Source organism: Mirounga angustirostris, unplaced genomic scaffold, assembly GCF_029215605.1.
Source record: "Mirounga angustirostris isolate CCGP_5_RB_7025 unplaced genomic scaffold, mMirAng1.0.hap1 SCAF_10, whole genome shotgun sequence".
In the NCBI taxonomy this organism is placed as follows: Eukaryota; Metazoa; Chordata; class Mammalia; order Carnivora; family Phocidae; genus Mirounga; species Mirounga angustirostris.
The window spans coordinates 90,192,734-90,336,035 of record NW_026991718.1 but is presented as its reverse complement, the minus strand read 5'-3'; the positions used below and the strand labels follow the sequence as shown (position 1 = coordinate 90,336,035).

The 143,302-nt window shown below is 44.4% G+C and overlaps 5 protein-coding genes and 1 pseudogene across 9 annotated transcripts; 3 read left to right on the top strand and 3 right to left on the bottom strand.

The window, feature by feature from the left end:
- The first annotated feature begins 13,403 nt into the window (after positions 1 to 13,403).
- NXT1 (nuclear transport factor 2 like export factor 1) lies at positions 13,404 to 17,168 on the top strand. Its single transcript, XM_045885351.3, has 2 exons — positions 13,404 to 13,827; positions 16,433 to 17,168. Exon 2 carries the CDS (start codon positions 16,486 to 16,488, stop codon positions 16,906 to 16,908), a length of 423 nt encoding a protein of 140 aa, XP_045741307.1. The 5' UTR covers positions 13,404 to 13,827; positions 16,433 to 16,485; the 3' UTR covers positions 16,909 to 17,168.
- A 19,606-nt stretch (positions 17,169 to 36,774) lies between these two features.
- On the top strand, positions 36,775 to 51,164 carry GZF1 (GDNF inducible zinc finger protein 1). Of its 4 annotated transcripts, none has more exons than XM_064572725.1 (6): positions 36,775 to 37,793; positions 43,420 to 44,830; positions 46,124 to 46,218; positions 47,787 to 47,954; positions 48,511 to 48,668; positions 49,008 to 51,164. In XM_064572725.1, exons 2-6 carry the CDS (start codon positions 43,443 to 43,445, stop codon positions 49,356 to 49,358), a joined length of 2,160 nt encoding a protein of 719 aa, XP_064428795.1. In that variant the 5' UTR covers positions 36,775 to 37,793; positions 43,420 to 43,442; the 3' UTR covers positions 49,359 to 51,164. The 4 variants fall into 4 exon arrangements, with proteins under 4 accessions (XP_064428795.1, XP_064428796.1, XP_045741306.2 ...); XM_064572726.1 differs by lacking the exon at positions 36,775 to 37,793 and adding an exon at positions 39,005 to 39,153; XM_045885350.2 differs by lacking the exon at positions 36,775 to 37,793 and adding an exon at positions 40,582 to 40,760 and having other exon boundaries at positions 49,054 to 51,164.
- Positions 51,165 to 55,662: 4,498 nt separating this feature from the next.
- Positions 55,663 to 95,378, bottom strand: NAPB (NSF attachment protein beta). 2 transcript variants are annotated; one of them, XM_045885348.3, is made up of 11 exons: positions 95,202 to 95,378; positions 78,872 to 78,951; positions 76,077 to 76,193; positions 74,237 to 74,283; positions 74,007 to 74,084; positions 65,717 to 65,772; positions 65,460 to 65,544; positions 58,780 to 58,884; positions 57,805 to 57,873; positions 57,381 to 57,431; positions 55,663 to 56,370 (listed from the first exon to the last, which is right to left on the bottom strand). In XM_045885348.3, the coding sequence occupies exons 1-11, from the start codon at positions 95,297 to 95,299 to the stop codon at positions 56,260 to 56,262; spliced, it is 897 nt and encodes a 298-aa protein (XP_045741304.1). In that variant the 5' UTR covers positions 95,300 to 95,378; the 3' UTR covers positions 55,663 to 56,259. The 2 variants fall into 2 exon arrangements, with proteins under 2 accessions (XP_045741304.1, XP_045741302.1); XM_045885346.3 differs by lacking the exons at positions 74,237 to 74,283; positions 95,202 to 95,378 and having other exon boundaries at positions 78,872 to 81,943.
- Positions 95,379 to 112,405: 17,027 nt separating this feature from the next.
- CSTL1 (cystatin like 1) lies at positions 112,406 to 116,569 on the top strand. The gene is made up of 3 exons (XM_045886219.1): positions 112,406 to 112,624; positions 115,568 to 115,678; positions 116,486 to 116,569. The coding sequence occupies exons 1-3, from the start codon at positions 112,406 to 112,408 to the stop codon at positions 116,567 to 116,569; spliced, it is 414 nt and encodes a 137-aa protein (XP_045742175.1).
- A 7,900-nt stretch (positions 116,570 to 124,469) lies between these two features.
- Positions 124,470 to 126,459, bottom strand: CST11 (cystatin 11). The gene is made up of 3 exons (XM_045886218.1): positions 126,235 to 126,459; positions 125,536 to 125,640; positions 124,470 to 124,553 (listed from the first exon to the last, which is right to left on the bottom strand). Exons 1-3 carry the CDS (start codon positions 126,457 to 126,459, stop codon positions 124,470 to 124,472), a joined length of 414 nt encoding a protein of 137 aa, XP_045742174.1.
- Positions 126,460 to 126,829: 370 nt separating this feature from the next.
- LOC123852052 (nuclear transport factor 2-like) lies at positions 126,830 to 127,821 on the bottom strand (annotated as a pseudogene).
- Positions 127,822 to 143,302: the final 15,481 nt, after the last annotated feature.

The following is a 143,302-nucleotide window of genomic DNA, read 5'->3' as shown; positions in this document are numbered from 1 at the left end:
GAAAAAAGTAGGGTAGAACAAAATGTGAGGGAAAAAAAGGACCAGTCAGAGAACATGAGATCATGAAAGAAATCTTAGAAAATAAAAATATAGGGGCACCTGGGTGGCTCAGTTGGTTAAGTTTCTGCCTTCAGCTCAGGTCATGATCCCAGGGTCCTGGTATTGAGCCCCACATTGGGTTCCTTACTCAGCGGGAAGCCTGCTTCTCCCTCTCCCTCTCCTGCCTCTCCCCCTGCTTGTGCTCTGTGTGTGTGTGTGTGTCAAATTAAATAAAATCTTTAAAAAAGAAAATAAAGATACAATTGGCAAATTATGACAAATAATAAATCAATAGAAAGGATGCAAGATAAAGTTTTCTTTTTTTAATTCCCAGATGTATTAGGGATATCCAGAGAAACAGATGGGAGAGAGAGAGATTGAGAGACTTATACTAGGAATTGGCTCATGCGATTATGAAAGGCAAGAACTTCCATGATCTGCAGTCTGCAACCTGGAGAACCAGGAAAACGGTGGTCTAATTCAGTCTGAGTCCAAAAGCCTGGGAACCAAGACCACTGATATCAAAGGGCAGGAGAAGATGACTGTCTCAGCTCAAGGAAAAAGAACAAATTTGCCCTTCCTCTGTCTTTTTCTTCTATTCAGTGCTTCAATGGATTGGATCACGCCCACCTGCATTAGTGAAGGCAATCTTCTTTTCTTCTTCAGCTTACCAATTCAAATGCTAATCTCTTTCAGAACCCTCACAGACATACCCAAAAATAATATTGTACCAGCTATCTGGGCATGCAGATAGGTGGCATGTAAAATTTATCATCACACCAGGTCATAGACAAAGAGAGAGAGAAAGGTCAAAATTATGAGAAAAGAAAAGGTAGAGAAAGTAGAGAGGAGAAATTCATGCAGGAAAAAAATAGAATAACATTTCCCAAGTTGAAAGAAACCCATGTAAATTGGAAGATCCAAAGGTCCATAAGGAATGACTCTAGTGGGATGGCTGGGTGGCTCAGTCAGTTAAGTGTCTGCCTTCAGCTCTGGTCATGATCCCAGGATCCTGGGATCAAGCCCCACATCGGACTCCCTGCTCACGGGGAGCCAGCTTCTCCCTCTCCTCCCTGCTCATGCTCTCGCTCTCTCTCTCTATCAAATAAATAAATAAAATCTTTAAAAAAAAAAGGATGACTCTAGTAGTAAAGGGTATTTCAGTCAACGAACTGTATTCTTGAAAGGCTGGCAGACTATAGGAGGTGATTAAGGCACATTCTTACTTTGTCAACAGCAAGAGCAACAAAGATAAAAACAATTAGAAATTCCAAGAAAAGGGGGTACCTGGCTGGCTTAGTCAGAAGAGCATGTGACTCTTGATCTTGGGGTTGTGAGTTTGAGCCCCAAGTTGGGTGTAGAGATTACTAAAAATAAACTTAAAAAAATTAATTCTAAGAAAAATAAAAGCTACACCAAGGAAAGTGAGCATGATTTAAGAAGTGTAGAACAAGAGAACATATTGAACTTTGAATCTGAGAACATCACCCTTGGGTTGGTACAGATTTTGGGAGAGAGAGAGAAGAGCAAATCCTCACATATGTGGATCTGTAGTGATCCACAGTTACACGGGCATAGTAACATAAACTGTATTTATTTTTTCTCAATATTTAAATTCCATCTAGAAAAAGAATAAGAGATATAATCATTGTAGAATGGAAGGTAAATATCCTCAAACCATTCCTAACTACATTAGTTAGGATTAGATTTTATAGCATCTAACAAATGAGCCCCAAATGATGTAAAAAAAAAAAAAAGGCTTGTATTTCTCAGTCACTTAAAAGAAGCTGCACATAAGCAGTCCAGAGCTCTTAAGGCAGCTCCAAGAAATCACAAGGGAGCCGTCCTTCCATCTCCACTCCACCATCACTAGGATATAGCCCACATCTTCCTGGCCCAAAAGGGCAGTGAGAGCACCAGTCATCACATCTGCATTTCAGGTAGTAGAATGGAGAAAGGAGGGAGAATGGCCCATCCTCCTTACTTTTGGGAAGTCCCACACAACACTTCAAATTATATCTCATCAACCAGAAGAGTCATACATCACAGCTAGTTGTGAGCGACACTAATCAGCACAGTCTTCAGGCTGGGTGGCCATGTGTGACAGCATCTCACTATGTATGAAGATGGAACTTTAGGAGAAATGGTTGAGAAAACTGCTAACCTCCTCTGAGAGAGCAGAGAGCTGATATTTTCTATCACAGGTGGAATAAGGAGCAGAGGGGTAATCGTTTATTTAAAGCTCCAAAGGTCACTAAACATGATGGAACTAAACATGATGAAATTTGCTAAGAACCTACCTTGTAACTGAGCTATCATTGTAATGGGGTCATTGGACATTGCCTAAACTTGATAAATCAAGCAATTGAATTACAAGTTTATTGTTTTGATTTATAGAGGTAACAGAGATCAAGTCCCTGGGGCAAACACTTGCAACTGTTTCTATTTTTTAAATAGATCATTGTAGAATGATTTTTTAAATAGAAACAGTTGCAAGTGTTTGCCCCAGGGACATGGATTGGGAGGGGAAGGAGGGCAGGACAAGAGGCACTAGCTTTGCTTTATGAACTCTTCTATACAAGTGCCAGAAGTTTAAGTTTTTAAATTAAATTAAAGGCAGCCTCTGCTTCCACTCAGTGTAGAAGACTGACGGTTACTAGAAAGTGGATAGAGCCACCTGGCCATTCGCTGACAGCTACCCTTCAGCACTCCCAGAAAACCAGGCCCTCCAAGGACTATGGAGGGTGGGACTGGGAGGCTTGGGGTAGAGGGCAGCTCTCTTGGTCAGGGCCCCCAGGGTATGCCCAGCAGAGAGGGGATCCCTCACTGCCTCGAGAACCTCGAGGGGCCCATGGAGTAGGAAGCCCAGCCTGCAAGTGTTGGCCTGTGCTGACCATCTGATCACCTGGGGAGAAGCCAAGGGGCGGGCCTCTGTGGGGGTCAGTGACATAGCAACTCTCCCCCATGTGGTATGGACCTGGCTAATAAGAGCTGGCTGCCTGGGGGACCTGAGCTGATTCTTCCACCCTCTCACCTGTTTAGCCACTTTGTCCCATTGTATAGTATTGATTTATATTGCCTTGCAACCACTCCTGGATAGAAGTTCAAAATGCCAAATATTTGACCAAAAACACTAATAAAGTGGCATTTTAAGACACCACCTCAGGGATTCTAAATAGCAAACACCAAAAAGTGCAAGCTCTGCTGCTTTGGGAAGGCAAAGGGACATCCACTTTTCCAAAAGGCTTCTAAAACTTCCTCCTAGGGAAAGAAAAAACAAAACAAAACAAAAAAATCAAAGAAGTCCCTCTGCACAGCCACCTGTCAAGTCAAATGAGATGTCCTTGGACTTTGCAACATTTTCAAATGTTTGGTCTGGGAATGGAGTGCTTTTGTTCATGATGAGAACAGACTTAAAGTCCTCACATCTGCGCAGAGGCCCCTCAGAATCCAAGAACAGTTCTCTCCAAAGTGTAGACCGCACTCCTGTGGCCACTGCTGTGAATAGCAACTCAGAATGAAGGGCTGGAGGAGTCCAGACAGCTTCTGAAGTAGGAAAACTGCTCCACAGGGAGGTCTGAACTAATTGCCACGGGAGTGGAAAATATGCTTGATTTAGTACTTTAACATCATGAAACACATTAGAATTCCAGGCTTGGATTTGTGGGGTCATTTTATCAGCAGAAACTAGGAAACATGCCTCAATGAGCATTTCCCACCAACCTTCACCCTGGAACACCTCTGAGCCCTTATCCACAGGTGCTTTGTTTTCTAATTGAGAGCGGTGGTTCTCGAAGTGTGGTCCCTGGACCAGCAGTTCCAGCATGCCCTGGGGATTGGTTAAAAATGCAAATCTGTCCTCACCCCATCCTACTGTGGCAGAAACTCTGGGTCTGACTCCAGCACCTGTGAGCTAACAAACCCTCCAGAGGGTTCTGATGCTTCCTCAAGTTTGGGAACCTCTGCGTATAGTTTGTTAGAATTAAATGTGGTTGGGTTTATTACTGCTTGTCACTGAAACAGACCTGAAAACCAAAATACGGACGCTTCAAGAGATTCCCCAGGAGTTTTACTGTTGAGAGCCTTGTCTTCTTGCTCAAGGCTCAGAGTGGATTCCCCCAGCATCAGACTCTGAGACCATCACTCAAGGATAAGCAGCATATTGGGGAAGTGATCACAAAATACACCTGTTGGGGTGTAGGGAGAAGCCAGTACAAGGCGAGTCCATGGGCAAGTTGGTACTATCAGAGACTGGGGTCAGTCCCTGGGGAGCTCCTGAGGATGGTGGAGGGCATGACCCACCCAAAGGTCATGGAAGCAGGGATATTTATCCCTCATCCCCTTTCTGTCATTGTCGAGGGAGGCTCCTGGGTATAGCCCCCCTCCAAACATACAACCCTGGGGCATCCTGTCCTGCCTTGGGTGAGGCTGGAGTCTGTGGCCAGAGGACCTTCATCCAGGAAGAAGAAAATGGAAGGCACTCCCACCATCTGCTCTATGCAGCTTCCCCAGGTTGCTAGCAAGAAAGAAAATTCTTGTAACTGGCTTCTGAGCTCCCAAGACTCTGGTTCCTTATTCAAATCCTCCTCACCCATCAAGGCACCAAGCCCATCAAGCCAAGTGCAATTTTGTTTTTTCTTTTTTCTTTTTCTTCCTCCTCCTCCTCTTCTTCTTCTCCTTGTTTTTCTTCCTCCTCCTCCTCCTCCTTCTTCTTCACCTCCTTCACCTCCTCCTTCTTCTTCTTCCTCTTCTCCTCCTCCTTCTTCTCCTCCTCCTTCTCCCTCTTCTTCTCCTTGTTTTTCTTCCTTCTCCTCCTCCTCTTCTTCCCCTTCTCATCCTCCCCCTCTCCTTCCCCTTCTTCTCTTTCTTTCACCTCTTCTTTCTTCTTCTTCCTCCTCCTCCTCTCCTCCTCCTTCCCCTCCTCCCCTCTCCTTCCTCTTCTCCTTCTCCTTCTCCTTCTCCTTCTCCTTCTCCTTCTCCTTCTTCTTCTTCTTCTTCCTCTTCTCCTCCTCCTCCTTCTTCTTCACCAACACCCAAATCTCTTTATTAGGAGGGGTGGGACCCAGAAGGTGGTCATGGGGCCCTCTCACTGCACTGCTTGTTCACTGGCTCTGCTTCCTGAGTCCTGCAGCTTCATCACATCATGCAGCTCTGGTGGGCTAGTGTCTTCCCCAGACACCCCCATATCTCCCAATTGAGAGCTGCCTCTTGGAAAACAAGGATCAGCCCAAGATCAATTCACCACTCAAACATCTCTGCTGACTCTGGATAAAGCAGGGCCCACACAGCCTGATGTGCCCAGCCCTCAGTTGGGAAAGAGCTCTTCCACAGATGACTGAGATGGATCAGACAGCACAAAACAAGGGCTGTCAAAGGGGCACAGGAACTGTTCAGAGAGGGGATGCACCATAGACAGTTCAGGAAAGTGGGGAAGGTTGGGAAGACAGGGGTACCTGGACCTGACACTGAAGGCTGGAGGGAATCTGTGCAGATGTGGGGAATGCCAGGAGCACAGCCATGGTGGGAGAGCAGCCTGAGGGCTGTAGAAAGCAGCAAAGACCCCGTGTGATTGGAGCTTGGCAGGGGTGGAGAGGAAGATGTTGCATGGTGAGAGCCCTGCCCTGGGCAAATCTCCTTGAAGAGCATACTTAGATTCCTTTTTTTTTTTTTAAGATTTTATTTATTTATTTATTTGACACAGAGAGAGAGAGCGGCAGGCAGAGGGAAAGTGAGAAGCAGCTCCCCACCGAGCAGGGAGCCTGATGTGGGGCTCGATCCCAGGACCCTGGGATCATGACCTGAGTGGAAGGAAGACACTTAACCGACTGAGCTACCCAGGCATCCCACATGCTTGGATTCCTGATCAGAAAAGCCAATATCCTTGTAATGAAAGGAAAATGGAAGCAGATGTTGGGGTGCTGTCATGACAAGCTATGACCCTGAGGGACAGGCATTGCCTGTCTACCCACCTGTCAACACTAGGGATGGTGTCCCGATTTTAGATGAGAAAATCGAGCACTCCAAGGGTTAGGTCACTCAAGTCTATCTGGCTCCAAGTTCCCATGTTCCTTCTGCTTGATCTACCTGGATTGTTCTAATGGCTCCGGAGAAAGACAGATGAGCCTGAACTCCAGGATCCACATAGCAGCTACAGGAGCGTGAGCTGTAGTTCACTGTTAAAAAGGATACAGCAGGCCAAAATGGGATCACTTGTGCTGATCATGAGCATGAGCAACAATGAGACCAAAGTGAAGTGCAGGAGGAAGGTGTCTGTGCTCTCCCAGGCAGAAGGAACGGACTGACTGGCATGCAGCAAGACAGAGCCTCATGAAGCAAGAGGAGCTTAACGCGCTGTAGACATCACAGGTCACTCCAAAGGGAAACCCTTCACCTATGAAGCAGTTTTTCCCCCTTCCTCCCTGCACACTGGCACACACCAATCTGCATTCTGTCTCTCTGGATTTATCTAGTCTGGATATTCCATATAAACGGACTCATACGACATGTGACCTTTTGTGTCTGGCTTCTTTCACTCAGCATACTGTTTTCATTGTAGCATATGTCAGCATTTCACTTATTTTGTGACCAAATAATATCTCATTGTGTGGCTAAACCACAATTTCTTTATCTATTTATCCATGGATGGACATTTGGGCTGTTTCCACCTTTTGGTTATTCATGTTCATATACTTGCTTGAGTACCTGTCATTAATTCTTTTGAGTGTATACCCAAAAGTGAAATTGTGGGGTCACATGGCTCTGTTTAGCTTTTTGAGAAATAGCCAGATGGTTTCCCATGGTGGCTGCACCATTCTACATTCCCTCCAGCAATGTAGGAGGATTCTGATTTCTGCACATCCTCACCAGCACTTGTTATTTTCCGTTTTTTGATTATAGCCATCCTAGAGGGTGTGAAAGAGGACTTCACCGGGGTTTTGATTTGCATTTCCAGGGCAAGCCATTTTACAGGGTCATCCATCATTCCCTGAGGTTCTCATGTTGATTGTTTTCTCCCCCTGGGCTCACTGAGGGCAGGAGACATCTTACTCTTCCTCATGTGGTCAGCTCAGGGCACCATGGCTTAAGGAGGCACACGGAGGAGTTGGTGCCCCACCCCCCAATCTGTAGTCAGCCCACATGCTTGGGTGTCTGGGGGCAATAACCCTGTCACCAGCCACCTCACAAGCCACACCCCCTAGTAATGTCTATGAAGGACACTGAGTGTGCCAGGTCATTCAGGGGTTCTGTGCACTACCACTCACAATGTCTGCTGCAGTCGATACCACGTGCCCACCATGGGCCTGGGACCTCCCATTTCAGTGGTGTCAAATCAAAAATTCAACTGAATAAATTTGGAGATCTATTTGGCTTTATTCAACAATTCATAAACTTGGCAGCATCCCATCTAGCAAGTAGAAAGGAGCTCCCCTGAGTTGTAGAAAAGGAAAGGTTTTTAAAGGCAGAAAGGGAGCAGAAAAGGAAATTATTAGCAAAGAATGCATTGTTTCAGGTAAAGCTGCCTTCCTAAGGGGAATGGAAGGGCCTATAAGGTGGATTATCTCACTAGTGCTGACCAGGTAATTCCATGTTGACCGGTTAAAGGTTACATTTCTGGGGGCAGCTGAAACTTCAGTTAGGTTAGGTATTAAGTCATGGTTTGATGGCATGAGGTTTAGCACAAGTGATCCCATTTTCAGCCTGCTGTATCCTTTTTAACAGTGAACTACAGCCTGATTTCCAAATGCCTAAGGGCTTTCTCCATACGTGGAAGGGAGACTTCTTGGCCCCTCTTGCCAGCAGGCCAGAAATGCCAAGGAAATGACACCCTCCCCAGCAGCCCTCAACCCAAAGGAGTTGGTATGTGAATAGCCCAACTCCATCCTCCTCGGCCCTCTAGGGAGGATCCTTCTGAAGCCTGTGTTCTGTCTCTGCTCTATGCTGAGTTCTGAAGCATGGTTAGGCTCCACTGACCATGGTGGGAGCTGGCTGAGTAATCTACTAATATTCTGATTGGGACCACCAATTTCAATGTGTGGGTTTTTCCCCCTACACCAAGCAATTCTCCAACACCAGTTGGTTCAGTTGGTTATACTACAATTCAACTCAATGCTCACATTATCTACCTGGAGATAGCATTAGATACCATAGATGAAGGACTGAGTCCTACAAGACTGCCCCCTATACACACTTTAGATGTCATTTCCAAGTCCAGGTTGTCACATATTTCTGATCTACTGGCTATAAATCAGAGTTTCCCATGATCCCCTCCCTCCTTGGTTTCAATCAATTTGCTAGAATGACTCACAGAACTTGGGGATACATTTTACTTACTAGATGACTGGTTCGTTATAAAAGGATATAACTCAGGAATAGTCACATAGAAGAGAGGCACAAGGCAAGGTATGGAGAGGATGCAGAGCTTTCATGCCCTCTCCAGGCACACCAACTCCACTCTATCCAAATCTCCCTGTTTCACCAACTCAGAAGGTCTCTGCACCCCATCCTTTTGGGTTTTTAGGGAGGCTTCATTACATAAGCATGACTGATTACATTATTGGTCAGAGGTGATTAAATTTCAATCTTCAGGTCCTCTCCCCTCCCAGATGGTTGAGGGGTGGGACTGACAGTTCCAACCCTCTAGTCACAAGGTTGGTTCCCCTGGCAACCAGCCCCCATCCTCAGAGATCCAAGGGCTTTCCTAAAAATTACCCAATTAACATAACAAAAAGCCTTTAATTAACACTTTTATGGCTCTCAACACTTAGGATATTTTGAGGGCTTTAGGAGCTCTGTGCTAGGAACAGAAGACCAAATATATATTTCTTATTATAAATCACAATACCACATGTATTTTTCTCAATTCTCCACTCCCCTACCGGTGCTCCTGCACCTCCCAAATCAGTGACTTCTGCCTCTTGGAGAAGCAATCCAAACCAAGACATCTGCACACCAGCCACTTCATATACATGAATTCATGAAACCTGCTTAAAACAGAAAACTAAGACCATCCCCTCAGGGTTAAAAGTGAGTGAAACACTAACCGGGGCAGACAAACATAATGTCATCTTTAAGAGAAAGGAGGCTTCTGGCCCCCAAGGCTATGATGTCAGTGAGCAGATTGAAGTATTTGCCAGCGGAGTGCAGAAACTCACAAAAAGAGGGGTAAACATAGGTGGTGCTGGTAGGAGGGAGCTCTGCTCATGAACTCAGTATCTGGTCCCCCTGGGGACACTTCTCTTCCTGGAGACAGAGGTCCTTCAGCCCTGTCAGCTCCATAGCCCGTTAGCAACCACTGCCTCTCCTCGTTCTGACCCGTGCTCATGGGGTACCTGCTCATGCTGCTGGGATGCCCCCTCACCTGCTCACTGAGAATATGCTTGTATTGCAAAGGAGCATGTGCTCGTGTCTGGGAAGCTGGTTCTGGCTGTAGATAACAAACTGATACCCTTCTCTAAAGTACAGTCTTGACTAACTCTCAGAGATCAGGGGGAGCCAGCCTCAGGACAGTGGTGAGTTCTTTGAGGTGGTATTGCCTTGTAAGGCCTCTTGGGGCCCCATCTTCAAGGTTCCTTTGGCAGCAGGTGGCAAACCTGATTCATACAGATGTAAATTTAAAGGAGAGGTATTGTCACTTGAGATTATCTCCTGGAGCTTGGGGCAGGGCCTCAGCAAGACTTGGGGATGGTGGTGAGAAAGAGTCCTGGCTCTCTTGCTCTGTAAGAGATCGCCATGAACCCTAGTGGCTTACATCATTTATTTTGCTCACAAATCTGCTATTTGGGCTTGGCTAGGAAGCCTCATTTCTGCTCCATGCCACACCAGTCCCGGGTAGCCCAACCCAGGACTAGAGGGTCCGTTTCCAAAGCCGTCCACTCAAAGGACTGCTGGCTGCCAGGGTTGCCCTCCACACAGGCCTGTCCATGTGGCCTGGGCTGCTCACAGCACAGGAGTACCAAGAAAGCCTAGCAGAGGCTGTATCTCAGAAGTTACACACTCACATAGGCCTGCCTGAGTCGAGGGGAGTGTGGCAAGGCAAGGTTCCAGAGAAGCATGTGGGACTGAAATATTTTTGTGGTCATTTTTGGAAAATATAATCTGTCACAATAAGGATGAGAAACTACCGAGAATCAAGGGAGCCAGCTCATGAGTGTGTAAGTATGAGAGTGTGTGTGTGTGTGTGTGTGTGTGTGTGTGTGTAATCTAGCTCACCCTCTTTCCCTCTCTCTCTGGTGCCATAGTTCTCCGCATCTCCTTCATTTACTCTCTGCTCAAGGCCACACCTCAGCTCCTAAGTTTATGGGCAGTTATTCCTGCCTTTCCCAGAATCTCCCCAAAACTCAGGGCCTCAAGTGACACAGAAATGTAGCCCCAGCTCACTCTGGTCCAGCAGCAGCTCATTTGATTCTGCTAAGACGGTGGGGGGAAAAGCCACACATGTTTGTTTTTGGTGACAATGCACTGGGGGCACAGCTGGCCAGCCACTGCTGTAGATTGCCTGGCGCCAAGTGATGCAGCCTCTCATGGTAAACAAACGCTGTTAGATCCTGCACCAGAGAGCTACGCTGATAACGGGGAAAAGCTCACTCCTGTGTTTATGAACCTAAATGTCCATAAGTCAGGCCTGTCTTCAGAGCTGCCAGAGGGTCAGCGTGTATGACCAGATGCGCCCTTCCTCCCTGAACGGACTCCACGTAGCAAATGGGGCTGCTGGCTCCAACGCTGCTTAAGCCAGGCTCATCTTCCAGAGGATGTGCTTGTAATTTGATGATAAATCCTACCAATTTGTCACTACACTTGTCCCAACTTTAAAAGCCAGTTGTTGGAGGAATTGTTGGCAAATAAGGAAGTTGCTGCCAGTGCAAAACATCAAGTGTACTAACGTTTTCTGGATGCTTCCTTTGTGCTTGGCCTGTGCTAAGTACTTACCATGCATTGTTTCATTTGTTCCTCACATCAGCCTAAGGAAATGAATATTGTTACTGTTCCTCTTCTACTGATGAGGCAGCCGAGCCTCTGGGAGGTTAACTCGCTTGCCACCATCACTCTGCTAGTGCATCAAGTCACACTAGTTAAGTTATAAATACCTTTATGTTTATGCCCAACTTTAAATAATATTTAAAAAAAAATAAAGCAAATTCACTGGCTCTTGAAACTGGAATGTCCAAATTTCAGGTCTGATTTGGTTCCCAACATAACCACCAAAAGCCTAAGTTCTCTCCCATCTTCTGTCTTCCTCTCTGTCCAGGGGCTCCCCCTCACGGTGGCAAGATGGCTGCAGCTGCACCATCCATATTCCACATGTTTGGAAGGAGAGAGAAAAAGCATTTTTCCCCAAATCCCCTATCAAACACTTTCTCCAGGCTCAGGGGCCTAAATTGGGTCTCCTACCATCCCAGTAGTGTGCTCAGGGCATACAGTGCCACTGTGGTGTCCCTTAGAGTCAGGGGTGTCTCTAACCTCCCAAATTCAAGGACTGTAGGGGAAGTAAAAAGCAGGCTTGCTTCCGAGCCTAGGAGAGTGGCTGTTAGAGAGGACCCATCGCAACTAGAATGTTGTGGAGCAATGACTTGAACCCCAGCCTGCCTGTTCATTCAAATAGTACTGACTGAGCCCTTGCTGTGGGTCAGGCACAATTCTAGATGCTGGAGACACAAACCGGAAAGGTTCCTGCCCTCCTCCCCTCCTGTTGCTGTTGCTGGCTCTGCTGCCTCCCAGGGCTAAAGCCCTGTGCTTTTACAAGGCCTCAGAGCTGGACTTCTGTTCTCCTAACCAGCTTTTCTAGTTTTGAAGCAGCTTTGTGGCACTTAATTTCTGTCATTCAGCCTCATCATCTATAAATCAGGAATAGCGATACCTCCCCCAAGAATGAAATAAAAAAGGCTTACATGGAAAACGTAATAAAACCTAAAGTATCACAGCCTCCAACCTACCACACAGTCAACCCTCATTCCATTGATGCCGTGATTTGGATTTTTGTACATTAATTCCTAATGTCACTGTCTCAGGCTTTATAAAGACATGTCTGTGTGAATACTGCTCCAAAGATGCTATTTAACACTCTCTACTCAGCCCCACCTTATTTTTTTATAACCCAAATTCTTCACCTACTTGATTTAAGTGGAGGAGGTGGTTTGCCTGCATTAAATAGCCCATCCAGTTTCTAAATTTGTCATGAAATCTGAGAGCAAGGGTTCTCTCAGGAATGCAAGCAAAGGTACGCCAAAGGGTAGCCAAGAGGGTATGAGTTAAATGCACCACACTCCAAAGATACGGCAACATCAGTAACTTCACCATGCCCAGAGGGCTCCCAGTTTTGAAGGAATTATTCAGTCTCTCAGACCAGTGGATTGAGTTGAGGCTCTTGTATCTAAAGAAACCCTTCTTTTTCTTTTCTTTTTTCTTTTTTCTTTCTTTTTTTTTTTTTTTTTTTTGCTGTAAACTCTGTTTCCCAAGTCCCACACTGTTTCCATCCTGTTGAGCCTGTTGTTTTAAAGAAAAGTTCGGGTTGCAGATTGGCTGAAATGTAGCTAGTTTCAGAGCTGGAGAATAGAAGCACAATACCAACCAGGCCATGGGCCATCGCTGGAACCAGGTGGTTTTCCTCGGAGCTCCTCAATTCCCAGGACAAGAGAGGAAATTGCCTTTGTTTCCCTTTCTGGCACATTTTCGTTACTTCCCAAACTTAGACTCTTCCCACCCTCGACTCCTCTCGCTTTTAGTTGAGTTTCTCACTTAACTAAAATGGGTTTTCTTCTATGTGTCCTTAGGGACTTAAACTATCAAGGAGAGTAATCAGCTGCTATACTTTATCAGGCAGAGTTCAACAAGGGCAGGGCCGGCTTCACCAGCTCGGTCACCGCGGGGCATTCTGGCGCCCCACTTACTATGTCTGTGCGAAAGCCTTAGTTGGGTCACTGCTGCTGGTGGTGGTTTCCCGAGGTTGGATCAAGTCGTCTTTTATTTAACTAGAATTACCCCAGCTGCAGGTGAATGGAGGTCGTAGGCCAAGTATCTGAGTCCGCCTCACACACTCTCCCCCGTGCTCTCCTGTCAAGCGGGCCTCCACTCAGCTGGGAGAGACCTCACGCTCCTCTAGCTCTGGGGGCGGGACCTAGGAGACTTCATCCAATCAAGAATCCCACCTAACCAGTTGGACCCGCTTCTATGACCGGTTGAGCCAATGAAAACTCGACCGCTGATTTTCTATGGTCTTCGGGAAGGCGCCTCTCCCGGAAACCACCTCCTCCTTTGAGCCACACCTGGGCGGAGCTAGCCTCCCGGTCTTCTGTCCCGCTGGCTGACACAGCTGCCGGTCACGGGGAGGCGGGAGCGGGCGGAGCCGTGGGCGCTGGCGTCTGCGCGGCGCACAGCTGGCCGCGCGCGGGAAGCCGCGGGCGGCGCCGACGAGTTCCCGGGCTCCGGGGCCTCGGCGACTCGGCCGGATCCGGGAGGAAGGGTGGGAGGAGGGCAGCTCTTCCGGTTCCTGCTGAGGCGAGCGGCGGAGGAACGCGGAGCCTCGGCAGGCCCGCCCCGCGACCTTGGGGGGCCGGCCCTCTGTGGAGCTGGGGGTCGTGCAGGGGGCGCCCGACAGGGGCGCCGCCGCCCACGCTGACCGGGAGACGCCCGCGCTGGCCAATGTCCCCTCCTCGCTAACCAGGGTCGCCCGCGCTGACTCGAGCCGCCCACGTTGACCGAGGTCGCCGACCCCCGCCGACCGGGGATACCGCCCCCCGCTGACCGAGGACGCCACCTCCGCCCGCGCTGACCCGGACGTCACCAGCCGCGAAGGTAAGTGTCCCCCACCGTCCCCCGCGGCCGGCAGTCGGCCCAGGGACTCACGAGACCTCTGCCACGTGCACCCCACGCTCTCCCCCCATTGTCAGGAATCAGCCGGGTTTTGTCCTTTCCCTCGTGGTGTCGTTGCAGTGCTGCTTCAGGTTTTTGCCCTTGCGAAGTGCTTGGCAGTAAATCCGCTTGGCGATGAAGAGCACTGGAGCAGGCCTCCGGCCAGAGATGGCCAGGGCGGGTTGGCTTTGTGTGTTTGATGAAAAGCGACTCTCCGCCAGAAATGAGGCCTGTTGGATCTTCTCTGGTCCAGCTCCAAAGAACTTGACGGTGTGGGCTTCCGAGAGAAGGCGGCATCTTCACAGCCTCATACTTATCTCACTCTTCATGGTTCTTTTCTCTGATTTGATAGAGAAGGGCAAGCCGTCAGCTTTGTAGGTAGCAGAACCACAAGACAAGGAGGTGGTTATCTTACTGGTAGGGGGCCAGGACAGGTTGCTAAGCTGTGTTTGGAAAGTCGCTTTGGCAGAACTGAGCAGGGGTGGAGGAAGGGGCGTTTCTGAGAATGACTTGAGATGGTGGAGGGACTGGGGCACGTCAGGGTGAGGAGTAATGTGCATGTCAAGAATTCCAGCAAGAGAGGATTTGAGGCCCATGAAAGGACAGCTTCAAACTAGCAGTCCTGTAACGGTGCCCTTAGAGACTTAATTTCCTAAGTGCAGGTAAAGGACAGTACAAAAGGGTAAGCTGTTAAAGGATAAGCAAGTAAGAGGACAACATAGTCTTGACATTTTCAAAGGCCACGTGCCTTCTTATAAAGATACATCAGCAGTGTGCTTGCTCTCAGGACCCTAAGTTTCTCCCTTCTTCTTTGTAAAATTCTTTCATCCTTTTGTGGTGACCATTAAATGAGATGATGTATATAAAGTAAGCAGCAGATACCCAGCTCAGAATCCGTGTCTGCTGAGGCTTGATTTTGAGTCCAGGAAGGAAGTGCAAAGACCTCTGTCTGTGCCTCGTTCTGTCACCGCTTACTTCTATGACCAAGTTCCTTGCCTGCTCTTTACAGTTCTTTACTTTACAGAGGCCTCCACCTTGCTCAGCCCTTAAGAGTACTTGACTCTTTTCCAACTCTATGTGAAATCTTTTATCTGTTTCACGAGCTGATACTAAAAAAAAAAAAAAAGTTAAAGTCTTTGAAACAAGAAATTTAAGTTTGTATATCTAAACATATCCATTATTTTAGTAATGTTCGCTCATGAATTTTTTCTTTTAGTGAAATATTTTATTTTTTAAATTTTTTTTAAAGATTTTTTTATTTATTAGAGAGAGGGCACAAGCAGGGGGAGGTGCAGAGGGAGAGCAGACTCCCTGCTGATCAGGGAGCCCATCGAAGGTCTGGACCGGAGCGACCCGAGCTGAAGGCAGATTCTTAACCAACTGAGCCACCCAGGTGCTCCACTTTTAGTGAAATATTTTAATGACGCAAAAAAGAGCAGAGAACTGTAACAGTTGTACCATACTCTGAGACAAGCAAATAATATTTCTTTATGCTTTTAGACTTTCTTTTTTTTTTTTTAAGGAAATGTGACATATCAGCTATAGTTGAGATTCTTTTTTTGATGCCACCACCCCCCACCTTCTATCCCATAGAACTTGCTCAATTCTTTTTTTTTTTTTAAGATTTTTATTTATTTATTTGAGGCGGGGTGAGAAGCAGAGGGAGAGGGAAAAGCCAACTCTGCACTGAGCTCAGAGCCAGATTCAAGGCTGGATCCCACGACCCTGAGGTCATGACCTGAGCTGAAATCAAGAGTTGGACACTTAACAGACTGAGCCACCCAGGTGCCCCAGAACTTGCCTTTCCATTTTTAACTTGTTTTTCCATTTTGGCTCACAGGACTTGCCTGGTAGGTATTTGTACTCACAGAAGCTAGGTGCCCTTCCTTCTCATTCTCAGTCAGCTGCTAGGTTTACTTGTCATGAGGATCATGACCACTATTTTGGTACTGTCCTAGTGACATTTGCTCTCATCCTCTTAAGAAACCTGCCTTCTCTTTGCTCTCCCAGTATCTGTTGGATGAGCTCATGATAGTTTTCTCAGACTCACCACCAGCCGAGGATCATATGCCATCTGATTGGTCTTTTTTGGGCCGCTGCTCCCTTCGTTGTGGTCTGCAGTCTTTATCCAGGATCTGCTGTTTCTCCACTTCTCTCGGGGCAGTCACACCTGGTCCACGCTTCCAGGAAAAAGTGACCTTCCCTAGTCAAATGTACTATCTTTTACAAAATGAGATTTTTGGAATTCATAGTATTGGCTACCATTTTTTAAACACGTAGGTATCAGGCTTTTTAACTAAGCACTTGGTGTACACTGTCTTGTTTAATTCTCACATTACAACTGTGTCATGAATGGTGATATTTCCATTTTAAAATGAGCAAACTGAGGCTTAGTAAGATTAGGCATCAGCAAAATTTGAGCCTAGAGTCATCTCCCTACAGTATGTAATTGTTTTTGCCACCAGTAGAAAAGGAGAATTACTCCATTGTTGGGGCAGAACAAACTTGGGCATTCACACGGGTTCTCTTCAACCTTCCTGCTCCACAGCCCCCGCTCCCTCAGGCGCAGGAGCACCTGGGCCTCCTTCGGCAGGGCCGGAGATGGCATCAGTGGACTTCAAGACCTACGTAGATCAGGCCTGCAGAGCTGCTGAGGAGTTTGTGAACGTGTACTACACCACCATGGATAAGCGGCGGCGCCTGCTGTCCCGCCTGTACATGGGCACGGCCACCCTGGTGTGGAATGGAAACGCTGTTTCGGGACAAGAGTCCTTGAGTGAGTTTTTTGAAATGTTGCCTTCCAGTGAGTTCCAAATCAATGTGGTAGACTGCCAGCCTGTCCATGATGAAGCCACCCCAAGCCAGACCACAGTCCTTGTTGTGATCTGTGGAACAGTGAAGTTTGAAGGCAACAAACAACGGGACTTTAACCAAAACTTCATCCTGACGGCCCAGGCCTCACCCAGCAACACGGTGTGGAAAATAGCAAGTGACTGCTTCCGGTTCCAGGACTGGGCCAGCTAGTGGGGCCAGGAAAGGCCTCTGCTGTAGCCCAGCTCTGTAGGGAAACGCAGATCTCAAAATGTGGGGACACAAGTTCCTTTCTGTTCTAGGCCACACTGCCCTGGCTTAACTGCATTTGCTGGAGTCCTTTGAGCCCCTTTCTGAGTGTATTCTTGTTTGTCATAGATGCCTTTTCAAAGTAGTCATCTTTTCTATTTTTCTATTTGTCCAGTAGAGACCCTGGTTCTGGAAATTCTGACAAATAAAACAATACAAATGTTGCTTCTTTTCCCTTGCTTGATGTGTCTGTCCAAGTTTTGAGGAAGGAGGAGGCAAAGGAGGGTTAAAGGCAGAAGCTTAGTAGAAAGCACCTGAAATGAAATTCTTTAGTGAAATACTAAAGAATTAGTTAAAAACTGCTTATAAATGAAGCAGCTGTATTAACTACTCTTGTAAAGAGGAAGTGAGGAACTGCTCTTAAGAGGAAGCTAGTTTTATTGACCCTGAAGATGGACTCTAATTGCATTTTCCCAATGTAAAAAAAGAGTAGAACTAGAAGGTTCCATCATCCTTTGACCAATAAATGAGATCTCATGGCCACGTGGTTTCCCCAATTACATTTTCTTTGACAAGAGTGTGCTAGGTTTGAGATAGGTTTGTGGACTGGGATATTGGAATGGGAACTTTGGAGAAGGAGAATACTGATGTGTATGGTGGCACAGATGGCAGTTTCCTCCTCATACCCATCCCCTTACCTAGTTTCTGAAGCCCACCAGTGAGCAGGACAAAGTACCCACCAAAAAGAAGGTTTGACATAATGACTTAAGTTCTGGCCAGTGATAGAGAAGCAGAAGGGTGGGACTTGTGGGAATTTGCTTGTTGGTAGACCCTTCCTCCCTCTGTCCTGCTTCCTAGAGAGCAGTTACGATGGCCTGACCACTGGCTCTGGCTCATTCTGGGCCATGGAGGCAGCTGGACCGTGGAGGTAGGATTGTGTTAAGTTGGAAGGAGCCTGGATCCTTGGGCTATGTGGAACCATCCAAATGGACCTAGTTCACCTACCCTTAGATTTCTTTTTAAATGAACGAAATTTTATCTGTAAGACAGTAATTGGTTTGGGGCAGGTCTCACCTGCAATAGCAAAACCTAATCCCACGTGAGGAAAAAGATTTGCAACAGGGGCAATGAGTGTGTTGTAGGGGAATGGCTTTGTCACAGTGTTCCAGGGAACCAAACTAGACCCAGGTACCCTCAGGAATTCTAAGTCTAACTGGGAGGCAAGACATTAAAATGGTAAATAAATTTAGTTTCAAAGCCACATATGAAGAGTAGTCAAATCGATCCTATAGATAACATGCCTAGCAAGCAGAGATAAGCAGTTCAGCTGAGATCTGGTGAAATACTTGTGAGATTGGAAGTGAGGTCCCAAACCACAATGTGGAATTGTCAGACCCTGGAGCTCTGTCCCATAGGGAGGCCAGTGGAGTGGGCTGGGAGGATTAGTGCAGAGACTGATGTGGAGGGAGAAGCTGGGCTTCAAATTTGAAAGCCCTCGTCCTTAAGGGGTGACGTAGGATGGCACCTGCCTCACCTCAGCCTTGGATAGAGGGTGCGAGTCCCATCAGGCCATCAGAGAGCTTGATGTGAGATCTCTAGAGTCTGTGAATCACAATGTCCTGAAAATCTTCAAGACGCAGCTGTGGGTGTTCCTGTGGGACAATGGTTCGGGAAATTCAAAGTATAGATGGCATTCTGAAGAGCACCAGGGCACCTCTGGTGGCCTCCCATTCTCCCCTCCTTTTTTTTTTTTTTTTTAAAGATTTTATTTATTTATTTATTTGAGAGAGAGAATGAGAGACAGCACAAGAGGGAGGAGGGTCAGAGGGAGAAGCAGACTCCCTGCTGAGCAGGGAGCCTAATGCGGGACTCGATCCCGGGATTCCAGGATCATGACCTGAGCCGAAGGCAGTCGCTTAACCAACTGAGCCACTCAGGCGCCCTCTCCCCTCCTTTAGGAACAACGGACAGTGGATTTAGTTGGGAAGGCACTCAGATGAAAGACCAGCCTTCCCTAGACCACACAGTTAGTGTGCCCTGAGACCCGGTGGGGCCAGTGAGGCGTATGAGGAAGGGCTATGAGACACTTTGGGGAAGTCTCCCTGAAAGACTGGGCATCCAATCTTTCTTTCCTCCCACCCGATCTACCTCTACCCTGCCATTTAGAGAGCAGGTATGAGAGTTGATGTTCTAGATGGAAGCTCTGTGGGGCCATGAGGCTTATTTGGCCACATGCAAGGGGTGGAGGAACGGAAAGCAGGCCCTGGGGTCCCTGTCAACCTCATGGAGTCCCCTCACCAGCACTGGATGACCTCCCTTGGCTCTCAGGGGAACAAGAAATGTGCTTCAATCTTCTTGAAGCCACTGTTGTTTGGGGGTCCTTTTACACGCAGCCAAATGTGTCATCAGTGACAAACTGGAGGAAAGTATGTACAACAAAGGACAGGCATAGTATTTCTTTACTATTAAAGAACCTTCAAATCAGGAAGGGAAAAAACAGAAAAAACAATAGCACGAGAAAAGAACAGGCAAATCACAAAAATATGTGTGAAAGGGTGGTGGGAGGGAGGGAGAAAGGGAGGGAGGGAGGGAGGGAGGGAGGAAGATGCATAAACTAACAATTTCCATCCCCCTCCTTGTTTGTATAGCAACCACCTCGGTGATGGCAGGAGGTACCATCTCCCGTCCAGTCAGACTGGCAACAGCCAGGAAACCCCAGACCCCGGTGCTTGCCCAAATGGGCCATCAAGGGTGCAAGTGTTGATTTCTTCATAAGATGGGACAGAGAGGGTGAAGAGAGTGGGGGGGGGGGTGAGCATTTTGGGGAGAGGTTTCCTGAGAGAAAACTTCTGAGAGAAAGCTGTCCCCCCACCCCAGCTCCAAGGCCCCTCAACAGGGAAGTGTGGTGAGCTGCCACCTCCCTTGCCTCTAGCCCAGAGAGAAGGGGCTTCAACAGGGGGTCTGCCTAGCTTGACATGATAGTCTGGGGTCTATGAGACCCCACTGGACACAGCCTGAAGGGACCTAGAGACTGGTGCTGTGGCATCCACCTGGGATGGCTGGGTTAGGCAGGGCATTGCTGCCATGTTGGGAAGGGTCTTACTTCCCTCTGACGTGGAGCAAAGGGGTCTGAATCCTGGGGACTGGATGGAGAGCCAGCAGGACTGAGGTGACAGGGTAGGAGGAGGGGCAGGGGGCTGCTGCCCTGGGGTGAGCCTGTGCACAGGAGCAAGCCTGGGTCAGTTTTCCAGGCTGAGACATGGGCCTGAACAGGGAGCGCAGGCTGGAGGGCATCTGGGAAAGGCCGACAGGAATGTGGAGGTGGCCCTTAGGGTTCCTCAGAGTTGCTAGGGGAGCAAGAGCCCCCAGAATAAGAGGTCTGTTCTCCAGGACCAGAACACCTCAGCAACGTGGGGCGCCTCAGAAAAACCACCAAGTACCCTCGAAGAGGAAAAAATCACAAGTTCAGAGAACGCAAACTCCTCTTACCAGAACATTCACCTCCAAAGGCTTGAGAAACCCAGGAGCGACAGAGGTGGGTGCAGGTGGCCCGAGGGGTACCTCTGCCTCCTCCAAGACGGTGGCTGACCCAACTGAGGGAAGGGACAAGGCACAGAGCCTTCTACTCACACTTGAGGCTTTGGGGAGGAAGGTGGAATTCAGGTGAATGCAGACTGTTTCATCTAAGAGTGAGCATACAGTGTCATCAGGATGATGGGGAAAGGGTCCCCACTGAAGGGACCGTGCGTGGCAGCATGAGCAGCCCTCTGGCCCCATCCTACAAACAGCCCCATCAAGCATTATTTGCTCTGTGGGTCTTAGCCAGGTAGACCTATCACCCCAGTTTGCCCAGGAGGGGGTTCCTGGAGGTGGGCTTTCAGTGCTAAGATAAATGAAGTCCTGGAGGGGCGCCTGGGTGGCTCAGTCGGTTAAGCATCTGCCTTCGGCTCAGGTCATGATCTCAGGGTCCTGGGATCGAGCCCCACGTTGGGCTCCCTGCTCGGCGGGAAGCCTGCTTCTCCCTCTCCCACTCCTCCTGCTTGTGTTCCCTCTCTCGCTGTCTCTCTCTCTGTCAAATAAATAAATAAAATCTTAAAAAAAAAAAAAAAAAAAGATAAAGTCCTGGAAAAACTAGGACTAGGTGGTCACTCTGCTCTTAGCCCAATTTACACCGCAGACCAGTAAACTCTAAACTGCACTGTGGTCTCTGGAAATAGGGAAGGAGGGGAGTGGTAGGAGCTGCGGCCAGCGGTGCTGAGAACAGGAGGTCATCAGGCTTTCCAGCAGAGCCCTCATGGGCAGCCACCTGGGACTCCTGAGCACTTGAAATGTGACTCCTATGACTGAGGAACTGGGTTTTTATTTTATTTTAATTCATTTAAATCCGAATAGCTACATGTGGTTGGTTCCATCTGTATTGGATGGTACAGTGGAAGCAGAATTGCTGGTCTAGAGACATTCCCAGTAGCTGGGAAACCCAGAAATGAGGAAAGAGTGTTACCACCACTGGGGCCTGAGTGTCCAGAGGGGACAGGGAGCTCCTTAACTGGAATATGTCTCAGAACCAGACAGGGTTCCACAGTCCTTGTTGGGCACAGGACAGGAAATGCAGAAACCCCCCTTCCATCTCCAAAGGAGAGAATTTCTCCTGCCCATCAAGATTCCATGGAGGCAAGGCAGGAAAGACCGGCTCCCTGCCTGCGCTCTGCTGCCGTCCTGCTTGGGGCTTTACCATTACTGTTTGGTTGTCACCTCCCAGTTGGGAGAGAGAGATGAGTCAGGTGATCAGTAGGCTTATGTTCAGTGACTAGTGCAAAGTGTATAAAGGCGGTCCAATTCCAGAACATTCTTTCTCCTGACAGGGTCACGTGGGAGTGGAAAGGCTAGAGTATGTGCCTGAATCTTCTGCTCTAGCCTGAAGATGAGCTATTTCACTAAGGAATGCCATGCATGAACTGCTGTGCATGTGGGGGCCAGCCGCCATAGCTGAACCTTCCCCCTAACACCCCTCCAACCCCCCCACCTCCAATCCCAGCTGCACTAACTTGGCAACATTTCCATTGCATTTTTATATTTCAGGATTTCATAACTAGGTCCTTTTATAGGGCAAGGGAAAAAATAGCTTGTTAAAAGGGAATTATAGCAAACTGCAAATTACTCAGCAGATCGGCTGCTCATATTCAAGGTGTGAACCTCGGTAGAGCACAGGGCTGCAGCAGCCCTGTCCACCACAAGGCAAGGGGGGCCTCCACATTACAGACCATGTGGAGGGCGAGCCCCTCTCCACCCTTAGCAGCCCTGTGAAGCCTATCTGTGTGTGGTGACCAGGTGAGTGGTTTCAAAACAAAGGTCTGGTGGGAGTTGCATTGTGGGCAACCCTCAAACTTCACTGCCCTATAGATCACAATGAGGACACTCATCTGGCCATCTGTTTCTGGGGGCTTCATGGGCTGGCAGTGGACTGTGCTTACATGGAATGAACAGGAAGGCACAGAGCTGAAAAACTCGCCCAGGAACTTCTGTCTAGAGATGGGACTTCCATCCCGTGTCAGCGTGGCATCCTCCACTCATGGCCAACTGGTCCCTCTTTTCATCCATGCTGGTGTAATAAACATCGACAAGCTTGGTGGTAGTCGAGCGCACCAGCTCATGACATTTCTCGCAATATCATGAAAAGGCTGTAATCTTGGACACCGAAGTGCTCCCATTTCCGGACATCAGGAGCTGCAACCCTCGGAAGCAGCATGAGCCTTTTAAGACTGATCCCTATTTCCAGATGCACTCTAGAGCACTTCAAGAGCAGTGGTTCTCTGGACCATCAGCTGGGCCCTTGGACTGGGGCGGGGAGGGGGGGTGGTTGGTGGGGGTGGCAAGGCGGTCCCAGCGGTTCACGCCATGTCATTCCTGCACCCTCCCTCTGGTGCTGGGCAAAGGCTGTTTCTCTTGCCTGGAGATCTTTCCCAGGGGTCCCCAGGTTGCACCCGCACCCCCTGGAGTTTTTGCTCACCTTCCTGAGTCCTGTTCTGAGCCACAAGCCTCAGATTGCCCTGCCCCCAACTCCACGACTTGGCAGGCATGACCTTCTAGCCTTTATATACTTAATGTTCTTATTTGTCAGTGCCGTGGTTGCCGTGACTTAGCAGACCAAGGACTTGTCGAGTGTTTTTGTTCATGTGGCAGGCGCATGATAGTTACAGTGGGAGACGTGAGAGCGGGAATCCTACCTGATGGACGCCACGGTGCCCCCGGGCCATGCCCACAAGGTGCTCAGAGTCCAAGGCGGAGCACAGAGACCCTGGCTGCGGGCTGCCAGCCTCGGGGCAACCTGCCCCATCCTTCCTCCAACTCCACCAGTGGTGATGGGGCGGTGCCCACCTGACTGCAAGCTGCTGGCCCACACGGGGAGGGGGGAAGGGGGGACGGGGCCTGGACTGCCCTCAGCTGCCCCAGGCAAGCAAAGAGCCCTCAGGGCTGCTCTCCTCCTCCGCCTCTTCCAACCAGGGATTACCCCCACCCCGGCTGGAGGAAAGAACAGGACAGGCAGAGGGCCAGGCATGGACAGAACTTGGCCTCGGTGTCTTAATAGCCCACAATGGACTTTTAAGGTTTTGTGGACGGGAATTCCCGTGGGAGATCTGCCTTGGCGTGACAGGTAGGGTCAAGGAAGCCCACTGGTGACCAGCGTTTTGTCCCCAAAATCCACAGGATCCTTAAGAGTCTCCTGCCGAGCAGTTCTTTCAGGAGCAGAAACCTCTCCCAATCCCAGGGTAGGGGGCAAGAACAGCCAGAGAGGGGTCTTTGGGTGTCCTGCAGAATGCCAGAGGACTGCATATATGAGTCCAGGTTGTCATCTTTAACTTGTCCCCATCATTTCTGAAATTAAGGACGACCAGGCAAAGTATTTTTACCCCCACTGTTAAGGGTAAACAATGTTTTCAGCCCTTTTTAACAAAGCAGCAGAGCAATATTTTAAAACATCCTGTGTCTTTACTAAAGTAAAATATAAGTTTATAAAGACTATTAAGATTCTAACACAGGTTAGAATAAGTGTTTGTGAATTTGGCTAAGACAGTGTCCGTGCATTGTGCTAGTCTTTGGAAATAGGTATGTCCCCAAAGAGAGATCTCTGTGTGCTAGTAGTTTATTGACTGAAGTGGGGGATCACCATGTAAGTACAGTAGGAAGAAGACTGCACAGATTTCTGTAGGGTTCTGTGTAAGTTACTTATGGTGTCAATAATGCTGGGTAACAAACAATCCCCCAACCCCAGCAGCACACAGCAGAAGCTTTTACTTCCTTCAGGTGACACAAGGCTGAGGCTTAGCTGATCTTATTGGAGTTTGCAAGTTATGGGAGTGTGTGCGGGGGTGCTCTTCTAGCCTGGGCTGAGCTGGTTCACCTTAGCTGGCAAGTCTCTGATGCCCTCATTTTCCTGCTGGGACCAGTGGGCTTTCCCAGGGGTGATCTCATGGTGATGGCAGAGGTGCAAGAGAGCAAGCAGGAACAGGCTTGGCCCCTTGAAGCCAAGGCTTGGAACTGGCACATTGTGACTTTTGCACTCTCCTTTGGCTCCATCAAGTCATATGGCTGAGTTCAAGGTCAACAGATTTGGAAATAGACACCACCTCTTAGGGAAAAAGCAGAAATGCATGGGAAAGAGGGTGGTCATATGTAGGGTGAGGAACTGAGGCCACTGATCAATACAATCTAGGCCCACTCCTAAAGCACCGGGGGCGGGGGGGGGGAGGGGATGCGGAGCAGAATGGGAAGGGTTTCCTTTAGGAGTCTGACCCTGCCGCTGAGACTTGACAGGGCAACAGGACTAGAGAATCCTAAATTCCCCCAATAATCACTTAAAGATATGTTGATTCTCTCAGACTGGGAAGAACCGTCTGGTAGGAGCTGCCTTCAGAGCATGTAGCTCTGGCATCTTGGGGGAAGATCAGAGATTGGATGCTGCATTGGTTGACCAGCCCTGCCTCCTCCACAGCCTGGCCTAATTCTGGCACCATGTCTCCTTTGTAAAGAGCAAACAAAAAACTGCAGGAAGTTCCTCTGTCCTATAGACAGAAGGCTGGGTCTGGGTAAGATGAGGTGCCTAAGGTGCAAAATTTAAGGAGGTGCCACTGTCAGAGCCTAAAGGATGCCAATAAATTGGGGAAAATATTTGTCACAGGACAATGATATTTTCTTAACAATTTAAAGATAATTTCTTTACCATTTAAAAGGCTTAGCAAAATGGGAAACTTGTAAAAAGATTCATGCATGCAGATCATAGAAATACAGATGACTATTAAGATCAGACAAAGCACTCTAACCTCATTTTTTTTTTTTAAGTTTTTTTTAAAGATTTATTTATTTAGTTTAGAGATAGGGAGTGAGTGAGCACGAGCGGGAGGGGCAGAGGGAGGAGGAGAGAGGATGTCAAGCAGACTCCATGCTGAGCTCGGAGCCCGATGCGGGGCTCAATCTCACAACCCTGAGATCATGACCTGAGCTGAAACCAAGAGTTGGACCTTAACTGACTGCACTGCCAAGGCGCCCCTAACCTCATTTTTAAATTACATGTTGCTGTAGTGGATGTTGTAGCTGTTTCCCTGGAATCCCCCTTATAACAGATTTTTAAGGGATTGGACCCCTGCTCATCTCTGGGTAAACTTTCTCATGGGTCTCCAGCAGTCAGAGTAATCCTGCTGCCACTGCAAGAGTAGCAGGTTCAGGGACCTGGGCCAAGCAAATAACTGAAGAGCAGAGGGAAAAAGGAAATTGGGTACACGGTGGCTTTGATGCACCATAGAACTAATCCAACCACAAAGCCCATGTGCACCACCTCCAGGTCTTTTGGAAGTCAATTAATCCTTTTTATTTTTTTAAAGACTTATTTTAGAGAGAGACAGACAGAGCTCGAGTGGAAGGAGGGGCAGAGGGTGGGCTCATGCTCAAAACCAATGAGATCGTGACCTGAGCCAAAACCAAGAGTCAGACACTTAACCAACTGAGCCACCCAGGTACCCCTCAAATAATCTTTTTTAACATGTAAGACAGTGTGATGGGCCGTTCAGCAACTTTTTTTTTTTAATTCAGCAACTTTCAATTTGTCCAACCGACATGAATCACTACTACCTTTCATTCATCATAGTGATAATGGACCAAAACATTCTGCTGTACTCCATGTTGGCTAGGGTCCAGGGAAAGGAGCGTTCCTGCTCAGTTTTGGGGGATGCTGATTGGTGCAGGCTCTTCTGAGAGAAAGTGACATTTAAAACCCACCTCTCTTATCCTTGTAGTTCCATTTCTATGTACAGTTAACGACAGGGTTTGAACCACGTGGGTCCACTTATACATGGATTTTTTACATTACAGGACTGTAAATGCATTCTCTCTTATGATTTTCTTAACGTTTTTCTTTTCTCTAGCTTACTCTTTTGAAAGAATATAGTATATAATACATATAACATAAAAATATGTGTTAATCAACTATGTTATCAGTAAGGCTTCTGAACAGTAGACTATTAGTAGTTAGATTTGGGGGGAGTCAAAAGTTGTATGTGGATTTTTGACTACAGAGGAGTTAGTATCCCTAACCCCCTGTTTTTCAAGGGTCAACTGTATGAGTATTTTGCAGATAGCCATACACACACACCACATCTTCATACAAGATAATTCATCATAGCAGTCTTTGTGATAATAGTGAAGGCATCTCAAATGTCCAACACTAAGAGATTAAGTAAATTATAATATTCCCACAGAATGGATTATTGTGCAGCCTTGAAAACAAGAGGCAGACCTGTACATGATATGAATGACATGAAATCTTAGGGATTCATGGTAGTCAGAAAAATTTAAAATCTTCGTAGAATATTAACAATAGTTATCACAGGCAGTGCAATCAACATTCCAAGAACTATTCAAGGTGTTTTGCACTATTTCCAACCTCATTTTACAGATGAGAAAATTGATTTTCGTGTTTAAAAAAATGAGATTCCTTTTACATTGCTCTGTATGCATGGGTTTTCTGGAAGGATTGGCAATAACTTAACGAGGGCTGTCCTTAGGGGTTGGATTCTAGGGTTTTAATGTGGGGACAAGGCATTTGGTGTTGTATATTCTCTCAGACTCTCCATTTTTTATAGTGTGCATATCTTGTTTTTTCAATTAAAATCTCATTTAAGAATTAGAAGTATGTTTTCGTAGGCAGATGTAAAGGACATTCAAGTTGCAGGCATCCACGATGAGAGGCCTCACTTCTCCCCAAACAGCCAACCTGAGTCTGACCTGGAGCAACGAAGTCTCCAGGTAGGTATTTCACTGAAACATATTGGGGTCTCACAAAAAAATACACATTTAAAAAATTTAAAAATCACCAATCAACCTTGTGAGAAATAAAGTTCTAATGATCTGCCCAAGTTTAAGGCGGATGCTAAAACTCAAACTCTTGACTGACCCCCAAGCTGTGTAAATACGCTTCATTTGATCTACGTTGTCTTCTGGAGCCGGGAATCCAAACGTTAGGAAAATCACCCACCAGGTGGCGCCGTCGTTCCTCCCCAAGAACCCACACCCCGCGGGGCTCTGACCGCGGCGGCTTCGACCCCTGACGGACCTACTCTCCCTTCCATGGTCCTCGGAGGAAGCCTTCGCCCGCAGCGGCCCTCTGAACCCAGAGCTCCCGCACCTTAGCGGGACTTCCCGGGTCTCACGGACGGCGCCAACATCATCATCCTGCGACCACCGGGGACGAACTGGAGGACGAACTGGAAGACCGTCCGACAGTGAACACCCGCCGCGGCGCGCCCCACGTGACCCAGCGCCCCAGTTCCGCCTCCTGCCCTCCGAGGAGCACTGAGAAGGAGAGGTCTCGGCGGGGTGGGGCGGGGCCGATGGCCCGACAGCCAATGGGCGGTGAGCCGCCTGGCCCTCACCTCCGCGCGCTCCAGGGCGTCCGTGAGGGGCGTGGCTCGGCCTGCGGGGCGGACTCGGGTGGCGCCGGGTGAGTGGCTGGGCGGTGTCGCGGTGGGCGGGGGCGTGGGCGGGGGCGTGGGCGGGGCCGGGTGGGTGGGGCGCGGCAATCGCGCGCGTCTCCATGGGTCCCAGTGCAGTGCAGAGTTCGGTACAGTTCCCTCCGGTCTAGTTTTATAGATTTGTTTTTAAATCAGAATCATTTCTTCTGAGAATAGTGTAATCTTCTTTACTCGTTATGATATAGTGAGCATTTCCCCAAGGTTTTCCAGCTTTATTGAAGTTTAACTGACAATATTCTATTTATAGTGTACAACTTTAGAAATGTATACATCGTGAAATAATTACCACTAGTTCCATTAAATAATTTTAAACGTTACTTCAATGACTGCATAATAAACCAATGCATAGGTATATTGTAAATTACTCAGTCTTCTTCTTATGGGTAAGTAGGTTGTTTCTAAATTTTTAGTAATATAAATGTACTCCAGTGAACGCCCTTACGTGAAAATTGTTCACTCCCTTTTACTTCTTCAGGATAGCTAACAGGTAAGGACAGTTCCATGAATAGATTTTTTTTTTTTTTTCCTAACTGACCCTGAGATTGCATTTCCATGCATACTTGTGCTGCCTCGAACGTTATGTTTAACTTTGGGCCAATTGATCTAGATATTGGTCTGTCATTGTCATTATACTATTACATTTGTCAGTGATATCTCTACTATTTGTATTCCTATGTGTGAATTGTCTATGTGTGTTCTTTGCTACTCTGTATTGGGTTTTTGGTGTTTTTTTTTCTTATTGATTTCCAAAAGTTCTTTAAAGAAGCTTGGCATAATTTCCACCTTTGAACCTGATTGTGTGCCATTTCTAAAGGGAACTGAATATAAAATTTATGATAATCATATCTGGTTTCGTCACTTGGTCAAGCACTAAAGCTGTTATGACACCCAACTGAAGAAGTCTTTCCAGCAGTGAATGCTAACTAACTTGCGTGGAACACAGAATCCTAGCTGATCTTGTCCACATACGTTGTTTTTATGTCTACTTAGACTTCTAGCACATTCTAAATACTTCATGTGCTGTTTTAAATACTTACATAGGATCCTTGATAGTGATAAAGTAAGATCGCAGTAGTGTTACAGCAAGGTTTTATTTGAAATTGTTCTATAAAAGTGGTGCATCACCCTTTTTGACATTCCATGTTGAAGCAAAGTTGATTTATTTAAAAGCCAGATTAAATTTATCTAAATGTGAGGGCTGGATTACATTTATCTGAATGTGATGCTCATGATGAGAAGATATATGCGTTTTTAACGCTTAATGGAACCTGAACTCTTTTCAAAATAAAGTGTCATTTATTAGTATGTTTCCCATCTCCCGTCATGAATTATCAGATAGGCTTTTCTTGGAGACATTTTATTTGGACTCAAATCCTGAACACTGAGAACTATTTTTTTTTAAACTATTGAGAGTATTGAGAGTTTTGATAAAACTATTGAGAATATCATGCTGAAAAGATTATGTATGTGTAAAAATCTCTTGCTTAAAAATGCTTCAGTCCATTGTTGAGGATATAGAGAAATTAGAAACCCAGAATTACCATATGATCCAGCAATGCTGCTTCTAAATATATACCTGAAAGAAATGAAAACAGGGACTCAGATACCTGCACACCAATATTTATAGCAGTATATCCACAATAGCAAAAAGGTGGAAACAACCCAAATATCTATCAACAGATAAATGGATAAACAAGACCAGTATATACATACAATTGAATATTATTCACACTTCAAAGAATATTCACACTTCAAAGAATCATGGATGAACTTGTGCTAAGTGAAATAAGCCAGACCCCAAAGGCTACAGTTTGTGTACTTCCATTTAGATGAGGTCCCTAGAGTGTCAGATTCAGAGAGACAGAAAGTAGAATGGTGCCTGGGGGATGCAGATTGGGGAGTTATTGTTAATGGGTACAGAGTTTCAGTTTGGAATGCTGAGAAAGTTCTGGAGATGGGTGGTGGTGATGGCTGTAGAATACTGTGAATGTATTTAATGCCCCAAAGTGCACACTTAAACATGGTTCAACTGGTGAAGTTTATGTTATATATAAGTCCTCACACTAAAAAAGAAAGATGCAGTCCAGAAGCATGTAAAACGATTTACGAAGATCTTCAAGGAACGGTGCCTTAAAGATAAAAAGTGTTTTTAAAAGGCAAATGACCTTTCCCCAGCTCCTTCACCTTTAGTGCTTAGACAGAGCTACTGTCACCGATTTTTCTTAATGCCTGTTGTGAGCTGGAAGTCATGCAGCTGTTGCAAGCAAAACTGGGACTGTGCTGCCAACACCTTGCCGTTCTTGGTGAGCACAGGAAGAATCTCATGCGCCTGTGTGCGATGAGCTTGGGCCAGCTGAAACCAACAACCTCCACAGCTCCAATTCCAGTCAAAGCCAAAAACTTTCAACAAACTACATCAAACCAAAAACTTTCAACAAACTACATCTTAGAGATCTTTACGGATCCTTGTGTAGAAACTGTGTCCCTCTGTGGGCTCAGCTTTGCCACCAACTAGCATGCTCTGACAGACTACATCAGTGGTCCCCCCCCAGAGTCCAGTCTGGTGACTGAGGTCTGATGTGACTGTCATTGGTGCAAGCCAGGAGGATGGAAGGACGTTTGGAAGTGAGCAGATGTTAACTTTAACGAGGAGTGAACTTTGGCCTAGACATATAACTCTCTTAACGTTTAAACACTTAAAAAATAACTCACAAATTAATATCTGCTGGAAGAGGAGATAGCCTGAGGCCCTGGTCCTCCTTTTCCCTTAGCAGATGGGCCTCTGGAGGCCTGTGAAGGCTTTGAAATTACTTAGGTGTATATGGTTCCTTTTTTCCTAGAAAGGAGAGCCATAACTTTCAATTAGATCCTCCTTAGATAGAGTTTCAGGATTGTGCATCAATTTAGAGAAGTGCTCACGACAGACACACTGTGTGGCCGCCATTTAGGCATTTTGCAGATATCAGCTGGTTTAGAATCCTAGAAGCTGTGATCTGTGATCATAACCTGAATCCAAAGTGACAGGAGCACTGCTACCGTATTCCATACTCCTCACTGAAGACTGAGACAACCCGTTCTGCTACTGGTGCTCCAGAGAACCTCAAAAGCCTCCCACATAGTAGGTGCATTGAATGCATTTCTCTGGCATTAGGGAAATGAAATGAAGCTGTGTGATAGGTGTTTCTTATTGCTCAGTGCATCTGAGCTGAATTCAGCCAGGAGAAGCAGGAAATAGTCATCTGAACTCTCGTAGTGGTCTCTGGTTTGGCTCCTTTAGGGCATACGACCATGCGCATGACCCACATCACCATGTCCAGGACAGCACTGAGAGTCAAGTCTGTCAATCAGACCAGCCACAGGCAAAAGAATGAGGGGGCTACAGAGGATAGGAAAGGCTGGGAAGCTGCATGCACCTGCTGTGAAGTTTCCAGGGAACCCATGACACCAGAGGCAGCTGACAGCCTGGGGGACCCTGTGCAAAGAACAAATGAGTGGCCATTCCTTGATTTACTCACTCACTCATTCATTCATTCACTTAGGTGCCAGGTTGCAGAGCTGGCCGCTAGGGATTCACTATTCTGTGCTCATCAACCCCACAGCCTAGTTGGGGGTAGAAAGATTATAATCCAACAATCACCAAATAAGTATTACATCACACTGTCCTGTGTGTGACTATTGAGTGGTACCTGGAACTGTGAGCTTATGGAATGGGGCTCTGTCATGGTCAGGGCGCTGGGGTTGGCTTTCCTGGGGAGGAGACAACTGAATGGAGGCCGAAGGGATATGTGGGAACTAAGTGGGGAAAGCAGGGAAGATCAGGCCAGGATGTGCAAATGGCCTGTGATGGCGGGCTGTGAGGCCACTGCCAGACTGGAACCCTGGCCTCGGTGCCCAGGAGCGCAGAGGTGAGAGATGTTGGTGATGCGGCCAAGCAGAGAAGGGCTAGGTTCCTGGGCTTGTGCACGAACTACACTTCTCAGTGTTCACTTCGGGATTCATGCAAACCGAAGATGTGGCACTTTTCGGAGGTTATTTAATCACACCCTCTCCAGCTCCCTTTGGATTTTTCCCTGAGCTGGGAAGCCTTATAGTCTGGGCAGAGCTCGTACTCTGGAGCTTCCCGGTTCTGTGGGTCAAATCCTGGCTCTGGCCCTTCAAAGCCTTATCCTCTGTGCCACAGTTTCTCCATTTGTAAAAAGGGGTAAAAATACTACCCCTTCATAGTTTTGTGAGAAGAATTGAGTAACGCCAGCAATGTACTTGGCATGGTGGCTCACCCACTGTAAGCATGAAATGCATTTTGTTCTTATTTTCATTATTGTTAACCTGAGAATTGGGACCAGTTTTGGGGGGAAGTTGCAGGGAGGGGATCTATGTTTGCAATGTTTGAAGGAAGAAGGAAAGGTCCTGGGACGGGGGAGGAGCAGGAACAGTCCTGGATTGCAGAAAGGCCAAATCCTTAGCACAGACCGCTAGGGAGAAGCCCCATCCTGTAGGAACTGAGATGGCATCAGGAAACCCTCCTGAGGAAGGGTAGCGACTGTGGGATCCACTCCTGGGTGAGCACCAGGGCTGCGGGTGGAGGGAGGAGGAGCCAACAGGTGTGGGAGGAGGGCAGAGCATATATATATATATTTTTTTTTTTTTAAGCTGGAACGAAGATAGTAGAAACTGTACATAGGTCTGTCCAAATCAGAAGCTAGAAAGTAGGGCAGGGACAGTCAGTGGAATTGCTTTGTCGCTGTTGGGTGTTCACTGTGCACAGCTGCTAACCCACCTCCCCGAGGTCACTGAGCCCTGTCCACACCCAGTGAGAGCAGGCGGGTGCAGGTGGCTTGGGGAGGGCCCAGAAGAATCTGCCCTGCGTCGAGGAGGAGCCTGTGGCCTAGGCGAGCCCAGCCATCATCCCAGGCCACAGAGCTTCCAGGCTCACCGACCCCAGGGGCCGTCCACCACGCACACTGCTTTCACAAGGGCGAGTCGTTTTCACGCTGTAATTCTATCCCCAAACAAAGAAAGCCTGATGGTGGTCATTAACATCACATTCAGTTGCTCCGGTTCTGCTTATTCCTTCTTCCTTTCTGACCAGATGGAGAAGCAGCCACTGCTCATGAGCCCTCCAAGGGTCCTGCACGGCCCTATCGGCTGGGCGATCGTGGGATCCGTGGGATCGCGGGCTGTGATGCCACCCCTGCTCACCCAGGGACCCGGGAAGCCTTTCTGGTCCACAAAGTATCTTAGCTGTTTCAAGCAGCTGCTTCAAGGACTGTCTCAGAAATGAGACGATAGATTGCCTTAGATGACATTTGCATCAAGGAATTTGACTCATTTCTGGAGTTTGTTTACAGCGCACAAACTGAACCAGAAAAATTGCGCTGAGTGGCAGCCGAGAGACCTGAGTGCCAGGGTCTGCTGGATATTTGCGAAGAAATGAGAGCAAATGGAAGGCTTGGAGGAACAGCACAGAGCACCTGCCGTGTGAGTGGCGGGGGCTCAAGGCCTGGGGGCCGGGGATGGGAAAAGTAGTTTCCCACCAAGAGAAAACTGTGGCACATGTGTGCACAGAGCCTCGTCAGCAGGTGGGCAACCAGAGTGCCCAGATGCAAAGTGCACGGTGGGAGGAGCCTGGAAACTAGATACGCCCCTTGGGCTGATGGAAAGGAGCGCAGCAGGTGCGGGCTGCGACCGAGGTGGCGAGGGAGCTGCCAGGCCTTGCTGGCGAGGCCCATGCCGTCATGGCTGCACTCTCTTCAGACCCAGGGCCTGGAGAACCGTGGGCAGTCCCGAACGACTGAATGACTGCAGGTGGGATCAATGTCCTCCAGAGGCCGGCAGAGCAGCGCTCCTCCCAGTGCCCTCTGACAGAGAGCCCGCAGGGTGTCTTGTCCTCTGGGGGCCTCCAGGCTTGTCCCTTCTGTCACAAAGTGCAGTGTGCCAGGCACCTGGAACCCACACTAGGAGAAGCCCCGTGAATGTGGATGCTGCAGAGAGCTGTGCGGGTTCCGTAGTGGGCTGCCTGCAACACTCATGTTAGGGACTCGGGTGTGTGCATGTGTATGTGTGTGTGTGTGAGAGAGAGAGAGAGAGAGAGACTGAGAGAGAGAATAAGAGTCTGTGTTCACAGTAAGTTATGGCAAGTTCTGTCAGGGTTTAAACTTCTAATCAGTTTGACTTTCTATTGGAATTGCTTAAGGAAGAACCAGCAAAAGAGGTAAGACATTTAAATGGCAGATAGAAACATTTGCTTCATCACCAGAGAGCTAAGACTTATAATTTGATTTTAGAACCTGCGGGTTGGACTCTTGTTTTGAACATTACAGTAGGCAAGTGAATGAATTATCATCTAATGTTGTATTTCTTTTATAAGAAGTTGAACTTGCACCAGACATTGATTTGAAGATAATCAAAAATATAAAATACATAAAAACGTAAAATCCAATTTTAATAGAAACTATCAGAATTTTTACATTGTAATGTGGATTCATTAAAAAGGAAACCTCTTTCAAGTATAAATTTGAATGCAGTGTAATGGACTCATATGAGAAAATGTGACACATATTTCAAGAAGTAGTGGTTTGAGAACTTTGGAGAAGAATTGAGGCCATGACTTAATAGGTTTTCTATCCTGAGAGTATATCTTAGTGCCAAGAATTTTCAGATAGGGTCAGAAAGTGACAGAGTTAAAATGAGGGGAGGGGCAAGGGGAACTGCTCCAGGTCAAGGTGGTTAGAGGATATGGAATGGTGGACTTGCCCTGGTATTAGTCCAGGCTCTCCAGACAAACAGTAGCTGGATATACTGAGATAAATAAGAGGAGACTCATGACAGGAATTGGGTCATGTGGCTCTGGAGGTCAAGAAGCCCCATAGTCTGCTGACTGCAAGGTGGAAAACAAGAAAGCCAGGGAATCATTCAGTCTGAGGTCAAAGGCCACTGGTGTACATGCTGGAGTCCGAAAGCCCAAGAACTAGGAGCTCTGAGCTCGGAGGGCAGGAGAAGATGGACGTCTTGGCTCAAGAACAGAGAGAATTGGCCCTTGCTTTGACTTTTTGTTCCATTTGGGCCCCCAATGGATTGGACGATGCTGCCCACATTTGGTGAAGGTGGATCTTCTTTATTCAGTCTACTGAACCAAATGCTAATTTCTCCCATCCTTGCAGACACACGCAGAAATACTATTTTACCAGCTATCAGGGCCTCCCTTGGGCCAGTCAAGTTGGAACAAAATTAACTGTCACACCTGGGATTAGACCAGAGACTAGAAAAATTGAGGGGAAGAAAAATCGTAGTTCTTGAATGGGGAATTTTTTCTGTGGAACTCATCCTTTATCATTTCCATAAAGAAGGCTGCTACTTGCGCTCAGCATTCCTGCTGCTGAATTTATGGGTGCCTATCTCCTTGCCCTTGGCATGAATCTTGTACACAGATCATGGGCTTCCTTTTATGATCTTAGAGAATTTTACTCAGTTCTCTCTGGTCTGTCTCTGGATAATTTTAAGATCTCTTTGGTTCTTTTGTTCTGCAGTTTCATTATATTGTGTCTAGATGCGAATTTATTTTTATCCATCCTTCCCAAACCTGAGAATTCCTTTATTTAGTTCTGGAAAATTATCAGCCAATATCTCTTTGAATCTTGCCTCTTTTTTTTTTTTTTTTCCTTCCTCAAATCCTATTGGGAGTATATTAGATTTTATTATTCTTTCCTCCATCTTCCTTAACCTCTCTTTCACATCTCCCATCCTGTGTCTCCACTGCAGTCTTGGTAACATCATCAGGTCTGTTTCCTGCCCAGTAATTCTTCGCTGTGCCGAACCTACTGCTTACCTCAATGCAGCTTTTGATTTCAGTGAGTATATTTTAACTTTCAGAAGTTTTATTTAGTCCTTTTTCATATCTGCTTGCCCTTTATCTTATTCTAACATATTTAAGTCCTCCTTTTGTTTTAAACAATGTGAACATATTTACGGTAGAATCTGAGAGTCCTACTAAAGTTTTTACGGGTCCAACCTGCTGTCTGTTAACACCGCTGGCGTCCACTCACTCAGGAAGCTTGCTCCCTTGTCCGTCCCTCTAGAGCAGTTTTGCATTTGCTTCTACGGGTGCTCCTGGGATGTTTCTGGCCAGAGACCAGGCTTTCTGTTAATTTCCAAGCTAACAGGTTCCCAGGACTCAGGGGCAGCATAACTTGAACCACAACTCCATATGCGGAGGCAGGCCCATAGTTACAAACCTTCAGGGGAGGCTTTTACACCCCTAGCTCAGGGTAAACTCAACAGCTACTTGATTCTCTGTGCTGATAGATTTTGTTTTCTTCTAAACTACTGTTTCATTGAAGGTGTGGTTCTTTGTGAGTCTCAGCTTTATGCAAGGTCTCACTGCTCTTACTTTCCCAACTATGCGTGTGTGTGTGTGTGTGTGTGTAAATCCAGACTCCTAGCTCTATTATCAAGACCAGACCCACAGTCCCTTCCAGGGTGGTGCAGCTCACTCACCGACAGGCTTCATGTTGAGCTCCCTCTTTATTTCTGGACCCCAGAGATTTTCCAGATTCCTTGCAAACTTGGCCATGAATTTAAACGACAGTTGCTATATTTAAGCTACCATTTCTAAGGGTTTGTAGCAGGAGGATTGTCGTCATTACATAGTTGGCTCTATTGCTGGAATTTTTCAAATCTTGTTTCTATAGCTTAACTTGGGAGAGATCTTTGGCTCCTGGCGGAGTCAGCAATTCAAGGTGACACATACCATTCCTTTTGCTTTGCTTGCAGGAACAAAGTGGGGCTGTACTGTAACTGAAGAGACCTTGCTGGTGATCTGAGTGACCAAATAACTACAGTGTGGGAAACAAAAGACCAAGGAGAGAAGTGGCCCTTTAGCCACATGTCTGCAGTCAACAATGGGGCAGGCACACTCACTGAGCACATGTTCCGCGTTGGTACAAAGGAATAAGCGTGGCTTCTTTATCTCCTTTATTTTTTTACTGAAAAATAAGACACAGATACAGAAAACCACACAAAACAAATATTAAGCTTAATAACAGACCACCTTGTAACCACCACCCAGGTCAAGATCGATGTGCAGCCACCCCACAGCCTGTCCTGTGCCCAGGCCAGAGCCGCTGCTCTCCACCCAGGACATCTCTGAACAGCACATGCTACTTTCTTGCCAGTCTCTGTATGTTTTAGGCTCTCCCCCAAGGAACTGTCATGTTTGGACACTAGCGACCAGGGAGCTGGCACCACTAACCCACTAAAGCACGTTCTTTTAGTGTGCCCAACACCATGGTGAAATAAAGTGCCATCTTCACCGGAGATGTGCAATGTTCCCAGGGCCTCCACCTGTCCAGAGCTCATAGAGAGGCATGCACTGACAGCCTGGGTGAGCTGTTTGCCTCAAGTCACGTGGGTAAGGAGGAGTGTTTTTTTTACCTGGAACCCATGGGTCTCTCATCAGCCTGTTTTCCCCTTGAGTCTTCATCCCCACGTAGGGGATGTGAGCTGTGCACTACATCTCGTTCCAGTGTTTACCTTATTTCTTATAGTTGCCCAGTTCACAAAAATGAGTGTTTATCCACCGCAGTTACATCTTGTTTTTCTACATAAAAATACATGAATCCAGACAAGACAAAAACCTCAGCCAGCGTGCTAGGTGGTGGTCCCACTCACCAGCTAATCAGCGGCCAGAGGTTATGAGACAGATGTACCTGGAGGAATACAGCAGGAGCCAATCACAGTGAATCTGCTGGTGGTGAAGAGGGGGCAGCAAATTCATTTAATGCAAATTTGAAGAGAGAAAAGATGAAAAAGATGATGGAGAAGAACACGGAGGTAGGTTCATCTTAAGAATGCTCTTTAGGACATATATTGCCCACAACGTACATAAAACTTCCTCTGAGCAAACTAAATTCGCTTTGTTCTTTCTGGTAGACAAAGCTTTATGGCCTTTTTCTCTTTGACCACCAGGAGTCTCAGAGCCACATCCGCAGCCTGTTCTGGAGACCGTAGGTGCTTGGGGTATCATCTCTGCACCTTTGTTCTTCCTATTCTCTCTGCTTTACATTTCAAAGTGTTTTCTGAGCTTAAAATCAGCAGAAGAAAGCCAAAAGAAAAGACTGGCAGATCAGCAAAAATTTTAAAACTTCTCCATGAAAAAGGAAAACATACACACTAACCGAGACAGTGTGGTACTGAGGATAGTCCTGTGGATCAACTGAACAGAGTCCAGAAGTAAATGATGGCATTTACAGTCAAATGTTTTTTGACAAGGAGGCCAGACAGTTTAATGGGTGAAGGGTCTTTCCAACAAATGCTGGGACAACTGGATAATCACCTGCAATTAGAATTAAGTAGGACCCCTACCTCATATGTATACAAAAGTTAACTCAAAATGGATCAAACTTAAATGTAAGAGCTAAAACTACAAAACTTTTAGAAGAAAGCAGGGGTAAATCATCATGACCTTGGATTAGGCAACAGTTTCCAAAAAAATAGATTAGAGTCCATCAAAATTAAAAACCCCTGTGCTTCAAAGGATACCATCCAGAAAGTAAAAACAAATATCTACAAAATATATCTGATACGGGTCTTTCGTCTAGAATATAAAAAGAACTCTTACAACTCAATCATATAAAGAACAGTAAAGAAAAATAGAGGGTCTGAATGAATAAAAATTTTTCCAAAGGAGATACACAGATGGCCAACAAGCACTGAAGATTTAAGTGAGGAAGCAAATCACCTTTTAGCAATGCAAAACAAAATCATAAAATAAATTATTCTGGCCCTGGGTCCACAACTAAAAATTGTGTTCATACCAATTTCCTGGAATCATGGAATGCAAATAGAAAGAGTGTGCCGAAGCCAAGATGCCTCTCATTCACTCTTAAAATACTGAGTACCCACTATGTGTGGGAAGCTGGCTCCTGTTGAGGAGATAAAATTTATTTATCTTTTTTTTTTAAAGATTTTATTTCTTTATTTGACAGAGAGAGACACAGCGAGAGAGAGAACACAAGCAGGGGGAGTGGGAGAGGGAGAAGCAGGCCTCCTACCGAGCAGGGAGCCTGATGTGGGGCTCGATCCCAGGACCCCGGGACCACGACCCCAGCTGAAGGCAGAGGCCTAACGACTGAGCCACCCAGGCACCCCGAGGAGATAAAGTTGAAAATAAAATCTTCTCCCCAATATAAAGGTAGTAAAGAAAACACTTGTGATTATCAGATAAGCCTTACACCAGAATGTGATGTGCATCACAGGCAAATGACAAAGACAGAAAGAAATCTCACCCTTTCGGTGTTAGCTAATCGGGTACAATCTGTCTCAATGTAAACAGTAATAACTAGTCCTCCAGTAAGAGGACTAGACAGTACCACTGATCACACATAGTTCATCCTCTCTACCTAGTAAGTGGGATGACTATCTAGGTCATCTATTTGGTTTATCCAGAGTAAAAACACACTTCTCATACCTTTACGACAGGAGTTAGTTGTGCAACTTTGGAACAAGGCGCCCATTAAAGTTAGTCTCCTAGGAAACTGGGAGATTGGGCGCTTTCTCTCTGGATGTTTACACTGCAAACAGATGGCTCCAGGAGCCCTTGAGCAAGGTTTTTCTAGGTTCTAGGTCGTAAAGCTGACCCAGGGCCTAGCTAATCTTCAAAAGGAATTAGGTACATTTCAAAGAATACTTACAGTGATCACCTTTCTAAACTATATGCTCAAAAAGGAGAGGGAAATATTTTCACAGGAAGAATTAAGCGTCTTTTTAATCTGCGTTTTATAGTCCTACACGTTACCGACACACTGTGTAGGTAAGACGCCGCCCAGTGCAAGGCTGGCCGCTGAGGAACAGGATCTCGCACAGCTTTAGCGGTGGCTCGCAGGGGGAAGCCAGGGGCCGGGTTAACCGAGAAGTGTTAGTTCCAGTCAGTCTTCCAAAGCGGGATTGATTAAGAGTGCACAAGGATGCGTGGAAGCAGCAAGGTTTTGGGCTGAAGGATTCAAAGACGGAGCATGAATTCTTTCCACCGAAGGGAGGCTGGGTCTTTGGGAAGCTCCGTAATGACCGCTGAAACCACGTGCGTGGCTGCAGACTCCCGGGACACCAAACCGCACGCTGAAGCAAGGTGTGAGGTGTGATCTCGGCGCTCTTGGGCCAGGACCGAACCAGGCGGCGACCCTGCGGGAAGAATGCCCGCCGAGCACCCCGCCCCACGCCAACGCCGACACACAGCACGTGGAAGCGCTTTGTCCGCCACCGGCCAGACCCAGGACGCCCGCTCCTTCCCAGTGCCGGCCGGCGTCGTATACCCTCCCCTTCTCCGAGGGGCGGACACCGCCCGGAACTGCGCGTAGCACACGGACTACAGGCGCCACGGGCGATAGACCGAGACCGACCCAAAAGTGACCACGCACCCCTCCCCCGCCCACGTGACCTTCTGGGGCTGGCCCGGCTCCACCCCCCGCCACGCCAAGAACAGACGCGGAGCCGCCTTCGCGGTCTTCTGCGCAGGCGCAGACCTTGACTCGCGGCTGGTGACGCAATCCTGCGCGGACTCGGGCCCCGAGCGTACGTCTAATCACGTAACCCTGCCCGAACGGCCGCCGCAGTCGGACGTGCGCGCGCAGCCCCGACCCCCAGCCACGGGAGGGGGCGGGGCCGTCTGGGGGTGGGGCGGGCCCCGCGGCGGCCAATCGGCGGCGCCCGCGCTGTTGTCCCGCCCCGCCCAGCCGGCCGTCGGTCCCCGGGGGCCTCGTCCGGTGGACGTGCGGTAGCGGCGGCGGCTACGCCGGCTGGGAGGTGAGTGTGTGGCCCGCGGGCCGTCCGGGCTTCTCGCCGCAGCCGCTGCCTCCCGACTTGTCCGGGCGTGGCGAGCGGGCCGGCCGCGCGTGCCTTTGAGGAGAAGCGGCGGGCCTTGGGGGCGCAGGAGTCGGGGGCGTCCCGGGGTCGGAGGTCCAGGCCCGATCACGCGGGCGCCGTGGATGCCCGCGGCCCAGCAGGCACCGGATCCGTTTGCAGAGGGGCGTGTGTCCCTCTAAAGTGTGCGGGTCAGAGGGGCCGAGGGGGCGGGGGCGTGCGCCGTCGGAGCGCGATGCGGACCCGGACGCGGCCGGGCGGGAGCGCCGCACCCTCCTTAGTGCGGAGGAGCGGCGGAGAACGGCCGGCGGGAGGGAGATGCTCGGGGACGGAGGTGCGGCCGAGCGCCAGCCAATTACAGTGGGAGATGCAGCTGTCACCCAGGCCAGAGGATTCTTGTCGCCATGATCACTGCCTTTCCTTCCTGTGCTCAGACAGGATGGGAAATCATGCTCAGAAACCACTTTATTGATTGACTCAGAAATCGCTGTCAGGCCGCCTGTAGGTTCGCACGTCTGCTTAAGGGCCCGGTTGGCAGAGGTTTGGGGAAGTGGAGGGCTGCTGGTGAGGATGGACAGCGGGTTGAGCAAGCCCTCTGCAGCCATTTCTCCGAGGCTGGGGCTGGAATCAGTGACAGTCCTGGGCGTAGTGTACCGCCCCTCCCCCGCCTCACCCATCTGAGCTTGGTGGGTGTTTAGAGTTGACTGTGGAGTCTTCTTCCGGTGACTGCTCAGGTCTCCTGGATGTTCTTGTTACAGTTGAACTCTCAGAGGACAGTCTTTTTTCATGTTTGGGGGTGGCTAGTGGTTGTAGGAAGCCAGCTGTAGCCCCAGGTACTGGAAACAGTATCACTGGTGGGACTGGAGAACTGGGTAGAGGTGAGGCTCGTTTTCCAGGGAAGATGAAGACAAGTTCTGCCCTAGACATGTTGAATCTGAGGCAACATCTAAGATCTGGCTGAAGGGGGATAGAAGGAGGACAGGTACTTTGGACGGGTGGTGGAGATTTAGAACTAAAACGTACTGTGAAAAGGGAGGTAGAATCTAGAGCATAAGGTTGGGTGCATCTTGAGAAAGTACCTAGTCAGGGATTCTGAGGAAAGAGTAGCTCCATTAAAGCAGAAGTGACCCATGCTGGTGTGGGGTGCCACGGAAGCCAGGGGGAGGAGACCTTGGAGTGGGGAGTGCAGTCTGCAGTGTCCACAGACGTGGAAAGATCTAGGGAGGAAAAGCAGCTCTTTGCATTTGGCACTGCTGAGGTGAGGGGCATGCTGAGCAGTTTCAGTGTGAGTCCAGAGTCCCACCAGGCCCAGGCTCAAGTGCCAGCCCGACCACTTACTGTTACCTTGTTAGTTCCTCTTCTGTGAAATGGGGATGGTAACAGCGACAGTGGCACCTAGGCCTGGTGTATGGGAAGCCAGTAGCAAGTAGCTTACAAGCCTCCGGTGAGGCTGTAAGCACTTGGCATGTTTGTACTCACTGGAGCCTCGTGGGCTCTGGCAGTTTTCTACAAAGGAGCAGACTCTGGTTCAGAGAAACTAAGTTACTTGCTCAAGGTAGCACAGCTCGTGAAATTATTCTCATAGAGTAGCGGTAATTCACTTATGAGGTGTTTAGGGGTGCTGGAAATGGCCGTGGATTGTGGACTACTTTTTTATGAAGTTTTCCTCATGGAAAGTAGTTATTTATTTAGTTGGTTGTTTTCATTTTTTTTCCTTTTTTTTTAAAAGAAATTTATTTTTGTCAGAGAGAGAGAGAGTGCGTGCGCACAAGCAGGGAGAGCGGCAGGCAGAGGGAGAGGCAGGCTCCTGCTGAGCAAGGAGCCCGATGCGGGACTTGATCCCAGGACCCTGGGATCATGACCTGAGCTGAAGGCAGACACCTAACCGACTGAGCCACCCAGGCGTCCCAAGTTGGTTGTTTTCTTTCTTTCTTATTTTATTTTATTTTATCTTATCTTATTTTATCATATTTTATTTTATTTCTTTATGAGAGAGAGAGAGCATGGGGAGGAGCAGAGGGAGAGGGAGAAGCAGGCTCCCGGCTGAGCAGGGAGCCCGATGCGGGACTCGATTCCAGGACCCTGGGATCATGACCTGAGCTGAAGGCAATCAACTTACTGAGCCACCCAGGCACCCCAAGTTGATTGTTTTCAAAGGCAGACATGATTCTCTAAGGTTTGGTGGACACGTGTTTTGTTTTAATTATTTGGTTTCCTGGTCAAAGAGCTAGAGATTATTATTGCTGTAAGTTCTGTTACGGTTTTGAGGTCTGTGTCTGTAAGCAAGTTAGAAAATGACTTAGATAAGCAATTACTGCTGTACTATATTTCATTAAGCGTCACTTTGGTCAATTATGTTTATCATTGGGAGAAACCCTAGTAATATTTTTTGTGTGTGTGCAAACATTATCTTATGAGGGGGCATTAGGACTTCACTTTAGAACCCTCTAAGAAGTGGTGTGATTTATATCTTTAGCTGAGGAAAGCTACGTTTTGGCTGTTAATCAGTTTATATCCTCTAGAGAACTGAAATAATCCTAATTTTTAATCCTTTCATTTCAGTGTTTGCTCAGGCTTGAATAATTCTTGTTTCTGTTTTCAGAGCTGTTATTAGAAAGAAGAAACATGGAAAGTGGCGCAGTTCTGCTGGAATCCAAATCCTCACCGTTCAACCTTCTGCATGAAATGCATCAACTACGCCTTCTCGGTCACCTGTGTGATGTGACTGTCAGTGTGGAGTACCAGGGCGTCCGCGAAGAGTTCATGGCTCATAAGGCGGTGCTGGCAGCCACCAGCAAGTTTTTTAAGGAGATGTTCCTTAATGAGAAGACTGTGGATGGTACGAGGACTAACGTCTACCTAAATGAAGTGCAAGTCGTTGACTTTGCCTCGTTTCTCGAGTTTGTGTACACTGCAAAGGTACAGGTAGAAGAAGATCGGGTGCAGCGAATGCTGGAAATGGCTGAGAAACTAAAATGTCTGGACTTATCGGAAACTTGTTTTCAGTTGAAGAAACAGATGTTAGAGTCTGTACTTCTGGAGTTGCAGAACTTCTCTGAGTCTCCGGAGGCAGAAGGGAGCAGTGGCTCCCAAGCTGCTGTTGCTCCCGACCCCAGGGCAAGTCCCCCCGGGGACAGTCCTCTCCCTAATGGCCTCGGGGATTCCTCAGATCCCCTAGTGGAGACAATCAGCAATGGCGTGTTGCCAGATGTGCCCCCGAGGAAGTCCAAGGAGAAGCCAGACAAGAAAAAAGAGGCAGTTAAGCCTCCCTACCCAAAAATCAGAAGGGCCAGCGGAAGGCTGGCTGGAAGAAAGGTGTTTGTGGAAATCCCTAAAAAGAAATACACGAGAAGGCTGCGGGAGCAGCAGAAAAGTGCCGAGGACGACATAGGGGACACCTGCGGCCCCCAGGACCCCGACCCGGAGGCCATGGGAGCAGAGATGGAGCCCGTCCCGAAACGTGAGGAGTGCGGCGTGGGGGTGGGGGTGGAGGCGGCACAGGTGCTGCCGAAAGCAGGCGGCAGGGAGGACGCAGGCCGCGGGGAGGGGGAGGACGACGACGACGAGGACGAGGAGGGCGAGAAGAGGAAGAGCAACTTCAAGTGCACTATCTGTGAAAAAGCCTTTCTGTACGAGAAGAGCTTCCTGAAGCACATCCGGCACCACCACGGGGTGGCCACCGAGGTGGTGCATCGCTGCGACACGTGCGGCCAGACCTTTGCCAACCGCTGCAACCTCAAGAGCCACCAGCGCCACGTGCACAGCAGCGAGCGCCACTTCCCGTGCGAGCTATGCGGCAAGAAGTTCAAGAGGAAGAAGGACGTCAAGCGGCACGTGGTGCAGGTGCACGAGGGCGGTGGCGAGCGGCACCAGTGCCAGCAGTGCGGAAAGGGCCTGAGCTCCAAGACGGCGCTGCGGCTGCACGAGCGGACGCACACGGGCCACAAGCCGTACGGCTGCACCGAATGCGAGGCCAAGTTCTCGCAGCCCTCGGCGCTGAAGACCCACATGAGGTAGGGCCGCGGCCGCCGGGCCGGAGCCGCTGCGAGGCTGCTCCTTGCCTGCCATGCGGCCTGTTTCTGTGCTGGGGCTGGGGGTGTGGAGAGATGGAGGTCGTTCTAGGGTTTGACCCGCGTGGCTGTGTCTGCAGACGTTCCACTTCGTAATTTGTGCCCTCTAGAAATGGGGGGCGGGGCTGCTTTGGGACGTCTGTGAATTCTCTTCTCCACTCAGCCTTCCTACAGGCCCCAGGCTGATGGCCGTCCCCCTCACCCTGTGCCCAGTGCCAGCGCAGAAGCCTGGACACGGAACCCAGGTCCTGCCTGTCTTGTCGCACGGCCACTGCAGGCCAGGCTCTCCCGATCCCAGAGTAGCCTCTGGAGCTTACGGTGCCCGCCATGCTTATGCTTGAGGGCCGTTCGGGCTAACGACCATCATTGCTGTTTTCCTGACTCTTCATTGAGAACTTGGGCCTGTGACCAGCTGGGTCCCACGGTCCCATTAAAGACCTCCGTGAGAGGACGTTTAGGGCTTTAGGACACTCCTCTGGTCGTAGGTGTTCGTTCTCAGGGCTTGGAAAGTGCCATTGGTTAGTCTAACTGCCAGAATCAGGACAGTGTTTTCTGTTCATAATTTTTGAACTGTAGGTGGGGTACACCAGTTTTTAAATAGGTTTCCTTCCAGTGCTGACTGTTCATGCTTGAAATCCAGACAAGCAGTTTCTCCTCTATTGTAGACCTGCCGTCAGGCTGGGGCATCTTTGGGGTGGTAGCATGGCGTTCATTGTCTTTTTACTCTGTGATCAGTTAAAACCTTGGCGTAGGAAGTGCGCAGTGAGTTGTGGTTGATGGCTGCTTCGTACTGGTTGTGAAACTCAAATGCTGGTGCATGCTCCTCAGAAACCAGCTTTCCTCAGCATTTTGAAACTGTTCTTTCTGGACTGGTCACGTCGTCTTAGGAATCGACAATAATGTTTTTGATCACACGGTGCTTGGTCAGCCGTAGTCCCCAGGCTGTCTGGTCGATCTGATGGGGAAGCTTTGCAAATACTGCACGGTACTATTCAGTGGTGAAGAGAGCGAGCAAAGGCGAGTGTCTGCTGGCCAGGGTCGTGCAGCGCCCCCCGCCCGGCCAGCCTCCCGCAGAAATGGACTTGGGGATGGAGGTCGTGGGCCTGTGTATTTCCACTTCAGCTGTTCCCATTCGGTCTCTTGGAATAACCGTCTTTGCAGGCTAGCGTGGAAATTGTATTGCAAAGTGAGCTTTGAGATATATCCTAAGTTATCATCTGAATGTTGTACTTTCAGAATTCATACAGGGGAAAAACCTTTTGTCTGTGATGAATGTGGTGCAAGATTCACTCAGAACCACATGCTGATTTATCATAAAAGGTGTCACACAGGTAAATACTCAATGCTGTTGTGCTTGAATGTCTTTCTAGCTGTAGAAGAAACTGCCATTTAATATAGAAGCTGGCATCTACCAAAGTGGTGCAGGCTAAGGCCGTGATATAGCTTTTGCATCTCATAAGTGAGCAAGAACAACCAGCTCACACATGCCCGGGGCTCCGGTGCTGGCGTGCTTGTGGCGGAGGCCTGTGCACACTGGGCGCTGGGAGCCGGCATGCGAGTCTGATGTATCCAGAGGTGTGAAACAGCTCCTCTGTTCTAGCCCCAGATTCCATTTCCAGGAATCTGCCTTAAGGAAGTTGTTCAAAATACGGGAAAAGCTATAGGCTGTCATCCCCCTTCTTGCTCTCCCTAATAACAGAGCACTGAAACAGCCTGATTGTCCAACCACAAGGAAGTGGTCCAGTAAACTGGTAAATCCATCCCTTCCCGGCGCCCGATTGGGCCACTCCCAGGTCTCTGAACGTTAGGAAAAACACCTGTGCTTGGATGTGGACTGGAAAATGCACAATTACGCAGACAGCTAATCCCAGCTACATTGAAAACCTGCACATAAAAGACTGGATGAAAATAAATTGCTATATGTTTGAGGTGGTGGGATTATCTCATTTCTATTTTTCAAAATTTTGCGATGTGATTTTATTACATGAGGGAGAAAATTTAAGTTGACTTTATTCAAATTCAGCACAGCGATGCTGAGGTTTAGAACCTTGTATAGGATACAGAATCTAACTGTTGTACACTGCTATTATCATACTAACCCAGTTCTTTCTTGCTTGCATTTTAAAATTTGTATCTCTAAACACTGCCATGTGAGCCTCAAGTTCAAATGCAGGCGAGGCAGAGCTGAGGCATTTAATGATGGGAATTACTGAGACTCTAAAATGAGAATTGGTGCCTAATGGAAGATTGGGGGTGGAGGTGAGGTCAGGTCACACCGAAGCATTAAGCGAGAACCAGTCATTTTATGAAAATATTAATGTACTCAGGTTCTGTTAACACCAGTATTTTTATTTTGATGTTTGTAAAGTCAGGGGTACACCTAATAATCGGATGAGTCGGATTTGTGGGATTAAAAGACTCAAACTATACAACATGAAGTGGGAACATTTTTCTCCTATTCTGTAACCCAGCCCAGGTTGATTGGAGTTGCTGCCCCAGAGCAGCCATGCATACGTGTCCAAGTAAAAACTTCCTCTCCTCTCAAGGGGCTTTTGCCCCGATAAAGTGCCACATGAATGCTGCTTTGAAAAATCCAACAATTCCCCCAAACAGGTTGTAAGGTTAATTTCTTGTTTGGAATGACTAAGTTTCCAAAATGTGGGCTGACTGAATGATCTAATTCTAGGCTATGGGATTCCCAAGGCCATTTTACCTGAACTTTGAGGAAGTAGCAGGCATCTTACACGAATAGATGTTTTAGGACAGTTTTAACTAGAAGCTGTCACGTGCTGCCCAGCACGGTGCTTCTGAGTTCATGTGTGTTCTAGAGTGTGGGCCAGCTTGTCAGGTGTTCTGGTGCCTTATCGTTTCTAACTTTCCGTCTCATCTTTTCGTGTAGGTGAAAGACCTTTTATGTGTGAAACATGTGGCAAGAGTTTTGCTTCTAAGGAGTATTTAAAACATCACAATAGAATCCATACTGGATCCAAACCCTTTAAATGTGAAGTTTGTTTCAGGACTTTTGCCCAGCGGAATTCGCTCTACCAGCACATTAAAGTCCATACAGGTATGGCTGGCGTGTCGTCAGGGAAGGGAGTTCAGTGTGGCAAGGATAATGTCCCAAAAGTTTTTGATTTACTAGAAAACTGTTTGGAATTTAGCGTTGTTTTGTGTGTCATAATAGCATTTTTAAATTTCTGAGTTTCTAGTTTCTGGCCCTGACAAACTGGAAAGGTATGAGTGTTTGGATGTGGATATGCAGACATTTTTAACATTTTCAGATTAGAAGTCAGGGTAATGGTCTATACATATTCGTGTACACACACACATAAATCCAGTTATTATGGGACTTGGAATTTTATATTCCATTACTGCGGAAAACAGGTGAACTTCTGTAGACGTAGTACCAGCTTTTGGCTTTGGCCCTTTTTGGGTGGAGACCATAAATCCTGGTATTAGAGGGATAGATTTGTACCTGTCAGTTGACTCTCGAGTCGTTCCCAGCATAGTCTCCCTGCTGCTGCTTGCCAGTGGGCCCCAGCAGCATGACTGCAGAGCATTTCAGAACTCAGCACAGTAGGCTGGGGAGACCAACCAGTGGCTTTCTTCCCTTCCCATCTCAGGGGAACGTCCTTATTGCTGTGACCAGTGTGGGAAGCAGTTCACCCAGCTCAACGCTCTCCAGCGTCACCATCGCATCCACACGGGGGAGAAGCCATTCATGTGTAACGCGTGCGGGCGGACATTCACCGACAAGTCCACCCTCCGGCGGCATACCTCGGTAAGCAGTGGCGCGGCTTCCGCGGGGCCTGTCGCTGGTCCCCAGGTACACGTAATCTAGACAGTCAGAAATGCCGGCCATCATTCCATACGGTGGTCGTCGAAGATAGTGGGCCTTTCCTTTTCGGGTTTTCCCTGCAGGGAGTACATTCCCAGTGTGAGCGGAGAACCGAGTCTCAGGGCCCCAAAGGCACAATCTGTGATAAATGAGATTTGGCCATTAGTGAAAGGGTATTTTGCTACGGTGGAAACTAAATTTAAGTTGAAAAGAGACCATTGTTTTGAAAGATGCACTTGTTCAGAGACACGTTGTGACTTCTGTTTTGTGTTTGATTTGTAGATACATGATAAGAATACTCCATGGAAGTCTTTCCTTGTTATTGTAGATGGCTCACCCAAGAATGATGACGCGCACAAGACCGAGCAGCCGGATGAAGAATATACGCCATCCAAACTTTCAGATAAATTGCTGTCTTTTGCAGAAAATGGCCATTTTCACAACCTCGCCACAGTCCAAGGCACTGTACCCACGGTGCACGAGAACAGTTCTGCAGACACGGCCTGCAAGTCGGACGATTGCGTGGTGTCTCAGGACACGCTGCTGGCCACCACCATCAGTGAGCTTAGCGAGCTGACTCCGCAGACAGACCCGATGCCCGCACAGCTTCACTCGCTGACTGACATGGAATGAGAGCTTAATTACCTGCCAAGCAGATCCTACGCTGCGTCTCCGCGTGTGTGATTGCTGTATGCAGGTTAATGTCAGGGGCTAAGGTGAAAAACTGTCTGTGGGCAGAGTGAGCAAGAATACCTTCTGCACATTTTCCTGAATCTCTGCTAACTTGCACGTCTTTATCAAAGCATTTTTAGAGCTTCCCCTTAAAAATCCCAGTCTGCATGATCTCAGCGACGCTTGATCGACAAACAAGGCAGTTAACATGATCTCACTGGATCCTGGTGCAGGTTATATGCATAATGCTTGTCCTGATGTGTAGGAAGTTTGGACAACTACGTAACTGTAGAATACAGAGCCCTGGCCCAGCTCATGAAGTTACTGTTAGTGATCTCCCTGGTCTCTCAGCCTGCCTTACCCTTCTGTGTGGGTTTAATTCTCTGATAATTTTAAGCTATTTTTCTAGCAAGCTGAAATAAAACTGGGACCATGTATTTTCAGCTCTTTCCTGTTGAACAGAAGCAAGTCCATTTTGTTCTGGAGACCCTTGAGTTGTACTGAAGAAATGGATGGTTGCATTCATTCCCCTCCACCTCCTGTCTGTAGGTACTAAAAAAGGAATGACAAATTGAACACTTGAAAAATGGCTTCGTATAATCTGTACTCAGAGCACATTCACAGCTAGGAAGTTGGCCATAGAATAACTGCTGAAATGAAGTGTGGCTGTTGGGTTTCATTCCTAAAGTCTGATTAGGTAAAAGCTGTCCTACCAAAGATTCTAGCAGCAAATGGTGTAGTAGGTTTTGCAGAGGTGTGAAAGTGAAGTAAGAGGCTTTAGAACACTTGAAACACTGTGGAGTCCTTTTATTCACAAGTAGCAATGAGGTGATCTGGCAAATCTTAGAACACAGAGTGTTAGTATTTTTGGCTGGGTTTTCCTGACTTTGTGATTTTCAGAAACCTAGAATTTCTCATTTACGTATCAAGAGCTTGAAACAGGCAAGTAATTCCCACACATTTGTTTCCTTGGGAACATGTGAGCATATAAGCAGAAGGGACCAAAAGCCTTGGAGTGTCTTTGATTACGCCTTAAGAGTGGATTGTGAAGAACCAGAAACTTTGTCTTCAGTGCTCCGCTGGCCGCCTGCTTAAAATGAATTTGCAGTGAAGTTAATTCTGCTGTATTTGCTAAGCCTGATTCTTGGTTCCAGTGGCTTGGGTGTGTTGCCGCATGCTAAGTGCTTTGACTCACATGTAACCCTAAACATAATAATTTAAAGAGAGAACCCCGAAGAATTATTTTGTTCACTAGTTGCTCTTTTTCTTACGTTTTAATTTATTAAACTGGCTGTGAAAACGTTCACTTTCTGAGAGGTACTTTATCCTAAGTTCCAGGATGAAGACACAGTTGCACTATGCCAGAAAGTAATGTGGGAAGACTCTCCCGAAATGCTTATTTTGTTCTAACTTATAACGTGTTAAGTAAATACGGAAGCCACTCTAAGATGTTTTAGAGGTGCTGATAACATGTTTCACACTTGCTCTTGAAGATGGCAGTACTGAATTTTCAATGATGACAGCATATCCTGGTTGTGTTTACAGAACAACAACAAAACTATCACACAACCATTTTACTTTTGGTAAGAGAATGAGCCTGCCCAGCTGATGTACTGTTTCATGGAATAAAGTCATCTTAATGAGAAGGAATTTAAATAATAGATTATTTTGTTACCTACTGGAAGAATTTTTGTCTTGAATTTTTCTTTAGAAATTCTACAAAAAATCGTTTAATGTGTTAATAAATGTTTGCTTTCTAAAAAGTTTGATAGGTCTACGGTTTATTTCCACTGTTAGAATCTAGGCTCTGTAGAAATAAGATTCTTTTTTTTTTTTAGATTTTATTTATTTGACAGAGAGAGAGACAGCGAGAGAGGGAACACAAGCAGGGGGAGTGGGAGAGCAAGAAGCAGGCTTCCAGCAGAGCAGGGAGCCCGATGTGGGTCTCGATCCCGGGACTCTGGGATCATGACCTGAGCCGAAGGCAGACGCTTACCGACTGAGCCACCCAGGCGCCCCTAGAAATAAGATTCTTAATTGGAACAAGTGTAATTCTCTTTCCATTTCATGGGTAATGAAATGTAAAATCAGGATCTGTAGTCCTAGGATTGTCTCCATAACTGCCTGGACTGCGTAATGACTCCACAGACGTGAAAGCCTGGTGGTGAGGGATGCTGGCCTCTGCCTGCAGGGGTAGTATGCCGTGTACTTGGTGCTGGGGCGGCCGCCGAAAGGCCTCTTCAGTGATGTGGCAGTCTCCGTCACGGGCATGTCTCCAACTAGACCCATTTCTCTGTCCTTCCCAGGAGGGTAAGGCTGCGCCTGAGAGCGGAGAAATGCAAAAACCCTGCAGAAGACCCAGCACAGAGGGATTTGTGGGTGTCGTACAGAAAGCAAGACTGGCCTCTGGGTATGTGGGTCCCAAAAGTGTAATCAGAAAGTGCCCAGGGTGCAGGTGCTGCTCCTCCCAGAGCATCATGAAAGGTGACTGCGGGGTGATTTTAGTGCCTTCCAAACATTTTGTGGGAAATGCTCTCAGCACAAAGTCCAAAGCATTCTGCCACCTTGGATTTTACCAAAATTTGTTGTACAGAATTTGAAGAAGAAAGCCATGTTGTGGTGGAGGTGGCTAGGGAAGACCTTTATACTTTAATAGAAATGTGGTTTTGCTGTAGGTGATAATCCAAACCAACAAATTTGGGTGTAAGTTTTAATTCTAACCTGTTCAGTTTTACACCTTGCCACACCAGGGACATTTTTTGAGACCAAATGTGTGCTTGTCTCTAACTAAACTTGATGGTGTTCATGTTACTTGAAGTAACAATATTGTTTCAATGGGGAGTATGGGGCCTGGGGCACTCATGCAAAGGGTCATTTGTTCACTTGCTGCAAATAACCAGGCAGGCTACAAACGTGGCTCAGAGGGCCATCTGGCATATCATCTAGTTGAGCCCCAGAAATCATCCACTCACTTCTGCCAATCTGTACAGGGACCCTTTACCACGGCTGGCAAAGCCAGGGTTTTTAAAACACCATGGTGGCTTCCATTAGGAAAAGATTCTGAGAAGAGACATCTGAATGAGAACTAAATGAGAATGATTAACTTCTCAGAATGCCTAGACTGAACAGCCTGTTCTACCATTCATTTTTTAAACTTGCTTTGAATTATCTTTTTTTTTTTTTTAAAGATTTTATTTATTTATTTGAGAGAGAGAATGAGACAGAGAGAGAGAGCATGAGATGGGGGAGGATCAGAGGGAGAAGCAGACTCCCCGCTGAGCAGGAAGCCCGATGCGGGACTCGATCCCAGGACTCCAGGATCATGACCCGAGCCGAAGGCAGTTGCTTAACCAACTGAGCCACCCAGGTGCCCCCTTTGAATTATCTTTAAGTTGTTGTGAATATATTGATGGACCTGACCACTGTTCTCTGAGGGGAGGAGCCGGCCCGTAAGAGCTCCTGCCCCCAACCACATCCTCCTCCTCCCCAGAACTTGAGGCCCGAAAGGCCTGTGGCTCGACCTGCCCCAGGGGCGCATGTCGCCCCATACAGACATCCTGCAGAGTTACACGAACACCCGCACTGTGAACAGACTTGAGGGACTTCAGGGTTCCTCACCCCCCCCACCTAACAGTCTTCCAGAAACCCTCCCTCCCTGCACCTGGCAGGTGACTGGGGCCTAAGGGATGCCAGCAAGAGTCCCTTGCCAGGGGTGGCCAGAAGGGATGACACCGTGCAACCCAGGGATTGCACCTACAGGCTGGAACCAAGGCTTCCTCATAAACCCTCTGCTGGCAGACCTGCTACAATGCCCTGCATTTCCAAGTGATGGAGGTTTTGAGGTAGCCAAACTCATGTTTGGATGGATACTCAAAGAGCCTAGCGAATATTAATATCCATTGCCTTAAACCTTAATGGGAACAACTTAAAAGAAAGGAAGCTACTCTTGATTTGTGTAAATTTACATAGGAAAGACCCATCAAAATATTACTCATAATTTCCACTTTATTTTCTGTACAGGGTGACATAAAACATACTCTTTCTGCTAAGGTAGAGTGATCGTCACATGGTTAGTTTTCACAACATAATCCTCCACCGGAGAACACGAGGGAGGAGACCCCGCAGTGCCCGACACCGCACTTCGCAGGCGAGAGCCCGTTCCGGGCCACAGCTCCCGCTGCAGGCAGGTGGGTCGCAGGCGGCATGCTGTGCTGCCGGGCCCCCCGAAGGAGGCCACAGAGGTTTGCATTTGGACATTTTAAATGCACAGTATCAGAGAAAACAATAAATGGCATCACACGCGGTCACAACTGTGCAAAAATACGGTTTTCAAATCATTAAATAAAAAAGGAACTCACACAAGCTATAAAAATGTTGCCACAAAAAGCAAAGCTTTCCTGTAAGAAATTTTAACTGACTCTATGAACTAACCCCAGATTTGCTAAAATACAAGAACCGGAACATAAATAGTCATTATATTTTATTCATAAAGAACATTCTGTAACTCCTGAAAACCTAACTCGGGCCTCTGAGTCATGGTACTACCCTATGTTAATGGGACATTTCAAAAGAAGGAAGTTCGGATAATGTTAATGGGACTTTTTCTTCTCATTTTCCTTTTATCTTCTGGCAGTTCTGTTCTAGCCATTACAATTATTTTTACTCTTTTCATTAAAAACAAATTCTTAACCCAGCCACTGATCCCAGTGTTTATTTCAAGACAAACAAGCAACTCTCCAACTGACATAACAAAATGGTACCAGTACTGTTTTTACAAACCCCACCTCTTTCTCAGACAGGCATCTGACAGGGGACCACGATGAAAGCTAAAGGAATCCTCTTAAGAGAAATCATTTGGTTCCTACTTTCAGTGGTCAGACCAGACGGTCCTTTTAACAAGTGAAAACAAACCTTGCACACTAGTGATGAAACAAGCAGGCTGGCAGGCTGGGATTTAAATGCTCTCCAGATGGGACAGACGTACAGCCTGAGGACACAGGCAACAAAAGCACCCCCCATGCCTCACTTTCACAAAAGTGCATTTGGCTGGTTGTGGAACAGATGAGGCACAGGAACCCACTCTCTGCTCTAATCATTTCTTTGTTAGAGAGTCTGACCGGAAGTGAAGTACCACCAAATGGGCTGCATTCCAAATTGTACCATAAGTGGTAGCCAGCTTTCTTCTAAGAATCCCAGAACTTTGAAGGGAGGAACATTCATCATATCCCAGGGTGCAAGGCCAGAGTGTTCACGTCTTCTGGTCCATTCAGCCCACACTGTGACATCTCTGACCTTCCTCCCCACCAGGCTGTGTCGGCACAGGTGGCCCTACATGCAGCCAGGAAATCCGCAGCCACCTGAGGGGCAGCCTCCACTACCAGGCCCCAGCTGGCCCTTTCCAGCTACTTTCTTGCTACTTTCTCCTTCATCTCAGCCCGACCCGAGCACCATCCCCTTGCCTTCCTCCACACTCAGCCCATTTCGTGGCCCACTCTCTACTTCTGCCCAACAAAAGCCTACCAATCCCAGTGGAGGGACATCCAAAAATGAAAACATCCTTCAAATGCCAGTTTCCATCTGACCTAACATGGGAAATTTCATTATCTGCCTTTAATGACAGCTGCATAATTTAGAAAGAGCCACAAGCTAGGACTGGCAAAAAAATACATGTCAAACTTAAGTCAGTTAAGCATAAAAATACACATAGAGAAGATTCCGGAAACAAGACCATGTCTAAAGCACAGTATCTGCATGTAAGTTCATAAATCAATAAGCACATATTATGTAAACCAAAATGACATACTAAATTCAAACATGCAAGCCAAAACAATCCCATTAGCCGAGAGGAAAATCAATTCTCCCCAGAAGCTGGTTGCCCTTTTTCCCCAACTGGACACATAGTAAACCTCTGTACTGTATTTACCCCACCTAACCCATCACGTTCAATAAAACGGTAAAATTAATGACCCGTTCTCTCTGCGGCCTTTGAAGAGGATTCACATGGTGGTGGTACACCAGCCACCGTCTCAACGTGGGTAAGTGTATGAATGTGAAAGTAAGCAAAAGGGACAGGCCAGTCAAATCACTTTTATGTGAATATAAAGGGTTCCACCTCAACTACAAGTGGAAACAATCTCCAGGAAAGGGAAAAACTGTTTTGTACAGATCTCTTGTGTGTGAAGGAGTACGAATCCATCAGACTCACCCTGACATTCGCCCACAAACATCAGCAAGCCCTGCCAGGAAGCTCCCTTTTCTCACAAAGTTAACTAAGTGATTCTGGCAGACCCCGGCTGTTCTGAATTTTCGCATGCATGTTAGCAAACACAACAATATAAAAAGCAAACAAATGGGTCACTAGCACCATCAAAAGAATCACAACGACAACAACAAAAACCATTTCTAGGGAGTGAAGTCATAAAGCTCATTCCTAACAACCATCCCGAACTAAACATGTACACTTAGAGAATACATCCAGGTGTGAATTTACAGAAAATATGCAAAGCATCTATTACAATGATTAGGCTGGGTACTCCAGTCCAAGAAAATGACATAAAAATACATGACAAAATTGAACACGGGCTCTGCAAATATCAAAATAACAGGAAAAAGATTCTGAAGTAGTTCTCAGAAAACTCTGGGGGCTCTGACAAGCATGAAATAGCCCATCACACCCACAATATGCACAGGAGCTTCCAAGCCATCCGCTTCACGAAGACACAAACACAGGGAGCTTAAACACACAGATGGTTTGGCTCATGTGCAACAGAAGTAAGCCATTAAATGGGCATCCCATAAAGATCATGTGGCCCTAACATGAAACTAAAGAGGAGTCAGCTGCATGCCACAAAGACATAAATGTTCACTTCAGGTCCCCGTCTCCTTCTCCATCCCCTTGGATGGACTTTTTGATACGAAGCAACATGGTCGTGAGCCACTGATCTAAGCGAGATATTGAGTCAAATTCCTTCACCTAGTTTAAAAAAAGAGGAACAGGAATTAGTCTATGGAAATACAACCAAAACACAAAAAAACAACACCCCAAGCTGTTTAAACATTTCTAGTGATAATCCTTCATTTAAATCATTCATTCTAGTCTATAACTTTATTCATGAAAAATGGTTTGTTTAAATCATTCATTCCAGTTTATAACTCTCTTCATTAAAATGGTTTGTTTGTTCTGTGACTATCTGGATGGAGCTAGTGACAAGTTCCTGTGCTTTTTAAACCGCTCTGTGTGCTAACATGCTGAGCTCCTAACCACCTGTGTAACTGGAAGAGCATACTTAATGTGACAAAGGAAACGAGACCCCGTGTAAGAAAGGAACATGGAAAATTCATAGTGTTCTAATATTCACTGAACATGAATCAACATACTTGCAGAGACAGGATATGTGAAAGTGGAATCCCTTTAACTCATTTCAATGCATTACCAGAAAGTGATATTTCAATAGGATGCAAATGGTTTGGTAGCCAAAGTAAAACGGGAAAACATTCTTTTCCACTACTGCTTCAAAGCCATGAGTAAATTAATGGAGGATACCAAGAAATCTGCTTGATTCTAAACATAAGATGGCAAATATGGGAAAACAGAAAACTAATGAGTATAAAAAAAAGTCTTCCATTTCTTTTATGCCAAGAATATAGCAAAACTCTCACTGTTTTTATATTTTAAGCTGTATTTAACTGATTTTACTTTATACTTATTTATGGATCAGATTATTTTCAAAAGAAAACATTCAAACAGCAAATTTTAACAGTATGCGATAGTCTCTTAAATTTGCCTCCCAGCTAAATTCAACATGGCTAATAGAATTAAGTAATTGTAAAGATTTGTGGGATATATAAAACATGACCTTTGGGAAATACAACTTAGGCATATTGGAAAAATGTTCAAATAAACGTTCAGCACTCATACAATGAAAAGATGTTTCTGTAGTTTAAGCTTCCAAGAATGTACTGTACCCCGAATGCATAACTTACTGCTTCAGTGTAAGCTTCACTGTTCTGTTCTTCATGAGCTTCTAGAAGTTTCTGGTAGCGTAAGTATGGAAAAATTAGTTTGGTAGGCTAAAAAGTTCCACCTATGAATAGATACTTTAAATACAGAAATAGCCTTAGTATCACATCAATTGACGTTGCCAAACATCTTACAGAATAGAGAAAATACTCAAATATAAGCCATGAATTATCCCAAATCAGGGACCTAGTTTTTGTGCTAACATTTCTGAGTTGCTCGGTTTAGAACACAATGCTTATGTCCTTGACTCTGCTGGCATCTGAAACCTATTCTGCAAAAGCAGGAGGGTACCAGTGCTCCTCAAAGAATTAAGAGTTTCACTTTAGACTTGATCCCACCTGACAGCAAAGGCTTTTTTTTCTTCTTCAAATTTGTGATGTTACTTACTTTCAGTAACTTACATTCCCTTGAATCAGTAAATGCTGGAAACATTTCCTCATATTTCTCAAGAGCAAGCTGAAAGAGAAAAGCCACTCATTAATGTCAAACTCACTGAATCAGGAAATAAAGCTCTTTCTATCTGAACATCTTATTACTTCAGTAAGATTTATCTGCAGCCTATTTAAATGTGTAAGAAGTATGCTGTTAAACTCAACATCAAAATCAACACAGGAAACCCTATTCAATTTGAATTGCCAACTTCAGTTAAGAATAATTTCTAAACCAGTTTTTCTGAGTTAGGTTGCTGTAGAGAGGACAACATGGACCAAATCTAATTTGTAAAAACTCACAGACCAGGTGTCTGTTTCCACCCACTACTAAAGAAGCTCTTCCTTAACACTGTCCAGATTCCACATAAATCCCATTCAGACCTCTGCTTGAGTCTGGAGGGAAAGACACCTTTCCTCTCAGCAGTTTTACTTCTGCTCTCCCAGAAGTTGGAGTTTGAAACAAAGGATGTTATTCCACTTTTATTGTCTCCTCCCTATGCCCCCTAATTTCTTTCTTTTTTTTTAAAGATAGATTTATTTATTTGAGAGAGAGAGCATGAGCAGGAGGGGCAGAGAATCTCCAGCAGACCCCCCGCTGAGCAGGGAACCTGACACAGGACCCTGAGATCACAACCTGAGCTGAGACTAAGAGTCCGATGCTTAACGAACCGTGCCACCCAGGGGCCCCAGCCCCCTAATTTCTTTAAAGCAAAACTACCGAAGGGAACGCAGCTAGCACTTCAGCAGCGGTTTCAAGATTACAGCTGGGATGCACAGCATAGTATTACTGTTATTATTATTATTATTAATGCATGCAGTTTGGTCTTACTATAACCAATATCACCCAACAAAGCATATCATGAATGACAGAGGGCCTGAGGCCTGTTCTCATGGTAAAGTGCAGCAGAAATTGGCGCTGCGGGACTCTTACCTTGGCATTCAGTTCATCTACTATGAAGTGACAGAGGGCTGCTTTAAAGAAGTAGTCCTTTGCACTGTACTTCAACAAAGGATTATCCATGGTGTTTGCCCCAACCTAGGCACAGAAAGCAGATTTAGATTTCAAAGGTTTGCCTTCTTGTAGTAGACAAACTGATCCTCATCTGCACTTTAGAAAATACTTGTGTATCTTACATCAGTTTAGCTATGAATATATTCTTTTAACCCAGTATCACACACTAGACAAGAAACAATATTTAATATATAAGTGTTAACCTGTTAAAAATGCCCCAGAAAACTTCTACTTCTACTTCCAGGAAGATGGAATAGACATTATTTTTCTCTATCCCTCCTGCTAAGAGCAACTGAAAGCCCCAGTCATTTTATATAAAACCAACACAAGGAGACTGAAAAGTGGAGACAAGACAGCAGACCAGCTAGGGACCTTGAGACACACAGAAAACACAGCAGGAGTTCTCTGGGTTTTCTTTTTCTTTCACATATCCCTAACTTGGAACAGAAAAAGCCAGCTGAAGGACCTGGAAAAGGGCAGCCTAGCAAGAAAGAAAAGTTTAGGTAATTACTGCTCTACTCCAGCCAAACACCACAGAACACTATGGCCCCACCCCTACTTACTTCAGTAAAGGCCCTAGATAGAACTGAGATGTCAATGCTTTTGAGATGCAATTGTGGAGGAACCCCAAATCCCTGCCAAGGTGGCTTCACAAAGGCCCAGAAGGGAGCCATGCCTTCATCCCTGTCAGCTCGTAATGGCCCACCCTCCTCCATCCCTGCTGTGAGGCAATGGAGACCATGTGGGGAGCCTGGGTCTCTCCTCTACCCAGCAGGAATGAGGTATCATCCCTCATCTCCCAGCAGTTGTGGTTTCAGAAGAGGCCTAGTGGAGGATTAAGACTTCTATCACCACGCAGTAGTAATGAGAACAATCCCAATGTGGTGTTGGTGGAGGGCAAGAAAGGGCGGGAATGGCCACCTCTGCCCAGCAGTGAAGCAACACATGCCCCTTCTGCTGCCAGAGTAGGGTCACAGGAAACCAGCTGAAAGAGGTTTATTTATTTATTTTAAGGAAAGAGAGAGCATGAGCAGGACAGGCAGAAGGAGAGGGAGAGAGAATCTCAAGCAGACTCCGTGCTGAGCGCAGAGCCTGGCACAGGACTCGATTTCACAACCATAAGATCATGACCTGAGCCAAAACCAAGAGTTGGACGCTTAACTGACTGCGCCCCCCAAGCCCTCCTGAGAGAAGGTTTAAATATGATCCAGTCCAGTTGTCACTAAGAAAGGAGATCTTAAGCTGAATGAAAAACAACCAACAGATGATAGCTCTGAGGTGACAGAAATGTTAAGATTATCCAACAAAGATTTTTAAAGGAGCCCTCAAAAAAATGCTTCAACAAGCAATTACAAAAATGCTTAAAACTAAAGAAAAAACAGAAAGCATCAACAAAGAAAAAAGAATTTTCCAGCAAAAAAAAACCCTAAGATATAAAGAAGAAACAAATGGAAATTTCAGAACTGAAAAACACAATAACTTCACAAAAAGTGGATGGGTTCAACAGCAGAATAGACAGGAGAGGAAAGAATCAGTGAACTGATGACGGAACATTAGAAATTACTCAGTCTGAATAAAAGAGAGGAGAAAACAGACTGAAAAAAAAAAAAACAGAGCATCAGGGACCTATAGGACTATAAAATAAGGTCTAACACTTAGGTTGTCTAAGTCCTGGGAGGGAAGGACAGAGAGAAGGGCTGAAAAAGTACTTTAAGGAATAATGGCTGAAAACTTCCTCAATTTGGCAAGAAACATAAACCTACAGATTCAAGAAGTTTAGTGAAACCCAAACAGGATAAAAGCAAAAACACCCAAGCCAAGCCACATAAACTTCTGAAAAACTGAAGCTAAGGAAAAAACTTTAAAAGTGGCCAGAAAAAAAAAAATACCTTATCTACAGGAGAAAAATAACTTGAATGAAAGCGGACTTCTCATCAGAAACCACGAAGGCCCTAAGTGGCGCATTTTTCAAGTGGTAAAAGGAAAGAATTATCAACCCAGAACTATATGCCCTGGGAAAACATGCTTCAGGAATGAAGGGGAAATCAAAACATTCCCCGATGAAGGAACCCAGAGAATTTGTCACCAGTAAAACCTACCCTAAAAGAATGGCAAAAGGATGTTCTCTAAATGCAAAGGACACAATGAAAGAAGTAATCTTGAAACATCAGAAGAAAGAAAGAACACAATAAGTAAAATATGAGTAAATACAATGGGCTTTTCTTCTCCTCTTGAGTTTTCTAATATGTTGGAAGATTGAAATTAAAATTATATCATTGACTGAGGTGGTTCTTAAATACAAAGACAAAACAGTTAATTTATACTGAATGGGGAGGAAAAAAGGGACAGAAAGTAAGACCTCTATATTTCAATGGAAATGATAAAATGATAACATCATCAGCTTGTGATAAATCATGTACATGTTACACTTAGAGCAACCACTAAGAACAGGTAGTCAAAGACATTTACTTGAAAACACTACAGATAATCAAGTAACCCACTATAAGGCAGGAAAAAGAAAGCAGAAAAAAAAAAAAAAAACCAAAAACAGAGCATAAATAGAAAACAATAAATAAAATGGCAGACTTAAGCCCTAATATATCAATAATTATATTAAATGTGAATGGTCTAAATATACCAATTAAAAGACAGAGATTGGGAGAATAGATTAAAAAGCATGATGTAACTATATGCTGTCCATAAGAAACTCACTTCCATTACAGTGATAAAGGCAGGTTCAAAGAAAAAGGATGGGAAAAGATATATCACATAAATATTAACCAAAAGGAAGCAGGCGAGGCTATATTAATATCAGATAAAGTAGACTTCAGAACAAAGAAAACTACCAGGGACAGAGGGGGACATTATATAATGGTAAAAGTGTCAACCCACCAAAAAGACATGGCAAAACTAAACATGTTTGCAGCAAACAACAGAGCTGCAAAATATGTGAAGCAAAGACTGATAGTAATGAAAGAAGAGAGACAAATCCACAATCACAGTCAGATACTCCAACACTCCACTCTCAACAATGGATAGAGATAGAAAATCAGCAAGTATACAGAACTCAACAATGCCATCAACCAAGAAGATCTAATCAATAGTACAGAACATGTTACCAAGCAACAGCAGACCCACAGAACAAATGCCAAGTCAGACCATATTCTGGGCCATAAAACAACTTCAACAAATTTATAAGAGTTGAAATCAGAGTGAATTCTCCAGCCACAATGGAATCAAACCAGAAATCAACAACAGAAAGATAAAGAGGAAAATCTCCAAACACCTGGAGATTAAGCAAAACACATCTAAATAATCCACAGAAATCAATACATACAATGAAATAAATAAAACAATATAACAGAATTGTGAGACATAGTGAAAGCAGTGTTTAGAGGAGAACTTATAGCACTAAACATGCATACACAACAAAGAGAAAAACCAGTTCCTATCTCAACTCCCTAAAAAAAGAAGTGTAAAATAAATCTAAAGAAAATGGATGAAATAATATTAGAAATCAATGACACTGAAAACAGAGATACAGAGAAAATCATTGAATTCTACCAAATGTTTAAAGAACGAACATCAATCATTCAAATTTTTCCAAAGAGAAGGGAATACTTTCCAACTCATTTCCATGAGGCTACTATTACCTTGCTACCAAAACCAGACAAAGATCTCACAAGAAAATTAAAGATCAATATCCTTATGAACAGATTGAAAATCCTCCACAAAATGCTAGCAAACTAACTGTGACAACTCACTAAAAGGATTACACATTATGACTATACAGTACAGGATTAATTTTCTCCTAAGTGAGGTCTTGCCTTTGTCTGTTGCTCCTGGGGGGTCATCTCTAAGCCCTTGCTTGCAACGGCCTGCTTGAAAGAGTGTTTTTGTTTACCGGGGTGTCTCTGACAACATGGTTCAGCTCAACCTATGGAGGGACTGGAGAATCTGTGACTGAGCCACAATAAAAATTCTAGACACCGAGTACAGGTGAACTTCTTCCCCTGTTGGCAATACTCCATGGATATTTTCATCACACATCATCATTGGGAGAAGTAAGTGCTACCTGTATAACTCCACTGAGGGGAAGGACAAAAGAAGTTCTACACTTGCAACTCTCCTGGACCCTGCCCTAAGCACACCTCTTCCTTTTGCTGATTTTAATCTGTATCCTTTGGTATAATAAACCATAACTGTGGCATAACAGCTTTCACTGAATTCTGTGAGTGCTTCTAGAGAATGATCAAACCTGAAGGTACTCTTGAAGATCTCCAAACTTTGCAATAATCAAGAAGGATTTATCCCAGGAATGTAAGGTTGGTTCTAAATATGAAAATCCATCAATGAAATACAGCATATTAATAAAGAACAAAAACCATATGATCATCTCAACAGATGCAGAAAAAAGTACTTGACAAAACCCAATATGCTTCGAGGATAAAAACACTCAACAAAGGAAGAGAAGGGTACTTCCTCAAACTGATAATGCATATCCACAGAAACCCCACAGCTAACATCCTATTTAATGATGAAAGACTGAAAGCTTTCTGTCTAAGATGGGAAAAAGACAAGGACGTGTGCTCTTGCTACTTCTATTTACCATTGTTCTAGAAGGTCTAGTCAGGGCAAATAACAAGAAAATGAAGTAAAAGTCATCCAAATTGGAGACCAAGTATAGCTATCTGCAGATGACATGATTACATGATTTTGTACAAACAAAATCCCAAGGAATCAAAAAAAAACAAAAATCAAACAAACAAAAAATCCCCAAACCCATTAGAGCTAATAAACTAGTTCAGCAGGGTTGCAGTGTATAAAACTAGCAATTAACAATCTAAAAAGGAAACTGAGAAAACAATTACATTTACAATAGCATCAAAAAGAATAAAATACTTAGGAGTATATTTAACCAAAGAAGTGCAAGGCTTACACACTAAAAACTTTAAGATATTATTGAACAAAATTAGAGAAGATCCAAATAAATGTAAAGGCACCTTGGGTTCATAGTTTGGAAGACTTAACAATGTTAAGATGTCAATACTTTCCAAATTGGTCTACAGATTCAATGTAATCTCCATCAAATTCCAGCTGGCTTCTTAGCACAGACTGACAAACTGATCCTAAAATTCGTATGGAGATGACAGGGTCCCAGAACAGCCAAACAATCTTAGGGAAAAAAAGTATCAAAGTTGGAGGACTCACAGTTCCTGATTTCAAAACAAAGCTACATAATCAGAACAATGTGATACTGGCATACAGACAGACATGTTAAGACCAATGGGACAGAATAGATGGTCAAACAGAGTATCAGTCAAATAATTTCCAATAAGGGGGCCCAGACCATTTAAATGGCAGAAGGACAGTGTAGTCAACAAAAAGTGCTGGGAAAACTGCATATCCACAAGCAAAAGAATGAAGTTGGGTCCTTACCTAACACTATATACAAAAATTAACTCAAAATGAATCAAAGACCTAAACCTAAGAGCTCTAACTATAAAACTCTTAGGATTTCATCCAAGTTAAAAACTACATGTCAAAGGACATCAACAACAGAGTAAAAAAGCAACCCACAGAATAGGAGAAAATATGTGCAAAACACATACCCGATAATGTCTTAAATATAAATATAAATAAAATATGAATATCTAAAATAAGAATTTCTAAATTCTTAAGAAATAAGAATTCCTAAAATGTAATACTAAAAAGCAAACAACCCACTTCAAAAATGGGCAAAGAAATCGAACCAACATTTCTCCAGTGAAGATATAAAATGGCTAACGAGCAATTGAAAAGGGTCAACATGACCAACCATGAGGGTAATGGAAATCAAAACCACAACGAATCACTTCATACTCATTAGGGTAACTATTACCAAAAAAACCCAGAAAGTACTGCTGAGGATGTGGAACAACTGGAATCCTGGCATATCGCTGGTGGGAATGTAAAATGGTGCAGGTGCTGTGGAAGAGTCTGGCGGTTCCTCAAAAAGTTAAAAAAAGACCTGCCACATAAACCAGCAATCCCAATCCTAGGTATATAACCAAGACAACAGCAAGCCTCCCCTCACAAAAGCATGAACACAAGTGTTCAGAGCAGCATTATTCATAATAGTTCAAAAGTGAAGAACACTCAAATGACAAACATTCACTGATAAACAGCTAAACAAACTGTGGAATATTACTCAGCTATGAAAAGAAAGTATCATTACATGTTAAACAAAGAAGAACTTTGAAAAAACTATGGTACGTGAAAGAAGTCAGTCACAAAAGGCCACTTATCCTAGAAGGCCTAGAATAAACAAATCCATTGAGACAGAAACTAGATACTGGTTTCCAGAGACTGGGAAGAGGGGAGAATGGGGTGTCTCCCCAGTGGTGGATAATGAAAATGCCTTGGAATTAGGTGCTGGTGATGGTTACACAATTCTGTGAATATACTAAAACCCACTGACTTGTATTCTTTACCAGGATGAATTACATGATGTGTGAATTATATCTCAATTAAAAGCAAACTTAAATAAAATGTATAATTAAAAAAGAACAAGATTCAGTGACTTCTGCCGGAAGTTGGTGAGACCATAGCAGCCTTACCTGCTCGTAGATCTCGATGGCTTTCTGGTACTGCTCCAGCTGGGCGGCATATGCTGCCACTTTCAGCAGGCACTTGTTAGCTGAACTGAAATTGAGAACCAGAGCAGAGCAAGTAACAATCCAACAAAAAAATTAAAAGGTATCCCAGTACACCTTCATTTGGTACAGCCCGATATGCTCACAGAGTGCAGTAAAGGTTTGTCTCTTATCGCACATAACAAAACCCATTTAATTATATTAAGGAAAACAGCACTTGCCTGTTGGATTCTTCCCCTTTGTAATAATCAGCCGATTGTTCATAATGTGCAATAGCCTGAAAAACACACATGTATTTTATTCAAACTACTTCTCTGAAGAGCTACATTTAAGAATTACATTTGCATAGGTATTATTCCTATAGATAAGCCTATTTCAACAGCACACCTTTCACAACTTGGCCTCCTTTATTTGGGGAAGACAAGAAAGCATGCACATCCAGAAGCCTGGTGGCAGAATACTCACCATCCACCAAAATCTCTTCTTCCCTTCCCCCGAAGCAAACGCCCAGCTACACCATTTCCCTAGCCCCCAGTGCAATTCCAGGCAGCTGTGACCTGTTGTTTCCAATAGAATGTAAAGAGGCATGCTGTGGGCCTCTACCAGGCTTGGCCGGTCCATCTAACTGTGCGTCTTTCTCCAGGCCTCTTCCCTTCCCAGGAGCTAGAACGGCAATGACCAAGTCTGGAGTGATAGTGGAAGCCACAAACTGAGGATGGCAGAACTACTGTCTGCCTAGTTCCTAAATAACTACAAAGGGCAGAATGTACTTCAACCACCATGTACTGCTGCCAAACCCAGAACAGCTACACTGGATGGTTATTTTAAAGGCTTATGAAGCCCTATTGCATTTTAGATCTATAGCTTGCTAGAGCAGCACAGACTTTTCTCATTAATACCTTAAGTGTCGGGGCGCCTGGGTGGCTCAGTCGTTAAGTGCCTGCCTTCGGCTCGGGTCATGGTCCCAGGGTCCTGGGATCGAGCCCCACGTCGGGCTCCCTGCTCCGCGGGAAGCCTGCTTCTCCCTCTCCCACTCCCCCTGCTTGTGTTCCCTCTCTCGCTGTATCTCTCTCTGTCAAATAAATAAAATCTTTAAAAAAAAAAAAAAATACCTTAAGTGTCATCTAGACTAAGGGTGTTGCCTTCATTCTAAAATGTGTGGTGCTGAATTAACAGTCAAGTGGAGAGGAAACAAGTTGCAGGCTGGAAAGCTAGAAGCCTTTGTCACGTTGTGGCATAAGATATAGTAAAAGCAAGCATACGACAACTCAGAAGGCAGAAGACATCCCTACTGGGAGCCAGAAACTCCAAGGGAAGAAGCTCTATGGAAAGAGACAGATGATAGTGTGTAATGCTGTTTTCAGCAGTTTTGTAAGAGAGAAGAACTCTGGAAAGAACTAGCTTGTTTGTAGGCAATTATAAAAGGGATAGGCAAAGTCCAGTGATAGGGCCTTGTAAGACTGGAAAGGCCAACGGCCTCTATACCCCAAACAGCAAAACATAAGCCTGTACAACATTTTAAACTAGGGGTCTGACAAACTTTTCTGTAATAGCCCAGATTATAAATATTTTAGGCTTTGTGAGCTGTATGATCTGTTGCAACAACTTAGCTCTCCGGCAGTGCCACAAAAACAGCGTGTCTATGTCCCAAAAACTTTATTTATGGACAATGAAATTTCAACTTCACTTAATTTTTATGTGTCATGAACTGCTTTTTTCCCCAACAGTGATTAAAAAATGTAAAACCTATTCTTAACTTCTGGGTGTACATAAACAGGTGGTGGGTCTATAGACCTCTGCCTTAAATTTCAGGGTTTTCCCAGTTAAGTCATAAAGAGGAAGCTGGCATTATGCAAACATCAGACTACAAGTGCTCCCTTCCCACTAAGCCCATAGCTTCAAGGAAGTCCCACCTAATGACTTAAGAGAGAGGCACAAAGACAAAACAACAAACAAAACAGGCTAGGAAACTATGTTAAAGCTTTGGCTATGGTTTCTGAGAGCTGACTGGAAACGGACAGACCTGGCCATAAAGCCTCAGCCCCCACTTTCTGCACGTACTAGTGCAATGACCAAGACCAACAATGACTTGGTTTACAAAATTTGTTTACCTCTGAGGCCTCAGGCTGAAGGGGCCACAACCAACATTAGTCAAGTCTGTACTGCAGAGCACCACTGACAGTGTGTGAAAAACTGACATTTCTGGGTGTATTTTTTTTTTTAAGATTTTATTTATTTGATAGAGCACAAGTAGGAAGAGCAGCAGACAGAGGGGCAGGCAGAGGGAGAAGCAGGCTCCCCGGTGAGCAGAGAGGCTCGATCCCAGGAACCCAGCCCTGACATTTCTAGGTTTAAATAATTATGTTTTGGGTCTTTTTGATCAGCCTATCCTAACTAATATGTTCCCCAAACAAATTTTCTGAGTATTATTTATAACAGGGGCAAAACTGGAAACAAGGTAAGTGGTTAAATATAATAGACTACTATGCTAAGATTAAGAATGATGACAGGGCACCTGGGTGGCTCAGTCGGTTAAGGGTCCAACTTTTTTTTAAGATCTTATTTATTTATTTATTTATTTATTTATTTATTTATTTATTTATTTATTTATTTGACAGAGAGAGACACAGCGAGAGAGGGAACACAAACAGGGGGAGTGGGAGAGGGAGAAACAGGCTTCCCGCTGAGCTGGGAGCCCGATGTGGGGCTCAATCCCAGGACCCTGAGATCATGACCTGAGCCGAAGGCAGATGCTTAACGACTGAGCCACCCAGGCGCCCTAAGGGTCGAACTCTTGATATCAGCTCAGGTCTTGATCTCAGGGTTGTGAGTTCAAGCCCCGTGTTGGGCTCCACGCTGGCTGTGGAGCCTCCTTAAAAAAAAAAAAAAAGAAAGAAAAAGATAATGACAGAGTATCAGTATGGAAATTTCTTCATGAGATATTAAATTAACAAACAGCCATGAAAGAACAGATACACTGTGGACCTCTTTTTACGAATACATAAACACATACAGAAAACATCTGGGATAGATTCCTTTGGAGCATTTGTCAGAGCTGTCACATACACACACCTATGGGATAATCTGATCAATGTATGTATTCTCCCACTAAAATGCGAGGACAGGTTTCATGAGAGTTTTGCTCAACATTATGTTCCTGAGCCTAGCATAATGTCTATCATATGGTAGGTGCTCAATAAATAGATGCTAAGTGAATGAAGGCAAGCTGCATTTCAAATGATGGACCCCTATTAAACTACTGCCAATATCTTAATCTGGAATGCCCACAAAAGAAGTTTTTCAGTGAATTCCTAATTAATGATATCAGTGAATTCCTGACCAATATTTTTTGAACTGTCCCCATGCTCTCAAGTATTTAGCACTCTTTTCCATTGTAACAAATGGGGTAAAGTATGAGAAAGATGACCAAATCTTCAATAAAGAGTATCAGATTACATAACCTCCTGGGGGTGGGGTGGGGAGTGTCACTACTTATCTTGCTAGTTCTCAACAATACCAGAACTCAATGAACAGTGTTGGGTTGAACTGTATGTAACTGCGGTTTTGGGGGTAAAAATAAATGGCCAAATGTGGACAACTGTGGATAATTTGGTTTAACCTAGTTCTTAATAATGATATTGATTCATCGAAATGTTGTAACTGTTGGTTTAATGCTAATTAAACCAATAATCAAATTTTATGATAGTCTCAAGTTTTGACGGAGGCTATAGTTGAAAGGAAAGCTTATCTAGTGGCTTAACAGAGAAGTTTCGGAGAAAAGAGGTTGTCACAGGTCATCTTCGGATGTTCATACCTGTTTAGAATTTTAACATGTAGTGAAATTTACCAGGCACAAGTAGACCCTTCCACATTAGAAATCTGTTTCTTACAATTTCAAAGATCATGATAAATATCAAAAGTAGGTATTATCTGGTTTTTTGTTGTGTGTGCTGCAGCTTGTTATCCTGTTATTTAAACAAAACCAGCTTGTTATCCTGTTATTTAAGTAGCCCACCAAAGGAATTGCAATAATATTCCTTCCTGGGCAATCTGGTAAATGTCACCATGCTGGAAAATACATGAATCCTGAAATGAGAGACAAGACCCTCTAGGACTGCAGTCCTCATCAGTGTTTCAAAGCAAATGCAATTTCCAAGTCTCAAGAAGAGTCCACTTCGTAGGTGAACTTAAACAGCGTTCAGATGGGATCAATTCTTTTAGAACATATACCCCCAGATAGGACCTAACATGAACTTGCCACAGACACACCTACATGGTAACAAACAGTAGTAAATCATGTTCTCGAGGGGCTGAAACAGAAATGGATCACAGTTCCTCTGGGTCATTTTTTTTTTTTTTAAAGATTTTATTTATTTGACAGAGCACAAGCAGAGGGAGAGAGAGGGAGAAGCAGGTTCCCTGCTGAGCAAGGAGCCCGATGTGGGACTCGATCCCAGGACCCTGGGATCATGACCTGGGCCGAAGGCAGCCGCTTAACTGACTGAGCCACCCAGGCGTCCCCCTCTGGGTCATTTAAAAGGCGTTCCTATGGGCGCCTGGGTGGCTCAGCTGTTTAAGCGTCTGGCTCGTGATTTTGGCTCAGGTCATGATCTCATGAGTCATGGGATAGGACTGAGCCCCAAGTCAGGCTCCACGCCCAGTGGGGAGTCTGCTTAAAGATTCTGTCCCTCTCCCTATGCCCTGCCCCCTTCCTGTGCGCATGCACACTCTCTTTAAAGTGAATAAATCTTAAAAAAAAAAATAAAAGCCCATTTAAAAAGGACCCATTTATTATTGGTTTATTTCATAAAATCAAAGAAATAATGTCAGTCTTTGAAACTTCACACACTTTGTTCACTAGCTAAAATCTATGAATGAATCAGAGAACCTATAGCAGCTTGTATTAACAGGGAAAAAAATTCATTTGTAGTAAGTGAAATGTAAGGTACCTTACATCATATATATAATGATACATATATATACTGATAATATAGCTGATTTTTCAAACTTAAACTTCAGGTACCACGGACTACATCTGGTGAGTCCCACTAGGAAAGCGAAGGCAATGATGTTTCTAAACACAGAAGTCCTTGGGGCACCTGGGTGGCTCAGTCGCTTAAGCATCTGCCTTGGGTTTGGGTCATGATCTCGGGCTCTCTGCTCAGCGGGGAGCCTACTTCTCCCTCTCCCTCTGCCTGCTGTTTCCCCTGCTTATGCTTGCTTGCTCTCTCTCTCTGTCAAATAAATAAATAAAATCTTAAAAAAATAGTAAACACAGGAGTCCAAACATCAGGGAACACTACAAGGTAACCCTGTGTGCGCTGAGTAATACTCTTAAATTGCTTTTAAAAGGGCACATCACATCAGTGAAGGGAGATGCCACCTGCTGGCCAACTCACAGAATGGCAGGAAAACCATGAGTTCACGGGCTTCAGAAGCTGCCATGACAAACCATACTTTTTTTTAGAAGAAGGAGAACGAGAGTATGCTATAGATCATTTTACCCCCTCTGAATTTATGGAGAGCCACGTGTGAAGTGGTTGCCCCAGAACATGCCCTGGCAGCAATGGCAGCACAGTCCTGTGGGCTTCTGCCTCAGAGTGCTTTCCTGACCACGCCAGGCAAGGAGCTGACGCCGCAAACTCTGCTAGAAAGACACTCTGCATGAGTGCCGTCCCCCCAGGATGATTCAACCTCAGTAAAGATATTGTGCCACTCCAAGACACCCTGACCAAATAAATCTCCCAGCCACACCAGACCCATCTCCTTCCTGTTCCATCATCAACTCTGCACCAGGGAGCAAAGAAGGGTTCAGGTTTGGGTCTCCTCATCCTCTCCAGAGTCTACAGATAGCTTCTTCAACGAGAAGGGGCACACACAATGCACTCAGTGGCTCTGATTTAGTCACAAGCAAAGTATCCGTAGAAAACCATGGCCTATTATGACAAAAATGGCCAAATCATGAATTCTGTGTAACAAGTCAGTGAATTTTGTGCTGCATAGCCACAAGGTGGTGGTCAGCATGAAGTCAGAGGGCAAAGGTTAGCAATGCCAATCCAACTTCAGCAGTAAGAGATACCTCCCCAAACCAAGATTCTACGTGCTTTGGTAAGTACGCTGCTATGGCAGAGATGGGTGCGTCGTCTGCGTATTTCTTAGAAGCTACTACCCAGAGTTCTGGGCTCCAGGGATACACCAGCAAACCAGAGGCAAAGCTCCGTGCTGATCGGGGCACCCACTTCAGTGTGGGGAAGATGATGATGAGCAAGTGTTTGTAGCACACGATGTAAGGTGACGAGTGTGCTGCAAAAAAAGAACAGCTGAGGTGGGGGAGGTGTCTGGGCATGTATTCGTGACAGGCTGGGGTTCCAGTTTTAACTAGGTGGTCACGGTAAGTCTCATGGAAAAGGTAACAAATGAGCAAAAATTTGAAGGACAAGGGGCAGTGAGCCATGCAGGCATCTGTGGAAAAACCCCACAGGGCGAACAGCAGTGCGAAGTCCCGATACAGGAGCTCATCCAGCATGAGTGAAGATCAGCAAGGAGGTCATGGTGGCCACAGCACGGGGTAGCATGAGGCAGGAGGGTGAGGAAGTGCCAAAGGAGAGTTCAGAGAGGCACAGGGCTGAAGAGGCAAATCAGAGGGGCCTCGGAGACCAACTGCAAGGCTCTGGCTATTCCTCGGAGTGAAGAGGAGGCAACACAGGTTGTCAGCAGTAGAAACACAATCTGATCCACTTTTGACAAGGATTGCTCTGGCTGCTGTGTTACACGGGGGTGGGGGTCACTACCACTGACAGTATCAAAAACCAGTGTAATACACACGCATTTATCATTTTGTATCAGGAGGAAATTCTTATGTTGGCAATAGTATCCATCTTGCTAACTTGGCTGACATATTACACCTACCCTCTTGAGGGTCCCCTGGGATTTTGGTCAGCATGCTATTTCTCAGTATAAAGCCCCCTTTCCCTTAAGAAAATGCACAGAAGCAGAAAAGAAGAGAGTGAATCCAAAAGGAAGGAGTGATGGGGACCCTGTGCCCAGGGCTCAGAACTCCAGCAGGAATAGAAGCAGGGAGGCCAATTTGGAGGCTCCTTGCAGAGATCCAGGGAAAGCTGACAACAAGGTAGTGAGAGGTGCCCAGACCTGGGAGCATGGAGGACAGCACCAAAGAAATCGCCCACAGGCTGGATGTAGAGAAAGAGAGGAGGCAGGGACTCTTGTGGTTTGGGAGTGAACATCATGGCGGGTATCAGAATTCTGACTCAGACACACTGGGTTGGAGGTGACGGTCAGCAGACAGGAGGGTAGAGGAATCTGAGGTGTGGAGAGAGGTGTGGGCTGCAGATAGACTTGCGAGCCACTGGCATACAGATGATCTGTAAAGCCATGATGCTAAGTGCAGAGAGAGTACCAAGGGAGCAATGTGGAGTGAGAGAAGACAAGAAGTCAAGCCCAGGCTGCCCCACACGAGAGGGTGGGGAGAAGAGGAGGCACCATTAGGCGCCTGTGACAGAGGCTGAAAGAAGGCATGAGACAAAAGAGAGGAAGAGGGACCCCTGTCTGATGCCAAAGTGGGCTCAGGGAGTGTTCTGACCATTCAGATAGGACACAACTATACTCCTAAGAGCATGCCTGGTGCTCATCAGCCTGGCAGGAACAACCAATGGCCTCCACTACCGTTTCTCCTTCTCACTCACACCTCCTGTCTTCCACGGTACCGGGGACAGTGTTACACAAACATCTGTCTCCAGAGCTGAGGCAGCCTCCGGAGTTGGACAGATGTCTTCCTCTTGCCAAGGTGCCCTGAGCCCTGCCGGCAATCTCCTGACTGAGAAGACAGTGTGAAACAGGAGGAAGCTCCGCACTGGGGCCAGCTTTGCCTCAGCTCTGCTGGTTCCAACCTGAGTGGTCCCACGCAGTGCAGTCCTTCCAAGCCCTAACTTCCACACCCATAAAGGGGCCTCTGTGTTGTAAAGCTGAAAGCAGTTAAATTCACAGCATGCCAGCAAGAACAGAGCCTGGGAAACAGTGGTGCTCAGTGAGGATTTTCTCCTGCCTCTCTTCTTTTGCTTCTATAAACCACAGCTCAGAAAACCAGACCTGCATGAAACAGGTGTGGCCAAGCTGGCATTCAGCTCTCTTCCTCCTCCAGGTCAGGGCCTGAATATAAAGGTGTGCATGTGCCTGCAGTCCTGAAGCTCCCTTCACGGGGCCACAGAGGCCTCGGCGACCAAGAGGAAGACTTCTGCTAAGTCATTCTGACATGAATCACCCAGAGCAGAGATAACAGGCAGGTCTGGTAAACTTCACCTAGCTCTCAGGTGCCAGGTGCTCACCCTAGGAGAGGCCCATCCAGTCCTCAACCTGTCAAGCCCCCCACCCTCCACGTGAAGCCATCTTAATGGCTCTGCACCACTCAACTCTACTGGAAGGGAGAGGGCTCCCCGAGTCATGTCATCTACTTGCCTCGTACCCAGCTTGTGGAGGAACTGTGCCCTGGCTTACCTTCTCGATGTCTACCAGTTCGGTCTCATAGATCTCCGCAATGGTGATGTGGTGCTTCGCTGCGATCGTAAACCTTCCCTGGGGGGAAAAACAAAAAAACAGAGTCACGTTTTGCTTTTACCTTTTTGAATGCCAATCCCTTTGGGAAACAAAAAACAACAGCAAAAGTACAACTGTAAGCCATCTCCAGGATTCCACCCCACAGCCGCTCAAGCAAGGCAGTGTCTTACCATGTCTGTGTAAATGTCGATGGCTGCATTTAAGCAGTTGATAGCCTCTGAAGCGAAGGCATTTAAGAAAAACAATGAAAAATCCATTCAGTCAAAGAGGGTTCCGGGGAGCCTATCTTCCTGGCTGTTACTAGAACGTTAAAGAGGTTGCATTTGGGGTGGACGGTGGGCAGCCAAGTTAGTAAAAAGCAAGCAGAAATCACACAAGGCCAGACACCTCAGTATGCTTGGTCCCCAGCAGGGGTAGTGCAATTTAGAGAACTGGAGCTGGCGTGGGACTGGCTCAGTACTCTCAACCTGACAGTGAAGACCCCATCCAGGGCCAAGACTGCATTAAAAAACAGACAAACCATGAGGGCTGTCATCGACACTGATCAGCTCTAGCTGCTAAAACATAAATGTAAATGCATTCTTCACTGATATCATGTATATATATGAATTCTGGAAGACAGTCCTTCATAAGGAAGATCATTTCAATAGATTTGATTCTTCATGCAGCCAAAATCAAAAGCACTTTGAAATACCTGTTCAAACAACTCTTAAGCAAAGTCAACATTTCATACAATGTTAAAAGATGCTAACTTTTGGTGTACCAGTATATGCCAAAAGGAAGAAAAAAAATCTAGTAAGTGATACTGCTAATAAATTCTATTAATTTTCTGAAACACTGAACCAACAAATTTCCTGTCACAAAATGGTGGTCCTTATAATGTTGACATATGGGCAACAGCTCCAAATTTATTGCTTTTGCTTTAAAGGAGGTAGCAAAGAGAAAAGGCCTGACTGAAGAATTAGAAAGGTACACAGATTAACAAAATTAAAAGCAACTTTCTCCCAAGCTATATTAAGAAATGTGGTTTGTTACACCTTTAAAAATACAAAAAAATAAGCTACCCAGAATGCCACTCAAACCCACTGCTAGTATTTTGATGCACTTTTCCTTCCAGTGTTTTCTGGATGCATTTCTATGTGCACATATTTCTTTATAAATTTGAGATCTCAATTCTCATGTGGTTCTTTGGTTACCATGTGGACAATGACCAGTCATTGAAGAAGCTCTGAATCCAGGGACTTTAATGCCTGCATCATATTCTAGAATACTGATGCACTGTAATTTTACCATTCTATCCTTGCTGTTCATTTAGGCCGCGTCTAGTTTTTCACGTTCGGATATAGAGTGTGACAATCTTTATACAAAAGCCCTCGAAGCATTTTCATTCTCAATGATATATATTCATAATAAAAGTTGGGATTTTTGTGTTAAAATACACTGCTAAAAGAGAAAAATGGGAGACTCCACAGCCTCCAGCGCGTGTGCTAGAGGAATAAGTTAGTACTTTTAATCACCAAATGTATACTCTTAACTAAAAAATAAAAAATTTGCAAAATTTTGCCACTTTAAATACCCAAGTTCATTCTTTCTTCAAAACCAGTACTTTGAAAAACACTCTTTAAAAAGTCAGATGAATACTGTGTGAATAAGTTTTTAACTATCAGATATTATAATCTCCCATTAACTGGATCTTAAAATGCACCAGGTATTTAGGAGTGAGGGACCATTCCTTTTCTTTAATGAGTAATAATATATTCATAAAATTAAATGGCATTTAAGAAAACAGTGCTGTCAACTAAACATCTAGGACAAATTAAACATAATTTCTCCTCATAAAAGCTCAAAATGATTACAGAAAAATCCCTAAAATTACTAAAATGTCTATTTTCCCAAAGCGCAAAAATTTATTTTTACCTGGACTCCAAGGTCCAGCGGCATACCCTGTGAGAAAGGTCCCTGACATCGACCCTACCGTTCTAGTTGCGCAGAGATGGAGGCACATCTTACCTTGAGGGTCTGCCTTCTTGTAAGCATTGCCAGCATCCACAAAGCTGGTGGCAGAATCATGCTTGCTCTGAAGCTGCATATGGAGCTTGGCTGCCTGACAAAATGCATTTCCTGCAGCTGAAGAAGACAAATCACTACAATTAATCACAGAGGAGCAGGTGTCCCCAGGGTGGTCCGTGCTCTAAGTGCTGGACCTACACCTAGAAAAGTTCCTTGTCACTGAAAAGAAGCATTCCAGTCAGAAGCACATGTAAATGTGGTCAAGTGCACTTCAGGTATGTGTAAAGAAACCAGAACCAAGTTCAACGGTGACAAAAGTGTCTCTCAGCTCCAGGAAACCTCCCAAGGGGCGCCTGGGCAACAGGCCTCCATTTAGTACCACAGCCAGTCACGTTCAACTCTGTCCCCCAGCATATATTAAACACTGACCAGGGCTTCAGGCCACAAGTGTTTAAAGAAAGGTAAAACACTGAGGTCAAGAATACTTACTTACTCATCTTTCTATCTCACAGTGTCCATTGGACTTGGCTGTCATTGTTGAAGAAAGCGTTAATGGAAGCTTCTTGGACATAGTAAGTATCTCAAAGAGTGAAAATCAAGGCCCACAATTTCAAAACTCGAAGTTTCTTAAGTTATAACAAAATCGGACTGAACTTCATATGAGGTTTAACATGTCTTTATCTCCCACTTAGTGTGAAAACTTGCACATTCCCTGTGGGATGATGGATGGGTTTGGTTACAGGGTGCTGTCCAGGTTTCTGTTGGAACAAGGCACAGTGTGAAAGTTTTATGCACTTAATTTTTTCAGAAAAGGTTTTGATCAGGGACTGCAGATTCTGGAGTGGCAGAAAAGAATAAGGGAAGGAATCCCTAACATAGGAGTCACACGAACAAGGAACAAATGCTTGAAGGTAAGAGAAGGCAGGGAACAGAGGCCAGTGACAAGTCCATGCTGCCTGCAGGAGGGATGAACACAGTGGGCAGGGGAAGTGAAGGCTGAAGGTGCCATGGGCCCAGTTCTGGGAGGCTTAAATGCCAGCACGAGGAACCTGGACAAGGATGAGCCCACCCACTGTCCTGAAGTTCTTGGCTCAGAGAGAACCACCACAGACTGGGAAGCACGAGGCCTGTGGAGTCACACAGCTCAGTAAGGTCTGGAATAGGGAAGTCAGCACTAACAGGAATGGATGGGAAAGAGATCCCTCCACTAGGAAAAACATGATGAAGAATATTATAAGAATTTTTGGTACTTAAAAAAAATGTTTTTAGTCATTTCAAAAACATTCAGAAAAGTACAGAAAATCACGACAGACACCAAAAAACCCACTGCTGGTATTAAGAAATAAAGCATTCAATTCCACAAAGCTTTGGCTATCATCCCTTATTCTGACCCCTCTTCCAGAGGTAACCACACAATTCCTACTCAGGCTTCTGGACTTCCACTAAGGGAAAAGAAGCAGTACAGACTCCTGATCCAGCCTGCCCAGGCTCAACTCTGGCTCTGTGCCAGACAAAAAGAGTGCCCAGGCAGTGTTGAAAATACTCAGCCATCAGTGCGGCACAGGCACTGAGCAATCAGAGAGGAAGTGGCCCCCAGCTGGAGCTGGGACTGGAGAACACCTGCCCACCAGGCTTTACCCCTTAAACTGGTGACTCATAGGGCTGGCAGTCCCAGAGGAGGGGCCAAGCCTGCCACCAGGGGAGTAGGCAGGCACATGGGTACCTGTGACAGCAGCTAACTGAATGGCAGCTCTGATGGGCTCTGCCTAAGGAGAGTACAGTAATAGCTTGGACCTCCCAAGTAAAGTGCTTCCGACAGACTGGCTCCTGTTATGCATGCATTGGCCAATCTCATTAGTACACGCGAATCTATCCTTAGACCATACCTTTATAAAATACAAAAGATAAAAAATGCTGAGACAATGTCTTTTCTCCTCTATTGTTTTCATTATGTTATAATTCAGGTATAAGTACATTTTGAAAACATAACACATCCTTTTAACTTAAAACTAAACCTATAAATGAATTTTAGTCAGAAAGGAACTTTCAGATTCATGTATTTCTACAGCAATTTCTTCATAGAAATGCTTTTAAAGTTTCAGCCTTAATGGGTAAATCAACACAGCATACACCCTAAGCTTATACAATGTTATAGTCCATTATATCTCAATAAAACTGGGGGAAAAAAGCAGATGGGGAAATGATTTGTAGAGGGCAAAGGCCCTACTTTAGATCACACAGCAGGTGCAAGCCAGGGCTAGAGACTCAGTCCCTGCTCCAGCTGAAGGCAGTCTCTATTTTTACGACAGAAAGACCCTATCACAGAGACACAACAAGTCCCTTTTTACATGGTAGGGGATGAATTTGTTTCTCAAATCAGTGTTAGAAACAGTCATCCTTTCTCAGACCAGTAAAAAAATTCCACTATTTTGGAATTGATTTTGTTACGTGTAATTTCACTGGATAGAAAGTGTTAGTAAGTGACAATAAAAATGTTGAGGTTTATAGAAATAACACCCTCACTGGGTGTTCCATTTCTCAATGGAAACTCAATCAGCTATCACAGAGCTGTTCCCACAGCAAGAAATTCTCATCCAATGTTTAGGTAAAGAAAAATAGGCTTTGTTCACTTAGATCAAGGTTCTTTTCTCCCAGACCACAGTGGCCACACCAGTTACTCCAGCATGCACACCTGTCTCAGCCAACAGGAGCAAATGCAGACAGTTATTTCTTCCTTCAAGATGATTTTAAAGTTATTTGCCTGAAAAGCAAACAAACAAAAACTTTATACATACCACTCCAATTTTTAGCCATCTTGAACATATTTGCAGCTCTGGTATACATTTCACAAGCCTCTTCTATTTTTGTGTTTCCTCTGAGAAAAATTTAAAAAGGAGGTTAAGTTTTACTACAGCAACCATCCACATCTCTAATTCTCCCTCCCTCAAATAATAAGCATTTAATGAGCACTTACTATGTGCCAGACAAGTATTAACAGCTGCTCACTCAAAGCATACACTCTTATCCCTATTTTCCAAATGAGGAAACTGAGGCATACAAAAGTAAAGTAACTAGCCCAAGGTCACATAGCAAGAATGCCACAGAAATGAGACTCAAATACAGATCTGGCTGATCTCAGAGCCATGCCCTTAACCAATTTCCATGCATGGAAATTGCAGTTTTAGGTCAATCGGAGAAATAAGAAGTACATTATTCAAATGAGATTAAATTTTGAAGGTTAAAGACATTTTTACCCTATTAATTTTTAAGAGTTTGGCACTATGTTTATTTAGACTTTAAAAACAAAAAAACAAAAACCTAAAGCCAGAGCATAAAAGAAATGCCATGTTTTTTGACTGCTATATTATCACCTCTGGCAGGAGACAAGCTCTTCTCCAACGTGGAAGGGGCCTCAGAGTCCAGCCCATCACCCCATGTGGAAATGCATTTATGACATCCTGAGAGAAGGAAACTCTACTGCTGCTTGAATACATACTGTTCTGGAAAGTTCTCCACTAGACAGCTGATTCCACTGAGGGACAGCTTTAGCTGTCAGACATTTCTTCTTACACAAAGGCAAAAATAATCCTCTGTAACTAGCACCAGAGTTTTCCAATTTGACCTGGTTCTTCCTAAAAGCTAAACTAAGACCCCTCAATAAATGATGTTTCTCTACCTCGTCTATCTACGCTATAAACATAAATAACCAGAAAATGAAGACAAAGTACCAGGTGCAGTGCACATGAGGAATTCAGAGTGGTTTAAGGACATAAGGACTAAGAGAAAGGGGAGATCAAGGCTCACTCTTCAAGAGTAGGCACAATATGAACAAGAGTGAGCACACAGGCATATGCCAGAAACTCAAAGAGGCTCCGAGCTCCGGCAGAGGAGAATGGACAGCCCTGTGTCAATTCTTGTCCCAGTGGGGTACACTGAGGCTCACGTGTGACTTGCACCTTAGGCAGTAACTACTGTCTTACCCCAGGCTAGTTCTTTAACTTCTCTGGGCCTCAGTTTTTGCATGTGTAAACAGCAGATAATAGGATCTATACTGTTGGTCATTATAAAGATCAAAGGAAATAATCCATATATGGTGGCCACTGCAGGGCTTGACCCAGAGGTAGGTACTCAGTCAGGATGATTACTATAATTAGATTCATGTACTGAAGGCATAAAAACTTTTGGGCATATTTGTACAAATAAGGGACATGTCTGCTAAGGGACTTATATCTGAAATATGTAATGAACTCTTACAATTCAATGATAAAATGACCAATAATTAAAAAAATAGACAAAGGATCTGATTAGACATTTCCTCAAAGAAGATATACAAACAGCCAATAAGCACATGAAAAGATATTCAACATCATTAGCCATCAGGGAAATGCAAATCAAAACCACAAATGAGATCTCATTTCACACCAATAAGGATGGCTAGAATCGAAAGACAGTAACAAATGTTAGGGAGGATGTATAGAAACTGGAACCCTCCTATACTGCTGGTACAAATGTAAAATGCTGCAGCCACATTTAGTTAGTTGCTCAAAAGGTTAAACATAGAGTTACTATATGACCCAGCAACTCCACTCCTTGGTACACACCCAAGAGAAATGAAAAGACTACGTCCACACAAAAATTTGTATATAAACGTTCAACCCTAGCATCATTCATAACTGCCAGAAAGTGGGAACAACCTAAATGTCCATCAACTGATAAAAAAATGTGGTATACGCATACAATGGGATATTAGACAATAAAAAGAAATGAAGTACTGATAGATGCTCTAATATGGATAAGCCTTGAAAACATTATGTTAAATGAAAGAAGCCATGAGCATATTGAAGATTTCACTTCAGAGTAAGCAAATCTATAGAGACAGAATACAGATTAGTGGTTGCCTAGAGTTCTGGAGAAAAATGGGGAGAGGCAAGGAGAGTAGAGTTTCTTTTTGTGGCGATGAGAATGTTCTAAAATTGATTGTTATGATGGATGCACAGCTTTGTGACTATGCTAAAAACTACTGAATTGGACACTTTAAATGGATGAATTATACGGTATGTGAATTATATCTAAAGCTGTATCACTCCCGCCCCCCCACACACAAAAAGAAAAAAGCCTTTGGGGGCTATGTCACACAGCGAATGACAGGATGGCGACAAGCCACCCCAAAAATGCAGTGTCAGAATTAGCAAAGCTTTCTTTCAATCACACCTTCATATATTAAAACAACAACAAAACAATTAGCTAATTACCGCAGTGGAAAATTCCTAAGTTTCTGATCTTAGCCGTAACTCCTTGGAGCTAACAAAGGCTTACCACTTTCTTATTTTTCTAAAGTGTACCAGGAATCCTGCACTGTAATTATAGTTCAATCATTCTTATTAAAGGTTTCCAAATAAAACTAGCTTAATTAAAATGTACTTTACCCTATTATTTTTGGAGACAGATTCAGCTAGGAATAATAGAACATCTACATTATGCTAGGTTTTATGCTGGATATTTCCACATGTTATGTCATTCTCATCATTATTACAACCACAATGAAAGATGCTAACTCCATTTGACAGAAGAGAAAACTGTATCTGGGGATGCCTGGCTCAGGTCATGATCCGGGGATCTTGGGATTGAGCCCTGCGTCAGGCTCCCTGCTCAGTGCGGAGCCTGCTTCTCCCTCTCCCTCTGCTTGTGCTCTCTCTCAAATAAATGAATAAAATCTAAAAAAAAAAAGAAAAGAAAGAAAGCTGTATCTGGAGATCAATGGCTCACCCAAGATCATCTAGCCAAGGTCAGTAGTGGAGCTGAACCTGATATCAAGTTCAGTGATCATTATAAAAATAATGAATATATTTTTATAAAAACTTAAGACTCTCACCTCTCCTAAAATAGAATCACGAGAAGTATACTCATTTTAAAAGCACTAGAAAAACTCACTTGTCATAAACACAACACAACTTTAACAATTCATGAAAAAATGTACTTCTGAAATCATTCCAAATGCCTACTGTGTTCTATTCATGTGAAAGTTAATGTTTCTGAGTTTTAAGGACAAATATTCAGAACTCATGTTCAAATAATTCAAATGATTGTTATTCAGAGCCCCCATAAGTGAGGTATAAAGATCCTTGAAAAGAGAAACAAGTTTCTAATGAGGGAATCTACATTGTAAAGTGATACAATATAAGTACAGGGCACTGACCTGACATTAAGAAAAGCTAAACTGAGCCAAATTAACTATTTGGGGAGATTATCCTACCATGAACTTGAAGAAAATGCTTTTTGCGCCACTAAAGTAAACAGTGACCAGCCTAAGAACCACCACTGCCACTACCATCACCTCCACCACCACCATCACCACCCCACCCATGCAGCCCCAGCTGACCCCACCAACTCTCAATTCCAGGGGCAAGGCTGACTCCCTTCCCTTCTTGACCATGCTTATTTAGGAGACATTCACTGAGATCAATAAGTGTCAGAAAACACTAAGAAAAGAATGTTCTTGGGGCACCTGGGTGGCTCAGTCATTAAGCGTCTGCCTTCAGCTCAGGTCATGATCCCAAGGTCCTGGGATCGAGCCCCGCATCAGGCTCCCTGCTCAGCGGGGAGTCTGCTTCTCCCTCTGACCCTCCCCCCTCTCATGTGCTCTCTCTCTCTCAGTCTCTCTCTCTCAAATAAATAAATAAAATCTTTTAAAAAAAAATAAATAAATAAACAAAATCTTTAAAAAAAAAAATAAAAAAGGAATGTTCTTGCCCACGAAGAGATCAGAATACTGAGGAAGAAGTATTTAACTTCAGGGCTTGGAAAAAAGATCGGAGTGCCCATCCCACCTCCCATGTTCCACTGAAGAAACGTGGTCAGAGCCACAATATGTCCCACCAGGAGCCAGTGAACCACAGAGCAGTGCCTTGAGCCGAGCCTGCAAGTCCCTGCCTCTCTTTACAATCCCATCCTGTCTGTTCCTATTCAGATGCTGGGGGGCACAGGGAGGAGAACCCAGCCTGAGAAACTATAGCCCATTATTTCAAAGAGCTCCCATAACATCTACATACAGATAAGTCATTGTTCTTTTAAAAACCAATTAATCCTCAAATAATCTGAAGTCTTGATTTTTCCTCATCCTGAATAAGAACTATTTTTAGAGCACTACAAAACCCTGGCAACCATAGTACACGCTCTTCTAGGACTGTGGGTGGAAAGAGGGGGACGTTAAAGTAGCATCATGGAGACTAATGGCACACACATCATGAGATGTACCCAAAAGAAAAGGAGGCAACTGCTGAGGGAGAAATAAAGTTGCTTCTAAAATCACAGAGTAGCAGAGAAGAAATATAAAAAGTGACACAGTGCTGTGAGAATGTGAATGCAGAACTAGAGACAAAATTCAACTCCCATCATCGGAGTATCCTGAAGGGATGTCAAACTACATTAGGGGACTACAAATAGGAATCATTTTTCCGAGTGCCTGGGACCCGTGGGGGAAACCCCACCAACTAGGACAGCTCTTTACTTTCACTATTTATGAGCAACATTACTTTAGCCCTTAGGCTGACCCTGGGGACAGAGACCAGAACAGGGCCTGGCACAGAGGTCTCAATAACAATGCTGACCGTTCAGGGTCTGGATGGAAGAAACTACCCACATTACATTTTCTGGGAAGTTTTCCCATATATCATTCAAAACAAAAAGCAAACACAACAAGTATCTGGAAAAGGAGAGAAAAATTCAAACTCTGTTTAAAATATCTCTACCATTAACAGAAACACTGTTTCTCTACTCACAACACTTCTGACACCAAATGTATGGGTTTTCCACATCAAGCAATTCTCCAGTTCTCTGCAGGCACCAGCTAGGTGTCCTACAATTCAATTCAACTGTGACACTACCCAGAGTCAATGCAAACCCCACAGGATAAGGGCCCAGTGCCACAAGACTGCCCCCACTTCAGACAACAATCTCAAGTAGTGGGTCCTCAAGATACTCACATCTCTCACTTGGCTAAAAATCAGGAGTTCCCACAACCCCCTCCTCAAATTTGATTAATTGGCAAGAACTCACAGAACTTAGGAAAACACTTTACTTATGATCACAAATGATATAACTCAGAAACAGCTAATGGAAGAGATGCACAGGGCGAGGTATATTGGAAGGGAGTGCAAGGAGCATCCACACCCTCTCCAGGGGCTCCACCTCCCAACACCTCCGTGTTCACCACCCCAGAAGCTCTCTGAACCCATCATTTAGGGTTCTGGTAGGATTCTTCACTACACAGGCACTACTGATTAAATCACTGACCACTGGTGATTAACTCAATCCCCAACCCCTCTCCTCTCCTGGGAGGTTTGGGGGTGGGGCCGAAAGTTCCAACCCTCTAATCACATGGTTGGCTCCTCTGAGGACCAGCCCTCATCCTAAAGCCACCTAGGGACCCCAAAACAGTCACCTCATTAGCATAAACATTAGTATTGTTGAAAGGGGCTTATTATGATACAGAAGATGCTTCTCTCACCCTTACCACTGAGGATACCGTAAGCACTTTACAAGTTCTGTGCCAGGAACCAGGGATGAAGAACAAATATATATTTCTTATTACATCACAACATCACAGCCACATAGAACTATTTATTCTATTTTTTACCTTACAAGAGCAATTTTTTTCATCTGTACTTCATTTTTTCATTAAACTTTTCTAGATTAACATAACCATTTCAAGATTAATTTATTGCTGGGTTTAATACATTTCTAAAGAGTCCAACTTCTTTCATGCGATGCAGAAAGCAGAAGTATCTGCAGCAGGGAGGTGCACAGGCCCCAGGGAGATGCTCTTCATCAAGCTACCTTGAACTCTTATCCCAAATGCCTGTAAAACCACTAGACTGAGGTCCTTTGTTTTTTCAGGAACCAATAACAGGAGTCGTGCCAAGGACACAGGCTTTGGATGAGGTGAGACAATCTACAGAGGAACACTGTCATTTATTAGCTAGGTACTGCCAGCCCAGAGCAGGCAGCCCCTCCTGGGTCTCAGAGAAATCCCACCAGAGCCGCCCACAGAAGCTGAGCAGGAGTCACACCTCTACCACCAATGCAGTCTCAGGGCTCTCTGCCTTGGACTCTGGATTCCATTTTCTGAGAACTTTTCACTTTATTTCTACTTACTTAAGAAAAACAACAATCCTAGATTTTCAGACACAGGAAGCAATCTGAGACATTTAAGGAATGGCTGACAAAAGTATCTGTGTTTAAGCATAATTTCCTGAAATGAAGTTTATGAGAACATGTACAGCAAAGAGAGCTAGTTGGTCTTTATTTTGGTATTAGTCCCAATGCCTCGACTTGATATGGAGAGTCACCTTCCTTATAGAGGGGAAAATGTGTAGCTGGGCCTATTAATAAAACAAGTCAAGATACTTAAATATACAGGAAAGCTAAGAACAGTAGTTATTGGATGAACTCAGAAATGACACGTACAACATGACTTACCACAAGAAGTTTTCATATTTAATTTCCATCTTTATGAAAATTCAATCTTCAAACTGAATCTCAATCTGTAAGAAATCCTGGTGAAACTTGTGAATCCCACAGGATAATGGTGGCTGCCTAAATACCAACTTGTCCTTATGTCCTCCAAACCCAGACAAATCAACAAGCAGCAGATACAACCATGCCAACAGCAAAACTAGGAGACAGAATTCAACAAGACAACTGGAGAAACTAGCAGAGCCAGTGACACTGCTCCCCTTCAGTGACACTTCCTCCTCCTTCCTCTCAGGAGGAGATGCATGGACACAAGAGGGGGTCCAGCAGGTTCCCACAACAGCAGTTCACTGACAGCAACACCCTAGCAAGGAAGGGCTGCATAGTGGGGGAACACAGAGACCAGGTGTAAGACCGAGAGGGTCAGAGCACTGGAACTGGGGAACTGGAAGGGGAGCTTGGCTAGATGTGGTGGCCTCCAGAAGATCCCACTTCTGGGAGAGGCAGAGGTAGTTCCACAGAAGCTTAGGGAAAGAAGGAAAAGAAAACCAGTGATAGAAATAAACTAAGAGTCTTATGAAACAAAGGAGAATCAGAGCACTGGGAGTAACACCAAGCCCCTACCCACCCCTCCCTGAAACTTTTCATCAAAAAAAAAGTCCTTAATGGTGTCAACAGAAGAGAGGATTTAAACTAAGAAACCTGTGAAAGCACCCAAACCCCTCATCTCCCATTGCAGAAACACATGCTATTATGAGCCCAAGAAACTCCAAGACACTCTAAACAGAAGAACGCAAGCAGCATCCACACAAAGCTACCATGTAAGAAGTAAGAATAAAACCTTTGCAGCTGACCAAAATGTTCCCCCAAACTACCACAAGGCAGAGGAGAACAATTCCATATAATTTAAATATCATTAAACATTTACAGATATGAAACTACATCACAGGTCAGAAATTCAAAACTCAGAATGCAAGAGCATGCAGGGGACCAGAATATGCCACCCCAAAATACACCACTTTGGCATAAAGATTATTTTGAGCTAGGGGAAAATGAGAATAGCAGATACAGAAAGATATCTTCTCAGAGCTTCCCCTATCTGACTAAATGCAGAAACTTCTAAGAAATGAGGAATGCCATAAATCCCCTCTCCTGGGAAAGTTTTATGGCCATGAAGCAAATGGAACGTTCATACAGAGATGGGCCTGCACAAACAAACCTTACTCCTTCGTTTCCCAGGGTGCTGCCCTTGGAAGCCTAAAACCTTTTGTCCTGATACTTCTCTACAAATACACTGTTCTTTGTTAAGAAGCTATAAGCCCAGTTCTAATAACCCCTTTGAGTTACTCATTGCTGCCATGTTCAATAAACTATTTTTTCTTGTCAGTCTGTCTGAAGAACCTAGGAGAGTAGAGAACAAAGGTGAAGTTCTTCCTTCCCTACATGCACACAAAAAATAAAACCAGGAACTCCTATTTCAAATTATAGAAGGAAAGAAAAAAAAAGACCAAGTCATCTCAGAAATGAAATCTTAGCTAGAACATACCTACGGGGAGAACAGATTTTATTGACACTGAGGAGAAAAATGAAAACAGCCAAGAGCATGGAAATGGATTCGAGAAAAAATGATAGGATAACTGGAGTCCCTGAAAAGGAGACTAAAACAAAACAAAATATTGAAATAAGATTTAAAACTACAATTTCAGAAAATTTTATGGAAACAAAAGAAGATATGAATCTAAGTACTGAAAGGGTCTGCCATGTACTGGGAAAACTGACCCACTGAAACACATCTAGTAAGATTATTAGATTTTATACATCAAGAAAATCTCTAGGCTTCCAGGCAAAGTCACTTACAAAATTAAGGAAATCAGGTTAGCTTCAATTAGACTTCAACAGCAACACACAAAGCAAGATGACAGGGGAACAATATATTTGAAGAAACTCAAGGGAAAAAAAGTGTGAGTCAAATATCACACAGCCAGCCAAGCCAACCAATAAGTACCACTAATCGAAGCAAGAACTTAAGGAATACCACACTGGCTTCCAACTATGGAGATAACTAAGGAACATCAGTAAAAAGGCTGGTGGTGGTGGCACTGAATATGTTTTACTACAGATCAAAGAGGAAAAAAAAAAAGTAGAGACAGGGTAGAAATATAAAATGGAAACATCTGTTCCAACAAAGTACAAAAAACTGAGCCCTGGTCTTCCCACACACATAAGGTGGACAGGGGAAAATTTAGAACAGGCTCAGGGACTGGCACATAGGTAATGGGTGTTTTCCCACATCAAATACTAGAGGCCTACTACAGCTAAGGACATTTTAAAAAAATTCATAGTATAAAGGTTACCAAGTAGAACAAAAATACAAAATTTCCAAAAAAAAAAAAAAAAGGAGAAAAGAGATCATATGAAGAAAGAAAATTAAAACATCATACATAATTAATATAAAGACATAATAAATATAAAGCAAGATGACAGATTTAAAAACCGATCACATACCAGTCATACAAACAATGTAAATGGACTGAAGATTTTTAGATTTGCTCACAAAAAAGCCAACTGTGTGCTCAATAGGAGAGATACAACTAAAATAAAGCTATTCTGAAAGGCTTAAGATTAAAAGGACGTCAAAAGTATACCACATACATCAACCAACTTTTGTTTGATTTGTTGCAACCAGAAATAACCCTCAAATCTCCAAAGGCTTCTTTCTCACTCACTTTACCTGTTACTATAGGCCAGTTGTGCTGGTTCTTTCTCCATGTGTCATCTCTCTATTCTGGAATGTAGCCCTATCAGAAGTGCGTGTGTGTGTGTGTGTGTGTGTATTTTTTTTTCCAACCAGGACAGAAGCAAGGGATGACCCCTGCAGCTTCTGCTCAGGTAGAGTGTGCATCCCCCTTCCAACTCCCTCAAAGTCAGTCACGGGCCAGAGCAGAAGACTCAGTGGGGTGGGGAAGCGCACTTTGCCCAAAGCCAGGCAGCACAGGTCACATGGCAGCAGGCAGAATGTATAATCCTCTTACATAATACAGTCCTCAAGCAGGCAAACGCAAATAATAAGAAAGCAAGGATTGCTACCCCAGTATCAGACAAGGCAGAATTTGGGCTCAAAAATACCAAATGAAAGAAAGAAATTCACTCGTCAATGCTAAAGATACAATTCATAATGAAATTATATTAGTTGTGAACATCTACTTACCAAAACATAGTAGCCACCTTCATAAAGCAGAAACTACAAGAAATGCAAGATAGACAGAAATGCACTTATAAAAGGAGATATGACTATACCCCTTTTAGTCCAAAGCAAGTCAAGTGGACAAAAAACACAGATGTGAAAGGCCTTGACAACATAATCAAAATCTACATCTCAGGGATCTCTATCAAGGCATACAGTCCAATAAGAGAACATCTACCTTCTTCGCAAGTGTGCAGGGGCCATTCATAAACACCAATCATATATCAGGTGGCAAAGAAAACCTTAGTAAGTTCTCTGATGATAATGAAAGAAAACTAGAAATCAAAGCACCTCCACCTTGAATACAACCCACAAACTCTTGAGTTAAAGGGGAAACGAATTACAATAAAAAACACTATATATCAAGATCAGTGGGGGGGAAAACAATTTAAAACATTAACACAGTTTTAAAGGAAAATTCATCCATGAGTATTTGGATCCATATAAATAATAGAAATAGTGAAATAAATACCATCTTCCATCCCCCCCAAAAAGCCAGAGGAAAAAATGGAAGAAAGCAATAGAGTTAAAAGCAGAAAACAGGAAACTAATAAAACCTGTGAGTCAAAATATTAGTTGTTTGAGGAAAGAGATCAAAAGAATCAAGAAAGAAAGGTAAATGCACAGAGAAGTGACAAAGGGAAGTAACTACTGAACTAAAGAATGTTCAAAAAAGTCAGTTTAAGGGTTCCACTTAAATCTTCAAAGACCATAGCATGGGGTAAAAGGAAAATCTCTACATTCTTTTTATGAGGCACCTGTAACATCGATACTTCAACCTGATGGGCTACACACAAAAGAACCATAAAGAAAATAATTAAAAACAGAATCAAATAGCACATTAAAAAATAATACATTATAATCTACAGGGGTTATTCAAGGAATGACAGGACAGTTTATCGTATTAGTAACTAAGGAGAAAAATCATGTTTGTCTTCACAGATATTAAAGAGGCCTTCAAAATATAACTCTCGGGGTGCTTGGGTGGCTCAATTGGTTAAGTAAGCATCTGCCTTTAGCTCAGGTGATGATCTCAGGGTCCTCGGATCAAGTCCCCTGTCAGGCTCCTTGCTCAGCAGGGAGTCTGCTTCTCCCCCACCCTCTGCCCCTCCCCACCACTCATGCTCTCTCTCTCTCCATCTCTGTCTCAAATAAATAAATAAAATCTTTTTTAAAAAAATATGACTCTTCAATCTCTAATAAAAACACTCATTAAAACAGAAGTTGACAGATACTTCATCATGAAAAAATATGTACTTTAAGCCAAGAAGTAATAATCTATCAGTTATTTCGATTTTAATTACATTACCATTACTTATAATAAGCTCCATTTAAATACAGAAATGGTTAGCATTCTGAAATTCTACTTCCAATGTTTCCTAACTGTGAACTCTAAGTGTCAGTCGCTGAAAATGCTTTGAAGGTACAAAAGCTTTAGTGATCTTACCATCTAATCAAATGAACACAAAGTGAAGCATAAGAACAGACTGCAAAGTCTCCTAGAACTTGGATGATCCTCTGTCCTGACTGGATGGACAGACAACCTTGGCTTATACCCATCTTCCTGGCATCTCAAAAATATCCCAACTTGAACAACCTACTCATGGCCATTCTGTAACTCACAGAAATAGGAAACTATTGGGGAAAAAAAAAAAAAAAAGAATTACAGTTTAAATATGTTATTCATATATAAAAGTTAATACTTAGAGACTGACAATTAACTAAGTAAAATCAGGAGGTGAGAGAAAATGCAAGGCCATGTAACTATTCATTTTTAGCAGAATCATTAGATACTGTCTAAAATTAGTAAGTCAGGAAGTAGAAGTATTCCCAAATTATTTAGAATTACAGTGGTAACCATCAGAGGAATTAAACAGGAAGTTAAAAACCATTACTTCTGGGGAGTACGATTTAGGAGAGGGGAGATTCAGAGAATACTTTACTTTTTAACTGGAACTTTTCCATAGTCCTTGCATTTTTCTCACATATGTAGTAGCTACGACATTTATAATAAACACATATTTAGGTAAAACATAGAAGAACGTGACATAAACTCCCTTTCACTCTGTTGCCTTTGCTCTTGAAACCTAAAGAGTAAAAGAAAAAAATCAACATGGTAGGAGCATTCACACACTCTCTCCACCAATATTCACCAAGTGCCTACTGGGTGGTACACACCGAGTGAGGTGTGGGGCAACAGCAGTGATATTAAGACAGACACTCACCAGGAGCTTACATTCTGGAGCCACATACCACCATGGGTCCTCCCTACCTCTTCTAAACAAGTGCACCTCATGGGGCTCACAAGAATGAGAACAGATGGTGAACACTGCAAATGTAAACAGAAAAAGGCCAATCTAGAAAGATTTTACCATTTGATAAACAAGCTATAACTTGGCAGTAAAACTAGAAAACAAAAAAACAAAAACAAAAAATTTTTTTTAAGTGGGGAGTGGGGAGGGAACAGTGGGAGAAGGAAAAAGAAAATCTCAAGCAGGTTCCACACTCAGCAAGGAGTCGGACTCAGGGCTCAATCCCATCACCCTGAGATCATGACCTGAGTGGAAACCAAGAGTTGGATGCTTAACCGACTGAGCCACCCAGGGGCCCCTAATGCTTTACAAATGCTATCATATGTCCTCACCACATTTTGGCAAAATTTAAAAAACAACCTTTGTAGAAATAAAGCCAAGTGAAAAACACTGATAACTGATGGCCTACAATATTTAAGAAATATTCCCAATTTTCAAAAATAGCTAAGAAATTATAGACTCATAATTGCATCAAGATAATCCAATAAGGTCTCTCATTAAATTTGACACTGCCAAATTCATGGCTCTTTACAAGCTTTACAACTAGGCAACATCCAAAAGCAGGAGAAGACAGCATTAGCCATGCAGAACATCTTCCAACTGCCATTCTTAAGCAGCCATTCTCTTTGATGTGCACTGTGCAGGCTATCCCCAATCTGGCCTCCTATTAACAAGGAGAAGATATAAGAGAGACCTTAGCAATTCAAAACTACTTTACTGTCATACTCAGGCCAGTTTAAGATCTTAATGGCAGTTCATTAAGATTCTACAATTGAATTCGAAAAATTCCATAGCTCATCCCTGGGAACAAATGAAATGAAAACAGAACTCTTTTGGTGGTAGTTTTGCTATACTATGCTAAGCCCTTCAGAAAGAGTAAATTTTAATTCAATACCACAGCTATGAAAACACACCACTGTTTAACTGGCAGTCAAGCAGAAAAGCAGAACACCCATAATAGGTATTTTGTGATGGTTGCATCCCTCAGTGGCTCACTAACATCTTGCAGACAAGCATGGGACTTGTGTCTTATACACAGAATACACAATTGACCTTTCCTCAGGAATATACAATGTATATTTTCATTTAATCTTACTGAAAGCAACAAAAAAGATCAATCGAATAGTAGTGAGAATACAGTATTGCCACAAAACCTGTGTGGGTGGTGGATAAACAGGGGGTGAAGAAGATAAGCTCCTAATACATTTTAATCTGCAGTTAGGATAATGAGAATGAGTCCATGGGAAGTATGCTGCAAATCCTGAGCATCTTCTAATGGCTGCAACGTCCTCAAAACAGCATCACCTGTCCCCTTTAAAGCACTAACTGGTCAGCTCTTAAATACATGGGGCTTGGACGATACTGATGATAGGTTGGTATGTGTGTTCTGTTGATTCAGGAGTCTGACATGGGAAGATGGACTACACCGTGGTGTCAAGAAAGGATAACAAGTAGATGGGAAAATTCTACACTAAAGGAAGGGTGGCAGGGTGGACTAACATGTGCTCCAGCCTAGAAGGATGAGGACAGGTATAAATGATGCCAGATATAATGGAAGATTCTGAACATCTAAAATTGATACAGAATCGGCCTTCCTACTGTAACTGACAGAGAAACTAGGCCTAGTTTTTGGCTTCAAGGATTATATACTATTAAAACTCACAGAACCCTGAGTACTCGTCTTCCCTAAGCTTTCCTGGAGCCAACTATCACTGAAAATAACAGTTCCCCATAGGATAAATAACACTTAACATGGTACAAAACTCTTTCAAATCTTTAATTAAAAGACCAGGGGTGCCTGGGTGGCTCAGTCGGTTAAGCGGCTGACTTGGGCTCAGGTCATGATCCCAAGGTCCTGGGATCGAGCCCCGCATTGGGCTCCCCGCTCAGCGGGAAGCCTGCTTCTCCCTCTCCCACTCCCCCTACTTGTGTTCTCTCTCTGTCAGATAAATAAATAAAACCTTTAAAAAAAAAAAAAAAAAAAGACCAAAGATCTAGTCCTAAAGGTCTTTGGCTCTGAAATTCTGGCAGAGTCATTTAATCTGTCTGGCTCTCTGCTTCCTTGGTAAATAATGGCTGACAATTTTGATGAATATGCTAATTAATATTTCATAATCACCATCTCCAATGGTCCTAAATGTTTTATAAGCATAAAACACTGAACATCACTGAACCCTCACTATGAGATATACTATTATTACCCCTTTTTATAGCAGATGAAACTAACTAACGCATGGAGAGGCTAAGCACCTTGCCCCCCATCCAAAAGCTAAGACATCAACTGGCCTGCCATATCCAGGCCAGGCCTAGGATGCAATGACTTGTGCAAACTAAGTGTGAAGAGTGAAGGTGAAAGTCTTCCTATACCTCCTGTCAATGAAACAGGTGATCAACAATCAAGGAGAAAACAGATGTTTGTTTATAAACAAAACCCTTTTCAAAATCCTTTTAGGATTACTGGCTCAAGACTTGGCCTAGTTTCACAAAAACAATAACGCAACACCTCTTCACAAAAAGGAGGGTTCCCCTGAGACCAGTATCAAGTGCTGTAATGTTTTCCTTTTCCAATTATAGATTCTCTTCCAGGGAAGTACATCCTGACTTAAAATCTGCTGTGACATTAAGATCACCTCTAGGCAGGAGGTGCTAGGACATTAAATTTTATTTGAATATATTTTAAATGTTTTGTGAATCACAGAAAGGAGCTATTGTTTGGTGTCAACATCAAGTATGAGGCAGTACTCCTTAAGTACCAGCGTATATCAGGGTAATGTGTAAAAGAGGAACAACTTATGATTAATTTGCTGTGTTTGAACTACACAGCTTACGAGAAATTTAGAAACCAGCTAGGATAAATGCCCTTTGAGAGGTTCCTGAGGAAAGGAACCCTTACCTTTATGCATCTTTGCATCCTGTACTACTGTGCACTGCATGAAACCTGTATCTAAGCATTTCCTGGAAATGTTTTCACAATGGTAAAGTGTTATATTATAATCAAAAGAATGAAGGTGGCAAAACAAGCACATTCCAAACTGAATTTAGTACAGAAATAAAACTCTAATAATGTAACAATTAAGTACTGGTCCTTCTCAAAAATAAAAATATGCTCTTGCTGTCAGCAGATCTTTCACTTTCAAAAAGAAAAGCAACAACAACAAACCACCAGGAAATTTCAGCCTCTCTAATCCTAAACAGCTGAATCATTCACATGTTCAAGCTCTGCTTTTTGGGAGGTCCGAACTTAAGACCTTCCCTAGGAGAACATGGAAGAATTACAGAAAATTAACGGGATTTCCCAAAGACGCCGACTTAGACAGGAACTGCGTTATCCTTAATCAAACAGGAGGCACTGGCAAACCCATCAATCACTGGTGAAGTAAAAAGACTATGCTGAGAAAACGCATTCGTTCTCCAACGAACATTTATTAAACGTCTACTTGGCGCAAGGCAAACGGGCACACGATCTCTGGAATGGGGGCGCCGCGCCAGTCTGCTCCTCCGGGGGACCCACCTGCCCAGCCAGATGCGCCCAGACGCATCGGCCAGGCGCCGGGGCGGGGGGGGGTCCCCGGACCCGCCCCTCCGGCTCCTCCTGGGCTCGCCTCCCACCAACACGGGTCTCCGAGGGACGCGGCTTCAACCGTGGCGAAATGAACAAATCTATCCCGCCGTGACGGCGACTGCACCCCTCCAGGCGAGGCCGTGGGACGCCCCCCCCCCCAACCAACACGGGGATAACGCCGGGGCGGAGGGGGCGTGGGGGCTCGGGGGACTTCAGGGGATGTCTGGAGGGTGTGTGGGGGCTGAGGAACCCCGAGGGATCCTAGAGGTTCCAGGGGACGTACGGGGGTGAGGTCTGGGGGTCCGAGGGGATCTCTGGGGGGCGCGCGGGGTTGCTGAGAGCCCCTGGGGCGTTCATGGTAGGGTCTCTGGGAGGCTCTAAGGCTTAGGAGCTCTCTGGAAGATGCAGGGGAAATGAGGGCCCACGGGCGTCTCAGGGGAGAGAGGGGATTCAACTGGACGCGCGTGGGGGCGGCTGGCTGGGGAGGGGGCCCGCGACGGAGACCGCACTCACGGCACTCGCGGTCTGGAGCTCACCCAAAGAGCCCTCGGAGGAAGGAGTGGGAGGCCTTGACTCGCTTCTCAGCCTCCGCCATCAGCTGCACCGCCTCACGCTCCTTCCCCGCGTTGTCCATGTCGCCCGCTGCCGCTGCCACAACCTCCTCACCCGGCTCCGACGCGCCTTCCGCGCCTTCTCCCTTCTCTCCCAGAGATGGGGAGCGCAGGCGTGGTGCGCAAGGCCTGTCGGGACTTGTAGTGCCGGGTCGGGCCCTGGAGGCGGAGATGGGCGAGGCGTCAACTACAATTCCCAGAAGGCCGCAGAGCCAGGCGGGGTGGGGATCGGAGCTTGCAGACTGCCGGCGCCCGGGATTTCGGGGCGAGGGGCGTGGCTCTCCGTAGGGGTCTTAGACCAAGGTGAACTTTAATCGTTTAGTATGCGGGGAAATGGGAGATGACGCGTGGCTTTGTAGTAAGGGTAACCTCAAGCACGCCGCATCACGTTGGTTCAGGAATCTCTTGCTCACCACGACAGACACCTGGCAATGGGATGGATGAGGAAACGGGGGATAACAGATTGGAACGTTCAACCTACGCGCAAGTTCTGCAAAAGGGAATCTAACGCAGCCACCGAAAGCAATTTCATTAACCATGTGATGCCCATCCACCCACCCACCCACCAGCCACAGCTGGAAGAAAGAGCCATTTTTATCTCCAGAGCAAGGCGTTTACGAATGCATCATTTTCCCCAATATAAATTCAGTTATTTTTCAGTCTCTCCGTATTACAACTTAATGTTGGCCCTCTCTTTCTTGGTTATAAATAAGTTGCATTTATGCTATACATGCATAATCCACTCTTCTAATTGACTGAATTATTTTCCATGGATGGGAAGCTTTGAGCTGTCTTATCCTTTACATGGTGCTGACCGTAGGGGGTGAGTCTTCTGGGGCACAGGCCTACCTGGAGGACTTCTAATTCCCTAGCAGAAGAATCCATAGATATATGCTATCATGTGCCAACAATTTCCAGGCCTGTCCTGGAGGGGGTGGCTTTTTTGTTTGTTTTGTTTGTTTTGTTTTTGTTTTATACAAAATCTAGACCATTTGCATTTGGAAATGCTTAAGCAGAGGTGGTGAAGCACATATGAAAATCACTGCCAAATGAAAATGTGTGACAACGTCAAACTATTAATAAATACACTGTGGGCACTGGCACATGAAATATGTCTAAGAAAATGAAGCCTGTTTTTAGAGAGCAAGGCAATGAAGGCCAAACTCCTAGAAAGGTAACTAAAGCATATGTCGCAGAGTTCATACACTGAAGGAACTCTAGAGATGGAAGTATCAGATCTTCAGGCAGAATTTATTTACTATTACTACATGCAATACTCTAACTTTGAAAACCTAATTTGTGTTCTTTTGAAGCAGTATTGGAGAATAAGGAAGCAGGGAATTAGAGGTGTCAGTAAATGTAGGATTAAAGAGGAAAAACTGCAAAATTGGACATAAGCATTTGAAAAGCAGAGCAGTCCATGGGGATTTCATGGAGTGGAGCCAACTCAAAAGCTCCTAAGTGCAGCATCATTATATGGATTAAAGCAGCTCCCAAAGCTGGCCCAAAGTAATGGATGTTCAAGAAATACTGATCCCTAAGCCGCTAGCTGTTTATATCAGGATCTCCTGAGGTTGGAGTCTAGGAAGTGTATATTTTAATAAGAACTCTCTGCACTATTGTAAAGCATACGATTCTAGATTCTCAAATCTGTGGTCAGCTCAAAAGGAGGTAGAATAGACTTCTCTAAGCCAGAACATGCAGCTAGGGGTGGCAGGGTACATCTTGACATTTTTAATATTTCTGGGTATTTCCTTCATTCTCTTCTTTCTGACAGGCACTCCCATCCTTCCCCAGTCCACACCCAAGTAGGGAAAAAACTTCAAACCGTAATTGTTGTGTAGAGCACTTGTTTTCTTATTCCAGAGGCTAGATAAGGGGAGGTGGCAGGGCAGAGAGAAAAACCTCAAAGAATGAGGAAGACTGAGAGACAGATGAGGACTCCTCCAAGCAGGAGGGAAAAGGAGACCTGCTCTGCTGTGGGCCAGGGAGAGAGTGAAGCCCTCAAGTAGAAGCTGTCCTAGAGTAGGTCCAAAGGACCCATGACATACACCTGAGCTGACCAGGATGGTGGCCACTCACTGAAAGAGGCCATTTAAATTTAAATCAAATAATAGGAAATCAAATGCAAAATTTTGTTCCTCAGTCACACTAGCCACATTTTAACTGCTCAATTGCCGCATGTACCTAGTGGCTATCATATTAGAATGCACAAATACAGAACATTTCTATTTATGGCACGAAATTGACAATGCTGGCCTAGACATATCTTGCCTTTCAGCCGCTCTGGACACTTGGAAGAAAAGACTTCAGACAGTTTCTGAGAAGATGGAGCAAGAAAGGAGGAACCTGCACCCTTTACCAGGCAGAACCAAGCAGAACCTGCAGGCCTTTCCCTATGATCAGGGCAGACTCACAGGCATTCAGACTGAATGAACACACAGGAAGTTAAATTGGAATGTCGAGTGTCCAACTGTTCACCCTGAGAGGTGTTCTGCAAAGGCAAGGCTGAAGCCATTTGAGAATAGCCTGCTGTAAGAGAGGCAGGATCAGAAAATGATCTGTGTGAAAAACAAGGTGTGGCCCTTTGCATGTGTTCACAGAAGGGGGTGCAGCATGGGAAGAATCCTGTGTGGAGACCAGCACCAAGGGAAGGTGCAGTGGGCACAAATGCATTGCACCTCCAGGATTGTCCGGACTGGGATCTGGAGTGGCAGTGCAGGGGCCCAGTGCACTGGGTGAGTATCTCCCATGCCACTGAGTGCAGTTGGCTCCCACTACCCCTGCCTGCCATGAAGCTGAGCAGCAACTACCAGGTCCTGCGTTCACTTAGTGTCACCCACCCCCCTCCCTCTGATTCCAAACTCTGTAGGAAACTTGTGGCCATGACTAGCACTGGGTGTTCCCGTGCCTGGGGGTCCCAACTGCCAGCACCTGCAATTCTCTTGAGGGTTCTCTTTGGCCTTCCAGCCTGCTCTGCTGGAATGCTAAAGAAGTGGGGAGGGCTAATTAACTACATTGACAAGGAAATCAATGCCTCTTGGCCTCCTAGGAGCAGCCCTCAATCAATGAATGTTGGAAAATTGGAAGATAAGTACCCTTCTGGTGGGACAACACTGAGCAATGTTTTACACTCTCTCCTAGGGGTCCCCAGTGGCAGTGAGCTCCAAGCTGCTCACAGTAGAACGTTCCTGTTCTGTACTCTTCACTGACTTTCTTCCCTTGCCTTTCCCCACACTCCTACTGGTGCTGCCTTCTGGGGTTACCGCCCAGGAAATTGCTTTCACTAGAATCCTTGTCTCAAGGTCTGCTTCTGGGAGAACACAAACTAAGACGGGGAGCATATGCACTGAGGACCTATAGATGTGTTCTGGTACCCAGACACAGTCATGGTGTTCATTACAAATTCATAAATCGGTATTGTCATCTGTGGATAACTGTATACTTGGGGTTCCGGTTGTCACTTCAAACTTAGGGGTGTAAAGCTATAGTAGTTGTTTATTATCGGTATCATTTGTGGTTCTGGGGCCCTACTGGGCTCAGATGGGTGGTTCTCACTTGGGGGTCTCTCAGTCAGGTGGTAGCTGGAGCTGGGGTCGTCTTCAGGGCTTTCTACTCATGCCTGCTGCCTGAGATGGGAAAACTCGAAAGGCCAGAAGAGCCGAGGCCCTGGTATCTCTCTCTGAATGTTTACATGGTGGCCAGGGCTCCAAAGGTGCTAGGGGGATGGGAGCCAGGCAGCTGCTGAATCACCTTTACAACTTAAGGTCTCAAGTTCTGAGGCATCATTTCTGTATCCCTGAAGCAAATTGCTCAGGCTCACCTGTATTCAAGGGGAGGGTCTTAAAGGATTTGCAGAGGTGTTAAGTCCACCAGAGTTATATTCAAGGGAGCCTGGTTGCACTGACAAAACTGTGAAGCTGGAGCCCCCAGCCTGGGGAGCAGCCCCTCACCTCCAAGGGCCTTGGAACCCCAGGAGGGTCTGCCCCATCTTCGGCTGCCTTCTCCACTGATATCTCAGACTCAGTAACCTAAGAGTGGCTCAGAGGTGTTGGGAGGGACAAGGCCAGCGCTGCTCCAGTGTGGTCCCCTTTTGAAGGCAGGGAAGAAAAGAATTCATTCCAGAAGGCTCTTCATCCAAAAGCATCAAAATAATGAATTAATGAAAATAAACGTTCTCTATCCATGTTGATGAGGTTGGGCTTCTGCACTTTGTGTAGCTTTGAGGCTAGAATTTAATTACTCTATTTATGGTGATTTTTTTCATTTTCCTCATGGACTTGCAAAACCCGAGAGCAATTGAATGGGGAACTTCAGAGGGATAATTAAATAAGTGGCTTTTATTATATATTTTTTTAACTTTCAAATCAATAGTAGTTTGTGTATGTGTGTGTGTGTTTGAGACATTTCATGCTGTGTCGAAATTGCTACAGCTGTTCCTGAAGACAGCTTTGTTAATATTATTTACCATTTTCTTAAGAAATTGTTCTGTGAAATTTAGACCAAAACATTAGAAAAAGCAAAATTAAATGTACAAAATATCTGTTAGAAGAGACATAGAAAATGGTAAATTAAGTTCAAGAAAATACTTGTGAAAAAGTAATATTATGTCATTAATTAATGTTATTCTTTTCATTAACTGATAAGAAATTCCACCACACAGTTTGAAATTAACTGGATGCCTTTAAAAATGGCAAATAGACATAAAAACCAAGATGACCCAACATTTATTTATATAATGATATATTCTAAGACTTTTCTTCTCAATAGTTAATATAGTTCTAGCCAGAATTATGGTTCTAAGCTGCAGGCACAATGGCTTACAGAGAAAAATGGGTTTATTTCCTGGACTGTTTCGATTTCCTTTCACATTATTATTTTAATGTAATTGATCTAAATTTCTTTAATTAACAGAAATTTTAGGAAAAATTCACCCATTTCTACTCATTTTTTATCTGTATGTTTCTAAGGATACATAAGCATTTTCTAGATGCTACTAGTCTTTGCAATTAAGTGTTAATGGATAATAGTTCATTGCACCAAATCTTATATAACCCTTTCCAAATGTGGCATGTTTGAGTTTCATCCTATTTGCCTATTACCAAAATAGTCAGGTCTGTCCCAAAATAAAGGAAGGGTTTCCTATCAGTGGTCACACTATAACAGGCTTACTTAGGGTGTGGTGCTAACATTTCATAGTCTGAAAGAACTGAGTCTTCATAAGCACTGCTGTAGTGACTGCATTTGAAAATACAGTGAATGCTCAGCATCCGCGGATTCTATATTTGCAAATTTGCCTATTTGCTAAAATCCATTTGTAACCCCCAAACCAATACTATGAATTTCTGCAGTCATTTATGGACATGTGCAGAGCAGTGAAAAATTTGAGTGGCATGATAAACATGTTTTCAGCTCACTGACACTTTTTTTTTAGCTCATACTGTAAATAAGTCTCCTGGTGTTCCTCAGCACAAGAAAGTGGTGCTGTGCCTTAGGGAGAAGGTACGTGTTAGATAAGCTTTGTTCAGGCACAAGTTACAGTGCTGTTGGCTATGAGTTCAATGTTAACAAGTCAAGATATACGTCAAATAAAGTGTCTTTAAACAGAAACACATATAAAACAGTTAATGGGCTGAGAAAAATGTGACCAGAGACTCAAGGGAACCAAATCTGTGATTTCCTGGGGAGCAATGGTTCAGTACTTGTTAACTCAGTGTTTGTAGTGACTTTATAGATCATAGCTACTTTGATTGATGAGAATTGGCTGTATATTGGGAGAGTGTCTGGATAAAGAAAATGAAATGAAGCCACATACAGACTCTCCCTTTCTCAGTCCCTAAAAGACATGGACAAAAACGTAACAAACTAGCAACTCCTCCAGGGAATTAACACAGAGGGAAATGTCCCCGTGTTTGATCACGTCGATCCCCCTCCTCTACGTCCCACTCATTACCTTGCTTTATGCTGCTCTCTGCCCCAAAAGGCTGATCTGTAGGGACTCCACCAATAGGGTCCCATGTCTTCTGACTTCTGGTGCATGAGGCCAGTGAGGTGCTCAGCCTGAGGTGGAGGGCAGAAGGTGAGTGAGATCATGGCATCTGTTCACTGGTCCCTCTGCAGGGTGGCCAGCTGATGCTCCCCGACATCTAGATTGCTCCCCTCATCTTCCAGCAAATGACAGCCCTGTGCCTTGGGATTCACTTGCACCTGCAGCATTGTAAGTACCCCTTGTAAATAAACCTTCCTATTGCGAGTGTGCCTCTATTTACTGCAGGGACCCTGACTGACATGTTCTCCAGCTTGTTGTATGAGGTGCAACCTTGAGACCCAAACTAGAAAAGGCCTGTATGAGAAAGGAAAATCTTGGGCCAGTCTCACTCAGGAACATGGATACAAGAATTCTGAATGAGATATTAGCAAATACACCTGGCACAAAAATATTGATGGTAATGGACATAAGTGTGAAATGCTTAACTTTGAAACTGTTCGAGGTTTTTTTTTTTTTTTTTTTTTTAATTGAAGTATAGTTGACACACAATGTCACATGAGTTTTGGGTGAAAACTTCTAGAAGTTTTAAATGAAAATACAGGAAAGTAGCTTCATGACCTTGATTTCTTAAGTGAGATATCAAAACTGCCAACCATAAGAGAAAAAAATCAATACGTTCACTCCATTAAGATGAAGTATTTCTTTTTAGCGTATAACTCAATGAAAAGACAAAACCACAACCCAGAAAAGATATTTGCAGGAAATATACCCCAAAATAATTATTACTAAGGGTAAAGAAATCCTACAAATCAATGGGAGGCAAACCACCAAATAGAAAAGATGGACAAAGGACTTGAACTTGAACACTTGAAGGTTACAACAAAGTTTTGGCCCTTTTCAGCTTTTGCTGCTTGTTGCTTCAGGAGGATGGTTGCCTGCTCACGGAAAAACAGAAGTACAGCCAGAGCACAGAAACAGGAGAACAACAGTCTGCAGAGCCTGCGTACTCTGTTTTCGCTTTCAAAATGAGTCGTGATGGTTACTTAAATGGAGTAGCCTGTTTAGGAGCTGGTAAACCAGGGCTGCACCAGGGAGAACAGCCGCAGAAAGGAGACCAAAGGCTGCATGAGGACGGTGGCCTGCCGACAAACCCTGTCACTCTCAGTCCCCAGGTGGAAATCCTACAGAGACAGCGAGAATGTTCCATGTCTTATGACATCTCTGACTTTCTCAGCCTCGTGATTTGTCAGGTTTCCTTGTCTGGAAAGGGAAAATGTACACTGAGCCTTTTGGGGCAATGCCAGCTCTGAGCCATCTGTAGTACCACCTTGTCATTGTTGACATTCTGTGCCTGCTGCTGGCCTGCTCCCCAGGACCAGCGGGCATCTCCAGCCAATGTCAGCCATGTCCTTCTGCTGCAGCTCCAGGGATGAGGGCTCAGGGTCTCGGGGCTGCAGTTGTGGCTGCCACTGGTGGCCTAGGCAATGCTCCCCTGCAGCCGTGCTTGGGAGAGTAGTCATGCAGGTACCCAGACTGCAGATTGTTCCTTGCTGGGCTGGCTTTGAAGGGTTTCTGGGGGCAGGTTGGCTCTCAAATAGATTTGCTTCTTGTCAAGGTAATTTCTAGGTCAGCAGCCAGTTTAGAGCAGAACAAGGAAGAGTTTAGATGATAGATAGATAGATTGATAGATAAAAAAAATATGGGGAGAAGAACCCAAATGATTGAGTCCTGTGTGTCAGGCACTGCTAGGTACCTTTTATAATAATCTGATGTTTTTACTATCATGTGATTTTACAGATGAGGTAACTAAGACTCTGAAGGAGCTGCCAAGAAACTGTGGAAGGGCAGCCCCACGTCTGACTCTGCTCTACAGCTCTCCTACTCTTCACGGCAGCCCCTGGCCCCACAGTGAGACCAGAACTGACCAGCCTGGATGTCTGGACTCAGTCTGCCTGGGCAGGGGATGGTCTACCTAGCTACTTGTTCTGGAACATGCCCAGCAGCCTGGGGCATGGATTCTCACCTGCTAGATGACCTCCAGGTCCCTTCCCACTTCGGGGAGTAATGGCACTCCGCTTTGGATTTCCAAAAAGAAGCATATCATGATGAGCAATGGTTTTGACCAGACTGATGAGTGGTCTGTGCAGGCCCAAGAGAACTGGGGTCAAGGAAGAACCTGTGAAGTTCATCTGGGGTGGAGGGGCAGTAATGACAAGGTAAGATAAAGGGGTAGATTAAAAGCCACAGCCAGGAAACTCCCAGTCTCCAGACTCCTCAGCCCAGACAAGCAGAGCCATACTGCCTGCAGTGATAAGATACATTCTCCCTCTGTTTTCTGCTAATTTTTTCCCTGGGAGCAGCCTGACAAAGAATTTCCAAGCCTGGCTGGCAACAGGCAAAACCAGGAAGTTGTGCAGCTCACAGACAACCCCTGTGGCCTACCACCATGTCACCCACACACCACATAGCTGTGGGTTGATCTAAGACAAATCGCATGCCCTTGCCACTGTGACTGCTCCAGCAGTGGCCCTGCTACCAGGTTCAGCCTATGAGTCAGAAGGCCAGGTGTGCTGGGCTTTTGGGAAAGATGCTTATTCTTTCTTAAGCACCAACTACTAATGAGGCTGACTGTCTTCCTCTGAACGGTGTAGCAACAAGTGAGAAGGTGGCCTGGCCCAGGCAGGTGGGAGATGCTGAGGTGCAGTCCTCACTGTTCTCATACTTGCCCCCGTGTGGCTCTGGACAAGGACAGGTTTTTCTTTCTCAGTGCTCTGGGTGCAGTTATGGAAGGGGCACAGTGGCAGCCCCGTCTGTTCCATAGGAAGCTCTGTGCTTATTCTTGCACACCCTTCATCCATCCATCCACCCATCCATCCATCCATCTACCTGTCCATACATCTACTTGTTCATCCCCCCACTCCCCACTTATCCATCCATCTATCTGTTCCTCTGTCCACCTGTCCACCCACTCATCTATCTGTCCATCCATCCATCCATCTGTCCATCTACCTACCCAAATGGCTTTATTGAGGTATAATTGACATACAATAAACTGCACAACTTGATGAGTTTTGATGTGCATCACCTGTGAGATCATCACTATACTCCATACAATGAACACATCTGTCATCCAAAGTTTCCTCATGCCCCTTTGCATTCCCTCCCACCCACCCTTCCTTATTCCATGGACATACACAGACTCCATATTTCTTATAATTTCAGGCTATAACTGTGGCCCCCATTTTCCCTTCTTTTATTGACTAAAATGGGGCTCCTATTTTTCACTTTTCCTAGATGAACATAACCAGCCCACCTTATGTACCTTTATTCCATGGATAATCAGGGTCCCCATTTTCCTCTTATCCCACGACTGTAACCAGACAATGTAATTTCCTATTATTCTAGGGAAATAATTAGGTTCTCTATTTTCCTCTTGTTCTGTGGACATTACTGGGCCATACATAGAGCCAGGGCCTCTACTTCCCTGTTATTTTATGGATGTAACCAAGTTTTATTTATGAGATAATAGAAAATATATGTATTGGCCTCTGCCTCCAGTTCCTGGCACAGAACCCATGAAACCCTTGTAATTTCCTAAGTGGTGAGAATACGAAGAGTGTCTTTTGCTCTAATATTTGACCTTTGATCCTGGTTCCCAGCAGAGAGCTCCTAAAATCCTTGTATTTCCTGGGTGACAGGAGTGCCTTTTGTTCTAATGAGGTGACTTTGGGTGGGCTCCTGAATGGGGGCTGGTCACCAGACTGAATAACCCATGATTAGACACTTGGAATTTTCAGCCCTGCCCCCTATGCTTGTAAGAAGGGAGAAGGGCTAAAAATGGAGTCAATGATAGATCATGCCTATATGATGAAGTCTCCATAAAATCTTAAAAGTACAGGGTTTGGAGAGCTTCCAGTTTGGTCACCACATAAAGGTGCTGGGAAAGTTGCCCTCCATGACAGGGCATGGAAGCCTTGCACCCATTCCCACATACCTTGTCCTACATATCCCTTCCATCTGGATGTTCATCTGTATCCTTTGTCATATCCTTTTACAATAAGCTGGGGAAAAGTGTTTCCCTGAGTTCTACGAGCCACTCTAGCAAATTAATTGAACCCAGAAAGGGAGTCATGGGAACCTTGGATTTATAGCCAGTTGGTCATGAAGCACAGTTGACAACCTGGACTTGCACCTGGCATCTGAAGGTGGTGATAGTGGGGCAGTTTTGTTGGACTAAGCCCTTCATCTGTGGGGTCTGATGCTGTCTCCAGGTAGAGTGGACTTATAGGACACCCAACTGGTGTTGGAGAGAATTGCTTGTGGGGAAAACCCCACATATTTGGCAGCCAGAAGTGTCAGAAAGTGTTTTGCAAGATAGAAAAGGAGACTTGCAGGAGAGAAATAACATAGGGAAGAGCTGAGGTTTTCCCTACCCAGATGGGAAGATGAGTTTTTCCTTTTTACCTACTTTCCCCTTTTCCATAGAAACATCCAGAGACCCTACTTTCTTTTCCACTAATTCCCTGGACATGACCAGGCTCCCTGTGTCCCCTATTAAATGGATATTATCAGCCCCCTCCCATATCTTCCTTATAGACTTTCATAGACTTAACCAGGCCACATGTTTTCCCCTTATTCCATGGACATGGCCATGTTTCCAATTTTCTTCTTATTCCTGAACGTCTAGGGCCTCTATTTTCCCTTTATTTCTTGGGAATCAATCAGACCTCATGCTTTTCCTTATTTCATGGACACTATTAGGCTTCTTATTTTCCTCTTCATTCATGGACATGCCAGGTCCCCTGTTTTCTCTTCTTTCGTGTATACAACTAGGGCTTTTTCTCACATTCCATGGATATAACCAGGGTCCCTATGTTCCCCTTACCACGTAGACATAGTCATTGTCTCTATTTCTTTTTTTATGGACACAACGGGGCCGCCTATTTTCTTTTCATTCCATGGATATGACCGAGACATTCTGCTTGTCCCTTATTCCACTGACATAACCAGGCCCCCTACTTTCCCTGCATTACACAGACACACCCAGCCCTGTATTTTCTCCTCATTGCATGGAAATAATCAGGCCTAATATTTTCCCTTTCTATGAATTTTATCAGGCTCAGTATTTTTCTCTTAATTCATGGACATTGCCAGACCCCTTATTTTCACCATATTCCATGGTCATGACAAGGGTCCCTCATTTCCCCTTCATTTTATGGGCGTTATATCACTGCCTTTTCTCACAATCTATTCTGGATATAACCAGGCCCTTCATTTTCTCTTTATTCCATAATCTTAACCAAGCCCCTGCTTATCCCTTATACCAAACATTATTGGAATCCTATTTTCTCCTCATTCCATGGACATAACCAAAACCACCATTTCCCCATCAAGCTATGGAAATAATCCATCCTCCTGTATTTTTCCACTGATTCATGGATATAATGCTGATCCCTATCTTCAATCTATCCCATGAATCTTATCAGGTCTCCTCTTTTTCACTTATTCCACAGATGTAACCAGGATACCTGTTTTCCCTTTAAGCATGGAATTGATGAGGCTTCTTATTTCCTCTCATTTCCATGGATGTGTTTCTCTTTTTTTCCTTCTCTAGGGACATGACCAGGGCCCCTGTCCGCCTCCTTCCATGGAAATAATCACTCTTCCTATTTTTCCTGAATCCATGGTGTGGTAGGCTGAATAATGACCCCCTGGAACTTGTGAGCATTGTCTTATGTGGTAAAGAAGAAGTTTACAGATGTGATTAAATTCAAGATCTTGAGATGGGCAGATCATTCTGGATTTCTCAGATGGGCCTTAAATACCATCCATATATCCTTATACGAGGGAGGCAGACAGAAGAGGAGGGCATATGCCCGCAGAAGCAGAGATTGGAGTGTTGTGGCCACAAGCCAAGGAATGACGACAACCAGTGGATTTCCCCCCAAAGCCTCTGGAGGGAGTATGGCCCTGCCAACACCTTGATTTTGGTCTAGTGAAAATGACTTCATATTTCTGGCCTCCAGAATTAAAATACAATATATTTCTGTGGTTTTAAGCCACCAAACTCATGTTAATTTGTTACAAAACCGTGGGAAACTAGTATATATGGATACACTTGTACTCTCAATTTTCTTCTTATTCTGTGGACAATTTAGTGTGTTGAATTGTGTTCCCCAAAAATATATGCACAAGTCATTGCCCCTAGTACCCATGAATGTGAACTTATTTGGATATAGAGTCTTTGCAGATATAATTAAGTTAAGGCTCTTGAGATGAGATCACATTGGATTTAGGGTAGGTCCCAAATCCAATGACTGGCATTCTTAAGAGAAAGGTGGGAGAAATTTGAGATAAAGAGACAGATGAGAAGGCCATGTGGAGAGAGGTGAGATTGGAGTTATGCCACCATAAGCCAAAGAACTCCAGGTGTGGCAGATATGGTCCCCCTTTTCTGTTTTATTCTATGGGCATAGCCAGGGTCTATATATTTTTTCTTATTCCATGCAAATTACTGGGGATTCATTTTCCCCTAACTTTATGGATATAACCAAGGTGCATATTTCTTTAAGTAGATCAATTTTTTTTATGTATTTGGCCCCATGTTCATAGATTTTCTGATATGGTCCATTGACTATTACTTTTCCTTCCTCAGGTCCACAGTCCAATGGGTATAGCTCAGGTTTCCAAGGCAGTCTGCACACACATTACTCAGAACCCTTATGCATCTATTTGACAATGGTGCTCCTGCAGCTTTGGCTCAGGGTGTTCCAAAGTGGCCACTTCCATCAGCTGGACAAGTCTTACAAGGCAGGCTTTGAGGGTCAGGGGTGATGTTGTAACAGGTCCTAGTAGGATTTTCACACTGGAGGGTGGTCTGGGTCCCAGGGCATTTGGGGTCTGATAGACCATGGGCTTCAGTGTGTGGGTTCAGAGTCTTGAAAGAATCACCCAGAAGATGTTTCCAAGCACTGACCGATGCCTGACCTGGGAACAGGTTGTTTGGTACATGGATTTAGTTTCCACCACAAACCAAGATTAGTAGTTTTTCCCATTCTCATATTATAGATGAAGAAACTGAGGTTCAGAGATTAACTGTCTCTCCGAGTCACCCAGCAAGGGATCTGAACCCAGGAGAGTTGGATTGCAAGGTAGTACTGCATGTGTGCTCCTTCCCAAAGACTAAGGTCCTATTTATTTTTGAACATTTTAACCTTTATTTTGTGGAATTTAAGAAACAAAACAGATGAACATGGGGAAAGGAAGGAAAAATAAAATAAGATGAAAATCCAGTTATTGCACTATTAGGTATTTACCCCAAAGATACAGATGTAGTAGGGGCACCTGCACCCCAATGTTCATAGCAGCAATGTCTACAATAGTCAAATTGTGGGAGGAGCTGAGATGTCCTTCAGCAGATGAACGGGTAAAGAAGATGTGGTTTATATATACAATGGAATATTACTCAGCCATCAGAAAGGATGAATATTTACCATTTACATCGACATGGATGGAACTGGAGGGTATTATGCTATGTGAAATAAGTCAATTGGAGAAAGACAAATATATAGTTTCACTCATGTGTGGGATATAAGAAATAGCGCAGAGGATCATAGGGGAAGGGAGGAAAACTGAATGGGAAGAAATCAGAGAGGTAGACAAACCATGAGAGACTTCACTCTAGGAAACAAACTGAAGGTTGCTGGAGGGGTGGTGGGTGGGGGGATGGGGTAACTGGGTGATGGGCATTGGGAAGGGCATGTGATGTGATGAGCACTGGTTATATGCAACTAATGAATTGTTGAACATTACATCTGAAACTAAGGATGAAACGTGTTAGCTGGGCGCCTGGGTGGCTCAGTTGGTTAAGCGACTGCCTTCGGCTCAGGTCATGATCCTGGAGTCCCGGGATCGGGTCCCGCAATGGGCTCCCTGCTTGGCAGGGAGTCTGCTTCTCCCTCTGACCCTCCTCCCTCTCACGCTCTCTGTATCTCATTCTCTCTGTCTCAAATAAATAAATAAAATCTTTAAAAAAAAAAAAGAAACGTGTTAGCTAATTGAATTTATTTATTTTTATTTTTTTATTATGTTATGTTAGTCACCATATGGTACATCATTAGTTTTTTTTTCTGTTGTCTTTTTTAAAAAAAAATTTATTGTTATGTTAATCACCATACGTTACATCATTAGTTTTTGATGTAGTGTTCCATGATTCATTGTTTGCGTATAACACCCAGTGCTCTATGCAATCCATGCCCCCCTTAATACCCATCACTGGGCTAACCCATCTCCCCTCCCACCTCCCCTCTAAAACCCTCAGTTTGTTTCCCAGAGTCCATAATCTCTCATGGTTCGTCTGTCCCTCTGATTTCCCCCCCTTCATTTTTCCCTTCCTTCTCCTAAGGTCCTCCATGCTATTCCTTATGTTCCACAAATAAGTGAAACCATATGATAATTGACTTTCTCTGCTTGACTTATTTCACTTAGCATAATCTCCTCCTGTTCCATTCATGTTGATGCAAAAGTTGGGTATTCATCCTTTCTGATGGCTGAGTAATATTCCATTGTATATATGGACCACATCTTCTTTATCCATTCATCTGTTGAAGGGCATCTCGTCTCTTTCCACAGTTTGGCTATTGTGGACATTGCTGCTATGAACATTGCACTGCATGTGGCCCTTCTTTTCACTACATCTGTGTCTTTGGGGTAAATACCCAGTAGTGCAATTGCTGGATCATAGGGTGGCTCTATTTTTTTTTTTTAACTTTGTGATGGATTTTTTTTTTTTTAAGATTTTATTTATTCATTTGAGACACAGAGACAGAGAGAGAGAGAGAAAGCATGAGCAGGGAGAGAGGCAGAGAGAGAGGGAGAAGCAGGCTCCTCACTGAGCCAGGAGCCCGATATGGGGCTCGATCCCAGGACCCTGGGATCATGACCTGAGCCGAAGGCAGATGCTTAACCATCTGAGCCACCCAGGCGCCCCAGGGTGGCTCTATTTTTAAATTTTTGAGGAACCTCCACACTGTTTTCCAAAGTGGCTGTACCAACTTGCATTCCCACCAACAGTGTAAGAGGGTTCCCCTTTCTCTACATCCTCGCCAACATTTGTTGTTTCCTGTCTGGTTCATTTTTGCCATTCTAACTGGTGTAAGGATCTCAATGTGGTTTTGATTTGAATTTCCCTGATGGCTAATGATGATGAACATTTTTTCATGCTTCTGTTAGCCATTTGTATGTCTTCTTTGGAGAAGTGTCCATGTCTTCTGCCCATTTTTTGACTTGATTATTTGTTTTTTGGGTGTTGAGTTTGAGAAGTTATTTATAGATCTTGGATGTCATCCCTTTATCTGTAGTATCATTTGCAAATATCTAATTAAAAAACTAAGATGAAAACAAAGAGGGAGGAAAGTCATAAGAGACTCTTAACTCTAGGAAACAAACTGAGGGTTGCTGAAGAGAATTCTATCCCTGAAACTAATAATATAGTATATGTTAACTAAATTGAATTTAAACCAAAAAATTTAAAGAAATTAACCTTTATTTTGAAATAATTTCATACTTACAAAAAGGCTACAAAAATAACATAAAATATTCACCCCAAATGTTAGCATCTCATGTAAGTACAGTGCAAAGGTAAAAACTAGGAAGTTAACATCAGTGCAGTGCTATGAACTGATCTACAGACTTGATTCACATTTCATCATTTGTCCCACTAATTCTTTTTTTCTGCTGCAGGACCCCATTCAGGATCCCACCTTAACAAAAGTTTAAAAAATGTGGAGTTATTACAGGCTTCTGGATGCAGGTGATGGGTTCAGGGCATGTTACCCCCAAATTTGGCACTTTGGTGCATTGAAGATCTTAAGCCTAAGGAGTTTGAGAAAATGGCGAAGCAGGATGGACAATCTGATCATCCCCACCCCCCACCCAGAGACCTTCTTCCCTAAAAACAGAAGATAAATCTCCCATGTGAAAGGTACCTTCCATGTACCAGGAAGATGGAGGACATCCTTATACCCAGAGATGGAGGATAAGGCTGTATAAACAAACCTTGTTATCTCTTCACCATTTATTATTCCTAGTCCAAACCCCCTTGTCTTGTCTATTCTTCACACATTCATTGTTTCTTTGTCTACAGGGTATATAAGCTTTTTGTTCTGGCCACTTCTTCACGTCTTCATTTTCTTGTGAAGGCTCCATGCCTATACAAAATGTCAACAAAACATGTATGCTTTTCTCCTGTTAGTTTAATTCTTAGGTCCAGCCAGAGACCCAAAGAGGGTTGAGGAAAATTTTTCCTGCCCCAAATAAGCAACACCTAACCTTCAGGGGTCTTCAGGATTAATTTATGAACAAGGATCAGAGTTTATTCCCTCCTCACAGGGAGGCTAATATTACCTCACAAAGATCTGCTGGGGTCACACCAAGATAGCAAGAGCTAGTGCCAGGGTCTGCAGGTACAGTGGGATCCAGCAGGCAGAAATCTGTGGTAAGAAAGGAGGCAGGAGAGTAAAGAGAACCTAGCTGTAAAGGAGGCATAGGGAATAGTTGATGGCTGGGTTAAACAGGTAGAATCCACAATAGGTAAGTAGAATGTATCACACCCTGTCCCATATCTTGATTCCTCATATCCCAGTTCAAATATTACCTTCTCCATAAGTCTTCCCCAATTCCCACCAATGGCACTTCTCTGTCCCATATACTTCTTATGGCATAGCACTATAAAGCTCTGTTCTGGGGGCTTTCTTCCTCGATAAATATGAAGGCAAGGAGAGGGTCTTGCCCATCTTGGCTGGTGTTTAGAAATTACACTTGCCTGAATAATGGAAGAACCAAGTGGGTATCATAAATATGTGGAAAATGTACAAACCTGAAAGAGAGTTGAGCAACCATGCAGGGAGATTTCCTGGGTTGGTCCTTTGGTCAGATTGGGGGCAGAGCCCTGAAAGGATAAGGCTGGGGTCTCAATCTCAATTGGAGGCAGAGCCCTGAAAGGATAAGGCTGAGGTCTCTGGGGTCTCAACCTGGGCAAGCCCACTGGGCAAAGGCCACTGCGGGATGGTGAGTGAGTTGCATTCTGGCTCCAATCCCGCCCTGGCAGGTGCAGTGGATAGGAGTTTTCTGAGGCTGCAAGATGGGAGTTGGATGCTGGAGGAACCCTCTGTTGCTGTTGGCTGCCCTGGTCCTGGAAGCCAGACTAGGTCATTTTCAAAGGTGGGAAGGCTTCCAGGAGAAGTCCATGAGCAAGACAAACATGAATTCAACACTCCAATTCTTCATGGAAACCTACAATAATGCTAGCAATGACACCTACTTATTTCAAGTCGACAAGCTACTTCGAAGTCAGATGCAGGTTTGTGCCTCAGTTCCTGTGGATGTGGGCAGTGCCCACTTGGACATCCGGGGACATGGTATGGCTCCCAGAGAGAATCAAGTGATGGTTTCACCAAGGTGGGGGGAGGCTTCATTTGGGATGAGCATGCTTTGGAGTTGTTTGGACCCCAGACTTGCCTTCACCACGCTTTGAAATGCTAGCCGAATGACTGGAATGAAACCTTACTCTGTTACTCTTGGTCTGAAGTAAAAACAGCTTCTGAGGTTCTCAACTGTTCTTTCTTGGGAAGAATTGCCTTTTGTTCTGAAATTCGTCCTACCAGAGTGACAGCTGATGAAGATGACTTTGTTTCTGCTTTGGTGAAATATAAATGTTCTCTGTAGGTTCCCCCTCAACATAGTTTTTCAGTGTCCAGGGCTGTCAAGTCTGAACTTTCTAGTTGTACTCTATAGAAATCTGGGATTGCACAGGAAATTTTTGGGGGGTGGAAAGGAGAAGAGGGAGTGAGAAACAGACTTCAATCAGATCATCTCTCTTTTTATGTGTTTTGCATACAAAGTTTTTTTGAAATACATCAATTGAGGGTGATCGAGGAAAGAAAAGTTGTTTGAAAACCACTTTCATGGGTCCAACTTCCCTTCAAGTTTACATAGTAAACTATACGTTAGTTAGGGCAGAAGCAATAGCACATTTTAGTTCAATTAACCCGATCTGGAAAAAAAAAATTGACAGAAGAAAATGTCTCTGGCCGGGAGAGAGAGGGGCAATGGGAACAGGAGAAACCAGCAAGGGTGGGGCGCAGAGAGGGGCAGGCAGTGTTAGTGTGACACGAAGCAGGCCTGACATCACAATGTGGACATCAGCCTGTCCCTGTTTCAGTCACATACTCTTGCCCCAAGATGGTGGCTCATCAGGCCCACAAACACTGAGGTGACTTGGACACAAGGTGGCGGCTGTTGACCAAAATTCTTGCCAAGTTGGATTGTTCTCCCAGGTCATGGTTCCCAAGGATAAATCTGAGACTCCCAGGAGGTCTGTCTTGTGGAATCAGTCCATTATCATTAACAGTTAACTCTCGAAGAATAGTTTATGAACAACCTTTTAATGTCATTCAGATGGATAAAAGAACAGAGTGTGTGTGCCCCGACGTAGCTAGGTGACCTGGGTCCTTTTGCCACATGATTGTGTGCGTCCTAATACCCCACAGAGGGGTGTAGGAGGTGGGCCTGATGAGCTGCCTGCACCCAGGTTCCAGGTCCCTCTAATTGTGAGATCTATGTCAAGCGCCATTCATACTCTCCAGGCCTGTTTCCTCACCTGCAAGTGGGCAGAATAAGTGTGAAGCCGCACTTGTGAAAATATTTGTATGACTATGATGATTCCTCTTATTACCTAGCAATCCAGTCTAATAATGAATGCTAAAACACTTTGCACACTGGAATGTCAGTAAAATTTATGGCCAGTGTTTTAGATTTTTCATACCTATGGAGTATGCTGAAGGTCAGTGTGAAAGCCCTGCAAGATGCCAACACCTGGATGGAACCATCGTCCCTTGATGAAGAGCTTGGAGCCCTGCATCCCGAAGTTCTTCAGGTGGCAGATGCTGGGACCAAGATGGCCATAACGCCCTCAGGCCTCCTTCCCCCCCCCCCCGCCCCCCCGCAACCACCCTGGGCTTTTCTGGGGGCACTTTCCTCTAGGGGGCAGTGTGGCTGCTCTCTCCCTCTACCACCACCAGGGAGAGCACCAAGCCCTCTCTGTTGGTTTGACCCTAACATAGGGACAAGGAAGCAGGGAACTTCCAGGAGCTTCTCCCCTCCCCAGGGCAGAGCTCTCTATTCCGTGTGTTGACCTGAGGGACCCAGCCATTTCCAACAGAGGACATGAATCACCAAAGCATTTGTTGGAGTTTCACTTCAGGGTACAGGTCCTGCCACAAAAGGCTTTCCCAGCATCCCTGCCCTCACAGTCCTTACAGCCTGGCACTTGATCATGAGCACAAGAAGACAGATCCCAACAGCTGGGAATAGCCCTGGTGTGTGTTCTGCATGGTTTACACATTCACTGTTTGCATACACCCTAGGAGGAAATTGGCATTCTTCTTCCCATTCTCTAGATGAGGAAACTGAGTCAGAGAGGTGGCAGGGCTTGGACAAGGAGATAGAGTTAGCAGGGGATAAAGCCAGAACTTGAGCACAGTTCTTCTGTCTTCAGTTCTGTTGCTTTCCTAACTCCATAGCTGCTTCAGAGTAATGTTCCCCACACTTTGCTAAAACATTTAATAATTCGTAATAACTTATTTTAAAATTTGCTTTGTGCATTCAGTGAGATGCATGCTTCTCTTTAGCCCATGCAACAACTCCTTGAGCAGGCATAATTATTATCTGGACTCTGTAGTTGAAGAAAGGGAGGCTGCTGGGCATTTGCTCAAGGGTGCAGTGTTAGTAGGAGGGAAATGAATGCCCCAAATCAATTCAGTTTCTAAGCCTGTGTTTTTTAGCTGTGTTTTTAAGCTGCTTTCCATCAGGTTGGTTGGGAAGGAGAGTAGGGAGGGAGGAAAAGGATGAAACGGAGGGACAAGATGCACCCCTATGCATTCTGAGGATCATGTGTATAGATATGGGGGGTATTCTGGGGCTGCCGGGCAGCCAAGCTCAATGTCTTGCCAATCCCTCATCCTGAGGTTGCAAGGGAGACAAGTGAGAAGCCATCTGTGACTGCAAAAGTGAGGCCAGTCCAAAGCAAGGGGAAGGGCTCTGCACATGCTGGGGGCCGACCAAGGGCCTCAGCTGTCATTGTGCATCCTCCAGCTGGGAGGAGAAGAGGGAGCCATGCTTTTACTGGATGAGCTCTGGAAACAGGGATTGTGGCTCCTGGGGCTTCATCTCCTAGGTTTTCCTGGGGAGGGTCAGCAACTGGATGCTTGGAGTCAACACTAACAGTGTTGCTGTTTCTCGGTAGCTCACGACTGGAGTGGAGTATATGGTAACTGTGAAAATTAGCCGGACCAAATGCAAGAGGAATAGCACAAGTAATTCATGCCCCATTCAAAGCAAAAAGAAGCTGAAAAAGGTGTGTGGTGGCAGTCATCTGAGCAGGGATTGTATCGCTTCTCGGCCTTTTGGCTAAGATCAAGTGGAGCAGGGACTTGTGATCAAAGGGGGAAAAGTAAAATTTTAAAAAGTAGACCACAAGTGGACATTGACAGCTTTTCTAGCTGTGTAGATATGGGCCTTAGGGCTGCTTGATGCCATTGGAGGTGCCCAGAGGTGGGAGGAAGGCTCTCTAATTGGGCAGTCTCCCCACCCTGAGCTGTCATAGCCCCGGCCGCTGGCAGTCTCACCCCTGCCCCTCAGGTGAAAGTGGTTTCCTTTCCCTGGGGCTTCACTCTGCTCTCTGCTCATACTCTATATTCCTGGGAATTGTCTAGTTTCCTTCTTGTCTTCCAACCTCTGCCCATCTTTTCTGGCTTTTCCCAGTACCACCTGGTGCAACCACCTGCAAGCTGGCAGACACGAGGGACACTCTGTGCCTGAGTGCAGGAGCAGGAGGACTGGGGCTGTGGGCAGTGCAGCTGTCCCAGGCTGTCCTGCCCAGACTTCATCCCAGCATCTGGCTGGGCTGCAGGCTCCAGGCTCCAGACCTGTTTCAGGTCCCAGTGACTGGGCAGGGGGCACCCAGGGTGACATCCCTGTTCAGGCCAGCCCCACTCTGCCCCCACCATGTGACTGTGAACAGATCCCCCTCACCCATGTGGTCATTGAGCAGACACAGAGACTGGTCCAGATTCCCCAGATAAGGGCTTGTTGGGGGGCAGGAGCTTTTTGTTCACCTTCAAAAAATATTTCCCTGAAGGCTGTTTTCTTTCTCCTTCCACAGAGTTTCATTTGTGATTTTTTGGTGTACACTGTGCCCTGGATGAACTATTACCAACTCTGGAACAACTCTTGTCTGGAGGCTTGAATGCATTGGTGCAAAGATGTATGATAAAAACTTAGATGGTCACACTGTGCACTTTCTATTAGACTTCTGAAGGGCCTCATCCCCCTCAACAGGATCTCCACACACCTGCTTGTACTCACGCACACATGCACACTCATGTGTGCATGTGCACACTCACAACGCACTCATACACAGACACACTCACACATATGCAGACACACGCTCATGCACATGTTCAGTGGCCCTTAGGGGGTGGGTGCAATTTGAACAGAAGGATGTTAACTCTTTGGAGGAAACTCATAGTTTTTCTACTTCAGTGCATGTCTCTGAGGTTTGTTGTGATTCAGGCAATTTCTGACCACCAGCCTGAGCTTGCAGGAGCTCTGTTTCCTCTCCATACTCTCTGTAACTTACGTATCTTTGTGAATGTGGCTGAGGTCCCCAAGTTCACAGGTTCAGTAACTCAATAGAAAGACCCTCAGGACTCAGCACACAGTTGTACTCACAGCTATGACTTATTACAGTGAAAGGGTATAAGACAAAATCAGCGACGGGGAAAAAGTTAATGTGGAAAAGTTCAGGGAACTAGGTGCAGGTTTCCAGACTCCTTTCCTGGTGCAGTCAGACGGTATGCGCTTAATTCCCCAGCAGTGAGTTGTGATAACATGTGTGAAATGTATTTCCCAGGGAAGCTCATTAGCCACTCAGTGCCATGGGTTTTTCCCTGCACATAGGCAGTTTCTGCCTAAGGCGTGTCCAAACTTCAGACTCCCAGAAGGAAAAAAGGTATTCAGCATAAGTTACATTGTATAAACAGTATAGACACAATAAGGTCCTCTCATCACTTAGGGAGAGTTTTATATCAGTGTAGGGAACTGTTTGCCATCCAAGTTCCCACACTCCAACCAAGCCCAACTTCACAAGTGGGCCTTTCCAAGGACAGCAGTCTGGGCTGGCCGTGTGAACTCTTTTCTTCAGAGAGAGCTCCTGAGCCTCCCATGTGCTCATTGTTGGAGGAATGAGACCTACAGCGTCTTCCCTCATGTGACTCATAGTTGAGCAGAGTAGGTGTTCACTGGACCAGAAATGGGGATCAGATGAAGGCTGAGAAACTCCTCAGTGACCAGACCCACCAGCACACTTATAATGGCAACTTGAGAGAGGATTTCCAAAGGGGAAGAGTAAACACACAAATAAGAACCTCAAATTCACCTGAGTGTCTTGAGAGAGAAGGGAGAGTGGAGGTGCAGTGTTAAAGGTGGTGAAATTCTCATGCAAGAGAGAAGCCAGAAGCATCCAGTTCTTCAAATCTAATGTCATTGAAGGCTGAGTGGGTGATTTGCATGGGCCTGCTGTCCTCACTTTCTCATTTGGTTATCACAACAGCCTATGAAATAGCAACTCTCACCTCCATGGTACAGGTGAGGAGCCTCTCCAGATCCTACCATTCTAGCTGAGTTTGGCCTGTTGGTTGAGCTTTTACAAATGGAATCATACAATATATATTCTTTTGTTTCTGGCTTCTTTCATTCAACATATTTCTGTGTAATTGTAGCTCACTTTAAGATTGTGTAGAGTTCTATTTTGTGATTATACCACACTATACTTATCTATTCTACTGATAATGAACTTTATGGTAGTTTCTAGTTTCTAAGAATAAAAGCTATTAAGAATAAATATGCATGTGTGTGTCTAATGGTAGACATATGCATGAGTTTCTGTCGAGTACACAACTAAGAGTGGAATCCTGGATAATAGGATATGTGTACATTCAGCTTTTAGCTAATTTACTCAAGATTTTTTTAACATTTTAAAATTTTTTACTTAATTTGCCTCTCTAATGCTATTTAATTATTGATTTAAACCTTGTTCAACTTCTAAGTTCTTACTTTTAAAAATATCTTTTAGTTATATGACCTAATTGTTTTGTTTGTAGCTTTATTTTATGTAATTTCAAATGATACTTTATTCTTTTAATAATATTTTACCAAACTTTATGGCTTTGCTTTGAATTTTTAAGATTATTTATTTATTTATTTATTTGACAGAGAGAGACACAGCGAGAGAGGGAACACAAGCAAGGGCAGTGGGAGAGGGAGAAGCAGGCTCCCCACAGAGCAGGGAGCCCGATGTGGGACTCGATCCCAGGACCCTGGGATCATGACCTGAGCCAAAGGCAGTCGCTTAACCGACTGAGCCACCCAGGCGCCCTGCTTTGAATTTTTAAAGTGACCTCTTCCTGCTCCACCCACCTGACTTGCTTTTATGAATGGCAGCTAGGAAGGACAGACACAAGGTAGGTCTCTGTGAAAGGAGTGGGGAGTCCAGGCCCTGATGTCTAAGAGACCCAAGACAGTTTTCCTTATCAGAGAGAGGCAGAGAAGGATTTAGCAAAGAAACGTGGAGGAGAAGGTGTGTGAAGACAGAGGCAGAGAGGGTAGTGATGTGCCACAGCCCAGCAAAGCCAGCAGCCACCAGAGGCTGGAGGAAGCAAAGAACAGATTTTCCCCTAGAGCCTCTGGGGGGAGCACAGTCCTGCCAACACCTTTAATTTTAGACTTCATGGCTCCAGAACTGTGTGAGAACAAGTTTCTACGGTTTGAAGTCACCAAGTTTGTGAAAACTTGACGGCAGCTATAGGAAGCTTATACCCTGGGTTTCCTTTTTGCTTTGTATCTCAGACTTGGAGATGAAGAAGGTGGAAACCTGGAAATGACAACAGGGGCAGATAAAAAAAAAAGTCTCAGCAAAAGGTTGCTCTCTCTGGCCAAAAGGCCAGGATGGGGCAGCCCATTATGACAGAGAGCATTTAGATAAGTGCTTTACTCCAGGAAAATACTGCAGGAAAAATGAGGCTCCACAATCCCTTGACCCCCCGGCAAAGGCTGAGTGGGGAATGTAGATTTTCACCCTCTTGCGACTGTAATGAGGAACCTAGCACTCAAGTTGAAATGGTGTCAGAGAAAGCCAAATAGGGTGCCAGAGCTTTTACCTCACTGAGTGTCAACATGCCCCCCCACTCCCTGTGGTGATAGTGGAGGCCACATGGAAAGCCGGGACTTCTGTTTCTCCCCACTGAGCTAGTGTGAGAAGAGGCATGTGGGGAGTAGTGATGAGACACTCCTGCCCTTTCCAGTGAGAATAGTATCAGCAGAGGCCTGGGTGGGGAGGCTGAATTCCCATCCCATCCGACTGTGATGAGGAATCCCCCCCACCTGTGTCAACAGAGCCTGAATGAGGAACCTAGCCTTCAGTCCCCACTTGGCAGTGATGAGGTGGTGTCCCTCTTCCCTGCAGAGCACTGTCAGAGGAGGCCTGCTAAGAGACATATAAGTGAGATCCAGAAGCACAATATGAAAATACCCAGGTTTTAATAGACAATCACTTGTCCTACTAAGAATAAGGAAAATGTCAACTTAAATGAGAAGAGACAATGAACAGATGCTAACATAGAGATGACACAGATCTTAAAATCATCTCATAAGAATTGTGGAAGGAGCTGAGATGTCCTTCAACAGATGAATGGATAAAGAAGATGTGGTTCATATATAAAATGGAATATTACTCAGCCATCAGAAAGGATGAATACCCACCATTTCATAAGGATTTTAAAGCAGTCATCATAAAGTGCTGCAATGATTAATTGTCAACATGCTTCAAACAAATGAAAAAATGGAACGTCTCAGAAAAGATACAATTTCGGCAAAGAAATAGAAGATGTAAAGAAAAACAAGTGGAAATATTAGAATTGAAAAGTACAATAACAAATACAAAATTAGGGGCACCTGGGTGGCTCAGTCGGTTAAGCGTCTGCCTTCGGCTCAGGTCATGATCCCAGGGTCCTGGGATTGAGCCCCGCATTGGGCTCCCTGCTCAGCAGGGAGCCTGTTTCTCCCTCTCCCACTCTCCCTGCTCGTGTTCCCTCTCTCACTGTGTCTCTCTCTGTCAAATAAATAAATAAATAATCTTTAAATAAAAAATTAAATGTGTGGGCTCACCAGTGGAATGGAAGGAATAGAAGAAAAGTAAATGAACCAGAAGCGAGAAGAATGGAAACTATCCAATCTGAATAACAGTGACAAAGTCGACCAAATAGAAATGAACAGAGCCTCAGAAATTGGTGTAACTGTTACAAAATATCTAACACATTGGAATTGCAGAAAGAGAGGAGAGAGGGGGGCTAAAAAACTATTTGAAGAAATCATGGCTGATCACCTCTCAAATTTGGCAAAAGACATAAACCTATAGATTCAAGAAAGTGAGTAAATCCTAAACAGGATAAACCCAAAGCAATTTACAGCAAAACGCATCAGAGTTAAACTTCTGAAATTTAAAGACAAAGAAAAAAATCTTGAAAGCAGTGAAAGAGAAAAGGCACCTTACCTTTAGGGGGAAAACCCCAATTTGAATGACAACAGATTTCTCATAATAAACCATGGAGGCCAGAAGAGCTGCAATGTTTTTCAGGGTCTAAACAAAAAGAAAACTGTCAATCCAGAATCCTATATCCACTAAAAATATCCCTCAGGAATAAAGGGGAAATAAGCCATTCTCACATGGAAGGAAACTAGAGAATTTGCACCAGAAGACCTACATTAAAATAACAGCTAAAAGAAGCTCTCTAAATATAAAGGAAATTTAAAAGAAGGATCTTAAAAAAGGCATCAGAAAAGAAGAACATAAAAAGTAAAAATATGGGTAAATACAATAGGATTTCTTTCTTTTGAGTTTTCTAAATTATGTCTGATCATTAAAGCAAAAATTATATCATTTTCTGATGTAGTTCCCAATGTATGTATAAGAAATATTTAGGACATTTGTAAATGAGGAATAATAAAGGGGTGTAAAGGGAGGTAAACTTTCTACATTTCATTCAAACTGGTAAAATATCAACACCAGCAGACTGACAAGTTATGTATTTATAATGTCATATCTAGAGCAATCACCTAGAAGGCTGTGCAAAGAGATATACTCACAAACAGTATAGATACATAAAAATAGAATTCTTTAAAAAATGTTCAAGTAACTCACAGGAAGGAAGAATAAAGAAAACAGAAACAAAATACAGAGAGAAGAAAAAATAAAATAACAGACCTAAGTCCTTTCAGCAATTACATTTAATGGAATGTGTAAACTACATGTAAATGGTCTAAATAAGCCAATTAAAAGACAGAGATTAGTAGAGTGGATTAAATAAACATTGACCCAACTATATGCTGTCTACAAGAAACTTACTTCAAATATAATAATATGTGTAAGTTGAAAGTGAAAAGATGAAAAAGTTATATTATGTACACATTAAAAGAAAGCGAGAGAAGCTATATTAATATCAGATAAAGCAGACCTCAGAGCAAAGAAAATCACCAGGGATACAAAGGGACATTACATACTGTTACATCCTTTGGAAAATAGTTTGGCAGTTTCTTTTTCAAAAAGAGAAAATCCTAAAATATACTTTACTGTATGGTGCAGCAACTGCACTCCTCAGCATTTAACTCACAGAAATGAAAACTTACCTCCACGCAAAAACTCATACATGATTGTTCACAGAAATTTTATTAGTAAAAGTTGAAAAGAACAAACACATCTTAAAATAGGTAAATAGTTAAACAAATTGTGGTGCTATAGTATACCATGGAGTACCACTCAACAATTAAAAGAAACAAGCTACTGGTAACATGAAACACACTGGATGGATCCCAAGGGCATCATCACAAAACTCAAAAGGTCACATACTTGATTCCATTTATATAACATTCTCAAATTGGCACAACTAAAGAGATAGAGAATAAATTAGTGGTTGCAAGGAGTTTCAGATGGTGGGGAAAGGGAGGTGTGACTCTATAGGGGTTAGTTCAGAGTATCTTTGTGGTGATGGAATAGTTCTATATCTTGATTGTGGTTACAGTCACACAAATCTACACATATGACAAAATGACACACATGCAAACTATACCAGTATCAATTTCCTGCTTGTGATAATACAACTTTTGTAGTAACCATGCAAGGAAACTAAATGAAGCGTACAAGAGACCTCTCTGTACTAACTTATAACTTTCTTCTTTTTATTGTTTAAAAATAAAAAATTTAAAAAAATGGGCTGAGAAATCCAAAATATCAATGGGCACAAATGTTCTACCTTTCCTTTATTCTACCCCAGGTAATAACCTTTGCCTTCAAACAAAGCAGCCAAAATGCCAGCAGAGAGTTGAATGATGGATTAATATTAAATTACTACTGCTACTGCCAATATTCTTACTAATCATTAACATTTATTTGAATATTTGCTTTGTTAAGTAATTTACATGCACTATCATCATTAATATTATAACTACCCCAAGAAATAGGTACTGTTATTTTAAGTTAAAGATGAAGAAACTGTAGGTTAACATTTTCCTGAATAGTTGGTGGAGGGGAGTCCCACCTGGGCGCCACCTGAAACAGGGTCCTGAGCATTCCAGAACTTTGGTAGGAAGTGTAGAAGGCAAAAATATTGTTCTTTCAAAGCTCCCAGCTATCTCTATCTGGTAGAGAATTGATGTATCTATTTTGCATCCTTACACAGTCCACATGTAGAAAGAGTACCCTATTGGCATTCTGCCTTTATCTTCCCACATCTTATCTTTCTGTGCACATCAGCTCCAAATGCAGCACCTATGCCCTTTTATCTCTGGCTGCCTGCTCTGCCCTCAAGCCACCCCAGGCCAGTGGTACTAGGGAATTAATGCCTCCTAGGAGCTCTTCTGCAGCCAATAACTGAATGGGGCTGTTGCATAAATACCCCACTCCCTCTCCCTTCAGGTAGATGTGTGTGTGTATGTGTGTGTCTCTGTGTGTGTAAGAAACAGTTATGAGTGTGAGTGTGTGTGTGTGTATGTATTTTATAATGTCCTTAGAGTTCCCCAGTGGTATTAAACCACAAGGCTTTTTCCTCAGTTCCTGGGGATGAGATCTTTTTCTCCCCTACTGGATGTGAATGAGGACAGATGTGACCCAGCTGGCAGCCCTCTGAGACCACATGGAGGAAGTGGAGTGGAGAGATGAAATTGGTGACAATTTTTGAAATCCCGAATCAAGCTATTGGCTGGGGGTGTGTGGGATCATTCCCCACTGCTAATATGGCACCCATAGAAAGAGAGTCCCTTTGACATAGTATTCCCAGTTTCTCTTCACCCTCAATTATTTCTCTCCTGGAGGAATTATTCTGATTTGTCTATCTGGGATGAATAAAGTAGTCATGGTACCCCAGTCCTCCTCTTTTCCACATGGGCACATATTTTCCTTGGTAACTCCAAGTGAGGAAGTCCTCTGTGAAGAGACCTGCTCCAATTTTGCTGATGCTAGGGGTGTAAATCTAGAGTTTGGTATTAGACAGTTCATTTTCCTGCAAAAATAACACACATCTCCCAACTAGTCCTTATCAGTAACAAAGACCCTCATCTTTTAAAATTACTTGTATTATTTGTCCTTGCTTGACACTTTAAGCAAGGAAAGGGATATTCCTCATTGGGCCCTCAGAGAAGGCATTGTAGACCATACTTGCACACAGCTTTTGTCTAATCAGGTAAGTGACCTACAGTTTCTTCCCTCCTCCTCTCTTCTACTTACTCTACAGTCTGAAGACTCCTACTTGAAATGAGGCTGGGATTGAAGTTCTGCTATCATGCAGGTATAGGCTATAAGGTCAGGAATTATCCACATCACCTGATTAGAATCCCCAAACTGCCCTAGCCCAAAGTACCTTCAGATTTTATTATAATGAACTGAAGAATTTGGCAAAAAAGAGTGGAATCATAAACATTGAGAGTGTTAAGAGCATTACGATAATAGTTTGACAAACATTTATTTTCTATATTGAGAATTACTGTTTATTGCAGGATATTTTCATGCATAATGATTGCAGGTGTGTGCTCTGGGACATCTAGCCGTCGGTGCAGTTTTTGTTCAGAATTTTGTACTTTTCAAACCAAGGAACAACAAACACTGCGTAGAAGCACTCAATTTGCTAAAAAACAAAAACAATATTTTAAAAAGGTCAACAAGCAAAGTGAAAATTTTAAAGGAGCAAGAAGAGGATATAACATATGCAGTTGGGGAAAATGACACCACCTCACCATGCCTCCAATCCAAATATGACTTGACTTTTATTTTGATTTCAGTCACTTGATGGTAGTATTGCTGAGATCATCAAATGCCCTTCTGTTTATGGTGATAATTGTAGACTAGAAATAGGATCCATCCTGCCATACTCACAATAGGAACTAGTGATTCTTTTTTCCTCTTTATTTTTACTCCTGTGTCATTTACTTCACACTTTCCCTTACATGGCCTCGGCTGACTTCATCCATCCATCCATCCATCCATCCATCCATCCATCATCCATCCACTTGGATCCATCCACTTGGACTCACCCATCACCATCCATCCTTCCTTCCTTGCACTTTTGTCTGTTCATCCACTGATCCATCACACCCACTCCCTCCTTCCCTTGTCCCCATTCTCTCTCAAGACTTTGCTTTTCTTTTTCACTTCCCTCTTGTCCCATAATGAAAAATTAATAAACATGATTTCTTAGTTTGATTTTGTTTTCTTGCTCTTCCTTTGAAAGCCCAGGGTGGGGGTGGGGTGGGAGGCTTAAACACTTACATTTCTCCTAAAACAGAAATCAGAATACCAATTCCATCAGTTCAATCACTAACATCCAAGAAGATCTTCTAATTTTACTCTATTGTTATATTCAGTTATTCAGCCAACTTAGCTCTCCCCTTTACCTCCCATAATTCTTTCAACAACAAAGGAAACGCACCTGCCAGGCAGGATCTTGGTCACTCTTACCTTCACTTTTCCTCTTTGAGCAAGCTGGTGTTATCTATGCTTTCTTTTCAAGCAGGCTTGAATATATCCTCAGTAATTCTACTCTACCTCATCCTAAAACCACAGAAAACCCCAGTGGGTTCTTTCTGAATTAATGTGTATTCATCCAGTACCTTGTAAAGTTCCCCTTCCTGAAAGGAGCAGTTAGAAGTCTCGAGCTTTTGACAGGTGGTCCGCCGCATTTCCATGTTCACACGATACTCCATATGGTCAGTAATCTGTGAGGAGCAAGTGGCAAAGAGATAAAAGGACTTCTCCTTTCTATGTAGGTTCTGGTGGCAAGAACTCCTTTGCATGGTGCCCAAGGTCAAGCACTCCTTCCTGGACAAATTGGTGGGCTTCTCTCTCCTCTTCCTATCTGACTCCTATCTTTTTGCCATTCAAGTCTCTGGGCAAAGACATCCCTTGGACAACTCAAATGATACTAATTGTTTTGGGCAAGGGTCTATAAACTGTAAAGGTCCTGATAGTCAATCTTTTAGGCTTTGCAGTCCATGCAATCTCAGTTGCAAGTACTCAACACTGCTGTTGTAGCTCAAAAGCAGCCTTGGATGATGTGTGCATGCATGGCATGGCTGGGCAGCAATAAAACTATTTACAAAAATAGGCAGCAGGCCTATTTGGCTCCTGGGGTATAATCTGTTGACCCCTGGTTCTTAGGTATTATTTAAGTAACTTCATCTATGCCAGTGAATTTGTTTCTCTTAAAATTCCCACTTGAAACTAAATGAGGCTGAATTTCACTTGTATGGGCATTCCCTTTGGACTGTCCCCATTGGAGAGGCATGGCTAGGAGAGGGGGCTGAACTGACCCGTTTCTCAGCCTTCAGAACACGCACAATCCGGAAATTGTACTTGTCGTTACTCTTCTTGTTGAAGTCATTGATCACATATTGCATGGTGGCTGTCACATAGGGCTCTGATGCAGGAACTTCTCTGACACTCAGAAAGGTTTTCTTTTTTTCTTGGTAGGTGAGGGCCATCAGGGCCACCAGGATGACCAGCAGAAGTTGCGGGGCCTGCCAGAGTCTGGCCATTGTCCCTAAGCTGGGAAAGAATAGGAAGACCCCCCTCCTTACCCTCCAGGGCCCAGCAGGAACCCACTGACCTTCCTTGCCTGGGTGGATTTAAATGGTCAGTGGTGGACACCCACAGCCCTCCTCCTCCTCCTTCTCCATCTGTAACTGGACCTGGTAAATGAGCAGGAACACTCTGCCATGGTTGGCAATTTCAGTCCTACTTCCTCTTCTTCTTTTTGCATATGTTCATCTCTCACACACAAACACTCATGCAAATACTAGTCTCTTCTCTTTTGGGGGCTTCTGTCTTAGCAACACACACTTTCCTGCTGTCCCAGCATTATCTGGGTGGAAGTCAGGCCAGGGGCCTCTATCTACTGAACCCACCTCAGCCAGCACTGTGGGCAGTCTGGAGTGACAGGAAGCAAAGGAGACATGGGGGATGCTGAATCACAGGGCAGTGGAGCACAAACAGGTCAGCCAAGTGAACACCACATCCTCCCTGTCCTTTGATTTCCCTTGGACTCTTCTTATCACCCTCTCCCTCTTCCCTGCCTGGCCAGGATATCACCTTTCCCTCAGGCGCAAACCTTGGTCTCTTCCTCTGTGCTAATAATTCTTTTTTTTTTTTAAGAAAATTTTTGTGGTTTTATTGTATCATGAGGCATTGAAACATCTGAACAAATCAGTATCTGGGCAGTGAGGAACTTTCTCCTTCACTTCGTTGTGTTACTAGAGCAACTTGTCAGTAGATTAAAAACAAGTAAATAAAAAGACAACCTTTTGCATTACTTAAGACTTTCCAAGGCATGTGCTGGTACAACACAAACTTTGTCAGATGCAACTAGTGTCCAAACATCATGCACAATACCTCCATAGCTGCAGCGCACTGAGCCCACTCCCACCATGGCCCTGCTCATTTGTGTATAATATTTGGAGCATCTGGAGGAATGTGAATAGTATAAAGAAGAGGAGAAAGGAGGAAACAGCAAGAGTGCCTGGCTGGGAGGAGGCCAGCCGAAGCTGTGCAGGGAAAGCCTGAACATGTGATTGGTGCAAACCCAAGCATCGTTAATGTTCTTTAATAAGAATATCTGGTGGAACCCCATTCATGATGGGGTCTTGATCAGCCTTGAGCTGGCCCACAACCATGCTGATGATGCAGCTATCTGGCGTGGGCTGATGGTTCTGCACTGTGATGCTGTGCTGGATTTTCTGGGACGGAAGACTAGACAACCTCTCCACAATAGAAGCTTTCCTCTGGAACTGCTGTCCTTCCCACATAAGGCATGACGCATCAATATAAATTGTGCCTAGTTGGTTTCTGTCATGTTGAATGAAACTGGATCCAATCTGCTCTCAGGTTGGCTTGTGTGTCATTCTGAAGCATCATCCAGCCTTGTTGAGACCCAAAGGGCTGGCACGATGGCAGCAGTGGTGTGACCGCCTGTGTTAATAATTCTTACCTTTTTAAAAAAATATTTTGTTGGGGCGCCTGGGTGGCTCAGTTGGTTGAGCGACTGCCTTCGGCTCAGGTCATGATCCTGGAGTCCCTGGATCGAGTCCCGCATCGGGCTCCCTGCTCGGCGAGGAGCCTGCTTCTCCCTCTGACCCTCCGGCCTCTCATGTACTCTCTCTCTCTCTCATTCTCTCATTCTCGCTCTCTCAAATAAATAAATAAATCTTTAAAAAAATATTTTGTTTATTTATTTTTGAGAGAGAGAGAGAGAACATGAGCAAGGGGAGGGACAGAGGGACAAGCAGACTCCCACTGAATAGGGAACATGACTCAATCCCAGAATCTGAGATCATGACCTGAGCCAAAGTCAGACCTTAACCTACTAGCCACCCAGACAACCCCCTGTGTTAATAATTCTTAAATTTGGGAGGTGCATGCCCCCCTCAGAGAAGACAATGCTCCCCAGAAAACAGAGGTTGTGCCCCGTATGGGGAGCAGACTCCATGTATGGGTGAAGTCATGACACTACTTCACTTTCCACTGTCCCTTTGAATGGACTCGGCTGTGCTATTTGTCCCCTGTAATCTTTCAGGCACTCTCAGACAATACATACAGCCTCAATCCAGTAATCAAGAACCAGTCTCTCCAGATGGTCAGAGCTTGGAATGTGTTGTGAAGCTGCACTTCTCCCTCTTGAAGGCCTGACTGTGGGGAGGAGTGATAGCTCCTTTTTTGTTTTCCCCATCTGTTCCATCTGTTCCATCTGCCCCATCTTACCATCTTACCTCAGGACCCTTCTGGTGTGAGGACCAGGGGAAGAAGAAGGGGTGGGGGTACTGAGAAGTCCCTGCTTGGCTCCAGCTGCAGTGCTCTTGGACTTGTTGGGAACTGTGCAGTGTACTGTTCTTTGGGTCACTTCCTGGCTTTCCCCCAGCCTCCACCGCTAGTAACCTCTCCTCCATAGCTCTCTTGGAAGTTGTGTTAGTTTCCTAGGGCTGTTGTAATGAGTTACCATCAACACTGGCTTAAAACAACACACATTTATTATCTCACAGTTCTGGAGATTACAAATCCTAAAATTAAGGTGTTGGCAGGGTTGCATTCCTTCTGGAGGCTCTGGAGAAGAACCCATTTTTATCCTTTTCCAGCTTGTAGAGGCTACCTGCATGCCTTAGCCTGTAGCCCGTTTCCCATCTTCAAAGCCAGCAGTGCAGCATCTTCAAATGTCTCATCTGACCTCTGATTCTTCTGCCACCTGTCCTTCTCTGACTCTCTACCTCCCTCTCACAAGCACGCCTGTGATTGTGTTCAGCCCACCCAGATAACTGAGGATGACCTCTCCACCTCAAGAACCTTAACTTAATCACACCTGCAAATCCCCTTTGCTTTTGGAGGCAGCCTATTCACAGATTCCAAGGGTTGGACAGGGATATTTTGGAGGGACACTATTCTGCCTGTCATAGCAGTGTATAATGCTCTGTCTTCCAGCTGGTTGCTTGCCCCATGGGAATCCCTTGGTTTCTCTTGGCTAGGGTGTGTGGGTCTTCCCACCCCAGCTCTCTCTGCTCAGGCCAGTTCCAGCCCAGCCCCTTCTTGGGTGCCCAGCTAGAAAGCATTGAGTCAATCTCAGCTTGTCGCTTTGGTGAGGTTTGGACAGGAGCTCACCTTGCTTAAAACTTTCCCTCTGCTCTCCAACTCCTGACTTTTACTTCCTCAATATCTATGGGTCTTCTCCTTCTGTGAGAAATTTCATATTCTTCCCTGGCACCTCACTTTGACATCTGCCTCAATTAAAAAGTCCCTTTGAGCATTCAGTAATATCTACATAAAATGTTGCATATAACTTTAGAGGGGTTATAGATCCCCAAATTACACCCACCGTCATGGGCTCTGAATGAAGAACCTCTTTTCTACACTCAAAGCTACTAAGAATTTGGCCACATTCAATGCATCCATAGAGGGGACCCCTATACATCTGCCTTCATGCCAGGTCCTTATTTTGAGATCTGATCCTATATTTCTACCGGGTTGCTGCAAATGTCTTTGAAAGTCCCACTGTGTACTGAAACTCCTCAAACCCAGGACCAGATCATTCTCTTTACTCCCCTCACACTCCCTTGTGGGAATACCACATACTGTCCCTTGGAAGTCCCAAAGGCAGCCACCAAGGCCCACTCAGTCTTCATTCATTTCCAGCCCACCTCCTGCCATGGATCATTTATGGGTAACATGGACCAGTGGGTTTATTGCCACAAGACAATGCATCAATGGGTATACTTTTCTAGCACATTTATCTTATTAAACAACAACAACAACAACAACAACAACAACAACAACAACAACAAACCATTCTTCCTGGCAGTAGGCTTTCCACATTCCACTGACAGTTGGTTTGGAGGCTGAAATTAAAAGCGGAGGGAGGATAATTGCCCGCTGTCAGAAAGTCTTCCTGCTCAACCTTGAACAGGACACTTAGTTTCAGGTTTACACAGATTTGCTTAATGTACCTCCTGCCACAGGCTTGGATGTGCTCCGTTGGAAGATGTTATCTGACCACCAAATTTTCACCTCAGATTGATGGACATGCTGAAGAAGTCTGCCTGGTTTGTTTCTAAAACTCATACACTCTCCAACTCTAGTGATTTTGTAAGTTCTCTGGTTATGTCAACCTTAAAAAATAAAATTGCCAGTTATTTTACTGGCAAAGTGAGTTTATTTGGAGATAGCAGAGAAATCACAATTCAGGACATACACAATATGGTGAACCATAGGAAAGTCCGAAGAGACCAAAGGAAGGTGAGCTTTTATTAAGTTTTAGGAGGAAATCAGGGAGGGTTATTTTGAACAAAAGTTCACTGGAGAAGAACGAGTGTTTCAGACTGTGGTGGTTTCTCATTGGCTGCAAGGAGGGCTTAGTGTGCAGTTGTCAGGACAGGGAGGGGTTTCCTTCTTTTTCTTAAAAGCAGGAGATCAAATTCCTATGTGAAAAATGTCCTCCTTGTCAAGATAATTTTTATCTTTTCTCTTCCTGCTGGTGCTGCCTGCTGCCAGGAGCGGTATGTGCAAGAGAGTGCCCCCTTCAGGGCTTCCTGACTCCATTTTAAATGTGGAAAGAGCTGAGATGCCCTTCAACAGAGGAATGGATAAAGAAGGTATGGTCTATATATACAATGGAATATTACTCAGCCATCAGAAAGGATGAATACCCAACTTTTACATCAACATGGATGGGACTGGAGGAGATTATGCTAAGTGAAATAAGTCAAGCAAAGAAAGTCAATTATCATATGGTTTCACTTATTTGTGGAACATAAGGAATAACATGGAGGACATTAGGAGAAGGAAGGGAAAAATGGGGGGGGGGTTGGAGGGAGAGATGAACCATGAGAGACTATGGACTCTGAGAAACAAACTGAGGGTGTTAGAGGGGATGGGGGTGGGGGGATGGGTTAGCCTGGTGATGGGTATTAAAGAGGGCACGTACTGAATGGAGCACTGGGTGTTATACACAAACAATGAATGATGGAACATTACATCAAAAACTAATGATGTAATGTATGGTGATTAACATAACATAATTAAAAAAAGTTGATGTACTGTATGGTGACTAACATAACATAACAAAATAAGATAAAATAAAAAAAATAAATGAGGTGTCCTTTATGCATTTTCACATTTCCCCCTTTTGATCAAGATCTTCCCTAGAGAGCATCACTGATCACAAGTCAAGGTTTTCCCCATTTAGTGCTTTTGTCCCTTGTTGCCAGGAAGGCCCTGTCCTGACTGTCATGTCCCATGTTGGAAGGGAAGCTGCACTAATTCAAACTACCTAGGCCACATGTGAGCAAAAGGAAGGGTAGGAGGGAGAACTCTCAGGCCTTTTCCACCTATAGTCTGTATCTTATCAAGGTGGTAAACATTGGAGATCATATTCAAGCATTGAAACAGCATCACCCTCTTTGGTGCATTGCGTCTGCAGACATTTGACAGGCAACAGGTACGAAGTTCAAGAATAATTATGCGAAGAAGAATTAGAGGTAATATGATAAATCCGGTTTGTAGGATGATTCTAAGCCAGGAGCTCAAACCTGAAGGTAGCCAGCTAAATAGATCAAAAGACAGTGGAGTGTGAGGAGAAATTTGTCGTAACTGGTGTGCTTGTTCTCTGATCTTGTATAATTGAATTTCTACTTCTCTAGAGGCATTTATCCCTGTACAAAGGATGGAATTCACTACGGCACAAATGCCTCCTTGTCCAGTACGTAGATAATCAAGGGCCATGTGCTTGCTTTAGCCAAGGAGTCAAGTGATCATCACTGGGCTGCTACTGCTTTGGCTGTGGGGTTGGGTAATTTTCCTAATATTAGGGAGAGATTTCTGGTCATGTGTTGGTTGGCATGCGAGAAAGGGTCTTCCTATGGAGGCAAATCTGGAGTCATGTACGCCTCCTGGAAGTTTTTGTTGAAGGTGGCAATGGCGGCTCAATGGCAGGGCAATTGGGTAACTTCTGATTTGTTATGGATGCTGACACGGACAGTTAAATGTCCCTATAAGCATTGACCCCTGGTTCACCAGCTATCTAAACATTCATATGCCCATGGGAAATGCTGTCTACTGCAAACAAAAACGAAACTGGTTGAGGCACAAAAGACTCCAGTTTAAGTTTGGTTATTGATAGATTAACTGGAATTTCTTGATTGGCCCTTTCAAGCATGGGTTGGGGGAGTTTGGGATAATATCTGTGAGAAGCCATCCCTTCTAAAGGAGTCTTTTCTAAAAATCTCACAAAAAGCGGTAAACAACTTCTAAACCTTTGGCAGAGCTATAAATATCTGGGATGTTGCCACCAGAATTCCCAGCCTTTTAAGTAATCATAGCAATTGGAGGAATTCTTTTAAATAAGGATCACTGTCAGACTGCAAATCTGAAAAGACAAGGCAACAAAGTATGAGCCTATCAAAGAGTGATTGCAGCCTGGCCTGGAGGAGTTAAGATGATGTGTGTACAGAATGGAAAAAGAATGGTTATTCTTATACTGGCCTTTTCAGCTGGCTGCACAGACTCTTTTGTTGCTCAATGTATTGGAGTATAAACATGTTGGATCATTCCACAGGAAGAAATACAGTGTATATTATGGTCCAGCGCATACCTACATATATAAAACCATGTAAGTAACTGAAATAAAAGTTTAATGAACTGACGTGTATTTCCTGTTTTCAGTATATGCCATGCATGCACTCCATTTTGTACTGTATGAAATTATTTTTAAACTTATATATAAATAATAAGTCTATAATATATCATCTATAAATTATAGATAAAACTGAAGATATATTATACATTTATCTGTGTAGATATAAATAATATGCATATTTTCTATTTAAATAAATGTTAATCCTAACTCAGCAACAGTCTGAAAAACAAGAAATCACAGTAAATCCTTCTATAGGTACAAGGCTATCGTGAAAGTTCCATGGCTTCTCACCTTCCAAAGGAGTGTCTGCTACTTTGCCCACATTCTTTCAGCTTCAATGCAGTTTGTGCAGTTAATTTATGCATATTACTTTAAGTGTTCTGACATTTTCTCTTGATTTTTTTGTGTTCTCAGCTCTTCCAAACATTTTTTTTTAATTATTTATTTATTTGAGAGAGCAAGAGTGAGGGAAATCACAGAGGGAGAGGGAGAAGCAGACTTGAATCCAAGCAGGGAGACTGATGCAAGGCTCAATCCCAGGACCCTGGATCAGGACCCGAGCTGAAGGCAGACACCCAACTGACTGAGCCACCCATGAGCCCCCTTTCAACCTTTTAAACATAATATTTGCTCTGCTGCTCTTGGCTGCATTCTTTCATGTGTCAGGGGCCTCAGCTGGGTCCACTTGGTTCTGTTATACATGGCCTTTCATGCTTCAGTAGGGTAACCTAGGCATGTCCCACGATGGTGACAGGCTTTCAAGAGAATGAGAGGATGTCCTTGGGGTTTAGGTTTGGAATCGGCCCACAGACACCTCAGCCACATTCCATGGAATAGGATAATAGACCCCACCTCTCAGTGAGAGGAACTGTAAAGTTGCCTTTGCAAAGGGCATGGATATAGGGAGGCTTAAAAAACTGTAACCATTTTGTCAATCGAGCACAGAGTATTAATCCCAAATAAAACTATATTTTCCTATTCTTAAAATGATAATCATACCTGCTGTTCAAGACTATTATCTGTTCACTCTTTCTCTCCTAAAAGATGAACTCTTTAACTTTTTTTTTTCTGCTCTTCTGTTCCCCCCAGGATGGGCATGGTAGGATGATTTTATTTCTTCCTTCCCCCATATTTACTCCTTGAGTTTGAGGTTCATTTATTGTCCAAGGGAGTTCAATTATTCCAACACCATTTGTTGAAAAGAGGGTTTTCTACCTTGAATTGCCTTTTACATCAATGTAAAAAATGAATAGGCTATCAATGGTTATATTTCTTGACTGTTCTGTTCCATGTATTTATCTACCACTTTGCAAGAACCATACTCTAGCCATATAGGATTTTGGGGTAGGTAGGATTTTCACAACATGATGCATGTAATCATACAATGTTTCTAGGCATACATATAATCATGTTGTATGTGAATAAGAAGAGCATATAGTTTGGTCATATTTTTATTCATTTTGACCATCTCTTAATTAAGATCACTTATATTTAATGTAATTGTTGATGTATTTGGATTTAGCCTACTATTTTAGTATTTGTTTTTGTTTGCTACTTCTTTTTTAATTTTCTGATTTTGCTAATATTTCCTACCTTTCCATTCATTTCAAAAGGGCTTACCTTTACTTCTTGGAATGTTCTATAATGGTTGCTTTAAACTCCTTGTCAGATATTAAATTATTTCAGCATTGTTTTTTTTTTTTTTAAATTGAAGTATAGTTGACACACAATGTTACATTAGTTTCAGGTGTACAAAGAGTGATTCAACAAGTCTATGTGTTATGCTATGCTCACCGCAGGTGTAGCTACCATCAGTCACCATACAATGTTATTACAATACCATTGGTTATATTCCCTATGCTGTGCCTTTCATCTCCATGACTTATACTTCCATAATTGGAAGCCTGTACCTCCCACTCCCCTTTACCCATTTCACCCATCCCCCTATGCTCCCTACCCCGCAACTGCCAGTTTGTTCTCTGTATTTATGGCCTGTTTCTGCTTTTTGTTTATTTGTTTGTTTTGTTTTTCAGATTCTACATATAAGTGAAATCATATGATATTTATCTTTCTCTGACTTATTTCATTTAGTATAATACCCCCCCCAGGTCTATCTGTCTTGTTGTAAATGGCAAGATCTCATTCTTTTTTTATGGCTGAGCAAAGTCCATTTTATATATATCACATTTTCTTTATCCATTCATCTTTCAATGGACATTTGAGTTGCTTCCTTATGTTGGCTACTGAAAAAAATGCTACAATAAACAGAGGGGTGCATATATTTTTCTTGAATTGGTGATTTTGTTTTCTTTGGATAAATACCCAGTAGTGGAATTACTGAATCATATGGTATTCCTATTTTTAATTTTTTGAAGAACGTCCATACTCTATCCAATATGGCTGCATCTATTTACATTCCCACCAACAGTGCACAAGGTTTCTTTTTTCTCCACATCCTTACCAACACTTGTTATTTCTTGTCTTTTTAATTCTAACTTCGGTGTCTGTTAGTTGTTGTTTTTGTTTTTTTTTTTTTTTCCATGAGAACTGAAATTTTCTTGGTTCTTCATATGCTGAGTAGTTTTGGATTATATCCTGGACATTTTGAAAATTATGCTGTGAGACTCTGTATCTTGTTTAAATCCTATAGGGAATGTTGATTTTTCTTTTTTTAGCAGGCAATTAACCCAGTTGGGTTCAGGCTGCAAATTCTGACCAGCCTTCTGTGAGTTGTGACCTCAATGTCAGTTCTGTGTCAAAGCAAGCCTTTGCAGTGCTATTTGGACCTGTATTGAGTGTGGGTCTTCCAGCATCCAGTCTGGCTGGGTGATACTCTAACCCTTCATACAGTTCTACAAGTCTTTGGTGTGCTGTTTAGGATTAGACCTGTGCTTGTGCAGTTCAGGTTTCCTGCTCTGAGATCCTCACTCCTTACTATCTCTCCAGTACTATCTGGTCACCTGGACCTCCTCTACCCTGCTCTGCCATGCAGGCCCATAACTACAGCCAGTTCTGAGGTCACAGAGGAGGACAGAAAAAGGAAAAAAGCAACAGGGGTTTGTTCATCTCTCTTGGACCAACAGCTGCTTTGATCAGAGGAGGCTCCCCTTCTGCAGCATTTTTTGTATCTCTAGGATCCCCTGCCACTGCTGTTGTGCTCTCGGCTGCCACCACAGGATTGCCCCAGGGGTCAGGGCATCAGAGAGCAGAGAAAAGAAAACACAGGGACCACTCCCACTGTCTGTCTCATGAGTTCCTTGCCTGCTCCTTGAGCAGAACTAGAAGGCTTTTCCCAGAGCTCTCTCTCCACACCCAGGTGCCCTCTTCTGAGTTCCTGGCTTCTTGAAATCCAGGCTGGGGGACACCAGAGGAAAAGCAATGATAAATCTGCCTGGTTCTTTGGTATTTCAAATTCTAATATTTTGTCTGTCTGCTACTATGTATCTTTCAGAGCCTCTGGGTGGCTGTTCCATATATTCTGTCCAGGTTTTGGAGTTGATTCTTTGGTAAAGTCAGGGTGTCATGTGTTGACTCTGTCTTACCTGGAACAAGAACATTCTCCTCTCAATATTTTAAAAGCCACTCTTCCACTAAACACTTTATATCCAAGGAACCTCTGTCCTGGGGCTTCAGGCTTGTCTTCCTTCTTCTGGTGATTGACTACCTTGAAGAGAATGTAGAGGACCCTGCTTTTCCCTTCCCTTTGGGAATGCCTTTGAAAAAAAAACAAAACAAAAGCAGAATTCTGACTTCCCTTGGGGACCCAACCCTTCCCTTGTCTCTAGCCTTGGTAGTAGGAAGAACTGGGCCCACCCCTATCAGAGATGGTCTGCTGTGGAACCAGGCTGATCAGTGCAGACCACAGCCCTACCTACACACAGGCAGGGACAGGCACACCTTCCCCAACTCCAGCCAGTGGTGGAGCATCAGCTGTGTGCTGGCCCTCCCAGAACATGGAACCATTTCCCTCTTTCACAGAAACTTCCAGAAAGGCCTCAGTCTCCCTCTGCACTGGATGGGGGAAGGATATGGGGCTGGGCAGATGCAGCCAGCCTGCTCCAGGGCATGGCCAGCTAGAGGACGGGGTCGAACCCTGGGGGAACAGAGCAAAGAGGATTCTGGGCATGTTTTCCAGGGGTATAGACCAGACTCAATCCTTTCTCATTCACACTTCTCATTTAGACTTGGTGCATGCTCCGTGGCTTTGCCTGAAGCTTTCTCTGGCCACAGGGCACATTTGCCGCCCTCATGGAATAGGCGAAAAGTGGCAGATGTATGCACTGCTATACATGACAAGACAGGATCTGGGGACTCAATATTCTAGCGTGTTTGCCCCTCAGATGGGCTACTTCTGAGGCATATGCTCCATGTCCCCATCCTGCTGAGTTTTTAAAAAGAAGTTTTATTTTAAAAGAATCTTAAACTTACAGAAATGCTATAATTACAGTGCAAAGAACTTCACTCCTAGAACATTTGAGAGGAAGTTGATGATGTGATGCTTTATCACCCTAAATATGTTAGTGAGTGATTCCTACAAATAGGCACAATTTCCTCCCTAACCACAATGCAACCATGGAGTCCAGAGATGAACACAGAGACATACCTCCTGCCTGAACCTCAAACCCTGACAAGTGTCAGGGGATGGTCATGCTTCCCCCACCCTCAACCAGTGGCAGAGCAACAGGACATGTGTGTTGGACCTCCCAGAACGAAGGACCTCTTCTCCTTCTTTTTTTTTTTCCCATTATTATGTTATGTTAATCACCATACTAAGTGCCCCACGACAAAAGGATGTAGAATCATGGGGCACACTTGCTCTTCCATCTGGAAAGGTCCCTTAATCTTTCCTTGACTTTTATGACCTTGACACTTTAAAAAATATTTTATTTATTTATTTGACACAGAGAGAGAGAACACAAGCAGGGGAAGCAGAAGGCAGATGGAGAGGGAGAAGCACGCTCCCTGCTGAGCAAGGAGCCTGATGCGGGACTTGATTCCAGGACTCCGGGACCATGACCTGACCTGAAGGCAGACACTTAACCAACTGAGCCCCTCAGGCACCCTGCCCTTGATATTTTTGAAGGACCATTATACTGTAGAATTTCCCTAAATTTGTATTTGCCTAATGTGTGCATTAGCATGGCATCCTGGTAAGTGCTCTCCCAGTACAGAAACCTGTCTGTGGATCTCTCCTGGTCTGTGCCCATTGGCCTCAATGAACACACATCTCCCACCTCCTCTCAAGGCCCCAGCTCTCACCCTACCTCCTTGAAAAAGGAAAGCTCTATTCTTCCTATGGTTGCCTTGCCAGCTATCTTGGTCTCTCCCAACTTTTGAAATAGTAACAATCAGACCCATGCAGAGCTAAGGAATAGGAATGTCCCTGTAGAAATTGTGTTTATTCACTGGTTTATCATCCCAAGGGCAAGGCCAGAAACATGGGATGAGGCAGGAGAGCAGAGGCTTAGTGGCCTTGGTCTGGGTTCCTTGAGCATTGAACTATGTTGGTGCTTGATCCTGGTTCTGACTTACAGCTGAATGACTGAGGAAAAGACCTTTCTTTGCATCATTAAAAAAAAACATTGTTATCTAAACTTTCAGATCTCTCAAGAGGATAAAATATTCTTTTATTTATTTATTTTTATTATGTTCAATTAGCCAACATATAATACATTAGCTTTTTTTTTTTTTAAAGATTTTATTTATTTATTTGACAGAGAGAGAGCAGTGAGAGAGGGAACACAAGCAAGGGGAGTGTGAAAGAGAGAAGCAGGTTTCCCGCTGAGCAGGGAGCCCGATGTGGGGCTCAATCCCAGGACCCCAGGATCATGACCTGAGCCAAAGGCAGATGCTTAACGGCTGAGCCACCCAGGCACCCCACATCATTAGCTTTTGGTGTAGTGTTCAATGATTCATTAGTTGCATATAACACCCAGTGCTCATCACCACATGTGCCCTCCTTAATACCCATCACCCTGTTACCCCATCCCACTACCCACCTCCCTTCTGTAACCCTCAGTTTGTTTCCATGAGTTCATGGTTTGTCTTCCTCTCTGATTTCTTCCCATTCAGTTTTCCCTCCCTTCCCCTGTGGTCCTCTGTGCTATTCCTTATGTTCCACATATGAGTGAAACCATATGATAATTGTCTTTTTCTGCTTGACTTATTTCACTTAGCATAATCCCCTCCAGTTCCATCCATGTCGATGCAAATGGTGGGTATTCATCTTTTCTGATGGCTGAGTAATATTCCATTGTATATATGAACCACATCTTCTTTATCCATTCATCTGTTGAAGGGCATCTTGGCTCCTTCCACAGTTTGGCTATTGTGAACATTGCTGCTATGAACATTGGGGTACATGTGCCCCTTCTTTTCACTCCATCTGTATCTTTGGGGTAAATACCCAGTAGTGCAATTGCTGGGTCATAGGGTAGCTCTATTTTTAACTTCTTGAGGAGCATCCATACTGTTTTCCAGAGTGGCTGTACCAACTTGCATTCCCACCAACAGTGTAAGAGGGTTTCCCTTTTCCACAGAGGATAAAATATTCTTATAACAGGTGGTTACTCTGCTGTGTTCTGTTGAGTTTCAATGATTCCTTGGGAATGACTGATCTCAAATGTGATATAAGAATTGGACACCCAGGCAAGCATCAGGTGTTCTGAGATACATGGCAGAGCTTTGAGAGGGGCCAACATTAGCCCCTGGTGGACAACACTGCTCTAGAAAGAGGCAGGCATGCTGAGGCCAGCTGGGAGACCAGAGAAAGACAGCCAGCAGGTTAGAGTTTGGTTATGTTCAGGGAAGGGGTTCTCTTCCCTCCTGTTCCCCTGCTGACACATGGGCACTGGAGGGTTGCACCAGCATGTGTGATGGGAGCAACATGGCCTTCCCTGCAGAACCATATGTTTCTCTCTTTTGTAATTCAGAATTTTCCTGAGCCCCTAATATGTATATATAATGTTTTTTACTTTAACAAAAGATACATAACATGAAATTTATTGTTTTAATCATTTTCAATTGTACATTCCATTGTTATTAAGTACATTCATATTGTTGTGCAACCATCACCACCATCTATCTCTAGAACCTTCTCATCTTCCTAAACTTAAACTCTGCACCCATTAAATAATAACACCTCATCTCTTCCTACCCTCTTGCCCCTGGGGCAAGAAAGAACCTTTCTATGTTCTGTTTGTATGGATTTGAATATTCTAGGTACTTCATATAAGTGAAGTCATACAATATTTGTTCTTTTGTGACTGACTTATTTCACTTAACATAATGCCCTCAATGTTCACTCATGTTATACTTTGCAACAGAGTTTCTTTCCTTTTTAAGACTGAATAGTATTCTGTTGTATAGATATACAATATTTTATCTATCCATTCATCTATTGATAGATATAGGTTGCTTCAGACTTTTGGCTATTGTGATTAATGCTTCTTTGGACATGGATGTGTACATACCTGTTCAGTCCTAAGCCCCATTCTGGAGCAGTAACTGTTGAACTCCAGTAGAACACCCAGAGGCCCTGACCTGGGCAGCTCTCTGCTTTGTCTATGAGCCTCCAGTGAGTCCAGTCACCTGGAAGCCTGACCTTCATAGGGAAGGAGGGAAATGGCCCTGCTGACCCTTCCAGGGGCAGTGCTAGACCCTGAACCAGAGGCCAAAGACAGAATTAAGAGAGCTTTAAGATAGAGCCAGGTTGCAAAGTTCAATGCTCTTTCAAGTGGAATGAAAATTTTCTTCTTTTCACACAAACCTCCTGAAAGTCAAAGATTATAGGAGAATTTCCCAGGAAGCAAGGACCATATCACTTCTGCTTCAGCCTCTGCCCACCAGGCTTACAGGGCCCAGGCATTCTGTAGATAGGCCATATCCAAATCTGAGAGGCACAAGAGGGTGGCCAAGGGAGGTTCCATCTACCTATAGTTACCCACCAAGGTACAGGGGCCACCGGATTGAAAGAAAGCCTTCACCAGGACTGCAAATGACCTTGGAAGACAGCAGCTCAACTCAGCACATCCCTCCCTGCTCCTTGATGCTTAAACTCCACCACCTGGGGACTCAGCCTGGTCTTCATAGTGAGAACTTAGGCTGTGGGTACTACTTATTGCCCCTGGGAGAGACAGGTGGTGATGGACACTACCCTGGTGTGGAACTATATCGTCTCTATCTTGCTTGACTCAAAGCAAGACCTGGAGAAGAGAATGGGGTGAGAGGGCACCAGGGTGTGAATGGAGGAGTGGGAGGCAGTGGCTTTCAGTGCCCTGGAGAAGAGGTGTTTCTTTCCTTAAATGGGGGACAAAACCTGGAGTTCAGCACCTGCCAAGAAGAAGAGCTGTAGCAAATATCCTAGGATTTCAGCAGAGACCATGAAGGGCCACATCCTGCCTATAAAAGTCAATTAGAAATAGACCACTTTAGGGCTCCTGGGTGGCTCAGTTGGTTAAGCGACTGCCTTCAGCTCAGGTCATGATCCTGGAGTCCCTGGATCGAGTCCCGCATCGGGCTCCCTGCTCGGCAGGTAGACCACTTTAAGAAGTGCCACTTTGAATCTTCCAAGAACTGAAATGAAAGAACTAACTACCTAGAATTCTATAGCCAGCAAAATTTTTCTTCAAAATTGAAGGTGAAATAAAAACATTCTCAATCAAAAAGGAGAGGAATCTCAAAAGTTTTAGAAGATCAAAAGGGTTCAGAGTATGTTTTCTGTTCACAGCAGACAACTGCAATAAAAACTCAATTTGAAAAACTCTAGATCCTGTAAATTTAGTAGTATATTTCTAAATAAGCCAAGGGTCAAAGAAGAAATCACATAGGAAATAAGAAAATACTTTGAATCAAAAGATAATGAACATACGGCATAAAAAGCCTTCTGAGATGCAGCCAAAGCAGGTCACAGAGGATAATTTATCGTCTTAAAATCCATATATTAGCCATGCTTGAAGGACATGGTGGGGAAGGGGGGAAACTGCTGAACCCCTAGGATAGGGGGTCCCATGGAAGTACAATTGTTTAGTGAGAAGATAGTTTTTGAAAAATAAAAACACAAATGAACAAATTAACTAACTAAAAGATGTATTATCAAGATCCAACCAAAAATAAATACTTAAGAGAATTCTTCAGGGGACAAGAAATAACCCCAGTGAAAATAATGTTGAAGGAATAATGCAGAGCAGAAGGGTAAATATGTTGCTAAATCCAATTAATTTAAGACAATCATATTGTCTTACAGGCTTTCAAATATATAGAATTTAAACACCTGACAACAATAACACACTAGGTGGGCAGGGAGTTAGGAGTAATAATGTTCTAAGGTCTTTCCGCCATCCCTGAAATGGTAAAAGTACTAATTTACAGTAGATACAAGTAACCCAGTGATGCTTATCACAATCGCTAATGGTACCACTAAAAGAAGAATAAAGTAAGGGGTAAATAAAACCATTGAGAGGAAGAAATGGAATAATAAGATCTTGAATAATTTAAAAGAATGCAAGAACGGAGAAAATAAGGAACAGACAATGAGATGAATAGAAAACAAATAATTATATGGCCAACTGGAACCCAAACATATCAATAATGGTAATACTAGTTATCAGGGATCAGTAATACAAGTTATTGTAAATGGAATAAATCCTCAAAATAAAAGACACTTAGACTGATTTTAAAAACTGTTTGCTGCTCACAAAGCCACATTTTAATGATTAGGACACCATCTGTGAGCGAAAAGATGAATAAAGACATATCATGAGAACAATAATGAAAACAATGCTGATGTAGGAGCTCTGACATCACACAAAGCAGATTGCAGAGCAAGAGGAGTTCCTTGGGATAAAAGGTACAACTAACTCATAATGGTAAAATGGTTGACCACCAAAAAGGTGTAAGAATTCTATTTGTATAAGCACTTAATGACAGAGTCTCATAATACATAAAGAAATCATTGTGAGAAAAGAAGAACAAATTCACAACCAATCACAGTGAGAGATTTTAACACATTTCTGAGCAACAGACAGGAAAGGAGACAGAAACCCAAACCCAAACAAAACAAAACAAAACTCAATATAACAAAACAAAGCAAAAAAGGTAAGTATATGGAAGGTTTGAACAAAATGGTGTAGTGAGAGGTATCTAACTCCTAAAAAATACAAAATACACATTGTGTTCAAGAACATACAGTGTTGGCCATATTCTGGGCA

Coding starts and splice junctions, on each gene's coding strand:
- CST11 (XM_045886218.1), bottom strand. CDS start 126,459: ATGGCCAGACTCTGGCAGGCCCCGCAACTTCTGCTGGTCATCCTGGTG. Junction 125,641..126,234: donor TTCTGAAGGCTGAGAAACGG/GTCAGTTCAGCC, acceptor TGCTCCTCACAG/ATTACTGACCATATGGAGTA. Junction 124,554..125,535: donor AGGAAGGGGAACTTTACAAG/GTACTGGATGAA, acceptor TTTGTTTTTTAG/CAAATTGAGTGCTTCTACGC.
- CSTL1 (XM_045886219.1), top strand. CDS start 112,406: ATGGGAGTTGGATGCTGGAGGAACCCTCTGTTGCTGTTGGCTGCCCTG. Junction 112,625..115,567: donor TACTTCGAAGTCAGATGCAG/GTTTGTGCCTCA, acceptor GTTTCTCGGTAG/CTCACGACTGGAGTGGAGTA. Junction 115,679..116,485: donor GCAAAAAGAAGCTGAAAAAG/GTGTGTGGTGGC, acceptor CTCCTTCCACAG/AGTTTCATTTGTGATTTTTT.
- NAPB (XM_045885348.3), bottom strand. CDS start 95,299: ATGGACAACGCGGGGAAGGAGCGTGAGGCGGTGCAGCTGATGGCGGAG. Junction 65,545..65,716: donor AAAGGGGAAGAATCCAACAG/GCAAGTGCTGTT, acceptor TCTCAATTTCAG/TTCAGCTAACAAGTGCCTGC. Junction 56,371..57,380: donor GTGAAGCTTACACTGAAGCA/GTAAGTTATGCA, acceptor TTTTTAAACTAG/GTGAAGGAATTTGACTCAAT.
- NXT1 (XM_045885351.3), top strand. CDS start 16,486: ATGGCATCAGTGGACTTCAAGACCTACGTAGATCAGGCCTGCAGAGCT.
- GZF1 (XM_064572725.1), top strand. CDS start 43,443: ATGGAAAGTGGCGCAGTTCTGCTGGAATCCAAATCCTCACCGTTCAAC. Junction 44,831..46,123: donor GCGCTGAAGACCCACATGAG/GTAGGGCCGCGG, acceptor TTGTACTTTCAG/AATTCATACAGGGGAAAAAC. Junction 47,955..48,510: donor GCACATTAAAGTCCATACAG/GTATGGCTGGCG, acceptor TTCCCATCTCAG/GGGAACGTCCTTATTGCTGT.